The 143,505-nt window shown below is 43.9% G+C and overlaps 5 protein-coding genes, 1 long non-coding RNA gene, 1 other non-coding gene and 2 pseudogenes across 8 annotated transcripts; 6 read left to right on the forward strand and 3 right to left on the reverse strand.

The window, feature by feature from the left end:
* Nucleotides 1-6,864: 6,864 nt before the first annotated feature.
* Nucleotides 6,865-13,509, forward strand: LOC143442368 (uncharacterized). Of its 2 annotated transcripts, none has more exons than XR_013110488.1 (2): nucleotides 6,865-7,153; nucleotides 7,545-13,509. It is a non-coding gene; the product is annotated as an uncharacterized LOC143442368 (long non-coding RNA). The 2 variants fall into 2 exon arrangements; XR_013110489.1 differs by having other exon boundaries at nucleotides 6,865-7,080.
* Nucleotides 13,510-29,330: 15,821 nt separating this feature from the next.
* On the reverse strand, nucleotides 29,331-29,462 carry LOC117709707 (small nucleolar RNA SNORA17). The gene has a single exon (XR_004606949.1). It is a non-coding gene; the product is annotated as a small nucleolar RNA SNORA17 (small nucleolar RNA).
* Nucleotides 29,463-41,062: 11,600 nt separating this feature from the next.
* LOC117709387 (L-amino-acid oxidase-like) lies at nucleotides 41,063-47,622 on the reverse strand. The gene is made up of 7 exons (XM_034503725.2): nucleotides 47,607-47,622; nucleotides 45,815-46,029; nucleotides 45,380-45,492; nucleotides 44,328-44,529; nucleotides 42,728-42,796; nucleotides 42,367-42,503; nucleotides 41,063-42,100 (listed from the first exon to the last, which is right to left on the reverse strand). Exons 1-7 carry the CDS (start codon nucleotides 47,620-47,622, stop codon nucleotides 41,218-41,220), a joined length of 1,635 nt encoding a protein of 544 aa, XP_034359616.2. The 3' UTR covers nucleotides 41,063-41,217.
* A 25,677-nt stretch (nucleotides 47,623-73,299) lies between these two features.
* Nucleotides 73,300-80,923, forward strand: LOC117709124 (olfactory receptor 2A12-like). Its single transcript, XM_076934310.1, has 3 exons — nucleotides 73,300-73,467; nucleotides 73,769-73,983; nucleotides 77,338-80,923. The coding sequence occupies exon 3, from the start codon at nucleotides 77,352-77,354 to the stop codon at nucleotides 78,291-78,293; it is 942 nt and encodes a 313-aa protein (XP_076790425.1). The 5' UTR covers nucleotides 73,300-73,467; nucleotides 73,769-73,983; nucleotides 77,338-77,351; the 3' UTR covers nucleotides 78,294-80,923.
* Nucleotides 79,624-79,919, reverse strand: LOC117709381 (cystatin-B pseudogene; annotated as a pseudogene).
* A 6,307-nt stretch (nucleotides 80,924-87,230) lies between the features above and the next one.
* Nucleotides 87,231-89,975, forward strand: LOC117709241 (olfactory receptor 2A12-like). Its single transcript, XM_034503483.2, has one exon. The coding sequence runs from the start codon at nucleotides 87,231-87,233 to the stop codon at nucleotides 88,170-88,172; it is 942 nt and encodes a 313-aa protein (XP_034359374.1). The 3' UTR covers nucleotides 88,173-89,975.
* A 17,447-nt stretch (nucleotides 89,976-107,422) lies between these two features.
* Nucleotides 107,423-114,171, forward strand: LOC117709188 (olfactory receptor 2A12-like). The gene is made up of 2 exons (XM_076934311.1): nucleotides 107,423-107,677; nucleotides 111,154-114,171. The coding sequence occupies exon 2, from the start codon at nucleotides 111,162-111,164 to the stop codon at nucleotides 112,107-112,109; it is 948 nt and encodes a 315-aa protein (XP_076790426.1). The 5' UTR covers nucleotides 107,423-107,677; nucleotides 111,154-111,161; the 3' UTR covers nucleotides 112,110-114,171.
* Nucleotides 114,172-129,251: 15,080 nt separating this feature from the next.
* On the forward strand, nucleotides 129,252-132,273 carry LOC117709159 (olfactory receptor 2D2-like). Its single transcript, XM_076933513.1, has one exon. It carries the CDS (start codon nucleotides 129,252-129,254, stop codon nucleotides 130,257-130,259), a length of 1,008 nt encoding a protein of 335 aa, XP_076789628.1. The 3' UTR covers nucleotides 130,260-132,273.
* Nucleotides 132,274-140,913: 8,640 nt separating this feature from the next.
* On the forward strand, nucleotides 140,914-141,908 carry LOC117709198 (olfactory receptor 2D2-like; annotated as a pseudogene).
* The last annotated feature ends 1,597 nt before the right edge of the window (nucleotides 141,909-143,505 follow it).

Genomic DNA, 143,505 nt, shown 5'->3' on the forward strand with positions numbered 1-143,505 from the left:
GTTCTTCACTCCTAGTTTACTTAAAAAAAAAATTCCTTTGAGACAGGGTCATGAGTTATAAGCTAGGCTGACCTGGAACCTGCTACTGTCCTCTGGCAGACTTCTCTCTCTCCCTCCCCTCATCTCTTCTTTGTCCACTCCCTCATTTATTTCCTCAAAGGACAAGGAAGTCTCGGGCACTGCCATGAGGCCTGGGGGAATTGGGCTCAGGTTCCAGTTGAGGCCCCCTTGGATCATTTTGTGCACACACACTTCGACAGGATGGCACATGCCGTGAGAACTCAGCTTCTCGTGGCACTAGAGAGAATTCTCAGCAGCAATGCTGGCCAGATGCAATGAAGCCAAAATGAAGAGAAAAGAGTGACTGTATCAGTCGTTGATACCCTCAGCTGGAAAAGAGGTCAGAACGAGCTGATTGATAGATTGGGTTGTTTTTGTGTTTGTTTAGATCTCAAGTGCACAGAGTTGGGCCGCACATTCTTCCTTCAGAATCATTTTCTTCTCAGCTTCTCATTTCCATCCCCTGCTCCTTCTCTCACTCCACCATGCTACTAAATATGTCCCTAGAAAGTGTACGTCTGAGTCCATGGTTGTGAACCATGCCTGTAATCTCAGGGCTTGGAAAGTGGAGGCAAGAGGACTGGGACTCCGAGGTTTGCCTTGTTAGTGAGTTATAGGCCAGCCTGGGCGGAGACTCAAGTCTTAATGAGACCTTGTCTCAAAAACAAAACCAACCAACCCAACAACAACAACAACAACAACAACAACAACAGGGACTGGAGAGATTAAGAATTAACATTAGCTGCTCTTCCAAAGTACCCAGGTTCGATTTCCAGCACTCACATGACAGCTCATAACCATCTGTAACTTTAGGCCCAGGGTATCTGATACCCTCCTCTGGCCTCCGTATACAATGCACATGTGTGATACATTGGCAAACATTCATACACATAAAATAAAAATAAACTAAAAAAATTCAAACCATTCAGACACATATTTTGTTTTAATGAAGTCTGTACTGTCTTTGAAAAATTAGTATTGTGTCATATGCCAGCCTAGTTCATACTTTTCTGCCTTGGCACAACGATTCACAGATCCACTGAGGTGTCATGTGTGGATTAATCTCTTCTGACTAGTTGCTGCACAGTGTGTCATCCAAAGCATATGATATTTCATACATTCTTGCCCTAAGTGACAGACACATCTCCACCACAGGCTGACAGAATTACAGCGAGTCCTGCACAGAGTCCCTAATTTCATCCTGCCTGAGTTCTCATTTAGTTGTCAGATGCCTTTCCTAGTATATGATTCCTGTTTATGCCATCGCTCTTGGCGATGGCAAAACTGTGAACATCTTTTAAGTCTGTCTCTGTCTCTGTCTCTGTCTCTGTCTCTGTCTCTCTCTGTGTTTCTCTCCGTAGCTTTGAATTCCCTGTGTTAGTATTCTGTCTAAACTCCACCTTCCTCTCTCTCCACGTGGTCATGGCCGGCCTCTACTTCTCTTCTCTCACTCTCTTCCACCTTCCTCTCCCCACCTTTGCCCTATCCCCTGAATAAACCTCCTCCCCCTTGGAACCGCCTGGTCTGGAGTGGTCTGTTCTGAGCTGCGGTCGGACTTCTTAAAAGAACTAATACCCTGTGTAGCTGAGGATGGCATTGAACTGCTGGTCCTCTACATCCTCAGTCAGCACTGAACCTTTTTATTTTATTTTTTTTTTAAGCCACATAATAATCTAAGCAGGGCACAGGAGTGGACTGTTCCGAAGGAGGCTATAGAGTCCAGAGAAGTTAGTCACTTGCTCAGCTTATAAACACGCAGCATATAAACCTAAGCAATGGGGCAGGCTGATGGAGTTTGGTGATCAGGAAACAGATCATGAGAACTTTGGTCCTGAATGAGACGGCAGAAGACCTCTGCCGTCTAATGGAGGGACAAGGAAAAGGCAGCAGGAGGCTTTCCTGAGGTGCCTAGGTGGTGCCGTGGGTATGTGAGCCCATGAAAGTTCAAGAGGGTACAGGGGCTGCAAGGGCTGAACAAGTGTGTGAAGAAGTGTGGAGGGCATTTGTATGTGCTGAGGTGCTTGTGCTTGCATGTGTCCGTGTCATGTTTATGGTCCACATGTCTTAGAGAGAGAGAGAGACAGAGAGACAGACACAGAGAGAGACAGAGAGAGTCAGAGAGACATACAGAGAGAGTTAGAGACATACACAGAAAGAGAGAGAGAGAGAGTCAGAGAGAGACAGACAGAGAGAAAGAGAGACAGAGAGACAGACACACACAGAGAGAGTCAGAGAGAGACAGAGAGAGTCAGAAAGAGAAAGAGAGAGAGACAGAGAGACAGACACACAGAGAGACAGAGAGTCAGAGAGAGACAGACAGAGAGAAAGAGAGACAGAGAGACAGACACAGAGAGAGAGAGTCAGAGAGAGACAGAGTCAGAAAGAGAAAGAGAGAGAGACAGACACACAGAGAGTCAGAGAGTCAGAGAGAGAGAGAGAAAGAGAGAGTCAGAGAGAGACAGGCACAGAGAGAGACAGAGAGAGACACACAGAGAGTCAGGGAGAGAGAGAGACAGAGAGAAAGAGAGATAGAGTCAGAGAAAGAGACAGACAGAGAGAGAAAGAGAGACAGAGAGTCAGAGAGAGACACAGACACAGAGAGAGACAGAGAGACAGAGGGAGAGTCAGAGAGAGACACAGAGAGAGTCAGGGAGAGAGAAACAGACAGAAAGAGAGAGAGACAGAGAGTCAGAGAGAGAGACAGAGAGAAAGAGAGAGAGACAAACAGAGAGAAAGAGAGAGAGACAGACAGACAGAGAAAGAGAGACAGAGAGACAGAGAGAGTCAGAGAGAGACACAGAGAGAGTCAGAGAGAGACAGAGACAGAGAGATGGACACAGAGAGAGACAGAGAGAGTCAGAGAGTCAGAGAGAGAGAGACAGAGAGACAGACACAGAGAGAGACAGAGAGAGAGTCAGAGAGAGAGACAGAGAGACACACAGAGAGAGTTAGAGACAGAGAGAGAGTGTCAGAGAGAGACAGACACAGAGAAAGAGAGACAGAGAAACAGACACAGAGAAAGAGAGACAGAGAGACAGACACAGAGAGAGACAGAGAGAGAGAGACAGAGCTAGAGAGTGCACACACAGCTGAGCATGTCTTCCTGTGAGTGTCTACCTCAGTGTTCCTACAACCTCTGGGGCCCTAGGAAGCTGTCAGAGCCCATTAGCCTGGCCTAAGTGTGAGGGATCTGGTCTTGGCCTTAGAAGTTGGATGGGTACACATTAAAGCCAGCCTGAGCCCAGGGCCAGTGAGGCAGAATAATTTAATGAGGCTGCAGGAGGGAGGTTTGGCTACTGGGGGTGGGTGTGGGAAGGATGCCAGTCTGTAGCCAGGGCTACTCCCAGCTTCCTCAGTCCAGTGTTGGAAGGCTGAGTGAGCTGTGAAAGGAGAGGGCTAGCTGTGTTATGTACTTAAAAATACTACCCTTGTGCCCTGTGCAATGGGAAAACTTCATCTGAATTATGGATGCTCCACCCTTGCCTGGATGCCGATCTGGTCTCCAGGAGTCTCAAGAAACTTCAGGGGAACCTGCATACCATCTCTGAGGCTTTTGTGACACTTCCCTAAGAAAGGGAGTACACAGAAAATAATTTCAGTCCTATTGGCCCTACTCACTGGCCTTATAGAGGCAAAACAGACCCAGAGTGAAGCAGGGAATTTCCTAAGGCCATTCAACAGAATGGAGACTGTGCTCAGTACCCAGAACCACTGAGTCCACTCAGTGACCTCTCCATACTGTAGGGCCAAGACCATACTCCATCAATATGATCCGATGACAGTTGCTTAGTTAGTGGCCTCTCTTGTGCCCTGTGTATTCTCTCCTTCCCTCCCAGGTCACCCACCTTGTAGAATGGGGACTGTTTCCCTGGTGTCTACTCCCAAAGGTCTTGCCAAGCAGTCTAGGAATAAAGGCTGGATGGGGTATCTCCTAATTTCCGTGTGTGTGCGTGCACACACACACACACACACTCCTTTTGGAGGACCTTATGTCAGAAAGGGAAATTTGAAAGGACTCAGTCTAGCCAGTTTTACATTTTGGATGTGAATAGAAAAGGGGTGTTCTGGGAGTGGAGTAGGAGATGCAAACATGAAAGATTGGGTGAAGACAGAGCAGCCTTTGCTAGAAAATACTTGAGATAGGCTAGGCTAGAAGAGCCCCATCAGTCCTGCGTCCACAGTGACCTTCTGGGAAGTTCTTATGACCAACATTCCTTCCCATGGGTTCTCAGGCACATCTGTACTCTCAGCTGTACTAGCAATCCGGCTCGCTCGAGATCAGTAGTTCTCAACCTCTGAGTCTCGACCCCTTTGGGAGTTGAACGACAATCCTTCCACAGGGGTGATCTAAGACCATCGGAAAACACAAACATTTACATTAAGAGTCACAACGGTATCAAAATTACAGTTATGAAGTAGCAACAAAAATTATTTTATGGTTGGGGGTCACCACAACATGAGAAGCTGTATTAAAGGGTTACAACACTAGGAGGGTTAAGAACCACTGCTTCAGGTTCTGGGTTTAGGTTCTAAGAGTCCAGAACTTGTATTGCCATTCAAGGTCTATCACATCTGAGTGCAGCCCCAAACTGAAGGCGTTACTTGGCTGCCCCAGGACAGATGGATGCTCTTGCCTCAGAGGCTTTAGGCAGGGATCTCCTGTCAGACACTGACTCCTGCTTGGCCTATATCTGACCCATTTACTCGTCTGCCTGGCACCCAATGCACTTAAATTTGCAATCCTTAAACCTTAGCTCTCGAGAGTCAGGCTGGATGGCGGATGGCGCACTATGTCATAACATTGCACATAGTAGGCAACCGAGAAGCACTGAGTGGTGGCCTCAGATTGGCTTCAACTCTTGTACTTTCAGATGACTCTGTGCTTGAATCCACACTTAAGCTGTTCCAGGAAATCATTTTCCCTGTCTGAAAACTTCTCAGTGAACTCCTCCTCTGCACTCAAGACCCAAGTCAAGTGGCCCCACCTCTGGTCCAACTGAGCTATTCTCTACCCACAATTCTGTAGAAGATTGACAGCTGGAAGCAGCCAGGGGCTAGGTTTTGAGAGTCCTTTGTATCCGATATAGTCATGTGCTTCAGTCACTCAGAAAGACTGAGTTGGCCCAAATAATCCAGCTCAAAGTGTCACTCAGAAGTCTGAGTTAGTTGGCTTGCCAAGTTCTATAAACCCCATTACTGGCTCCTGGTGCTTTGCCCTCAAGTCTGGGCACCTCGACCCTTTTCTTCAGAAGATGGGGAAGCCACCTTATGACTCAAGGTCTGACCCAGTGAGGGAGGAGAGCCCATAGCAAGGCTCTGGGCAGAAGACAAACAGCAAACAAGACAAGACCAGCCTTGCTGCCAGCCTGGCCTGGCCTGGATACCCTTGCCTTATGACTTGGCACTTTTTGGGACTACCTGTTGCCTTGGCCAAGATGATGTGCGTGAGATGCCTGGGCCTGTGAGGAACTGGTGTTGGATCACATTTTAGGGTTGCTGATGGCATTGAACCCATAAAAAAGGCCATGCTGGATCTAAGGTTTCCCCCTTAAAAACTCAAAAGTCTAAGCCAGGCAAGGTGGTGCATACCTTTAATTTCAGCATTTGGGAGGCAGAGGCAGGGAGCTGGAGACTAGGCTGGTTTACATAGCAACTTCCAGGACGACTAGGGCTCCTTAGAGAGACCCTGCCTCAAAAAACAAAAACAAAAAAATAACAACAAAAACCACTCTTCCCCTTGAAAAAGCCCAAACACTTTAGGGTCTAGCCTTAGCTGTGTATGATTAGGTCAACCTCCCCTTATGCAGTAGGAGATAGAGACATATGATTGTATGACTGAGGGAACACAGGTGTGTGCTATGCTTATGTGTCACTGCAGAAATTGTGTGCAAGTGAGTTTACATAAATGGGTCTCATGTACAATCATATGCATGTACATCTGTGTTAGTGTGTGTATATGCTGAGTACACGTATGTAATGCTGCATGTGCAGACATACCCATGCAGGTAAATATATGGGACATACCATTAAGTGTGGGTGTGGTGCGTGTGTGCCCACAGGCTGTGTGGTGTGTGCTATGGACACGTGTGGCTATGTGACAGTGTTGGTCTAAATTCTAGTTTGGATTCTGCCATTTTGTAAGCTGAAAACCGAAACACATCCTTTCTTTTTTCTTGTGAAACGGCATGCTTGGGACGAGGTCACCCCTTTAGAATCTTCTCAGGCTTTTGTAGTTAACTGAGTTTCGGAGCTTAGTGCAAGTATGTGAAAGGTGTGTGCTTCCCCATGCAAGAAGTGGGTGTTTCTGTGCAAAGGACACAACTCTGAATTCCGATTCCGTACTTAGCATCTGTATGGCCTCATGTTCTCTTCTGAGCCTCAGTTTCCTTTCCAGTCATATGAGGCTAATGATTCCTACAAGGCTGCTTTGAAAGCTAGAAATCTTATTTGCAAAATGCCTGGTCCAGAATCTGGCCCAGAAGCCTCTCTGTGAGAGTTTTGCATGTATGTGCACATGTGTGCTTCCTCACGGGCATGGATGCTTAACTTCCCAGTGTGGCCTGGTGAGCCGGGTGACTGCTCTGTATGGCTTCTGTCCTGTGAGCACTGATTTCTGTCTGCTCCTCACCAGGAGGTAGACAGACACCCTCCCAGCTACTAACCCCAGGGCCCACGTGGCCCTGAGGGCTGCCTGTTGCTTCAGACTAACCATCACATGGGTCCAGTGGCCTGGAAAGGAGGATTGGTGTGGTCAGGAGACAGGCCCCCAAATCCGATTAGTGTCTACCCCACCATCCGGGGCATTAGAGACTAAAGAGATTCTTCTTCTGAAAGGGTCACCTGCCAGCATGGGGTGGTGGCCCAGCCAAGCATGGCGATCCAGAATAAGTCCTCAGAAGGGGAACCAGGAGTAAATAGGGCCATGATCCCTGTGAGCTCCCAGTCCATGGAGAGAACCAGGAAAGTCGGGCTGGACCTGGGGCTGCTTGAGACATCGGAGCAAGAAGAGCTGAAATCCTGGTCTGAAAAGGCACCTGTGTGGGGCGTGTGCATGTGTGGGCAAAGAGTTCCCGGAACAGAAGGAGCCTGAGGGGTTGGTAGGGATGGGGGAGGGAAAGGAGAGACAAGGGCCTTCTAGGGGGAAGATTATTGTAGGAAGTTCGGGCAGGCTGGAGTGGGGAGTGTGTATCTGTGAGCATGCTGGCTCCTGTGAATGTTTGCATACACCCCAGGGTGAGGTGGCATGGAGAACACCAGAGCTGGCTCTTCCATTTTGTTGGGAAGGAAAGCAAAGCAAGGGGCTGGGAAGCAAGCATCTCTGCTTAGTGTGAGGCCATGACTGATCCCAGCTTCAGTGTGGGGTCTGTCTTCAAGGTTTGAGGTGAATGATATCAAACTGAGCTGGCCTGATCCCTGCTTTTGTTGGTCTAGAGGGGTCTTGAGCTGGGGCAGGAGACTGACTCTCAGTGATGTCTGTCTTCCAGGACTAGACACTATCTATGTTCCTGTCCAGGGTTCCCACGCTATCCCAGAGTGTGCGCTCACACCTGGATCTGATCCACCAGCGATGATCATCCAAATTTGGACCATGGAGCACGCAGAGAGCTCACAGCCCCAGATCATGTACACTGACTGGGCTCCAACATCCACGCTACAGAGAGCCCCAACTCTCTGATGGAGAGACAGGACACTCCTGAGAAAAGATGTCGATCCTTGGATCAGATGCATTAGATAGGCTTCCATGACATACATCTTTCTGGATTCTGAAACTGCCAGGAACCTCACATCTAGATAAAGATTCTCAGCTCTCAAACTCTGAATACTGAGATAAGATCCCAACATCTGGACCTGGCACATCTGCACTAGCTTCTAACCCAGACCCAGAATAGCCTGACCTGAAGGCCACCAATCTCACCCAGAAAGCTCTGAGCTGGCCGTACTGAAAGCTGACTCCCCCACTTTTCCTCTCCCCATCTTTCCTGGATGAGCTCATCCTGAGAGCTCTCCTCAAGTTCCAAGGCTTTTATGGAGCAATCTCTCATCTCTCTGGATGCCCAGGATGGATAAGAGAATTAGAAGGCCCTATCTATGCCCTTCTAGGGTGGTGCTGGGAATTTAGCTCAGGCACCCAGTTGGAAGTGGTCAGGGACAGCTAGGTGGGAACCTTCCTCAGAAACCCGGTTATCCCTACACAGCCCGCAGGGTGCTGGGCACCCAGCCATGAAATCCGGTGCAAGCCCTTGAAGCTGGCAGGCCTGGTGGAGGTGGGGTGGGCACCAGCAACGTGACTGAAGGGGCCCCCTGGGACAAGGCGGTCTCTGTGCAGACCCAGTTGATCTCCTGGGGCTTCAAATCCCTTCCGGCTGACAGGGCAGCGTGGGAACAAGTGGTGTGGCTGGGGGCATGTGGGTATGAAGGTGAGGGGTCCATGGGCAGAGAGCTCTGCTCTGGACAGGGCTCCCAAGTTCCTGGCTAAGCGTTAACATTTCCTCAGACAGGGGAAGCTGAGGCTAGGAAAAGCTGATTTGACCTAGCCAGCTCCCTGCTTGGTTGAAGCCATTGCACTAAATTAGGCATCGAGTTAGGTAGCATTCTACTCCCAATTTATAAACCAGAAATGGGAGGCTCAAAGAATTCAACCAAGGTGGAAAGCTAGATGAATCTGCATCTCTCTTCTGCCCTCCCCAAGCAGGGAGCTAAGTGTAGGCAGCCAGCTAGCAAGCTGCCTTTGTCCCTAGGTGCTCACCCACAAGCTAGAGGAAAGCTCTGGCTTAGCCTAGAGCACAGGGTTGGTGTGCTTAAGGTCTTGTTTCTGGCCTTTCTGTATGATGGATCCCATAAGTGTATTCAGCCAGTCTCTTGGTTAACAGCCATAGGGATGAAGGGAGGAAACCAGGTGAGAGCAGAGACGGTAGGAGGAGAGAGAGGATTGGAGGGAGTCAAGAAAATGGCTTCCCAGATGTCTCTTTACTCTGCCCACCCAGATGGGAACAAAACTGAAATGTCAGGACCCAAAGAAAGGGCCAAAGTGGTGGAGGTGTGCCAAGATCCACTTCAGCTCCCAGGAACAGAATAAGGAATTCCAGCGACTTTTCTGGAACTAAAGACCCATACACAGTCCGTGCCTCATGTTTGTTATAGATGAGACAGTTGGGGGTGGCGGAGGTATAGGGGTTGCCTGGGGGCAGGAATGTGCATATCTGTGGTGGTCTTATCTGTGCATGCCTCTGAGAATGGACCTGCTACATCTTTGGAGCAGTGGATGGCTGTAGTTCTGCGGGTCTGGGGCCCTTCACCTTACTGACATCTTTGTGATCTCTCCTGACCCCTGTGTTTCTGGCCAAACTCTTATCTGGAAATCTTGCACATATCTGGGCTTCTGCCCCTATCCCTGCTTTTTCTCCTGCCCTAGCAGGGCCCTGGATGCCACTGTGCTGCCTGAATATGCAGAGGAATGTGGAGGGCAAGGGGAGAGGGGAGCACATGGCCCAGGCTGCTGGCCTACTGGCTATGGAAAACTACTGAGGCCTCCTGGAGCCCAGCAGGCCAGGCCGGGCTGGGCCGGCTCAGAGCCAGGCACCATGGCAGTCGCTCTTCCAGGTCCCTCCCACTCTTTTCTCTGCAGACTGGGGACCTGCTGAGATGGGTCTTCCAGCAGGCAAGGGAGCACAGACTTTCCTCCCACCACTAGCCAGAAGGTTTGCCAGGCCTCTGTCCCTCCCTGGGCGTAGGCATCCCTGGGGGGGAAAGAGAAGGGAGTGGGTTTTTTTTTTTTTTTTCTCCCCTCTGAAGTCCTTCCCAGGCCTGACATTCTCTTCATTCTGTGAAGGTTAAAGGACAACTCTACCTTTGTTTCAAGGGCCTCCTGAAAGCAAGGATTCTAGACTCACAGATCAAGAAGGTTCTTTATGACAATCTGGTCTTACTCCCCCCATGTTCTCAGATCCACAGTCTCCCCAAGTTAGTCAGTCCCTCATCATGGCTCTTTGAACACAGGCAAGAAAAGCCGTTTTGTGCTGGGCAGTGGTGGCTCATGCCTTTAATCCCAGCACTTGGGAGGCAGAGGCAGGTGGATTTCTGAGTTCGAGGCCAGCCTGGTCTACAGAATGAGTTCCAGGACAGCCAGGGCTACACAGAGAAACCCTGTCTCGGAAAAAGAAAAAGAAAAAGAAAAAGAAAAAGAAAAAGAAAAAAAAAGAAAAGCCGTTTTGTTTGGCTTGAAGGATATGAACCTTTTGACATATGGAGGTAGGGTTGAACTGACAAGTACTTCAGATCGGGTGGGCGTAGGTGGGCAGGGCAGGGGTACGGCCAAGAGACAGAGCCAGGGTGGGTGAGACAGTGGGATAGCTGTAAAGGGTGTGAACTACACAGAATCGTCCTCAGAGACCTGGAGGGTGGAAGGGTTGTTAGCTTATGGGTTGTTTTGTCCAAAGAGCCAACTACGATGCACGAGTGGGTGAGAACTCTATGGTTACCAGCGCAGCCCTGATCTGCTCACTTTCATACGATGCTGCCCTCGTCTCCGCTAATGGCACTCTGTCTTTCTCAGGCTTGGGAAGAATAAGTAAATAAGTAAGTGAAGTCCAGGTACAACCTCCGTGTCTGGTGTAGGAAGTGCTCAGTCATCGACAGGATGAGATACCTGACACTGGAACATATACCTGCAGTCCCAGCAGGAGGCAGGAGGATCTGGCATTCAAGGTCATCCTCAGCTATAGACTAAGTTTGAGGCCCGCAGAGCAACATGAGAACTCGAGGCCTTGTCTCAGAAACAAAACAAGGGTTTGGAGAGATGGCTCAGTGGTTAAGAGTATTTGCTGTTCTTGCAGAAGGCCCAGATTTGGTTCCCAGCACTGACGTGTGGCCCACAAGCTGCTTATCTCCAGTTCCGGGCTCTATCAGACATTTCCTTTTAGCCTCTTCAGGCTCTGTATACACTTACATACATGCATGAAGAATACACATACACATAAACTAAAAATAAATCTTTAAAACAAAACCAAAACACACCCCCACAAACAAACAAACAAAAACAAACCAATTCCACCTCCTATATTTGTGGCTAGTCCAGAGGGAAGAAGTAAAGCCAGGGGCCAGCAGGGTGCTGGTCCCTGGGTGGAGTGTCTGCAGGTCCATAATTATATCTCTGAATGAACTGAATAAAGGGCTAGGGAAATCCTCAGGGGGCTTGGGAGCTGCCTGAAAGTGGGGAGAAAACCCCCATGGAGTGGCCCTGGGTTTGGCTCTGGGTGACTACCACTTAGGAAGCCTGGTGTGCCTGACAGAGTGTGGACTTTATCCACATTTACTACCAGGCCCAGGGCTCCAGGCATATGGAGCTGACACGGGAGAGTGACCCTCTCTGGTGCTAGGTGGTGTTAGGTTTGGTTGACATTGTCCAAAGGGACTGAAGAGACAGAAAAGGGCCCCAGGTACTCTTCCACAAGATTAGAGTAGCCTTGTCTCAAAAACAAAACAAAACAAAACAAGGGTTTGGAGAGATGGCTCCGTGGTCAGAGGGGCTGAGGAAACCCTTGGTGACTGTAACCCAGAACAGTTGGTCAGTTGCTTTCAAGAAAAACCGCTGGATGTGGTGGAGCAAGCCTTTACTCCCAGCACTTGGCAGGCAGAGACAAATAGATCTCTGTGAGTTTGAAGCCAGTTTGGTCTACATAGAGCCAGTCAAGGCTACACAGAGAGACCCTGTGGAGAAAGAAAGGAGGGAATACTCAGACAGCCCCAGTCTGAAGATCTTCAAGAGCTAAAGAGACAAGGTGGAGACTTCTGTGGAATCCCGTTTGTAGAGGAAGGCAAAAATCAAGCTTCAGCCACTGAGGAATTCTTTAGGGCAGCGAGAGAGAAGTGAAACAGGCAGGGCTTACCTCTGCCCAGAAGCTTGACTGAGGCCTAGGGGATGATTGGAGGCTGCAAGACTTTGAGCCTCCAGCTGAAGTGGGGAAGGCTCATGCTGCCTGCCGATAGACAGCACAGACAGCGGAACCGTGGCTCAATGCAGCTAAAGGGCTTGTACAAAGTCACAATCAGTGAAATGGGCAGATTTTGCTAACATACATACATACTTACAATAATAGAAATGTTATGATCTTTTACGTGGAAAAGGGAAAGCAATGTAATACACATGTGAATTGTTTGCTGTGGCCATGGCAGTAAAACATGGTCCCTGGAGAATTCTAGAAAACACTAGGCAGAAGCAGGCCTCAGGTCCCAGGTGGCCACTCAACACAAGTGCTAGATCCAGAAGTCTGGTCTCACGACTGAGCAGTGAACACTCTTAACTACTGAGTCACCTCTTTTGTTTTTGTTTGTTTGTTTGTTTTGTTCTTTGAAGATGGGGACAGCAGGGCCGCTGGGCTGGGAACCCAGTGTGTTGGCTCTTTAGGTCCTAAGTTGGCCACTGACTCGGTTGTGTGGGCTTGGGACCATACGGTCTCAGAAGGATCATGGATGAACTTCCATCACCCTAAACCATGGAATCTGTAGAGATTCAGTGTGAAACTGCTACTTGCTTCATGAGTCTTCAGATCTTGTGGAACTCCTTTGAGCCTCAGTCTCTTCATCTGAAAAATGGGAACCATATTTTTCATCATGCCTGCTGAGGACTGGTGAGAATGGAATCAAATCAGATCCATTGTTTTGATGTTTAAGAACAAATATTTGGGAAACACTTTGCTGTTTATCTGTATCGTATCATTGACCTTTCGTGGATCAGTTCCATTTTTCTGTTGCACATTCCAGACAGGAAAACCACAGTTTGGAGAGATAAAGTTTCCTAATCCAAGACTATAAAATTGGTTAGTAGGGATTGGAACCCTGGTTTCTGAAACTGAAACCACAGAGCTGTGCACTTGGACCATGAGTGGGGAGTTGCCGCCCTCTGCTGGTCAGTGTTGGTACACCCTGGAAGAGTAGCAATTTGCCTTGACTAGAAGAGGATGGCCGAGCCCAGAACAATCCTTTTCAGCCTTTAAGCCGCCGCTGGGCAGGATTAATGCAGACCTCAGCCAAGAGTTGTGGCAGGCACTGGGCAAATGCCAAGCTCTGTAGGGTGTCAAAGTGCATGTCCCACTTCAGGACTGATGGCTGCTTTGCCAAGGGGGTGTTTTTGCATTATCCTGATTTTAAAGCCATTGCTCTTTCTTTTAAAAAAGTGATTACTTTATTGCTCACGTTATTTCTTTATTGTGTGTATGTGCACATGTGTGCACATGCATGTGCACGAGTGCATGTGGCGGTCAGAGGATAACTGGCCCGGTGTCCGCTCTCCTGCCATGTGAGTCTGGGAGATCTAAACCCAACTTCTCAGGTTTGTCTCACAAGAGCCTTGATCCACTGAGCCAGCTCACTGGTCCCACTGCTGTTTTTAAAAATGGAATTCTGTATTTATGACACAAGTCAAAGAAGAAATAAGAGTTTGTTTTTTAAAAACCTGTCCATTTGGGGACATTTTTATTCTGGATTGACAAACGTTTGTCATGGGACTAGCGTCGACTTGTAGACCACTGCAGGTGATGTGCAGCTCAGAGAGCTTTCTTGTCTGCTCTCATCTTATAATTGCTGTAACCTCATGAGGAAGCTGCTTAGTTTTGCTTTAAACATAGTAAGTTAAACTCAAGGTCACCTTGGCCTTTTTGAAACCAGAGAACTTTCCAGGGCACCATGCTGCCACCCTGTGGCATTCTCGAGAATTACTAATATGACCATGGCATTGTGCCCCCCCCCCCCAGGATAGATGCCCAGTGCCTCCCAACTCGTTCACCAGGGAAGAGATGCTTTGAAGTATCAGATACAGCTAGAAACAAAAACTTTCACAAACTAGTAGGTGACTTATTTCTGTGGAGTGCCCCCTCCCCTGCTTCCTGGTGTATAAATGTTTCACCAGAGTGTCCGTCCATGGCAGTATGGAGTTCATACTATGCACTGGTGAAGGGTAGGTTTTGATGGGGGCTGGAGAGCAGGTGCAGTTCGGTGGAGACAGTGGAGTCATACTTCACTCTGCCAGGTAAGCCCTCTCTGAGGCTGGAGCTTCTAGTGAGTGAGGATCCTGGTCCTCACTGTTGGAGATCTTGTTCTTCAATGAGCCAAGGAAGTTTGGGCTTCTCTTCTTAACTCAGCATAGGCCATTGTTATGGTTTCAGCAGACCCTTTCTGTAAGCTTTTGATATAACACACTGACAGCAAGCTCATGTATCTAACCAATAAACACAGTCAAAAATTGTGTTTCTGGTTTGGGGAGATGGCTCAGCAGGTAAGGGGACCAAGCCTGACAACCTGAGTTTGATCCCTGAGACCCACATGATGGAGGGAGAAAACAGACTCTTGCAAACTGTCTTCTGACTTCTCTATATGTGTATGATGGCATTTGTATCCCTGATTCCAAGACAAATAAATAAATAAATAAATAAATAAATAAATAAATAAATAAATGTGTAAAAAAGTGCATTTCTGGGCTGGGGAGATGGCTCAGCAGTTAAGAGCACTGACTGTTTTTCTGGAGGTTCTGAGTTCAAATCCCAGCAACCACATGGTGGCTCATAACCATCCATAATGGGATCTGATACCCTCCTTGGGGTGTCTGAAGATAGCTACAGTGTACTTACATATAATTAAATAAATAAATAAATAAATAAATAAATAAATAAATAAATCCTATGGGCTGGAGGGAGAAGGGCCAGAGCAAGAGGGAGAAGGGAAGGGAAAAAAGTGCCTTTCTTTCTCCCTGCTACAACATCTTGAGAATCTAATAAATATCCCCCAGAGTTTTTCTGATATAAACTGGTAAAGCCTGAAGGCTGTCCTTTCTGGTACTCAGTCATACTCCTTAGTCCCTTCTCTTCAGATCTGTTGGGACTTGGATGTTACTGTATGCCTGGAAGTGCTGGGAGCTGAGAGCAATCGGTATGCCCACTCAAGGTGACTGCCTCTCACAAGATAATTATAGAACCAACTGCAAAGGGAGAGGGTGACTTCTTTCTTTTCTTCTTTCTTTCTTTAAACAATTTACCTATTTTTATTTTATGTGCACTGGCATTTCACCTGCACCTATGTCTGTGTGAGAGTGCCAGATCTGGAGTTACAAAAGACAGACAGCTGTGAGCTGCCATGCGGTTGCTGGGATTGAGCACCAGTCTTCTGGAAGAGCAGCCAGTGCTTTTAACCACGGAGCCATCTCTCTGGCCCCTTCTTTTGGTTTTTGAGACAAGGTCTCGCTATGTACTCCTGGCTGTCTTGGACTCATTATGTAGAGAGCAGGTTAGTCTCAAACTCACAGAGATCTGCTTCTGCCTCCCCAGTGCTGGGGTTAAAGGCACATGGCACCACACATGCCTTAGCTGGCATCTTCAGGTGGGTGGAAGGGATATTTTTGTTGGTGAAGGAGCCCTGACATAATTTGGGGATTGAAGGGGTTGAGATTTACCCAACATTCCCATTATACTCTTGTAATTCATTTTTTGTTTGTTTTTTTTTAAACCAACAAGATTATCTCAATCATATTGAAGAGGAGATTAATATATATGCAATTTGGTCAACCACAAGAGCAGATTGTGGTTTGGGGTTTTCGGAAATCTAGACTTTGCAGTATAAGGAAATCAAAATCTTTCTAAGCACAGTGGCACACATTTGTGATCCCAGCCCTTGAGGCTGAGGCGGAAAGACTGTGGGTTTGATGTCAGCCTGGGTTCTGTAGCTCGACCTTATCTTTAAAAAGCACCCCCTTCAGACATCGTGTTCTCTTGCATTCTGTGTACTTAGTCGGGGGTTTGGAGCCCTGACTTTCTCATAGGCTTTTGCTAAGTTCTCCAGCATGCCCCGAGGAAACCTGACATCCCACAGCCTTCACATTCTTTATTTCTATCACGATGTTCTATGACGGTAGCTGCTTGGTGTGTGAAAGTCTTGCTTGTCAAAGGTCTTTGGCTGTATTTGCAGGTTCTGACACTGCCTGCGGTGGACCGACACTGTCCTGCTTTTCTGACATGAATAAGGCTATTACCACTTTACAGCACAAGAGAGCCCACCGAGTTCCAGGACACATCCAATATAGAAGAGCCTGGTTGGAAGCCACGCTGTGCATTCTGGGAGCAAAGGGTTTAATACAACACCGGAAGCTTGAACGGCTGTGGGAATGAGGGTGTCAGGGTGGGTGATGCCCAGAGGCCAGGTTTACCTGCCCACCCCAAACAGCTCCTGAACTGGAAAACACACATGAAACAACAGTTAAGCACACTGTTAAGCACGGGACAACACCAGAGCGATTTTGCAGAGAGGGAGACAGGATGAATCTTTCAATATCTATGCTTAGTGACTACACACCTGTGGAATGCCTGCGATGTCCGATGTCCTTGAGTTGAGACAGAGAGAGGACTGCAGGAACTAGAATTTTCCCAGCAGGGCGCCAGTGACAATAGATCTGCTCAGAAATCTGCCTGCAGAATGTCAGAATGTCCTTTATGGCTGACTACCGATGGGTGTGAGGATATGAGGCAGCATCCGAGCCAGAAAGGGCTACCTTAAAGGCAAGGGGTGGAGGGAGGGTGTGTTCTCAGCCAGACAAAGCAGAAAACCTTACGATTCAGTCTAGCGTCCTCTATGAATTTGCCCTCCACATTCAGACTTTTGTTCTGATCATACTGATTTCCCGTTCTGTGAAGACATAATGTTCTCTCTGTACTCTGTGCCTTTGCACATTCTGTTCCTCATGCCTAGAATGCTTTTTTTTTTTTTTCAGTACTTATCTGATGTTTGCTCCACATAAGTTCAAGAATTTTTGGCTCCCGGAAAAAAAAAAAAAACCTGCCTACTAACACAGTCCAAGGGGTGAGCCCTTCTGTACTTTTAGTAGCTCCGGAAATACTAGCAGTGCTTCATTTAAATGAGATGTACACAGCAGAGCACGATGGTCCATACCTTTAATCCTAGTGCTGGGGGGGTGGGGAGGCGGGGCATAGAAGCAGGTAGATCTCTGTGAGTTCGAGGGCAGCCTGGTCTACAGAGTGAGTTTCAGGACAGCCAAGGCTACACAGAGAAGCCTTGTCTTAAAACAAAACAAAACAAAACAAAACAAAACAAAACAAAACAAAACTAAGAGAAATATGAGCTGCACTATCAAGGCTCTGTTAAATCTACCCATTTAAAACCTTTTAAAAGCCAAGCTTTATAAGTCCTCTGTACCCACTGCACATATGTAGCAGATGTGCAGCTTGGTCTTCATGCGGGTCTCCCAACAACTGGAATAGGCTTACTTTGACTCTGTTGTCTGCCTATGGACCCTGTTCCCCAAATGGGCTGCCTTGTCTGGCCTCAGAGGGAGAGAGGACGTGCCTAGTTCTGCAGTGACTTGAGGTGCAAGGGTCTGGGGGGCACTCCTTCTCAGAGGTGAAGGGGTGGACAGGATGGGGGAAGGGCTGTGTGAGGGGGAAGGGGAAGAGGGGACCTTCGATTGGGATGCAAAGTGAATAAATTAAATAAATTAATGGAAAGGAAAAAAGTCTTCTGCAAAGAAGAGAGAGAAACTTCCAGAGGAAAAAGGGGAGAGTACATGCTGGCCAGACTGGGAACAACTCTGTGATACCCAGCAGGAATCCAGAACACAGGAAACTCTGAGGATGCCAGGGCATCCTCGATAGTGGTGTACTTTTGGTGACCCTAACTGTGGTTGAAAAAACTACTTTTAAAAAATACATATTTATTAATTGGTTGTGTATTTTCGAGTGTGTGCGTGTGAGTGTGCGAGCCTTGGGGGTCAGAGGCCGATTTGTGGGAATCCGTTCTCACCTTTCACTGTGCCTTCTAAGCACTGAACCGTGGTCATCAGGACTGCAGAGCAAGCACCCACTGAGCCTCCTCAGTGGCCCTAGAAATCAGGTCTCATGGGGCCGCAGCATCACCGAGGCTGACTGTATCGGGCTCACACTACCTGTGTTTCCTGACTGTCATCAAGATGATGTTGTTCGGAGATCCCCGCTGTGGACCTTACAGGTTGTGCTTCCTGCTTGTCAGAATCCCCTTTGAAGGGCTCTTGTGGGCCTCCAGTGACGTCAGCGGACCCTCTATAAACAATTTCTGTTTAGAGCAGCTACAGGAGACTGTTGACTTTTACAGTGACTTTTTTTAGGACGGGGAGTTTGGACATTACAAAGTCTTGTAAGTTTCTGCCCACATCCTCCTGGAAGGAGGTGCTTATAAAGCTGGGGAGAACTTGGCTTGTGGGGGGAGGGCCGTTTCCCACCGAGAGGTCAGAGCTACAGTCTTTACTGCCTCACAAAAATACTGTTTTTCTTTTTTGAGACAGGGTCTCACATCACTGATGACCCTCCTGCCGCTACCTCCCACACGCTGGGATCGGCTGCATGTGCCACCTCGTATCGCCTTATGTCGCCATGTACCTCTGCGTCTGGCTGAGTTCTGCCTTCTTCCCTGAACTGAGGAAGTGCACTGTAAAGGGCTTTCCTTTTGAGGGGCTAGTCATTCTCCAGAAAGTTCCTTCCTGGTGACCTGTAGCACCGACTCCTTCCTTAGGGCAGCTCCCATGTGGGTGTGCGCCTGGTTTCTACTCAAATTGCTGGCCAGTTTGCTTAATCCTGTGGTACTGTTATGAAATCTTAATTATAACTTATAAAATTTCTAAGCAAAACCCAAGATCCTCCCGATTTTACCAAGATGCTTATTAATCTCACCTTCAAACTTACTGCCAAAGGTTTGTCTTGCTTTTCTAAATTTTTTTCCCTAACTTAAATTTTTTTTATCTGACTTTATTTTGCATACATCCGTGTCTGTGCACCACATGTGTGTCTGCAGAGGCCAGAAGAGGACAAGAGATCCACTAAAACTGGAGATACAGATAGTTATATGAGTGCTGGGATTTGAACTGAGGTCCCCTGGGAGAGCAGCCAGTGCTCTTAGCCCCTGAGCCATCTCTCTAGTTCCTCCTAGGTGTTTCCTGATCACGAGTATCTTGGCAAGGTCAGTGGCTTTGCTCTGTTGAAGGAAACAACCCTCACCTCCAAGAAAGAAAAGACGGAACCAGATATGAATGGCATGGCCTGGGAACAGATTTTGATTTTTCCAAATACCATGGTCTGATGCATTTAACAGCTTCATGAAGTTCTGTAGGAACAGAACAAAGGAAGTTGTAGATCAAGACGCTTTCAGATACATTGGTCAGAGCATCAGGCAGGTGATAGCCAAGTGCATGATCCAGCTATAAGCCTCCCGGGGCTTAAGGATCCTACAACCAAAGGATTTTTTAAGGGTCACAGGGATGTTAGGTCAAATACCGAAGAGGGTGATAAATGGCCGTCGAGAGGGCCAAAGGTGCTCCAAGATAACACGGCTCTGGACTTGCAGCATTCTCTCCATGCCATTCAAAGTCTGTGGCCACAGCTCCTTTCCAGGAATCCCCCTTCCCATCTCTCACAAACATCTGGAATGAGACTGGGAAGTTCCAAACCAAAAGAGACCGCTGGACTCTTAATTGAATTTGTATTGAATTTATAGATTAATTTGGGGAGCCATATCATTTTTATAATGTCGAGCTTTCCAGTGTGTGAACACGGCTGTGTAGGTGATCATTTGGTTGGTCCTTTAAAAACATCTATCAATGAGTTTTTATAACTCCCCCAACTTCCTCTTTCCTACGTGTAAACTGCTTCTCTCAGGAATTTGTCCCAGAGATGGGATGGAAGGTGGGAAGCTGACTCACACAGACACTGTTAGAGTTAAAGTCTTCAGGCCAAGGACATTGAGATGACTCAGAGGGTAAAGCACCTGGGGACAAGCTTGATGGCTTCAGTTTGATCTCCAGGATCCTCCACCTGGGAAGAGAAAGCCCACTCCCACAGGCTGCTTGCTCTCTGACCTTCACTCTCTAACCTCTGCTCTCTGACCTCTACTCTCTGACCTTCACTCTCTAACCTCTGCTCTCTGACCTTTCCCCTTTGACCTCTACCCAGTTTCCTGCAAGTGACATAATTTTATTCTTATTTAAAAATCTACTTTATTATCTTATATGTATAAGTGCTTGCCTGTATGGTCAAGCATGCCTGGGGCCTGAGGACGCCTGAATTGATTGTCAGATCTCCTGGAACTGGAGTTACAGATGGTTTTGAGCTGTTATGTAGTTGCTGGGAATCAAATTCTGAGCCTCTGGGAGAGCAGCCAATGCTCTAACCACTGAGCCATCTCTTTCATCCTTCTTTATGGCTGAATAAGGCTCTACTGTGAATATATACCCTGTTTTCTTTATTTACTCACCTGTTAGTCTGAACCTGTAAAACTATTGTGAACGGCACCGAGTGACACAGATGTGTAGGTTATTTCTGAGGTCCGCTAACTTAGAATCCTTTATACGTATTCAGAGGAGTGGTACAGCTGGCTTGCACAGTAATTCTGTTTTTAGGTTTTTTTTTTTTTTTTTTTTTTTTTTTTTTTTTTTTTTGGTTTTTCGAGACAGGGTTTCTCTGTGTAGCCTTGGCTGTCCTGGAACTCACTTTGTAGATCAGGCTGGCCTTGAACTCAGAAATCCTCCTGCCTCTGCCTCCCAAGTGCTGGGATTAAAGGCATGTGCCACCACTGCCCAACCCGTAATTCTATTTTTAGTTTTTGAGGAAATGCCATGGTGATTTCTCCATGGCTGCCCAGTTTACACCCTCACCAGCGATGTATAAGAATTTCCTTTTCTGGACCTTGCTAGTGTTTGTTATTTGTTTTCTTTCTTTGAAGATTTATTTTCTTTTTATTTGTGTGTTATCTGTGTGAGCCTGTGCGAATATATGCCATATGTGTTCAGGTAACTGTGGAGACCCAAAGAGGACATCAGAAGCCCTGGAACTGGAGTTGTGAGCTTGGAACTCAGTGGTTGTGAGCCACCATCTAGTCGTCTGCAGGACTGTTGAAGTACATCTGCAGAGTTTATTTGTCCCTTTAATGACGACTGTCTCAGTGAGCGTCACTGCGGCTATGATGAAGAACCACAATTAAAAGCAACTTGAGGGAGAAAAGGGCTTATTTGGGTTAACACACCCTGAGTCATAGTCTACTGAGGGAAGTCAGTCAGGACAGGAAATCCAACCTGACAGGGGCCACGGATGAGTGCTGCTAACTGGCTTGCTCCCCATGGCTTGCTCAGCCTGTGTTTTCATGGAACCCAGGACCACCAGCCCAGGGTGGCATCACCCACAATGGGCTGGGCCCTCTCCCATCAATCATCAGTCCAGAAAATGTACCACAGGTCAATCTAGTGGGAGCATTTTCACAACGAGGATTCCTCTTCTCGAGTGATTCTGGCTTCCGTCAAGCTGACCTTGAGCCAGCCAGCACAGTGATCATTTAAACAGATTTTTATGCAGTGTGAGAGTAATAGATCTAATCTCCTTTTACAAGAGGGCATCTAAGTTCTCCTGCATTATTTGTTGAAAAGGCCTTTGTCTTTTGGCATTTTTGTCAAACAACAACAACAATAACAACAACAACAACAACAACAACAACAACAAACCCAGGTGGCTGTAGCGGTGGGCCTGTTTCTGAGGGGTCACAGCCCACTGGCTTTTCCAGTCCTGGTTCTGTGTCAGTATTATACTGTTTCTTTTTTTTTTTTTTCAGTGAATGGAGGGAAACTTTACTGGGGTCCCAGGCCATGGGCCCCTTTGGCCTCCTTCTTCTTTACTTGGTCTTCTGTGGAGATGGGCCTTGCTGGTGTGGCACTCACTTCTTGGGGAGTCGATAGTGAAGGGGTGCGGGCTGGTGTGGCACCCATGGTGGATCATCTGTGCTTCTGTAGTTGGGGAAGTTCTCCCTGCTCGAACACGCACACACACACACACACTCACGCATGCACACACAAAGGTTTCTATTTGACTTTTCCCCTAAATGTTGCTCCAGGCCATCTGGATAACACACACACACACACACACACACACACACACACACACACACACACACACACACCAAATGTATTTAATTATAGTAGATGTCTGTAGTAATGTCAGTATCCATAGCAACAATTAGCCAGATGGTGATGTTAGTGGATGAGCTCCCTGATGCTGGGGATTTGGGCTCTGAAGCTGTGTTTACACAGCTGTATTACCTTTGGGAGGGTATCTCTCTCCTCTCTCTCTCTCTCCCCCCCCCACCCCCCAGGAGGGCATCGGATTTCATTATAGATGGTCGTAAGTCACCATGTGGTTGCTGGGAATTGAACTCGGGACCTCTGGAAGAGCAGCCAGTGCTCTCAAGCGCTGAGTTATCTCTGCAGCCTGGAAGGTTATTTTTTCTTCACTGCAAAGGAGTCAAATGAGGTAAGAGGGTCAGACAATAAAATGTTTACACAATGCGAGAAAGTATGCTTTCCCCTAGAGGGCAGTAAAAGCCACACAGGTACTTTAAATACATTTTGTGTGTGTGTGTGTGTGTGTGTGTGTGTGTGTGTGTGTGTGTGTGTAGATCAGGCTGGCCTGGAACTCAGAGGCGGTTGATGAGATATGGGTTTATAGGACAATAGGAGCTGAAGCGGAGACTCAGGCACTAAGCAGACCCTGTTGCTTATTGTGTCCACTCGGGGAATATTTTGAGGAGAAAACGCTTGTCTAATCTTGCACACTTACTCCTTTCTCCCCTGGGAGGAGAGAGCCTGACTGAGAGGGAAACATGATGAAGCTCCTTCACTCAGTCTCTTATCTTCCATCTTAGAAAAAGTCAGTCTGTTTTTCCTGTGTAAGTCTTACAGGGATGGGCCAGCAAGTGCGAACCTGCAGCTGCTGAGGGCTGTTTTGCTTGGATTGTACCAGTTAGGATGAATTCTGGGAAAGTAACAGAATTAGAAACAACAGAGAGGTGGGTGGGTTAACATGTTTCCTTCCTAGATGGTGCTCAGAAACAGTCCTCAAAGGGCTGGGACAGTGGCTTCACCCTCCCAAAGTCCTCAAAGTTCCACATGCTTCCTGCTGCTCTCGACTCAATGCGAAGGGTGTTGTAGGAGCATAATACTGTCCCGGTCACACCTTTCCAGACGGAAGGAAGAGGGCTCAAGGAAGATAGCACATAGCCAATCTTAGCATTGTCTTTGAAGAGTCCTTGAAGAAAACAGTTTATGAACACTGCAGTACGCCTAATTTCAAGGGAAACCTGAAGACTTGTCTTTATTCTAAGCAGCCATTTCTTCAGTCCAAACGAAGAAGTCCATTGAAGGGACTGGAGAGATGGCTCAGTAGTAACAGCTATCTGCTATTCCAGGGGACTCTGATGCCATCTTCTGGCCCATGTGGGTGTCTACACATCCATCATTCATGTATGCACTTAAATCAAAGTTAAAAAAAAAAAAAAATCAGCATGGTGTGGTGGCCCATGCCTTTAATTCCAGCTCTCAGGAGGCAGAGGCAGAAGGATCTCTGTGAGTTTGAGGGCAGCCTGGTCTACATAGTGAGTTCCAGGATAGCCAGGGCTATGTAGAGAGAATTTTCTAAAAAACAAAACAAAACTTTAGAAGTCTATTGAAGTGAAAGAGGATACAGGGACTGCATTGTTTTTACTTATTTCCTTAGTTGCAGTTGGTGAGAGCCAATCCACTTCTGGGTATCACCTCAATGATAGAAACAATCAGAGAGTGATTACATAGATGACATTGGCATTTATTTGGGAACAGCAGTCAGTCTACTGAGCATATTTAAATAGGCCGAGATGTTTAAAGATAAAAGACGTGAGGGCTGGAGAGATGGCTCAGTGGTTAAGAACACTGGTTGCTCTTCCAGAAGTCCTGAGTTCAATTCTCATGGTGGCTCACAACAATTTATCTGATGCCCTCTTTTGGCACACAGTGTACACACAGATAGAGCACTCATATACATAAAATAAATAAATAAATAAATAAATAAATAAATAAATAAATAAATAAAATCTTTAAAAAAAAGTGCAGCATTCTTGCCCACAGTGATACCAACAAGAGTGGTGGTATCACTCTGAGGCCAAACATAAAAGTCAGTCACCAGGCATACATCCTTGAAGAATTTTTTTTTTTTGTATGAGGTTGTGGTGACCACTGTGCAAGCTGGTGATTTGGGGAATTTTTTTGTGATGGTTATTGTCAGGTAATCTTGTAGAAGAACCCTTTCTTTACTACCCCCTAGTTTTATTGGTTTGCCATCAGGAAAGACACGAGGGACTTCACTTATCCCAGTCTTGAACTTGCCACCTAATGAGTACAACCTCGAACTCTTGAACCTTCTGCCTCCATGCCAGGATTGCAGTTGTACACCAGCCTGGCTTATGCAGGGCTGGGCATCAAACCTGGGGCTTTGTGAATACTAGATAGACACTCTACCAGCTGAGCTATGTCTCAGTCCATTTGGCTTTCAAATTTCTATCTTACGCTGCCGTCGTGAGGTTTCCCGAGATTCTAGTTAGTGTCTGTGCCTGTGTCTATGTAGCCTGCTGAGTTTGCAGCTTGCATTCTGAAGAGTCTTTCATATTTTGCTTGTGCTATAGAGGTAACCTGCCACCAGATGTCATTGGAGTGTCTTGGGCCGAGCCACACAACAGATCTGATTGACTAGTACCTTTCATTTTGAGAGACAGAGTCTTAGAAACACAACCCTCTTTGTCAGACAACAAAACCTGAATCCTATGTGCTACATACAAAGATGTTTTCCTCAAAGGAAGGTTTTCTTTTCCTTTCCTTTCCTTTCCTTTCCTTTCCTTTCCTTTCCTTTCCTTTCCTTTCCTTTCCTTTCCTTTCCTTTCCTTTCTTTTCTTCCAGACAGGATTTTTCTGTGTAGTCCTGGTTGTCCTGGAACTCGCTCTGTAGATGAGGCTGACCCTGAACTCTCCGAAGTCCTGGGATTGAAGGCGTGTGCCACCTGGCACATGTGCAGACTGGCAAAGGAAGGCTTTCAAATAAAGGATTTGGTTAGCACAGGAGCTGATTCACAGAGGGCTGACCTTATGACTCACAGTCTACAAAGTGCTGTATTGACTGTTACTTTACTAAGAAATATTTGTTTTATGTCTATGCATGTTTTGTTTGCAAGTGTGTATGGGTACCATGTGACTGTCAGGTATCCGTAGAGATCAGAAGAGGGCATCAGATCCCCTGGAGCTAGAGTTACAGATGGTTTTGAGCCACCGTGTGGGTGCTAGAAACTGAACCCTCTGGAAGAGCAGTGTTCTTCCTTTTGAGGCAGGGTCTCTCCCTACCTGTGGGGATCATTTTTTTCTCAGTTAGAAAGGAGCTGTCAACCTCCATGAATCCTCCTGTGTCCACTCCCCTTGGACCTGCTGCTACAAGTATGTGTGCAGGATACCTGGCTTGGTATATGAGTGGTGTGATCTAAACCTCTGTTCCCCATGACTGGACACATGCTCTGAACCGTGAAGCTTTCATGCCCAGTCCCAACAGATCTTCTGGACCATCTTGCTTTCCCTAAGGGCCTCACTCAGTAGCTTCCATTCAATATCCAAATAACACTGCTGCTGCTGTTTGACCCCTGCATCACACAGGACAAAATCAGCTCCTTCTGTGAGATTCAGACAAACCAGAGTACTGAAAATAATATTCACTCCCTCTTCTCTCTGGAGGGAAATGGAAGATTTAGCTGCTTCCAAATTATGCTATGCCAGAAAGGTCTTAGACAAAGATGTCTAAAAATGTCACAGAATCTTCTACCACTTAAAAAGCTGTTGCTTTGGGGCTGGAGAGCTGGTTCAGAGGTTAAGAGAGTATTTTGTTGCACTTGTAGAGGACTGGGTTTAATTCCCAGCACCCACACGGTGGTTCACAACCATTTGTAACCTAAAGGATCTAATAGGTATGCATGTGGAATACATACAGACATACAGGCATGTAGGCAAAATATTCATATACATAAAGTAAAAATAAACAAATATATCTGGGTGTGGTTGTGCACACCTTTTATCCCAGCAGTCCAGGAGTCAGAGGCAGGCTGATCTCTGTGAGCTAGAGGCCAGCCTGGTCTACATACAGGATAACCAGAGATTTGTAAAGAGACCATGTTTTTTTTTCAACCAATAACAAATATAAAAAATTAAAACAAAGAATAAAAAGCTTCTGCCTTTTTTTGATTGAGCATCAGCTTGGGTTTTTTTTTTTTCCCTGTTGGCTTCGAGTACCCACACAAAGCTATTCCTAGTCAATCTGTTGTTTACTTTTCTAGGGGAATGAGGGTTTGGTATTTTGTCTAATCTTGTTGATGCCACTGTCAGAGAATTTTAGAAGTTTCGTTATTTATTGTTATTATTTAGTTTGGTTTTTCTTTCTTTTTTGTTTTTTTTATGGTAGCAAATTTTTAATCTTTTTATTCATTTATTTTTAACTTTTTATTTTATTTTGTGTATTAATTTCTCACCACACATCCTAATCCCCCCCCCTTGTTCCCTCACTCCACCTGTATCTTGCAACCTCCTCCCCAACAGAGAAAGAAAAAAAAAATCTCATTGTGGAAGTTGTATGTCACAGTGTGTCCTGTAGGATACCCTTTAGCCCACACTTGCAAATGTTCGTTGCAGTGAGTCTGGTACCAGGCCTCTGGCTTCTGCTACACTATCAATACTGAACCTCATTGGGACTCCTCGGATGTCCTGTTGTTGCCCGGTGTCATGGGGATCCTGTAGTTTTAGATCTGTAGGACCGAACCCTTCGCATATTCCAGCACTTCATCAATGGGGGAGATGTTGGGGTGGGTCAATTCAAAGCTCTGGATCTGGGTCTGGGAGGTATCTGAACTGGTCAGTCCACTAGCTCTCTCACCTCTACACTACTGGAGTGAGCTCTCCTGTCCTGCCGTGACTGCCCCATCCAGTGCCGCAGCCAGCAAGGAGCAGAGCCAGCTCTCCCATTCTCGTGCCCTCAGGACTGGTTCATCTGCACCCATACTGTCTAGGCCAGCTCTACTATGCTGCCCAGGTTGGGTGTGGGGGCCCACTCTCCCAAGTGCTGCAGCAGGCAAGGGTCTGGTCCAGTTCTCTCATTCTTATGACCCTGAGGCCAGCTGTGCCATTTGCCAGAGGTGGTGAGGTGGAAGGAGTAGAGGAGGCTATGTCTCCCTTGTCCCTGACACTGCACAGCAGACAAAAGGCAGGGCTGGATCTCTACACACATAGCCTTGGGCTGGCTCACCTGCATCCCTCACCTCCAGAGCCAGTTCTCCTGTGCTGCCCACATGAGGTGCAGGGCTTACTCTCCCAAGTGGTGCAACAGATGGACAGGGCCTCTGCTCTCATGACCCCAGGGCCAGCTCTCCTGCCTGCCATAGGTGGCAGGGGAGAGAATAAGGGAGGGCATCTTTCCCTTGTCCTTGCCTATGAACAACAGACAAGTTGTGGGCCCAGGTCTCCCATGCTCACACCTTTGGACCAGCTCACTGTGTCCCTACCACCAGGGTCAGCTCTACTGTGCTTTCCAAGTGAGGTGCAGGATCTGCTCTCTTGAGTCCTGCAGCAGATGAAGGGCAAGGACAGCTCTCCTGACCCCAGCAGGGCCAGTTCTTTCTCTTGCTACAGGTTGTGAGGGCAAAAGGGAGGGGAGGGGAGCTCTCTCCTGAGACTCCACTGCACAGAAGACAAGAGGCCTGTCTCTCTCAAGCTCACACCCTAAGGCTGGCTCACCTGCAACCCCCACATACAGGGTCAGCTCTACTATGTTGCTCTGGGGAGGAGGTACAGGGGCCTGCTCTCCTGAGGGGCAGGGACAACTCTCCTGCTCTCATGACCCCAGGGCCAAGTCTTCTGTCTGCCTAAAGTGGCATGGGGGTGGGGGCGGAGAGAGAGTATCTCTACATGCCACTGCACAGAGATGGGCAGCAGGGTCTGCTCTCCCATGCTCATACCCTTGGGGCCTGCTCACAGCAACTCTCACAACCAGGGCCAGCTCTACTGTGCTTCCTGGGCAATGTGTGGGCTCCACTCTCCAGAAGACTGCAGCTTGCTAGGGGTAGAGGCAACCCTCTTCTCAGAGCCGGCTCTCCCATGATGTTCAGGTGACAAGTGGAAGTGGCATAGCTTTTAGACATCCAGGAGGCAGCCCAGACCTTGGACAACTACCTGGCTTCTGGTGATAACAAACACCTGCTGCTGCAGGGTCACAGACCCAGACATGGCCCCTGGTGGCAGCACAGGCCACGACCCCAACATGGTCACTGTTGGCATCACTGGCTAATCACATCAGTCTCCAGTTCTGCCTCTCTTGATGTGCCCACCTCCTTCTCTTTCTCTTCCATTTCTCCACTGTTGGTCTATGTACTGGACGCTATCTGTGGAGATCTGTGGGGCTTTGGCCTGGCCAGTGTGGCCGAAAAGTTGTACTCTCTGAAGGGGGAGGAGAAGGAGGAGTTGATCTTTGGTGGCAGAAGCCACTGAATGGAAAGTGACCTCAGTAGGCTAGAGCAGCTTCCATTCGGGAGAGAACTCTCTTCCCCCAAAGCATTACAGTTCTTTTTTTTTGTTTGTTTGTTTGTTTTTTTTTTGTTTTGTTTTGTTTTTTGTTTTTCGAGACAGGGTTTCTCTGTTAGCCTTGGCTGTCCTGGAACTCACTCTGTAGACCGGGCTGGCCTCGAACTCAGAAATTCACCTGCCTCTGCCTCCCAAGTGCTGGGATTAAAGGCGTGCACCACCACTGCCCGGCTTATAGTTCTTATATGACAAATGCTCTTAGACTATCTTTGATGAAATAACTCATGCACTTTACTTCTTGTGAATAAGGTCATGTGTATGTGTGTATATATATAAAAAGATGGGTTGGGGTCTAAAGGCAGATGCTTTCTATTGGCTTGGTCTGAGATGTTAGAGATGCCTCATCTGCATGTGGAGGAGCTTTGAGTGTTGCCCCTATGTGACTGATTGTCACAGCCCTCTCTATGGGGTTCTGTGGTCATGTGTTTCCAGACAGGAACCTGGTTGGGAGTAGGTGAAACATCTACTGTCCTTAGGTCTGAGGGTACCGGGGTTTCAGAACTCACTCAACCTTGCCAGGTTTCCTGGCATGGCCCACTGCTCCACACTCCACCACTTACTCGCTTCTCTTAGTGGTACCCAGGGTCTCTGAGAGACTGGGGTCTCATGAGTGCCATTCCCTGTTCATCATTACGGCACTAGACAGGTGTCATGTTGGTCATGGCCTGCTCCCCTCAACCCCCCTGCCCTCTAGGCCTTCCAGGTGCTGCACCGTTCATCACCTCAGGCTAGCTCCCTGTCCAGGCCCTATGCTTCTGGGCTTGTGGTCATTTCAGGCTTCCTTTTTTTCAGGGAGTAGTAGGTTACTAATCATTCAGATGTTCACAGGTCAGAACACTGAGAGTAGACACAGTCTCTCTCCTTTCTGCCACCTACTGACACACATGTGACACAGCAGCCACACCTGCAATGCCTCTAGGGACAGGTCTTTGTTTCTTTCTTTGTTTCTTTCTTTGTTTCTTTCTTTGTTTCTTTCCTTCTTTGTTTCTTTCCTTTCTTTCTTTCTTTGTTTCTTTCTTTCTTTCTTTTTGAGATAGGGTTTCTCTGTGTAGTCCTAGCAGTCCTGGAACTTGTTCTGTAGACCATGCTGGCTGAGAATTCAGACATCCACCTACTTCTGCTGCTCAAGTGCTGGGATTAAGGCCATGTGTTACCATGTGTCACCGGCTTGTTGTTATTTTTATTACTATAAGTTTTATCTTTATATATAATCACAGTTATTATTGGGATTAGATTTTACAGATAAGTATCTGGCTTGAACTTTAATGCTACTATATTCTTACTATGTAGCTTGGTGAATGTAGTAGTTTCAGTGAGGGTGACCATCATAGGCTCATGTATTTATGTGCCTAGTCACCAGGGAACAGAATTCTTGGAAAAGACTGGAAGGTTAGGAAGTGTGGCCTTGTTGAAAGAAATGTGTCATTGGAGATGGGCTTCCAGATGCCAAAAGCTCATGCTAGGCCCAGTCTCTCTCTCTCTCTCTCTCTCTCTCTCTCTCTCTCTCTCTCTCTCTCTCTCTCCCTCCCTCCCTCTCTCTGCTAGTAGACCACGATATAGCTCTCAGCTACTTCTCTAGCCCCATGTGTGGTGCTGTGAGGTCAATAGACTTAACTTCTGAAACTGTAAGCAAGGCCCCAGTTAAATGCTTTCTTTTATAAGAGTTGCCTTGGTCATGGTGTCTCTTCACAGCAACGGAACAGTGAATAAGACAATGAGAATTACTAATTTTTCTCTGTGCCTCAGTTTTCTTCATCACACAAAGGAAGGACAAAGCTAGTGCCCTCCTGAGAGAGGCATGTGAGGGTCACTCATATGGATGAAAAGGATGGAGAAAGAATGACTGGAAGATTGCGTGTGCTGTTGGCAAATGTGCTTGTTACAGATATTTTTACACCTTTGACCTAGTGACCCATTTGTATCCTGGAGACTCAGAGGGGATGGCTTAACTTTGCTGCTTAGCCTAATTAGAGAATTCTGAGAGTTGGCTGCAGTACCAAGAAAGCAGACTGAGTTTGGACAATGGGCTTCTCTGTGTTCCAGAACTGTGAATTTCCTTTCTCTCTCATTTCCTTATTTGTACCATGGTGTCTGTTTGAATAGAGAATGTTTCTCTTGACTTGTTTTTTATTGATCTAATCATTAACTTGTTTGTAGAGACTCCCAGAGTCTTCCCCATTCATATGTTCCTGGGGGCAAAGTTAATTGTTTTGTGTAACATTTCCTAGAACCTGGATGGGCTTTCTGTACTCAGTTCCCTGAGAGTTTTGTTGAAGTACGAACCAGACTCTGGGATTAAATCCACGAGCCAGAGCCGAGGAGCTGCATGGAGAGCTGGTTTAATTTTGGGAAATAGGTCTTCACCCTTTCTGTGTGTCCAAATAACTTTAATTTTTTTTTCTGGAATACTGGGATGGTGGCGCACACCGTTAACCTTAGCACTTGGGACCACAGTCAGGTGGAACTTTGTGAGTTCCATTCCAGTCAGGGATATATAGTGAGACCCTATCTCAAACCTGGAATTTGTTCTTTTTATCTTAGGCTAGTCTTTCCTTTTTCCTCCTCTTGCTCCTCCTCCTCTTCTTCTTCCTCTTCCTCCTCCTCTTTCTCCTCCTCCTTTTTCTCCTCCTCCTCTTTCTCCTCCTCCTCTTTCTCCTCCTCCTCTTTCTCCTCCTCCTCTTCCTTCTTCTCCTCTTCCTCTTCCTCTTCTCCTTCTCCTCTCCTTCTTCTCTTTCTTTCTTCCTTTCTTTTTTCTTTCTTTCTTTCCTTCCTTCTTTTCTTTTATGCCTCTAACTAGAAGCAGCATTATGCTATGGAATGAGCTAGACTTCTGAGTCAGACAGCCCTGACTTCAAACCTTCCCCTCATTGTCAAGTCACTTAGAAGGAGAGCAACCCATCTCTTAGAGCACCAGAGGTCAAGAACCTACCAAGGCTCTATGACATAATCTCTGGATGTGTTTTTACAGGGTTTCAGACTCTTTTGAACATGATACAATATTTTTTTTTGTACTGTTCAGATGATGCATACACTTAGAGGGTTTAAATGTCTAATGGGTCAAAAGTAGCCCATATTCATCCTTTTAGACCTTACCTTGGTATCCATGTCAGTCACAGTATCAATGCCTGCTTTCTGTGATTTTTTTGTGGAAGCTTCCCCTGACTCCTTGCTATGGTTTGTGCTTGAAGAGGCCCCTAAGAAAGCTCAAATGTTGAAGGCTTGTCTCAAGATGGTGGAGAGATATTTAGACTGTGAGGGCACCAACTACACAAATGCTTAATCCACTGTTGATTTCAGAGTAGAAATAAGCTTATTGGGCGGTAGGACCTAGACAGAGGAAGTGTGTGATGGCAGCACACTTCTGAATGTCCTACCTTATCTGTGGGCCCTTCCTCTTATACCCTCTGTGTCATGAGGTGAGTATTTTGTTCCGCCACACAATTCTCACCATGCCATAATATTTTTCTAGAAACAACAGAACCAAATGGACATGGAATAAAACCTTGAAACTGTGAGCTAAAGTAAATCCTTCTTCTGTTTTTCTTTTTTTCATGGTGATAGAAAACTAACGATTCCCCAAACTCCAAAGTTAAGAGATGTTGTTGGCTGCTCCCATGGGGACTGTCTTAATTACTGTTCCATCACTGTGGGGAGATACAATGACTGAAGCATTTAATTAGGGGCTTGCTTACAGTTTCCAAGGATAAGTCTGTAACTATCATGGTGGAGAGTGTGGAAGCAGACAGGCATGGTGCTGCAGCACTAGCTAAGAGCTTTACATCATGTCTGCAAGTAGGAGAGAAAGAGAAGCAGGGGAAGTGGCTTTTGAAATTGCAAAGGCTACTCTCAGTGATATACTTCTTCCTACAAGGCCACACCTCCTCCAACAAGGTCACACTTTCTAATCCTTCCATAAACAGCCCACCAACTACAGACTAGACATTCAGATAGATGAGTCTATGGAGGCCGCTTTCATCAAAGCATCACAGGCACCAACCCAGGCTCCGCTATTTATATATTTCTATCTTGGAAATGACTTATAAAAAGAGTAGACAGCTGACAACCAGCTGTGCTAGCAGTGGAAGCATCTTTTGGCCCATAGAGCAAGGTGGCCACACCCAGTGCTCAGTGGCCATGGTACCATCTTTCAGGCTGTTCTTCCAGCTTGCCACGTGTCTACTTCGACAGGTTTCAGCCTACTTCGACAACTCATTTTGGGCCTTCCTATTGATTTTGCAAGCTTCTTGATGACCTAACTCAAGTTTCCCTCTGACTAACTCAGATTTTATTTCCATTGTTTGTAGTTAAAACTCTCACATGGAAGGTCTGTGTCCCCGTGAGAGTCTCTGCTATCCCCGAGTTTCCATACAGATACCCAAGTCATTTACTCCAAGTCCCTGATTGATTCAGTCTTGTGCTGTCCATTCTCCCTTCATCCTGTACCCTTTGTGCACAGCTGATTCTGTGCTTCTTGGGGCCCCTCATTTCTATGTCCAGTGGGTGGAGACACTTGTTTGTGACCAGGTCTGCACCTGCACTGTTTGGTGGCCTGTTACTTCTGGACACTGTGAATTCTTAGGAATTTAGGGTGATACATGTTCCTCCCTAGGGTTGTTCCTCACCTCTGGTCCTGCCTTCTGTTCCCTTCTTTGGCTGGACTCTACTGGATCAGAACTCCTTCCAGGAAGGCCTGAGCATCTCAAGGAAAGGATGCTTTTGACAAGACCCCTAGATAAGGGCTTGCTAAATCTGAATAGCTTAAGATATCATTTGGAAAGAGACCCCTCCCTCAGTGGGTCAGATCATAGAGTGTCATTTATTTGGTTTCTAGTTATCTGTGGATACTGTAGCCTTGCCTATGGTGAACTGGCTAGCCTTGAAAATGCTAGATAGCTGGCTCTGTCGAGCCCTGGAGTGGCTCAGCTGATTTCCTTGACTCTATGCTTGAATCTAGGAGAGATGCACTATGTGTGTTACTTTTATCAAACTGCAATCCTTAGAATTTTCTTTCCCTATCTCTGGTGGCTACTGGAGCGTGTAACAGTGCCCCTCCCTACCTCCGCCCAATATTAGCAAACTGATGCCATGTTGGAGGCACCATTCTGACCTTAGAACTCAGCACATAGGTCCCAACGCCTGCCAAAAAGGGAACAAAAACTTAATCCATCAAAGACTTAGCCATAGTTCTAGGATCCAGAAAAGTCCCCAGATGTCCTAATCTTGCTTTTTGGCTCTGTAGTTCTTGGTTCTCAATAACTGTTCTTTTTAATCAAAGTGTGTCAGCCAGGAGGTGGTTTTTGAACATAAAAGATAAAGGATGATGAGACTTAGGGCTGTATAATTAGGAAGTTCTCCCTTTAGCTGCCAGCCAGCAATGCAGGCTTCCATTTTGACTTTAAGAGTGTCTGTGTTGCCAGCCAGTGTTGGCACTGTCTGTGTTGCCAGCCAGTGTTGGCATGCATCTTTAATCCCCAGCACTCAGGAGGCAGAGGTAGGATGATCTCTGTAAAAATTGAGGTCAGTCTGGTTTACAGAGTAAGTTCCAGGACAGCTAGAACTACACAAAGAAACTCTTGAAGAACAAAACAACAAAACCACAACACAACAACAACAACAACAACAATTACAGTGTCCTGTGTTCTGTGCTAGAATTACCTTGAGACATTCTGGAGGTGCCAGTGAGATTCCCAGAGACTGAGATGCCAGAACACTGTGGGCTTTGGGTTCCCTGGGCCAAGGGTGAGGAACAGACAGTTCCTAGGGGTGCACACCCTGAAAAGCTCCAGGGCCTCAGGAATGTCTCCCATTTTTTCTTCTATCAACACAGATGCTTCTGACCCAACACCTTTACTCTAAATAGAACTATAGAAAGTTGTCGGGCTGGGCAGTGGTGGCACACGCCTTTAATCCCAGCACTTGGGAGGCAGAAGCAGGCAGATTTCTGAGTTCGAGGCCAGCCTGGTCTACAGAGTGAGTTCCAGGACAGCCAGTGATACACAGAGAAACCCTGTCTCGGGAAGAAAGAAAGAAAGAAAGAAAGAAAGAAAGAAAGAAAGAAAGAAAGAAAGAAAGAAAGTTGTCGGGACCTGTCCTCTCCAGAGATGAGTCCCTTTATGGAGCCTTCTGCATAAGACACACAGGGAAGGCTGGATGCACCCCTATTTCCAGTGTCTGGGATCCTGAGAGACAGATACTGGATCTCCTGCATTCAGTCTGTGTGGTGGTCACCCCTGGTTGTTTTACTTGCTGCCTGTCTGTGTGTCTCAGTGTGTTTCTGTTATTTCTTTGGTTGGAGAAATAGATTTAAAATGGGAGGCAGGAGTGAGCCATCTCAAGAGGGTTTACTAGGGCTAGGACTGATACATTGATGGGTGGCTTTCTCTGGTGTGAGACCCGGACCCCTGGCCTAAGACCTTGTTGGGGACCTGAATCCTTTTGACTCAGACAAGTCCAGCAGAGAAACCCAAATCACCACCTGTTCTCTCTGCTCTGCTGGAGAAAGTTTACCTCTCCCTTTTACATGCCCCAGTGGGGCTCCTGGTTGTGCCCAGGGTGGGGTAACTTCCCCCTTACTGCAAAGCTCCTTCTTTTGTTTGCACTCCCAGTGAGCTTGCTTCTTTGTCTGTTTCTCATTTGCTGTCTAGGTCCTTCTCTGGATCTTGGAACAATGCTAGACATGTGTCTCTTGTCCTTGTCACCCTTGTCTCAACTCCAGAAACCTCCATGGGTCACCGTCCTCTCTTTTGTCTCACTTTTCTGCACCCCTGCTTGTGGTCCCCTGTTCAGGACCCTGTGTGGAGGTGAGGAGGGACCCTGACTTCTATCTATCTATCTATCTATCTATCTATCTATCTATCTATCTATCTAATATGAGTGTTCTGTCTGTATGTACACCAGCATGACAGAAGAGGGCATCAGATTCCATTACAGATGGTTGTGAGCCACCATGTGGTTTCTGGGAATTGAACTCAGGACCTCTGGAAGAGCAGCCAGTGTTCTTAACCTCTGAGCCATCTCTCCAGCCCAGGACTTGGTTTCTTATCTAGGGCCTCTAGTCCTTCAGAGTCTGGACCCTCAACACATCCACAAAGACCCTTTTGCTATCCTATCCTCTTGCCGTTTGCATGGTTGTAAATGGAGTGTGTACAGGGGAGGGGAAGTAGTTCTCAGGCCCACACTCCCTCTGCTCCTTGATCCTGTTTCTGCCAGTTGCTGCTATAGCCATGCCAGTAAAAGAAGCTGACAAACTGACTTTGAGTCAGGAACTGTCCCTAACTATCTCACACTCTGCAGAGTCCCTCTTAAGGGGAACCCCAGAGAGGTGAGTGTCCAATTCTTGAACAATGCATTATTAAGCACTTCTTGGAGACCAGCCTGATATCCACTTCTTTAAAACCTCAGCCATCAACCCAGCCAGCCTACAGCCAGGCGGTAATCCAGCAGAGGCCTTCAACTATTCCATGAAAGTGACTGATGTGCTCCAGTCCACCAGACCTGACCTAACAGATGTCTGGATGCAAAAAGCCAAAGAAGTACTGTATAATGATGGGAGAGTTTTGTTCAAGATGGAATCAGGTTCGCTGGGCCACAGCTGTCACCTTGGTCAGGACAGTATGGGCCCTTTCTTTCAGCCAAGGGACAACAACACAGAAGTCTGAACTCTTGGCATTAATCTAGGCACAGGGCAAAGCCATCACCAGACACACAGACAGTCCTATGCATTTACCATAGCCCATGTCCATAGCATTCTTTATAGGGAGAGGGCACTCCTTACCTAGGCAGAAAGGAAAATAAAATCAAAGAAGAAATCCTGGTCTTATTAGAGGCCCAATGGCTGCCAAAAGAGGTAGTGTTGTCCATTGCAAAGGGCATTAAAAAGGAAAATCCCCAGAGGCCCAAGGAAACAGGGCTGCAGACTTAGCTACCTAGAATGTAGCACTAGAACCAGTGAGATCTTTCTAGATTTTGGTCACCCTGTCTGAACCCAAATCACTCCAGTGTCCAAACTATATACAGGAAGAGACCAAACGTGAAGAAAGGGAAGCAGGATGAAACATGTGGTGGTTCTTACAGGATGGGAGACCTGAACTCCCTGCTGCTCTTGGAAGACAAATGCTTACAAGGCTCCATCAGGTCACCCATTGAAAACCTCGAAATCACTCAGGCCCATATATATCTCTTAACTAGACAGTCTTGTCAAAGGCATGGTGTCCTGATGCATCATTTGTGTACAAGGCAACCCTCAAAGAGGAAGAAAAGCCCCCCAAAGGAATCCATGCCCAAGAAAGCACTCCCACAGAACACGGAAAAAGACTTTACTCATGGTTCTTAGGTATAAGTATTTCTTCATCTTCATAGATATCTTCTCTGGATGGGTAGTATCCTATCCCATCTGGATGGAAACAGCCTCAGTGGTCACCAAGAAACTCTTCCAAGAGTTAATTCCTAGATTTGGGTTGCTTCTTTCTCTGGGATTCAAGTAACAGCCTAACCTTCATGGTCCAAGTTTCCCCAAATCTGGCAAAAGATTCTAAACATTTATTGGAAACTAAGCTCAGGGCAGATAGAAAGGATGACTAGGGACTTAAAAGGGACTTTAACTAAATATGTCCTTGATACCAGTGAAACTTGGGCCAACCTCCTACCACATGCCCTTTTAGGAGTGCCTTAGGGTTTTATTGCTATAAAGAGATACCATGACCACAGCAACTCTTATAAAAGAAAACATCTAATTGGGGCTGGTTCTGAAGTTTAGTCTATTATCATCATGGCAGGAAACATGGCAGCTTGCATGCAGACATGGTGCTGTAAAAGGAGCCGAGAGTTCTGCATCTTGATTTGAAGGCAGCATAAGAAGTCTGTATTCCATAGTGGGCAGAGTGTGAGCATAGAAGACTTTAAGGTCTGCCCCTATAGTGACACACCTACTCCAACAAGGCCACAACTACTCTAACAAGGCCATACCTCCTAATAGAGCTATTCTCTATGGGCCAAGTACTCAAACACATGAGTCTTTGGGGGATACCTATTCAAACCACCACAAATAGAACTTATCATCCTATTTGAAATCATTTGAGAGGCCACCTCCTTTCCTAAGTCATTTATAGGCAGAAATTACTAACCATCCCTTCCTCAAGTCTTTACAGGCCCTACAACAGACCCAGAGGACTACTTACCAGGCAGTTCAAGGGGTTGCACCTTTGCCCAAGTTTATGCTTGCCCACAGATCCCAGCCTGGTGATCTTGGGTGAGTAAAGAGGATCCCAAACCAGAGCCTGGAGGCAATGCAGAGGCCTACGCCCTGTGATCCTCACCATCTACTCTGCAGTGAAGGTCGCTAGTCTCCTGTTGAGGTTTGGTCTTTTGCTATGTTAAGTACTGGTTGCTCCCAGAGGCCAGACATAGACCCAGGTAATGCTATGTGACCTTGCCCCCCAAATTATCCCTGATTGGTGAATAAAGATGCCGACAGCCAATAGCTGGGCAGAAGAGACATAAGTGGGATTTAGAGTTCCTGGGCTTGGGGTAAGAGGAGACCATGAGAAGAGAGAGGAAGATGGAGAGAGAAGAGGCCATGGGGTAAGAATCTTAAAATCATGGCCATGAGAACATTGGAGTGAAGAGCAGTCCAGATGGAACATGGCAAGTCATATTGTGGGGTTATTGGCACGGAAATACACATAATAGCATAGAGGATAGATATCTGCTCAGCTCTAGTGCTGATTAAGGCTTATATAAATTAAAGGTTGTATGTGTCTTTTATCAAGGAATTGAATAGCCAAAGGTGAGGTACAAGCCCCATATTGAGATTAAATATTTCTGTAAGGTATCCCACAGATCCACCACACCTAGCTGAAGGAGGCTACAGAGGATAACGACACATTCTCTGACCCCCTAAAGATAAGACTGACAGGGATCCCGTAATTACGGTTGTCCTATTTTGTCTTCTTTGATCCCTGTAGGAAAGGCCCCAAACTCCCATAAACCAAGACCTTGGGTATGGGAATTAAGAAAGACCAGAACCTGAGAGCACATAGTCAATCTACCTACCAAGACCCAACCCACCTTCCAGGTAGATTTCTGTAAAATATTACAACCAGAGGCATCTGGGGATGGTTCATTCACACTTGGGGCTGTGAGTCCACTGATGAAGAGAAAAACTCTGATCTATCCAGCCCTATACCTGCCAGGGTAATGATCCCTGCTCTCAGCTGCCAGAAGCCAGGGGGACTATTACTGTGCTCAGTGGGGTTGTGAAACGGAGTCCTTCTTGGGGCACACTGATTGCTTCGTAGTCCTAGAGAAAAAACCATCATCACCTGCCTGTGGCCACAGGCGATACAGTCCCATATCCATAAAGATTAGGGCTTGGCAGGAAGCTGAAAGTCATTATTGGGAAACTGGTAGAACCTGGAGAGTCAGGTTATATTTGAATGGTCCAGACCCAGGCAGCAAATATACTATTAAAAAAAAAACCCTGCTCCTAGGGCTATCCAGCCCATTGGGCTAAATGTCCCCATCAGCCTGAACCAGCCAAGATACAACCTCACTCCACCAGGTGGTAAGTGTAAGCCTTAAATCTCCAATTTGTTCAGGAACTTCCTCAGTACCTTGAGGATAAAAGTTAAGGAGGCAGGTGAAGCCAGCCCCCTGGTGTTCAGTATGCTAGAAGTTTCTTAACTGTCTCAGCCAGATGTAGGTAGAGACTGCTGCCTATGCCTACATCCCCAACTCACATATTATGTTGGGGTTTGAACTGATCAAACAATAACCTCAGTTCCAACCCTAACATCTCTAAATGGGACCAACTTAAGCTCGCTGTGGGGACCTCCAAGGGAAGGGTGTATAGTTCCCCTAAGCAGATCCTGTAGTCAGATACAGAAGCTTAACCCCAGGAATGGTGCTTGAGTGTATTTCCAGTCAACAATCTTCTGATTGTTTGCACGGGAGGAGAGCCCACTCCTTTGTGTTTGTATGCATGCCATACCACAGGTGTTCATTTATAACAGGGAAGAGGGCAGGGTCCACTTAAATCTAGACTCTGGGCCCTTAACACTGCCCCCCCCCCCCCCAGTCTGGAACCTAGTCACTCTGATAAAAGCAGCTTCATCTCAGACTTCTTGCCATCTCACAACCCCCTGCTGAAAGTCCCAGTTTGAAATCTGTCACTTGGAACTAAAAATGTTCTGACTGTCAGTGACAGATGGGTATCAGAGATGAGCTGTCTAGATTTAACAATGGGCCATGTTGCAGTAGAAAATGGGAATTTTCTTTCCCTCTTCCTCCCTCCCATATCTTATGCCAGTCTTCCATAAAACTCCAACCAGCACTTCATCATGCTTGCCTCCTGGGTCTCCAGAGTTTGTTAAACGAGGAGGCTGTGACTCATTTACCTTTCCTTTTTACTTAGATGACCCCTCAGTACTCAGAAATAAATCTTGGGTTCTGCAAACTTGGAATAAGAATTGAGTCAGATTTGGGACCTGAACCCTGAACACATGGGGAGGCAGGTGGAGGAGGGTTGCTTTTCACTGTTGTATACTCTCTGTGTTTCTGCTTCTTAGCCAGGCGCCATATGGTGCCAGGCATGTGGCATAGTTAGTAAGTATTGGCAGGCTGAAGGAAATAGCACAAGTTTGTACACACTCATACACACACACACACACACTCACACACATATACTCACACACGCATACACTCTCTCATACACATATATACACTCACACACATACACACACACAATCACATACTCATACACATATACAAAATCACATATATATACACACAATCACACACACATATACACTCACACACATACATACACTCATACATGCACACTCACACACACAAAGCATAAAATATGTGATCTCAGCCCTTTGAGGGGGTGGTCTCCTGGTTTGGTTGACAACATGATCTCATTAAGGTCCATTTAGTATTCTAGGTGGGGTGAGGGGGTGGGGGGTTGTGGCTCAGAGGAGAGCGCCTTGAAGTTGGAGAGGGGTTAAGGGAAGATTTTAGGAGGAATAACTTAAGTTGGTTCTGTCAAGGCAGTTGGGTTTTAGTGAGGGGACAAAGGAGGAGTTATAAAATGAACAGGGTGTCCTTCCAGGGCCTGTGTAGATTATGACAGCTGGAGGTAGGGGGTCTGGCTGGTGAGGGGGGAGAGAGTTAGTCAGGGTGGCTCAGATGCCATTCATGCATAGTGGGGGTGGGCATGGGGAGCAGGTAGGAAGCTCTCCTTTTCTACCTATGTTGGGCCAAGATGAGAGGCTATCGGTTAGGCACACAGCAGCGGAGTTTGTATGTATTGTGGGTGTGAGCGTGTGTGTCAGTATGTCATTCAATGTGACAGTACCTTGGGGTTTGTTTGTGCTTTTAGAGATTTCTAGTTGTAACACAAAATCAGGTGTTGACACTTTTCTTTTTTCTTTTTTCTTTTTTGCTTGTTATTGTTTTGTAGCAGGAGACAAGTTCCTTCAAGCTAAAGGCTGATTCTAGAATTCTCCAGCCTTGACAGCTACCCCCTGCCTTTCTACACCCTTGGCTCTGCTGTTTCTCGTAGAGAATTAGGCAGGGAGTGAGACAGGATGGGAGTGATGTCTCTTGTCACTTTCTCAGCTGGGCTCCTGCTTGCAGGCCAAGGGACCAGTGGTGACCTGGGTTGCTGCCTCCTTGCATCTGCTAGCCTACTCTCTTAGACTGTCCCACAGATTGTTCTTGGTGGGAGTGGGGGAAATCCTGATTGTTGGCAAAGGGCCTCTGAAGAGCTATCTGTCCCCGAGTGGCCTCCTTGTCCACTGCAGCCTGAATGTTTCTGGAAGCCCGGATGCCAGTCTTGATGGCTGTGTCTATCCAGCAATGCGGCAGGCCGGTATGCTCCCCAGCAAAGTAGATGCGACCCTCTGGCTGGAAGAGCTGCTTCGAATAGTCCACAAATTGGTAGGGTGTGAACTCAGCAAAGGCACCAAAAGTGAAGGGGTCTAGAGACCAGTGCTTGATTTCTGACTTCGGGCACATGCGCTTTAGTTCCTCCTTGGGTATGCGGTGTACTGCCGCAAGGTCATCCAGGACAATATCCACCACCTGGTTGGGCTTCAGGGCGGTAAAGAAAGAAGAATCGTCATCCACAGTGAAAGAGGCCAGCAGGACTCCCTTGCCATCTGGCAGGCTGTGGCTGGGATAGTGAATGAAGCGGGAGGGTCGGTCAGTGATGGAGTAGCCGCCCCGGATGCCATCCTGTTCCCAGAAGCGTTTGTTGCACACCAAAGCCACCTTGGAGGCACCAGTGTAGTGAAGGGAGCGCAGGGCATATGTTTTGTCTCCGGAGAGAGGTGGCTGGAAGGTGATGAGGCGTGTGGCCTTGGCTGAGGCAGAGATGATGGCATAATCCGCAGTGAGTTTGTGCAGTGCCGAGGTGGGCCCATCTGTGCGGTACAAAACCTCGACCGTGGGCCCGGCTCTCACTACTCTTTCTACTTTGGACCCCAGACGGATGGTGCCAGGTTTCAGACTGGCACTGAGGCCATTGGGGAGTTGGTCAAAGCCACCAGTGATCTCTGAAAATCTGCAGGGGTGGAGAGGCAAAGATGAGCAGGAGACACTACCAGATCTGTGTGTCCCATGGTCCTGGGCATACTTCCGGTCTGAAAAGGGAAGAACTTATCTCCTGCCCTCTTGTGTGGGACAGTTTATAAACGCCACTGTCATGAATACAAAACCCCGTGTCAGGCAGAGATTGTTACTTGCGTGCTCCCCCCTCCTCGCTCATAGTAAATACCCAATAAACCAGTCCTGGGGACTGGATTCTTCCTGGCCCCAGGTCAGTCTTACTGGTTATCTTTGGAGAAAATGCTAGCAGTCCTCAGGGACTCCAGGAGGGACTTATAGTAGCCAGCGCTCTCATTCATTATATCCCCGATCATCTTGATGGCCCCTTTGCTCAGCATCCCTTCCTTCATCAGGTAAGCCTACGGGAGGAGGCACCATAGATGCAAGTATGGGTTAGAGGGTCTGCTACATAGAGAGGCTCTATCAGGGGCCTAGGCCCAGCAATAGTAGATCTGGGCTTGAGGGAAGCAAATGGCTTTGACAGTAGGAACGGGGGTATCCTGTAGGCAGGACACTGCCCCAGGGCCTTGGCTGAGCACCGAGCTCATCACTTCACCTGTATCCTGGGACCTCTATCACTTACCTTGGTGGAGTAAGAGTCATAAAGGGACAGCAGCTGGCTGCAGTTGAATGTCTTTGTACGTGGTTTGATCTGCAGAAGGGGAAGAGGTATTATTAATCTGGGCTTCCAGGTAGCCAGGGCATGTAGGCTGTTGTAGACAAGGTCATAGTGCAACAGATGCCTCACATGCCTTCAGATTAGAGTCAAGATCTTTGGATGGCCCCTGGAGAGGCTAGGAAAGGCCAGGGAAGGGCAGTTTCTAGAGCTCCTGGGCGTGCCTTCTTCCCTGAGTATGTCCCCTTCATTTGAAGATGCTATATACGGATGCTTTTGTGGAGGCAGAGTCTCACATAGCCTAGGTTGGCTTCAAGCTCACTTTATAGCTGAGACTACTTTTCAGTCTAGAGCCCTTTGCCTCTATCTCCCAAATACTGGGATTAAAATAGAATAGTATCACACCTGACTTGAAACAGCAGACCTGTTCGAGACAAAAATCTAAGGTGAATATTCCATTGATAATATACTTGTGGCAGGAGCCTGAGGACTTGAGTGCTATACCCAACATCCATATAAAAGTAGCGAGTATTGGGGCTGGAGAGATAGCTCTGTGTTTAAGAGCACTGGCTGTTTCCCAGAGGACCTGGGTTCAATTCCCAGCACTCACACGGCAGCCCATAGCTGTCTGTAACTCTAGTTCCAGGGGATCTGACACCATTCCACAGACACACATGCAGGTAAAACACCAATTCACCTACTAAAAAGGGTGTGAGCCAGGTGGTGTTTAATCCCAGTACTCAGGAAGCAGAGGCAGGTAGATTTCTGTGAGTTCGAGACCAACTTGGTCTACAAAGAGAGATCCAGGACAGCCCAGGTTACACAGAGAAACCTTGTCTCAAAAACAACCAAAAAGCAAGCAAACAAACAAAGCAGGATGTAGTGTCACATGACTATAATGTCAGCACTGGGAAGATAGAAACAGTAGGATCCCTGGGGTTGCTGGACAGCAGTCTAGCAGAATTAGCAAGCTTCAAGTTCAGTGAGAAACTGCCAGAAATAGAATAAAACAAGGTAGAAAGCAATCAAGAAAGACACTTGATATTGACCACTGACTTCTACAAAAATGTATATGTGCATCCATATTCACCTAAACATGTACACACACATACATACACACACACACAGACACACACAGACATACTCATGGACACACAGAAGCACATACACACACATACATACACACACACACACATAGACACACACAGACATACTCATGGTCACACAGAAGCACACACACACACATACACACATACACACACACAGGAGCTTACTTTAAGATAAAGATCTTCACTGTCATCTAGGATAACTCATTCACTACCAAGGGCTGCCTAATCTACTTGCCCCTTTCACACTGTTGCCAAGCAAGTCATGGCCCCTGAGTTGCTCAGAGACAGAAGAGAAGGGCTGAGGGTGGAGCTGAGTGTGGTGACAACCTTACCAGGAGTTAGAAGGTAGGGGAGCAATCATAAGAGTATTGGATGGGGAGTCAGGTGATTTGAAGCCGTCTACTGATTTGCTGTGTAACCTTAGGCACCACCCTTTTCTTCTTGATCTCAGCAGGTACCTTAGTGATGGCTTGGTAGAACAGGTCTGTGGCGGTTTTGTTCTTCTCTGTGGGCCTCAGGGGGTAGCCCAAGATCTCTGGGTTAGCCATGACTTCCGATGCACGATGACGTTGTCCATTGAGTAGGTACCAGGTGTTGCCATCATACTGGATGAACTTACTAAGCTTCAGGCCAAGCTTCTGGGCATAGGTGCGGGTTAGCCTGGAGCAGAGACAGAAGGAACATCCTTGTTCCTTCTAATTCCATGTTAGAAACTACTTCTGGTAAAAACCAGCGTAACCCTGTGCTGAGGAACTCAAATTGATGGCTTGTTCACTTGTAAGCTCATTAAATGTGAGCATTAGCCACCCCTCCCCCACTCCCAAGGCTGTAGAGGGCAGGGCATTCAATGAATTAAGGCCCTTTATGGAACCCAGCCAGTAGGACTCTCAAGTATAGACAACTGTCCTTTGTTTCAGACAGATCTGAGATTCCATTGTGCACCTTTAAGTAACTTTGAGGCTGTTATTTAGTGACTCCCACTTTGGGCTGGTGTAGGTGTTTTTGATGGTTTGGAGGGTAAGTGTGGGTTCAATTTGTATTAAATGCAAAAAAAAATCTGTGGAGATACAGTCTAGAACAAAGTGCTGAACAAAAGACAGATATTGCTAATAGAATGTGTTATAATTTCTCAGCTTGTTTTGATGTAGCTGACAAATGTGAGACCACCCATACTTACATTGTAGTTTGCTGAGTTGGCAGCGATGGCCATCAGTTTGGAATCTGTTATTTTTTGGGTGACCCTCAGTTTCATGACTCAAGGCTGCCTAATCTACTTGCCCCTTTCTTTACACTGTTGCCAAGCAAGTCATGGCCCCTGAGTTGCTCAGAGAAAGATGAGAAGGGCTGAGGGTGGAATTGAGTGTGGTGACAACCTTACCAGGAGTTGGAAGGTAGGGGAGCAATCATAAGAGTATTGGGTGCTGAAGGAGAGCATCAGGGTCCTTCTCACCTTTTTCATACCTTCCCCCACCCCATATTCACTTTGCCCCTTTTCTTGCACAGGACTTACGTGTGGCTTTCTGGGATTCGCATTGGTCCAAGTTCAAAGTACCAGCCTTCCTCCTTGTTTCTCAGTGTGACCACCCGACCTCCAGTGTGGTTGCTGGCCTCCAAGATGGTTACCTGGAGATCAGAGGAGCTGCTGTCATTCTTAGGGAGGGCTGTCCTTTCTCCTCACCCCACTTCTCACCTCCAGATAGCCATAGGCTCTGGCCTGGAGTTCCTGAACATACAGGGGAACCTCCCTGAGGCTGTTTGCTCCAGAGGGTCCTAGGTGATTTGGAGCTCTTGCCTGGCAGCATAGGCCTTCTCTTTTGTCTCCATAAGAACACGAATGGTAGTAAGCAATGATTAGGGCCCAGTGCGTTGTCAGGCTATGCACTCTTTTCCCACCCAAGGAGGCAAGTGGGAGGCTGATGATCAAGGCTTCTCAAGATCTTCTTACCTTATGACCAGCATCCTGTAGGGTCTTAGCTGCCACTAGGCCTGCCATGCCAGCTCCCACTACCACTACACGCTTGGACAGCGGGGAGTGATGGAGCCCATTCTGGGCAATGAGAAGGAAGGCCTCATAGTCAGGATCCTGGAAACACTTGACAAGGTCCTCATAGAAGGCAAAGCAGCTGGAGAGGGACAGCAGGATCCCCCAAATAAGGATGCCTGGGGGCAGAGAAAGCAAAGAGGTGGCCTTCCTGGAGCCAAGGCTCTGGTGCCTGTTTACCTAAGATGTGGGAGCCAGTGCAGGACAGTCAGATGAGGGCCTCATCTGGCAAGTGTGTGGTTGTAGATATGAATATTTGGTATCACGTGTGTATGAAGGTGATTGTGTTGTACAGTGTATGGGTATACTGTGAACTGCAGTGTCATTTATGTGATTAATGTATGATTTATGAATATGGCTTGCATCCTGGAAGCTCGTGGGTGTGGGAGGTTGATGCATATGTCTATTCCTGATGGAGAGTGTGCTCCCCTGTGACCATGTGAAGGACTGGGGCTGTGTAGACCTGTCAGTTCATGGGTGGGAGTGTGGCCAAAGTTTTCGGTTACTTCATCCGACTTTACGTGAGGGATGCGTTTGTGGAACCATGTGGATGCCCGGGTGTGTTTGTGTCTGTGTCTGTACGGGGAAGGTGAGGTGGACTGAGAGCTGGGGCGGGCATCAGGCTGGATTTAGTGTGAGGAATACGGGATGTGTTCCTCTGCTCGAGTCTGAGGGAGAATGTGGGTGCTTGTGAATGTGGGTTTTGTGAGTGCGGCTGGAAAGTGAAGCCCTGTGGGGAAGAGAGTTCAGGAGCGATGTTGAGGGAGAGGGAGGGCGTGTCTACTGGTGAAAAGGTGAGTGCGTGCAGGAGGAAGGTTCCCTTCTAGCAGAAGTGAGGAATGACCTGTGGGAAGCAGGCAGTCCTTAAGGTTTCGCTCTTCCATTTTCATCTATGGCTTTTCAAAGCTTCCTAAGTGTAGTGTGTGTTATCAAGATTAGAACTCATCGCTCAGACAGTTAGTGACTACTACCATATAGCAAATCTCGAGTGGCTTGATTTTCTCATTCACAGCTGGTCTTGTCTCACAGGAAGGGCTATTTGGTTCCCTCGGTGTCACCTGCTCTTAAGTGGACCAGGTAAGGATTGTACACCCTGTACTCCATCCAGAAGCTAAGCTTTCGGCTGGTGAGAACCCCTTAGTCTGGTCTTTGTAACATAGAGACCACTGAAACTCCTCTAAGGAATAGGACTTTTAGAGACCACTGGCTGAGCAGGCACATCAGTACTTTCCTGTGCCAAGACAGCTTTCCGCTGGGACAACTCATTAGAAAAGAGGAGAGACATTGCCAAGCCCAAGGGAGGGGATTGCTAAGTCTCAGTGTCCCCTTCCCCCTGCTCTGCCTCAATCTTCGCATCCACTCTCCAGCCCCTACCGTTTCCGTGAGCTATCAATCAGCATTTGTTTCTTGGCTCCTCTGCTCTTGCCTTTGAAGGGATCCAACCCCAGACTCCTCCTCCATATCCATCTCCATTGAACTCATTTTCAACATCCTGAGCCATCCCCAGGTAAAGCTGAATTCCTGTCTCAGTTCTAATTCTCTTTACTCTTATATGATCCTCAGCTGAGATATCCTCAGACCTACGCCCAAACCATTGACCGGTGTCCCTTTCCAATCCAACAGCTGTGCCTATTTCAGTATCTAACTCTTCCTTGCTCAGTCTCTTCCAGAACTGGAGGAGGAGGACTCCACTTACCACTCCTCTTGGCCATGGTCCTGAAACTCATGCTGAACTCCAAGGAGCTCCTCTTCTCTTTATGAAGAAGCGGCGCTTCTCTGGCAGTATTTGGCTCTTATCCCACCAATCCGTCTCTGGCCCTAATGACTCAGCCAAGAAGGGTGACTCTGCACCAAGGCTTGACCTGTCAGCTGAGATGACAATGATAACTGACTTCATCTTCCCCTCATCTTCAATCTACCTTCCCCTGACAGTCTCTTCTCCTAGAAAAGCCTGGTGCTCCTGTTACTAAGGAGCAAGAGGGGAATGGGAGCAGGTGGGCCATTGTGAACTTGCTGTGATCACTGTGGGAAGGCATGAGGGCGTCTGGGTAGGACACCCAGTCTCTGAACTTCCAGCACAAGCCAGAGCTCCTGACAGCCCACAGTACAGAATGCCTGCTTTCCCATGGGTGGTGCACCACGACACTTTATTTCAATGTCTGTTTGGGATAGGCATCTGGCTAGGAACTCCTGTATAATAATCATGCCTCTTTGCTTCTCTCCTTGAAGGCTCCCAGGTAGGCAGAAGTCTCTAGCCTAGCCCATTTCCAGTGGAGAGCATTTTTGTGCTGCTTCCTTAGGACCTCCAGGGGTTCCTTTAGACACTGCACTTCTCTGGCAATGTATTTCCTTCTCATAAGGAATAGAGCCAGGTAACTGTTTTGCCAAGACTAGCTTTTGTTCACAGACTTACTGGCAAGCCAAATGAACAGAAAGTCTGCACCCAACCAGCAGTGTGGGGGCTGGTGGGGAGGAAAAGAGTGGAGGAAGGTAGGGCCCAGGGATTCTGGCATCAGGTGGTATGGGGGAAGGGTAGTAACAACAGAATTGATAGAACTAGGTTGAGTCTTGATTTGTTCTGGAAGACTTGTGTGTCTTGGGATACAGAATTGATACCTTTTGAACTTGGGTTTTCTTTCTTCCCCGCCCCCTTTTTTTTCTTTTTGGATGATAACATTTTTTAAATTCTTTATTAAAAAGAAGAAATGAGAATAAAAACAGTATCACCTTCCTCTCCATTTCCCCCACACATGGAGTATACATCCCAGGATCCTTGTTAGATGTCTAAAAAGCAGATAGTACCACATTATATCTAAAATGTATTTTTTGATGAAGTCTAATTTATGAATTAGGCACAGTAAGAAACTAACAAGATGGGGCAGAAGAGATGGCTCACTGGTTAAGAGCTCTGGTTGCTCTTCCAGAGGCCATGAGTTCAATCCTAGCAATTACATAATGTGATGGCTCACAACCATCTAGAATGTGATCTGATGCCCTATCTATCTATCTATCTATCTATCTATCTATCTATCCATCCATCCAGATAGAGAACTCATACATAAAATAAATAAATCTTAAAAAAGAAACTTAGCAATGACAATAATAAAACAGAACAATTATAACAATATACTATGATACAATTGTATCATTACTACTAGCCTTATACTTTGGGATACTATTAAAAAGAAAGGGTGATTTAAACACAGTTGGATAACCATGATGGCAAGCAAGTGACTAGTAGTTGAGTAGCATATTCAGTGGACAAAGGAATGGATACATTGGACAAAGAAATAGATATATTGCTTTGCATGACCAAAGGAATTGATACATTGTAATTATCCAAATCCCAAGAAGGACAGAACACAAGATCTTATCACAGGACTTAGAGCAATACATAATTGAAGATTTATAAATTGGCATGGTAGTTTGAATGAGAATGGTCCCCATGGACTCATTTATTTGCAGGCTTAGTCCCAAGTTCATTGAGAAGGATTGGGAGGTAAGGCCACAGGTATGTCCTTGTTGGAGGAGGTGCATCACTGGGAGTGGGCTTTGAAGTTTAAAAAGCACATGGTAGGCCCCAGTCTCTCTCTGTGTCTCTCTCTGTCTCTGTTTCTCTTTCACTTTTCCTGTCTCTGTCTTTCTGTCTCTGTCCCTCTTTCTCTGTCTCCATCTGTCTCTGTCTCTCTCTGCCTGCTGTTTGTAGATCAAGATGTAAAGCTCTCAGCTACTGCTCCATCACAATGCCTACCTGCATGCTCCTTAGCATGATGATAACGAAGTCACCCTCTGAAACTGTAAGCAAGCTCCTGTTTACATGTTTCCTTTTCTAAGCATTGCCATGGTCATGCAAAGCAATAGAACTCTTCAAAGCAATACAGCAGTAACTAAGACAATTGGTTATTTCCAGAATTTTCCATTGTAAACTTCAGACCATAATTGAGCATGAGTAACTGAACTTTCAGAAAGCAAAGACACAGATAAGAGGGTAGACTACATTAGAAAAGGAAGGAAAGATGTGGGAGTTAAGAGACTCATCATTCCGGGGTTGGCTCTGTACTCTCAAAGGGCCTGATCAATGAGACCCTCAAATTATTTATTCTTTTTTTTTTTTGTTTTTGTTTTTTTTTTTTTTGGTTTTTTTTTTTTGTTTGTTTGTTTTTGTTTTTCGAGGCAGGGTTTCTCTGTGTAGTCCTGGCTGTCCTGGAACTCACTCCGTAGACCAGGCTGGCCTTGAACTCAGAAATCCGCCTGCCTCTGCCTCCCAAGTGCTGGGATTAAAGGCGTGCGCCACCACTGCCTGGCAAAATTATTTATTCTTAATTTATTTTTAAAAAGAAATTTATTCATTTATTTTTTCTCATATATTATATTCTGACCACAGAGTCTCCTCCTCTATCTCCTCTCAGTCTCCTCACCCCCACCTCCCCTCTCCTCCAGATTCACTCTTCCTCCGTTTCTCTTCAGAAAAGAGCAGGCCTCCCCAGGGATGCCTACCAAACATGGCATAACAAGTTACAAAAAGACTAGGCACAAATCCTCATACCAAGGCTGGATGTGGCAACCCAGTAAGAAGAAAATGTTCCAAAAGCAGGCAAAAGAGTCAGAGACAGCTCTTGTTCCCATTCTTAGGAGTCCCACAGAAGTTACACAATCATAATATATGCAGAGGACCTAGGTCAGACCCATACATGCTCTGCGATTGTTGCTTTAGTCTCTGTGAGCCCCTGTGAGCCCAGCTTAGTTGATTTTTGTGGGCCATGTTCTTGTGGTATCCTTGATCCCTTTGTGTCCTAAAATCCTTCCCTCTTCTATGGCATTGTTGTTCTCTCTCTCTCTCTCTCTCTCTCTCTCTCTCTCTTTCTTTCTTTCTTTTTTTTTCTCAGTCAGGCATGCCCTTTAGAGAAATGTTTATTCAGGTCATTTATCCATCTTACCTTAAGTTAGCTCTCTAAATTATTGAGCAGTAAGGTTTTATTTTTAATATTGATTTTATATTTTGTGTACACATGTTTTGCCTGCATGTATGCACCATGTATGTATAGTGCCATTGGAGGCCAGAAGAGGGTCTGATCCCTTGGAATTGCAGTTTTAGATGTTTGTAAGCATTCATGTAGGTACTGAGCTAAACCTGGGTCCTGTGGGAGAGCAGCAAGTGTAACCACTCACCACCTGTGGGAGAGCAGCAAGTGTAACCACTTGCCATCTCTTCAGCCCTGAGCTTCAAGACTTTGAAATATATCTTATAGATACAAGTCTAAATATTTAATGTGAAAATATTTTACATGTATTTGTATTATCACCTTTTCTTTTTTCTGATATTTTATTTTTATTAAGTTTTTGATGATTTCATACAATGTATTTTGTTCATATTTAGATCATATTCACCCTGACTTTTCCTCTTAGCTCTTCTCACTTCCCTAAGTCCCCAACTTTGTTTCCGATTTTTAAAAAATTGTATTTAATAACCCACTGACTCCACAGCAACAGCTGTTAATGTACTTATGGGTATGAGGCCAGCCCCTGGAGCATGATCAAATTACCAGGTCTGGAGTGGCTTTATAGCTGAAGCTGGAACAGAACTCTTGATATTCCTGCCTCTATCTCCCAGGTGCTGGAATCACAGGCTTGTGACACCATACCTGATTGAATTTTCTTGATGGTATTCTTTGTATTATAAATGTCTCTATTGGCCGGGTGGTGGTGGCGCACACCTTTAATCCCAGCACTTGGGAGGCAGAGTTAGGCGGATTTCTGAGTTCGAGGCCAGCTTGGTCTACAGAGTGAGTTCTAGGACAGCCAGGGCTATACAGAGAAACCCTGTCTCAAAAAACCAAAAAAAAAAAAAAAAAAAAAAAAAGTATTTTGATAAAAATTCAATTAATTATTTTCTCTTGTTACTTTTGGAGTAGATTTAAGACACAATTGCCTGATCCAAGAGCACAAAAATGTATTCCTATGTTTTGTCTTAAAAGTGTCATTTAGGCCTTTGATTCATTTGGAAGTAATTCCCTGTATGGTACGTGGCAGGGCCCACTTTTATTCTTTTGCAGGTGGGCATTCATTTGTCACAGCGCTATTTTTGAAAAACACAATTTTTCTTCATTGAACAATCTTTGTGTCCCTGTTGAGAATTAATTGTCAAAGAAAAAAATTTAAAGATTTATTTATTTTTATTTTATGTGCTTTAGTGCTTTGCTTGCATGTATGTCTGTGTGTGAGGGTGCCAGATCCCCTGGAACTGGAGTTACAAATAATTGTGAGCTATCATGTTGGTGCTGGGAATTGAACCTGGGTCCTCTGGAAGAGCAGCTGGTGCTTTTAACCACCGAGCCATCTTTCTAGGCTCTGAAAACAAAATTTAAGGCTAAGTCTGGACTGTCAGTTCTAATCTAGCAATTGTATGTCAGTCCTTATGCCAGGCCACACTGCTGCAGTCTAGTAGTAAGTTTTGAAACTTGGAAACAAAAGTCCTCTAACTTTATTCTTATCTTTCAAGGTTGTTAGACTCATTCTGAGTTCCTTGACTATTTTTTTAAGAAAACAGCAGCTAGGATTCGGACAGAAGTGCATTGAATCTGCTGATTAGTCGGTTTAGGATATATTGACATTTTAACAGTATAAAGTCAGGACTGGAGGGATGGTTAACCATTAAGAGTATGTATCACTTGCCGAGTTCAATTTGAAGCACCCATGTTGGGGGCTCTTAACTGCTTATAACTCCAGCTCCAAGAGGTTTGATAACCCTTTCTGGACTCTATGAGTACCAGCAATCAAAAAATGCACATACTATTCCCCCATACACATCATTAAAAAAATAAACCTTTAAGAAACAATTTAAAGTCTTCTGACACGTGAATTTTATAACTCACAGAGTTATTATATAATCGGAATGCATATCATGAACTACTCAGTGGGATTTGGCTTTTCAGGCCACAAAGCTGGCATGTACAGCAGACAGATACCATCAAATGTCAGTGTGCATTCAGGATGAGCCCTGGGAGTCTCTGAAATCAAGAGCAGATTGCATGAGGAAGGGGCCTAAGTGGCCTGCCGCTACTTTCCCCTCTATAGTCTGAATTATGGTCTCCCTGGTGAGTTCTCTTTGATTGAAGTAGGAATAAATTGCATACTGGTTACAGATGGTTCTATGTTACGTACCTGCCCTACTTAAAAGTTGATAGCTAGCTAGAACACCATGTCTCTTTCTGGAACATGCCTCAGGAAAATGGTGAAGAGAAAGTTTCCAGGACACAGGACATAGATCAGGGCATTTGTTTGTTCCTTTGGTTTAGAAGAATAAGTGGCTTACACATACCCATCTGTATTGAATAATGCACTGTGGCCAGGGGTTGGCTGGGACTCTTTTACATAATTTGTGAGAATAGATAACTGTACTTGCACTGGAAAATATAAAAAAATATGTCTTATGTGAATGATTACAAAAGGGTCTAAATAGGAAAAAGAAAAGAGTTGGCCAAGTAAGTGGGCAGGATGACATTCTCTGTGGATATTGGTCAGTTTCTTTTCCTTGACATCACCTGATGGGTCATAAACAAAGTAGCTAAGATGTCTGGGACGGAGTTATGACTGGGCTCAGCAATACAGACAATAGCCTAATTTATTCTTTTTAAATCTTCACACTTTACAGAAAGAGGTAGTTATTAATCACGACATTGGCACATGCTAAGGACTAGCTTGATAATTACTATGTCAGTTTACCTACATTGTATCCCATAGCTATGTTTCAGATATTAAATGAGTTATTACAGGTGGACACTTAACAGAACACCAGGCACCCAGGAGGAAATGTGCTATGAGAGTTTTTTGCTGTCATCACCATTATTATGATATATATTCTGGTTGATATTTCTGTCATTAATGTCATTGAAATTGTGTTTCTGTCAGCTTAGTAGAACTCTGTGTCCTTTGTTGGTTCATATGAGACTCAGCCTTGGGACTGAAATCCAGAACTCAACATGCTGAGGGCATACAAGCTGAGATCCTCAGAAGTGAATACTTGTTCCTGGGCAGATAGACAGCCTCTGTAAAGACTTGAGAAAGGGATGGTTAGTAATTTCTGCCTATGAATAGCTTAAAGAGGAAAGGGGGTGGCCTTTCAAGTGATTTCAAATAGGATGATAAGGTCTATTTGTGGTGGTTTGAATAGGTATCCCCCAAAGACAGTCTGCTGAGTAACTTCTCTAACCACTGGTTGTCATTGGCAGCAGCCCCTGTAGGTATCTGGATCCATCCCTGTCAGCAGCTCTAAGCACTCACCCCCAATAGATGCCTGCCTCAGTTTACCCACCACATGGATGGCAAAGCCGGTCATTGGCACTAACCATCTGTTAGCTCACAGACACAAACTGAGTAAAATGCATTCAAATAATTGGTATAGAAAGAGTTTTCACTGTTTAGTGTCACTGAATTTTTTAATTAATTAGCTAATTAATTAACTCTTTCTTTGGGGAGGGGTGGCAGGGTCTCACTATGTATTCTTGACTGACCTGGAACTCACTTTATAGACCAGGCTGACTTTGAACTAATAGAGATACTCCTGCCTCTCTGCCTCCTGAATGCTGGGGTGTTTGAGGTCTTTTTTTGCATTATTTATTTTTGTTTGTTGTTAGTTCTAGGGATTCACGGTTAGGGTTCAAGCATAGTAGCCAAGGGCTTTGTCTTTGAGTCACATTTCTGGCCATATGGCCTTTATTTTTAGTACAGTTTATTGAAATATTATTTTATATAAATTCTAAACTGTTATCAGTTACTCTGGTGGTCTGACTGGAAGGAACCTCACAGTTCAATGTCCTTCTAAATAGCTGGAAAACAGAGTAGACAGGTCTGGGATGGTCGGTCATCCAGAGCTATAGAAAATGTTGACCAGCGCGTGTGCCAGAGGGCCCTGCTCTGTCACCTTTAATTCTCCCAGCCACCTCAGGAAGAGGTTACCACCAACATTTCAAAGAGGGAACAACTGGGTCAGAATAACAGTGAGAACATGCAACAGAACTTTCTAGATCTGGATCCAGATTCTGTCTCTACACCTGTAAGATGTGAGCCCCGGGGGGAATCACATCATGGGGGTAGCACTGATAACTTCTAGATGTTTCTTGCCAGAACCTGATTCAAGACTTGGCATAAGGTTGGCAGACTCTTAATTATCACAGGAAAGACTGAGTAACTTGTATAGGTATTTTATAGGTGGAGAGTGGAGGACTTTGATTTGCTTAAAAGTTTGACTGAAATATGGTCAAATTGACATGCTTAGGGCTCAGGGGTTTAGGCACTAAAAGAGGGATCAGAGTTAAGACTTAAGTCATCAGGGTGTCTACCAGTGTTCAGGTCTCGTCTCCTCTGCTTCCAGCTGCTCTCATCCCTCAAGCAGGCTGGAAAAGGAAATAGGTCACTGCCTCTCTCCCTGTGGCTTGGTTTCTTATTCCCTGTCACTAGAGACCTCTTTTTTAGTGTTCTTGTTGATCAAATTTAGAGAACCTCCATCTTGGCATGGGGCAGGTGGTGGCGGGAGCAGGCAGAGTCAGGATTGTGGAACCTTAGCAGTTGTGCTGCTGGGGAGGCTGAGATGGCTGAGTCTCCCTTTGTCTGCATCCCAGGATCCTTTGGACGATGCCTTTGGGCAGTGCTGGCTTGCTCTGTGGAGGAAGCTCAGTTTCCAAACTCTCAGAAACCTTGGGGCTGTTCTGGTAAAGAAGCTTCCTGGAATCCCAGCTCTCTGGACTCAGCTGCCTATGGGGCTTCCTGACCAGATTCTTCCCATTAAGAGCCTGCAGTAACAGTCCTGTGGACCCACTAGGTATGAGGTGGCTTCTTTATCTTTAGGCTGTTGGCAAGATCCAGGTGTCTGTGAGACTGGTGCTCTGACGTAACCAGGACATTACATCAGTTTTTTTTTTTTTTTCTGTGTACATCCTAACACCCCTGTAGCCATTTCCCTCACTGCCTGCTCTTCTTTCCCAGCTGGACACAATGTCAGTCAGCCCTCTTTCCTTCCTTCTTCTGTCCTCAAATAATTACTGAGAATTCCAGTATGTCACCAGACTGGTCATAATTTCTCAACTCAATTTCCATTGACCTTTCCCTGTCTTTTCAATCCAGCTCCATGGCCTGGCATATTCAGGTAGAAACTAGATGGAGGACACCTTTGACGAGACGTGCTTTAGACCTACCATTCCCCCTCTCACTCAGGAAGGTTTGGTCCAGTCTTGTGCTTATTTCTGCTTCTGCTTCTGCATAGGCCATGGCTCCACATAGGCCATGGCTCCACAATGCCCCAGGAGAAACCTCAGCAATCTCTATGAGCTCAACTAGACATGCAGTGTGAAGACTTTGCATTCCTCAGCTCCCACTTGAGAGCCTGTGTGCCCGAGTAGAGAAGGCAGTGACTGAGAGCCAGGCTCTGAGGCTGGACCATGTCAATTCATCTCCCAATTCTATTAAAGTATACAATCTGGGACAAAATGTACTTTTTTAAATTAAAAAAATTAATTTTATTTATTCTCTCTCTTGCTTTCTCTCTCTCTCTCTCTCTCTCTCTCTCTCTCTCTCTCTGTGTGTGTGTGTACACACATGTGTGCGCATATGCACACGTGCACACCAGTGCAATATGTGTTATATGAGTTTGGATCTGGACATTGCACATACATGGAGGACCTAGAACAACATTTGGGATTTGGTTCTGTCTTCCCGCTATGCATTCTGGGGACTGACCTTGGGTTATCAGGCACACACAGCAAATGCTTTACCCACTAAGGTGCTTGCTACCTATTTCCTTTATGTCTTAGTTTTTCACCTATTGGAGATGTAGGCAGACATACTTCCCTCAGTGACTTCTTGAGAAGTTGAGCTTGAGTTAGTAGAATGCTCATGGCATTTATGGTTCTAGCTGCCTTCTCAGGACGGGTATATCTCACTGGAGTCCTCTGGGAGCTGTGCGTCTGTGGAAGTGAAACATAGAGAAGAGAGGACAAAGGTTGAGGAGAGAGGATCAAGAGTATTCTACAGTTCTCAAATGCTGACTGGTGTGTGTGTGTGTGTGTGTGTGTGTCGTTATGTAGTCTGTATCATGAAAATTTTACCTGGTCCCTATTATTCTATTATAGAGTTGGCTTTCTTACTGATCTTTAGGAGATCTTTAAAGTGAATATCAACCTTTTGAGTACCACTCGTTAATACATTCTGTTTTGTGACTTTTCTCCTGGTGGCAAGTGCTTTTTTGTATGTCTGGTTTAAGAAATCTTCACCTGTGGGCCCTGTATCTCACCTGAGCAGCACAGTAGAGCTGACCTTGGTGGCGAAGGTGTGAGTGAGCTAGCCTTCAGGGCATGAGAGCAGGAGAGCTGTCCATGCCCCGGCTGGCTGTGGTATTGGGTGAGCTAGCCAGGGCAGTGCTGGGGAGCTCATCCTCATAGTGTGGATGTGGGAGAGCTGATGGGCTGACTAACTCAGCCACTGCTCAGGTCCAGATCCAGAGCTTTGGGTTGGCTCACCCCAGTATCTATTCTATATATGAGCTGCTGGATTGTGTGAAGGGGCTGGTCCTAAAGACCCAAAGCTGCAGAATCTTAATGACACTAGGCAACAGAAGATGTCTAAGAGAAGCCTGTTGAGGATCCAGCACTGATAGTGTAGTAGAAACCACAGACTTTGAACCAGATAAATGACTTATTACAATGACCACTTTCACATAAAGATGTGTGGACAAAACTGTATACGATGGGATACACCTGTGACACACTCCAGCTTCCACACTGAGGGCTTTTTTTTGGGGGGAGGGGGATTTTGTTTTATGTATGTATGTATGTATGTATGTATGTATGTATGTATATTTTCTTGTGGGAGAGGTTGCAAGAGCAGAGGACAGATATAAAAGGATAGGGAGATGAGTGGAATTAGGATGTGAAATTCACAAAGAATCACTAAAATTTAAAAAAAGAAAAAAGGAAAAGAAAAACTTTTCTTGGGGCTGGAGAGATGGCTTAGCAGTTAAGAGCACTGGCTGCTTTTCCAGAGGTCCTGAGTTCAATTCATAGCACCTACATGACAACTTATAACCATCTCCAGTTCCAGAGGATCCAGTGTCCTCTTTTGGCCTCCAGAGGCACTGCACACATCTGGTGCGCATATACATGTGTTGGCAAAGCACTCATACTTTTTGATATTGATTTTATAGGGGATTACAAGTTAAGAGATTGTATGAATCTCAGAAGAGACTTTGAACTTGGACTTTTACACTTTTTGAGGCTGTGATAGACTATGGAGACTTTTGAAGTTGGACTGAATACATTTTGCATTATTTTATGCTACAAGCTTATGGGGGGTCAGAAAGTGGAATGTGGTAGTTTGAATAGATATGGCCTCCACAGACTCATGTGTTTGAATGTATGGCCTATAGGAAGTGGCACTATTAGGAGGTGTGGCCTTGTTGGAGTAGGTGTGGCCTTGATGGAGGAGGTGTGTCATTGTGAGGGTGGGCTTTGAGGTCTCTTAGGTTCAAGCTCTGTCCAATGTGGAATTCAGTCTTCTTGCTGCCTGTGAATCAAGACATAGAACTTTTGTCTTCTCCAGCACCAAGTTTGCCTGTATGGTGCCATGCCTTCTGCCATGATGCTAATGGACGGAACCTCTGAAACTGTAAGTCCGCCCCAATGAATTGTTGTCCTTTATAAGAGTTGCCATAGTCATGGTGTCTCTTCACAGCAATGAACACACTAACTAAGACACACGGCAAATGCCCTTGCCTGATGGGCCATCTCACCAGCCCATTTTTATTATTTTATTAAAAAAATGCAACATGGAATTATTTTTATTTATAGAAACTGGCTAATTCATTTCAGTTTTTCTTTGTATTTTTTTTTCCACCTATGCCATCAGGAAATCTATAGATGACAGTTTTTTTATTCCTTCCTTTCTAATAGCCTTTTATTTCTTTTTATTACTTTATTTCACTGAGTCAGAATCCCTGTGGAAAGGGATTTTTTTATTTTCAATCTCAATGTTAGAGAACAAGCAGCCAATGATTCACTGTTCATTTCAACATTTGCCATCATCGTTCTTTGATAACAGACAATTATTATCACATCAAGAGAGTATCAGATGCCCTGTAAATGGAATTACAGATGGCTGTGAGCCACCAATGGGTGTTGGGAATTGAACCCAGGTCCTCTGCATCAGCAGCCAGTGCTCTTAACCACTGAACCATTTCTCTAGCTCCATGTTTAATTTTCTAAAATTGTATTTTGTAGTTTCCTAACAATGCTTATACAAACAATTGTTACAAATGTTTTCTTTTTTTGTAATGTTCTTGTCATTCTCTGATATCAAATTTATTTGTCACATAGAATGAATTGTTTTCAATTTTTCCTATTCTTTAGAAAATGTGGCTTAATGAACAGTTTTTTTTTCTCTAAACATTAGAAGAATTAATTAAACTTTCAATGACTTTTCTCTTTAGGAAACCTTAAGTTTACAGATTCATTTTGAGTATGGTGCTGGGCTCTTTTGACTTTTCTTCTCCTTGAGTCAGTTTTGGTAATTTCTGTTTTGTGAGGACACCTGTCTCTTTCATTTACACTGCCCAACTTACCAGCAAAAGCTTTTTGAAAAATATTATTTGTTTTTATTTTATGTGCATTTATCTTTTGGCCTGCATGCATGTGTTGGATCCACTGCAACTGGAGTTACAGACAGTTTTGAGCTGCCATGTGGGTGCTGAGAATCGAACCTGGGTCCTCTGGAAGAACAGCCAGTGCTCTTAACCACTGAGCCATCTCTCCAGGCTCTACATTTTTTCTTTTTAAAACAAAGTATTAATTGTTGAATTTTACCAGTGAAGACTCAGGAGCTAGATGCTGGAGTGAAAGCTTGCTAGCTCAGAGAGCCACCCAGCTGACCTTTCTCCTCAGCTGATGTCCCACCAGGTATGTTCCTCTCTCAACTGTCTTAAAGAAAAAAATCTTCAAATTGAATCCCTCCCTTCTACTTCCTGTGTGTCTCTCTATCCATCGTCCTGACTCCCTCTTACTCTCTATGTTTTTTTTTCTCAATAATCTTGTGTTAATTTCCTGTTAAGTGGTTGCTTGCCCTGCCTCTTGACTTATGGTTGACTTTGTTTAATCCTGTTTACAATATTCAAGAAGAAAGTTTTTGGATTAAAGATGTGTGCTAGGGCTGAGCCACACTACAACTAAAAACATGTTTTTCCAGTAAGTAACACAATCTCTGGGTTCACAGTGTGTCCAAATATTCTGCAATACTACACAAATCTTTTTGTAACATTTAATTCATCTTTTAAATGACTACAGATTGTGGTATCGTTTCATTTTTCATTCTTGATATTGGCAAGTTTTCTTTACCTCTTTTTTTTTTGTTGACATTTGTTGACTATTTCAAAGAAACATTAAAAACATTTATTGCCATAAAGAACTGCTTATAATTTTGAATTGCAAAACATAAAATGAATATTCAATGACATCCATAAGTTAAAAATGTATGAGTTGAAAACACATGAGCATCGGTATAAAAAAGAATACAGGAGACAGGCCAAAGGCTAGAAGTAACTAAAGAGAGTAGTAGTGTATGCATCTGATGCTAAACTATAGTGGGGCTATTTTCTAAAAAAAAATACAAACAGAAAAAAGGATACAACTTTGAATTCTACTGGAATTATTGGGCTAGATTTTGAGTTGTATAGGCCACATTTCATTCTTTTAAAACAAAACACTGCAACTGTCTTTGTCAGGGTTTCTATTCCTGCACAAACATCATGACCAAGAGACAAGTTGGGGAGGAAAAGATTTACTCAGCTTACACTTCCACATTGCTGTTCACCACCAGAGGAAGTCAGAACTAGAACTCAAGCAGGTCAGAAAGCAGGAGCTGATGCAGAGGCCATGGAGGGATGTTACTTACTGGCTTCCCCTGGCTTGCTCAACTTGCTTTCTTATTGAACCTAAGACTACCAGCCCAGGGATGGCATCACCCACAATGGGCCCTCCCACTCTTGATCACTAATTGAGAAAATGCCTTACAGCTGGATCTCATGGAAATATTTCCTCAAGGGAGGATCCTTTCTCTGTGATAACTCCAGCTTGTGTCAAGTTGACACAGAAAACCGGCCAGTACAGCAACAAAACACCTCATTAACTCTTCATCCCACAAAGACAGAAACTTAATTATAGTATAGTTTAAGAATGTAGAAACAAATCAGACCCTGACAGAAAAGACTTTGTAGTGAGGCCGTAGAAAACCATCTGCCTTAATAATGATGGTGAAATACCAGTGTCCAGTTTCATTCTCTTTGTGGACAGCCATTTGTCTCAAGACCATGTTTGAAAACACTACCTTTTTCTTATCAAATGATCTGTATGTCCATGACTGAAACAGACTAGCTTGTATCTGAACTGTTAACTCTAGTTTTTTTCATGCACAATAATCTTTATAAGCAGTACTTTAACTTCCTGGTTTCTATACCTTTGTGGTAGGTTTTGAAATTGGGAGGTAAAGGTTCTTCCACTTTGTTCTTCTCCTTCAAGGCTGCTTGGCCTCTTCTCAGTCTCTTGCAATTTCTGTTGGACTTTTGGATCCATTTGGCAATTTCAATAAGGTGGGAACTAGGACTATGACAGAGGCACATTGAATCAGTTTAGGATCTTTGGCACTTTAACAATAGAACATCTTCTGATACAGGGACCACAAGCCTTCAAATTACTATGTGATCTCAATGTTTAGAGTGAACTAGGTGTTATCTATGTGCAGGGTCTCAGAGCTGAGATGCCCAGCAGTTCATCATCATATGTCAGCATGCACACACTGATATCACTAGCACTCCATGAAGGCACAAGTGGGTTACATGAAGAAGGGCCACACGTGGTCTACTGCTACGCCTTCTCCACAGCCTGAGTCTGTGTGCCCATGGGCAGTTCCCTCTGCTGAATTGAGGAGGAGGGACAAAGTGATGCTGGTTACACATGGTTCTATGTGACCTGCCTGCCTTACCTGAAACTGGACAGTGGAGCACTGTGTCTTATTTCAGGGATGTGCCTGAAGATAGTGGTGAGGAGAAACCCTTCTACGAGATAGAACACTGTGCAGGACATTTGCTTGTTCCTTTGGTTTAGAAGGAGAAATATCTTCCAGGTAAGAGTCTATATTGATGAGGTTATTGTGATTCATGGGTTGGTTACATGGCCATGAACATCCTTGGATTATAATTGTAATACTGGAGAGAGTGTGGAGAGATCAGTGGGTAGCCTTCTTAGAAATAGGAAAGCATGTTACGATGTCTCTGCCTCATGTGCATCCACATCAAAGCCGTCCTCAACAGGAAAGGATGTGAAGAACTAAGTGGATGGGATGCATCTGTAGACACCTGTCAGCCTTTCCCTGGCCCTCCCCTCACTGCCTGTCATAACGAATCTTCACTATCAACTTGACTGAACTTAGAATCACCATGGGACAAACATCTGCGTATATTTGTGAGCGTGTTTCCAGAAAGGTTTACCTGGTAAGGGGTGTTCCACCTTGAGTGTGGCTGTCACCCTTCCAGGGACAGGGGTCCTAGAAAGTGTGAAAGGAGCCAGTGGTCTGAGCAAGGGCATCCATCTGTGCTTCCTGACTAGGAATTTAGTGTGACCCTGAATTTGTTTCTACTGCAGTGACTTCCTTGACACAACTGAGTATGCTCTCAGACGCTCAGTCTAAACAAAGTCTTCCCCAAGTGGCTCCTGTCGGGTATTTTATCATAGCAAAGGGGAGCATAACTAATAATGTGCCCAGAGAAACGATGAACACCAGGCTCAGGTGTCAGGGATGGAAGTTGCACGTAGGCTCAGCAGCACGTGCTTCCAGCTGGCTTAGAAGCAGGCCTGGCTTCACGCTCCTTACTTCTGTTCTTATGGAGAGTTGCTTGTTAAACACTTAGCACCTGTGCCCATTGTAACATCCTAGAATGCAAAGAATGTGAAGACACTGGTGTATTACTAACTCTCCAGGTCAGTTTTCTAACCTGGAAATCAAGGGTAACACTATGTTCCACAGGGATGTCCTGGCTGTGAAATGAGTTAACATGTGGACGAGTAAGAGACATTCTTAGATATTGTTCTTACCCATGACCTCGAGCATCATCCTTATGTTGTGTTTGATGCTACTGCTGTTACTTTTATCATGTTGACCAGAATCTTCTTAGCTTGCCAGATCTGTGTGTCAATCTCCCAGTTTAGAGAAGATTATCGTCTTGAGATCCAAATTTCAGGACTTACGAAAGTGATAATACACAGGGCTAGTCTGTGATAGGTTAATTTTCACTAGATAGAAGAACAAATTCCCAGAGGACAAAGGAGAAGAGGGGGTCTGGGGTGATGGACAGTGCCTACAACTGGGACACCACACAACGAAGGTCTCAGGTTTCCTCACTAGCCCACCTTCTTGAGAATAACTTTTTTGGGGGTTGTCATGGGAAGACTTTAGTCTTTATGAATGAAGAAGGGGACTTGGAGATGTTGATCTTAAAGGCCTGTTCTGATGCAGAGAAAAGCAAAATGCCCATACCAGCATCACTGGCTCTCTCAGACTTGGCCACAACAAAGGCTCAGTATTTGTCATCAACCTTCACATCTGTGAAGTGGGGACCCTAACACTTCCTTCATCACAGGCCTCCTGTGAGGACCTGATGAGCAACATAGTGAAAATGTTCTGTAAACTGTGTCTTTCACTGTGATGTCCCAAGGGACCATTTTAAATGCTCTCAGTGTTTAGTAACAGCACAACCTCCTGCTCTTCTTCTCTAAACTTACTTCTCCAGGCAGTAACCCAGAAAACTTTCTGAAGTACTCGTCTTACCAAATAAGACAATTCCCACATGGTCCCTCAATGAAGCATTGCCATTTGGGGGCCAATTAAGGAGTCCCTGGTTTGTTAAAACTGGGGAGGCTGCTAGCTCCCCCGACTCTTCAGATCTCACCATATTCTCCTTTGAGTCCTATGAGCCCACCTGGGTCAAAATGAAACTCTAGAGTTTGCCTTTTTCCTCTTGCTGGCCTCTGGGATAGAGTCCCTTGATCATCAGGAGCAGGAACAGTGACAGCATCAGGAGAGGTTTTGATTAGAGTTCAGGTTCAGCTCTGACCTTAAACATGATTCAGCATGTGATAGACATGGCAGATTCCACCTCCACCAAAGAGATAGACAGTTGGTGAAGTTCTTGTGTTGGCTCTCCCATTGACTAGTTGCATGACCTTTACTAAATCCCTCCTATCTTCAGAGTCATTGTTCATTTATCTATGAAGCAGGCAGGAAGGATTGTGATGAGCGTTTCTGGACAGGCTTATCAATGTTTCAGCATGAGTCTGTCCTTAGACAGGCTGCTGCATGCCTCTGAACTTTCTTTCCCCCATCTATCAAAGGGAACTCAGATGTTTATCTGGGACTGGACTGTTTCTTCAGAGCTAAAAAGTGGGTCAATGACATGAGTAAGAAGAGTTAGGTCTGTGTTATGGACCTGATGCTGAGCATTGCAGAGGCCATGGTGGGGGTTGAGGTGCTTCTGATGTATATTTTTATGGTATAAATACACTCATCAGTGCCAATGTCATGGTAGCAACACATGTCACCAGACTCTGAGCTTATGCATCATTGTATAGTATTTCACTAAATGAATCCAGTATACTAGGTAGCTATGGTCATGTGACTATGCTTGCTCCAGGGACTGGCACTATTTGAGGTGTGGCATTGTTAGAGTAGATGTGGCCCTGTTGGAGAAACTGTGTTATTGTGGGTGTGTGTGCTCTTCCCCCCAGCCTTGAGCAGGCCTGAACCAGCTGTTTACCATGATAGACCAAACAAACAATAGGACCTAGGAGGCATTGCCATCCTTGGTGACCTGCAGTCTGCTACAGAAGTTGAGGAGAATGGATCATCTGCTGAGCTTGCCTTGACACCTCTGGGCTGCTATCCCCTCACCCAGCTGCTGGGCTGAAATGAGAAGAGACTCTGGGGGTGGGGCTTCCCCTTTATATGTGAAAGTAAAATATTAAACTTTGGGCCTTTATCAGAATATGTTGTCTTGGCCCCATGTTTTCTCTTGCCCTCCATTCCCCTTTCATTCCCAGCCTTCCTTCCAGGTGAACCCAGTTACCCATAGCCGCTGGCAGCTACAAATTGGCGGCCGAACATGGAACCTGAGAATGAAGACTAGCTGAGGAACACTGGCTTGGGTGGAGCTCCATGAAAAATGGAAGAAGCAGAGTATCCCGAGCACTTGGTGAAAAACAAGCAGCATTGATGCTAGTTAAGTTATGGCTGTGTTTGCAGGAAGTGTGTTTAAGATGGATACGGTCTAGGTTGAGTAAGTGTTGACCCAATGCAAGCTCATCTAGGGGGTGACAGTGAATTTTGGGATAGCACAATACTAATAAGCACCCACCCACAGTCCAAGAGCTGCCTCAGGCGAGAGGAGCAGGGTTAGAAAGAATTGTAAAGAAATGAAGAGTTAGATCTTGTATTTGAGAGAGAGAGAAAGGGCTTCAGAAAAGCAGTTGTCCTCTCTGGGTTGTGTCAGCAAAAGAAGGAAAAGGCTGTTTCAGAGCTCTCCTAGAAATGGGAGGAAATTCAAGAGATGTCTTGCAATTTTTCTCTGGCTTTTACAGGAGAAATCCATAATTCTGCCTTCTTTGTTTATTGTTTGTCCTTGGCATGCCAATGTCCAAGAGTGACAATTGTCTGTTTTTTGTTTCGTTGTCTGAATAAATGGTGCTCTGTTTCATGTTCAAAAGACAAAAATGGTCAAAGCTGCTATGAATCCACCCCTTGATCTAGTTTAACTTGGTTTTAAAGGCAGTCTTAATGTGCACAGGTAAGTTACCTTACACCTGTAGCTAAGAGTCAAGCTGAGCTGGAAAAGCCTTTCCAAAAATTGATTGTCAGTATAAGCTGCTTTTAAAGGGACCAGCAATTTTTTAGATTCTATAAGGAAGCTAAGAGTTGTATTGAAAGACCCCCAAAAAGGGACCCTCACCCAAGTCCAGACCTGCACAAACCCAAGGACACACGAGAAACCATCTTGATGCAATTGCAGAGGAGGTTTAATGATGAGGGCCCTCGGGCCGGAACATATCTCATGCAGGAGATAGAGGTTCCGACCTAGAACCCAGGAAACTTGGGATATTTATGGGTAGGGGTTGGAGAGAGCGGGAAAATTTGGCACGGTTACATATGATTGGTTGCACTTTCGCGCGGCTACACATGATTGGATATTTCAAACATCAGCAACTTGCAGAACTGGCAGAACTTGCAGAACCTCGGACCTCCCAGAAAGGGAGGGAGAGAGAAGTAAACACCAGATAGCCCATTACTCACTTGGGCTTGTTTGGACTTGTCTGGGCACTCCCTTGCATGCCTTTATTTTTGGTCACCCTGCCCCTGCAGGGACTTAATATTTTATTATGACTAAATTTAACAAATTGTTGGTGGTCTTTGCTGACTATGAATTTTTTGTTATTGTTTCAACACTGCTTTCAAATTTTATTTTCACATTATGTCCTAGAAAAAATCTGTGATAAGTTGCTTTTATCTTGAAATTACAGCCAGAAAAAAATTGTTTCTGATTGTTTTTAAAGGTATAAATATATTCTACATGTCTTGGTTGTAGGTTGTGGGCCTATATGTTATTGGGCATGATTAAAAATTTGCAACCTTGGTAACAGAAAGTTGGCTTAAGGCTGGTAACTCAGGTTGGAGTTATTCAGAAACCAGATGTATAAAGATAAAATTTAAAAAACAATGTCTCTTTAGTGAAATATTAAAAGCTGCACAATCATGCATTCATATATAAGAATTGGCAGAAAATCTTTGTAACATAAAGGTAATCTACTTGGTGTTGATTTTAGAGAAAATAGATGGTTTATATCGCTAAAAATTGGTTTGTTTCTCAAAATTATGATTATACTCTAATGTTGCAAAAGAAGCTTAAAAATATAGTTAAACTGCCAATATTCCATTGGCTACAGTTGACAGCTCAATCGTGAGTTTTGGATTTTTTGACTCACCAATGTTTATAGAGAAAAAGATACAGCAGGTAGAGTTAAATTAAAGTTAAAAAAAAAAAACAAAAACAAACAAAAAAACTGCAGTGTAGTATAGGCCTAGTCTTTGGGTCAGGCCTCAGAAAACAGGATGAGATTAAGAACATTTACATTTGAATTAAGACAATGCAGACTGAACTCAGCAGAAATTTGGATGACAAACATTCCTTTTGTCCTGGGTCTTCAAGACCTGCTCCTAGAAAGGTATTTTTTGGAATTTGTTTTTTTGCCTTGCTTGTTTCTTGTGGGGGAGGGGTCAATCTAACAGCCAAAGACATTCACAACAATTTATGGGGCAGGAGTTATAGTGATTATGAGGGAGAAATTTAAATTATACCTGCCTCCCCCATGACATTATAACTGTACCTGCTGGCCAAAGAATTGGTTAACTTGTTTTGGTTCCTTTACATCTGCTTCCTTCCAAATTTGTTAAGAATGAGAAAGGACAAGATGGCTTTGGTTCTTCTAATGTATATTGGGTTTGTAAGATAAATTGTTGGCTGTTTGCACTATTGCTACTCATGTGCTCACAGTAGCCCTTTGGCAAAAGAAACCATTAAAGTGGATTTTTCTTTCTTCATTTACAAGTAAAGTTTGAACATCCTATTATAAAATTATTATTGTGTTAATACAAGATTATAAGATAGAATCCTAAAAGCATTTTGGATAAAAGGTTTATTCCTTATTCCAAATAGCAATTAAATTGGTTATTGAAAAATAATGATATTTGGCCTATTACATGGCAAACTTTTTAGGCAAATTTGATGATCATTATCCAAAAGACAAGTTGTTACAGTTTTTCTCTATGCATGCTTTTATATTTCCAGAAATTTGCTACTCATGCAGCCCATAGAAAAGATGTTTGCTGTATTTACTATATTTACAGATGCCTCATCTATTGAGAAGGAAGTATACATAATTAGATCACATATTTATTTTCTTGAGTTTCCCCTGTCTCAACACAAATAATTAAATTATGTGTTGTAGCCACTGTTTGAAATGCTGAAAAATCAAGCTTTCAGTTTATATACTCATAGTTAGTATATGGCTCATGATTTATAATTGCTTCAAATTGTTCCTATTTTTAGATATTGCTGATTCTCAAATTTTATAGTTATTTATAAAAATACAGCTTAATTTGAGAAACATGTATTGTTTCTTAACTTTATAAGACATTTAAAAGCTCATATTAGATTGTCTGAACCCCAGGGCAATGCCAGAGCAGATTTGTATACTAGGCAGATTATAGGCCTTTCAGAAATAATTGGCTGTATAATTTTATTTTTTACAGTATCAAAATAGTAATAGCTTGAGAAAATAATTTGGCATTTCTAGAAAGTGTGCAAGTTAAATTGCAAAAACTTGTTCTCAATACCTTCAATATTTTCATAATGGTGTTAAGCCTTGAGGACTTATACACAATCAATTTTGGCAAATAGATGTTACTCATTTTTGATTAAAAAAAATTAAAATATGTACATGTGACTTGATACATTTTAGGCTTTCTAGTTGCAACTACTTTAACAAGAGAAGCAACTAAAATATAATTAGTTATTGCCTATATTATTTTCCTGTGCTTGGTGTTCCATATCAGACTAAGATAGGTAATGGAAGTGACTATTGCAGTTATTTGAATACAGTCAAACATTTGAGATGTTTTGTTGACAATTTAATATTGCTGATATTTCCTTATTATCCTCAAGGACAAGACATTGTGAAAGAGAGATTATGAAACTTTAAAATTATATCTTCATAACTCTCTGAGTGTGGGAAAAGTAGCTAATGGTGCTTCTTTCCTGGTTTTACAAGAAACTCTGAAAAATTGGCTTTTTAAAACTTAGAAATGGAGAATTATAACCCCCAAGGTCACCAAAAGCACACCTTAGTTTTATTTTATTTGTTTTAAATTTTCTGTAAACTGATGCTAAAGGTCAGTCTGTAGCAGATCACCACTGGCATCTGGCCACTTCCAGCTCATTTGCCGGGGTCATGTGGCGAGACCCCTCAACTAATACTTGGTGTGGTCCCAATCCTGATTTAATTTGGGGTCATGGGTCAGTCTACATTTTTTTCAGAAAAAGAAAATGGAGCCTGATGGCTGCCTGAAAGACTGGTTCGTCAGTGGACACAGATCTTGAGCCTAATAATTATGATTCTAATGATGATGATGGCTCAAAATCTTTATCAGCCAGCTGATTTCACTTGTCATATAGTTTCCACTCTTAATGGAGAGTGTTTTTAATCATTACTTAAAGCCACCCACTATATACCTGGTGGCTAGATTTGTGTCTGATCCCTGCTAATCAGCAGTTGGATTAGATACTGGATCATTTCTGTTCTCAACATTATTTTCTACATTGCTTGGATAATCATGTTGCTTTTAACCTTTGAACCTTGTATTTTAAGCAGATTGATTGCCCTCACACAAGATTGTTTTCAGCAAACTCAGCTATTCATCCTGGCTGTTACACATCACTATGAAGAACTGCATCTAGTGTATGCCCACAGGTCCTTTGGTCTGAATGTGGTCTTGGTCTAAAGAGTGTGCCAATGATGGCCAGTTAGTCAAAGACAGGTAAGAGTGTTCTTGAGCTACTATAAACCTAAGGCAGAGGCATACATCAATATGCTATGTATGTTTTCCTCAAAGAAGGGTAATATAGGAGTAATATAGACACCAATCTAAGCCAGGCATGGTTGCCCAGTCACTGGAGACCCTAGATGGGATGAAATTTTGTGCCCTGTCCAGATATTGGCACTGCCATTTTAAAAAATTAAGGGGAGAACTGTGTCCTCCCCCCAACAGCAGGCCTGAACCAGCTGTTTACCATGATAGACCAAACAAACAATAGGACCTAGGAGGCATTGCCATCCTTGGTAACCTGCAGTCTGCTACAGAAGTTGAGGAGAATGGATCACCTGCTGAGCTTGCCTTGACACCTCTGGGCTGCTATCCCCTCACCCAGCTGCTGGGCTGAAATGAGAAGAGACTCTGGGGGTAGAGCTTCCCCTTTGTATGTGAAAGCAAAATATTAAACTTTGGGCCTTGATCAGAATATGTTGTCTTGGCCCCATGTTTTCTCTTGCCCTCCATTCCCCTTTCATTCCCAGCCTTCCTTTCAGGTGAACCTGGTTACCCATAGCCACTGGCGGCTACTGGTGTGGGCTTGAAGACCCTTGTCATAGCTGCCTGGAAGCCAGTCTTCTCCTACCTGCTTTTGACATAAGAGGTGGAACTCTAAGCTCCTCTGGTCCCACATCCGCCTGGATGCTGCCATACTCTCACTTTGATGATAATAGAGTGATCCTCTGAATCTGTAAGCTAGCACCAATTAATGTTGTTCTTTATAAGAGTTCCCTTGGTCTTGATGTCTGTTCACAGTAATCAAACCTAAAAGAAGACAATAGCCTTCAGAACACAGACTGTGGTAAAATGTGGTCAGATCATCAGGATTTAAAGATAACTGAACATTCATTGCTTTTACTATTTTTTTAAAGTATTTTTTCCCAATGCTGTGAAATCAAATTCTAGGCCTCAAGTACACTGTCTATTCAGGTGTATCTGAGCTGTATTCTTAGCCACATTGTCTTTGATCTCAGAATAATATCTTTAATTGTAGTTTTAATTAACTTTTAATATTGACTGTTTCAGGACCAGCTCATGGTCTTTCTTTCTTTCTTTCTTTCTTTCTTTCTTTCTTTCTTTCTTTCTTTCTCTCTCTCTCTCTCTCTCTCTCTCTCTCTCTCTCTTTCTTTCTTTCTTTCTTTCTTTTTGTTTTTCATGACAGGGTTTCTCTGTGCAGTCCTGGCTGTCTAGACTAGGCTGGCCTCGAACTCAGAAATCCGCCTGCCTCTGCCTCCCAAGTGCTGGGATTAAAGGCATGCACCACCACTGCCCAGCTTCTTTCTTTTTTTAAATTTTTATTTATTTTATTCAATTTATATCCTGCTCACTGTCCCCCCCCCCAGTGACTCCTCCTCCCACAATCCTTTCTCCATCCCTCCTCCCCTTTTTTTCTGAGCAGGTGGGTACCCTGTGGGTACCCCCACCCCTGACACTTCAAGCCTCTGAGAGGCTAGGTGCTTCCTCTCCCACTAAGTCCAGACAAGGCAGCCCAGGTAGAAGAACATGTCCCAGATACAGGCAACAGCTTTTGGGATGGCCCCCATTCCAGTTGTTCAGGACCTACATGAAGACCAATCTGTACATCTGCTAAATATGTGTGGGAAAGCCTAGGTCCAGCCCATGTATGTTCTTTGATTAGTGGTTCAGACTCTGAGAAACCTAAGGGTCCAGGGTAGTTGACTTTGTTGGTCTTCTTGTGGAGTTCCTATCTCCTTCAGGACCCATATTAATGGCTCTGGTGGCCTGTGGAGGATCAGGTAAGACTTTGTTGGAGGACCCTGCTGTTAAGGTCACAGTTGATCAGTTCTGAATAGCTCTCTGAGCTCCACGTAAAATGCACTTTCTTAGTGGAACTTCCTCTTCTCTGCCTAACCTCAATGGGAGAGTGTCTCTCAGCACAGATGTCTGACCTTATTTGGAAGATGACTGTATATAAAGCTTCCTCAAGTACTGCTCTTTCCTCCTGCCTATATGATGAAGATAATTATATATTATGTTATACCCTTACTGCCCATAAACCTAAGAACCATTATATGCCTTACTCCTGGCACAATAAATGAGCTGTCTCTCTGAAGCTGACTCCCAGAAGTTCTTTCTAATACTATACTAATGCCATCCAAACTCTGCTAGCCACTTCTGCTCCCTTTACTTTTGTGGTCTGGTGGCCCACGGGGAAAAGAAAGACCCATAAGGTATCTCAGTCCAATCTTCAACTCTGGAATATTTAGGAAGCCAAGGCACAGGCAGAAGGCAGGGATGGCCATTCATGGTCATGGAAAGTTAGCCAGCACTGGTACCAGGTGGTCAGCATAGTCACACTTAATTCATAGTCACATACAACCCCAGGCAGAAGAGGTTACTGTTGGCAATTTACAGAAGAGACAGCTGAGGCAGGACAAAAAAATGCTTGAGAACTTGATATATCTGGAAACCGAAGTTTGATTATGCACCTAAGAGTCATGATTCCCTGGGAGACTTTCCTCCCTCCATTGCCAGGGGTTCTGTTAAACCTGAGAATTTTTAGGAGAAAAACTGATTCCATGATTATATTATTAAAGCAAACTTTATTTTAGAGTACAGTGGCCAGTCTGACTGCTTATCTCTAAGTCAAGATTTTAGAAAGCAATCTCTGCTGGGCTCTTGAAGTCCCATTTATAGGAGAGATAAGGTGTTAACAGAGTCAAGAGAGTTGGCTCTTATACATTGTTAGAAAAATCCAGTGAAAGGGAAAGAACAGGGTAAGGATTACATCATGTGAACAGAATTCCAAGTTTAGTGTAGGTTGGAAACATGTTTTTCAGTGTATATCAGATCTAAGAAACAAGAACTTCTTTTTTTTTTTAAAGATTTATTTATTTGTTTGTTTATTTATTTAATGTATATGAGTACACTGTAGCTGTTTTCAGACACACCTGAAGAGTACATCAGACCCCATTACAGATGGTTGTGAGCCACCATGTGGTTACTGGGAATTGAACTCAGGACCTCTGGAGTAGCAGTCAGTGCTCTTAACCGCTGAGCCATCTTTCCAGCCCCCCCCCCCCCCAAGTATTCTTAATTACAAATGGAAACCTTAATTTCCAAGAACTTAACACAGATCAAACCAGAACTTATTTCTTGTCTACAAACAGAAACCTAACCAGCACAGGACAAACAGGAACTTATTCTTAACTGTCTTAACTGCAATAAAAAACCTTAACCCACAAGTTATATCATTCCTGTTTTGGTCTCACGGTAGACCCTGCTGACCTCCAATGATGACGAGGGGTGTTAAATCCCCCTGTGGTAGTAGCACCTCAGATATTAGTTGCATAGTTCAGGAAGGGATAGATCTTACTCAAACACAGCTTCATTGGAAGTCAGGGCTCAGGGTTTGGGCAGGAAATGGATTTCAGGTCTTGACTGTTTCACGGTCTATGTTCTGAGCTGCACATATTCTTTAGTTAGCTTGTTAAAGAAAAAAGGTCATTACTGCTCCACATGGAGTTGTTTCCTTGTAGTGTGTCCCCCCAAGAGTCTCTTCCTTGTAATGTTCTTGTTGATAGCATTCAGAGAATCCCTGCTGGGAACAGAAATGGCCCTTTCCCAGATCTCCTGGGGGCCAAGAGAGAAGGCGGGGTTATAAAAACCCAGCAGTTCATTCCACTGGGAAGAGGGTAAGATTCGGAAGCTCCCTTGGTGTCTCAGGATCTCACAGGCAACACTGTCAGGAGCTGTTCTCCTCTGTGTGGAGAAGGCAAAAGACTCGGGCTACCTTAAGCTCCAGGAAACTTTGGTTATTTTCTGGAGACTGGTCTGTCCAGCATCTGGTCTGTTGCCCCTGGGACTTCCTGGTTAGTTTCTTTCCCATAAAAGCAAGAAACAGCCACTCACTGATACCTTGTTGGATCCATGGGTGGTAAGATGGCCACTGGTCTTGGGCTTGTGGGTGGGGTCCAGGTATGTGTGAGGCTAGAGATCAGAAATAGCCAGACCAGCCATCTCTAGGTCATCCGTGTATGAGTTCCAAAATCCTTCTCAAGCTTTCCCAAATTGCCTGCTTCCTCTCTCAGTTTTGTTCCCTTCATTCCTAGCTATCTGCCTTCCTTCCACTATGAGAATTTACTGACTGTTTCAAGCCAACATTCTCCATAGGTATCAGGAACAAACAATATAACATCATCGAACTCAAAGACATCAAGTTGCAAAACTACATCCTCGAGAGAGCAGTGCTGTCTAACGTTGAAAGGAACTTTTCTCCATCACCGAGCAGCAGCTTGACAAGCTTCTTAGGGGTCAGAGTCACGGCAATTTTACTTTTTGGTTTTGTGAGACAGGGTCTGCTGTGGACTCATCTGGCCTTGAGCAAGGTGTGTAGCTGAGTCTGTTTTAAAAATCCTGACCTTCTGTCATGGGACATGGTACATGCTTTTAACTCCAGGTAGATCTCTGTGAATTGAAAGCCAGCCTGTTCTATATAGTGAGTTCCAGGACAGCTTAAGTTACCTAGTGAAACTGTCTAGGAAAAAAAATCCAGACTCAAATTTCTAAGTTCTGGGATCACAGGTTCAAGCCACAAACACCTGGTTGTGCTCCCCCCCCCACCCCCGCCCCAATACAAAGTGTTACCTTGTAGCTTGCTTTCCCCTGGAATTTACAACCGGCTGTCATCTCTCCTGAGTACAGGTCTCAGTCCTGAGCCACGAAGCTCAGAAGGGACACTGCAGTGACAGTGGCTATTGGTGTGGTAAAACATAAAAAAGTTAGTCAGATTAATGGTGTCATCTCCCATGCCATGGAAACTGTATTTGAAAGAGGAGAAAAAGGGGAAGGGATTTTTCATCAATATCTTAAGTTCTAGAATGTTCAAAATTTTAAAAATTTCCTTCAATTGGTTACCTCTGCCTTTAAGTACAGCTGTGGCCTCCCACACTCAGACATGAGAGGAATCTCTGCAGGAGAGCTGGTCTGTGGGTGTCCATCCAGCTCTGTCCTAGGAGCTCTGGTCTGTGTAGAATCTCAGTGAGCTCCACTAGAGGACACTGAAGACTGCATTCCTCAGCTCCCACTTGAAAGCCCGTGTGCCCGAGCAGAGCAGGCAGTGACTGAGAGCCAGGCTCTGAGGCAGCTCCACCTCACCTCTCACTTCTGTCTAGCTTGTAATCTTGAATACACCATTCTTTCTAGGTGTTAGGTTTTTATATAACACGGGTAAAAATACTCCTTTCAGTGAGTTGTTGTGATTTTAGGCTAAAGTTAGTGGAACAATTGCTGGGATGTACAAATTATCCAAAATAAATAGTTGTTTTGTTATTGCAGAGGTAGAAAATCACCCACACAGTCTCTCTTATAGGTCATTCTCTCAATTGTCTAGGAATTGAGTCCAAAATTGTCATCAGCCCCTCTAGGATTCTTCAGATGGTAACCAGCCAATGAAGGAGAAATGCAGGATGTGTCCTGCCTGAGTTAGGGGTGGGAGGTGGTAGCACAGCAGGGAAGGCTTCCCACTGAGCTGTGGCCACAGTGTGGTTTCCTCCACCCTATGGTGAGAAGCAAGGCAAGCAGCTTAGGGTATGAGAGAGGCAGAGAGTGCAGGACACTGGGAGACTGTGCCTGGAGAGAGGGGAGATGGAGGAGACCCCTGAGCTATGAGGCTGAAGTATTCACAGAGCAGGTAGGTGAGGAATGACCTGTGTATCCGGCTCAAACGACAGAGCTAGGGAACTCTTAAAAGGACCCAGACAGCTCCAGCATGATATACCACCGCCCTAACCAATACCACCCCCAAACCAGAAAACCAAACCCAAAACTATTGCAGTAGTCATGTAAAGATGCTAAAAGGCAGAGAGAGTATGGGTGGGGGAAGGAGGAGGATGCTGACCTCACTGCAGGTTGAAGTGATTGGCTTCTGACCTGGGGTGAAAGTGAAGGACGAGGTGGTAGCCTGGCCATATAGTGGGGTGGGGAGGGAGGAAAAGTGAAGGCTGAGGAGGACGTGAAGTCTCTTCGATCTTTCAGCCCAAGGTTACAACCCCGGCTTTACTTGTTGTGTCGGTTATTGGCACTTGACTGATGCCCTATTGCAGACCATTTTGAGTCATGTTTTGAAGTCCCTGTTATGTATCTTTTCTTGACCATCTGCACAGATGTGCATAAGCATGTGTGTGGGAATCCAGTTCACAGCCGACTAGCCAGGTAATGTATTCCGTGCTCAGTTGCAGGGGATATGTACCCAATGCAACAACCATTGGGAGGACCATTGAGTTTGCTCTTCTCCGGTTGGCTCCAGCTGCTCTCCTCACCAGTGAGCATATTTCATTGTAGTCATCCTGGTAGGCCTGAGGTGATAGGAGCCTGAGAGACTGAGCGAGTGGAGGTGGAGATTTACACTGTAAGTGCTGAGCACGGCTGTGCTTCATTGCTGCTCATTTAGATAAATCGCCTTTGAGAAACGCCTCTTCATCTTCCATCCTTCTGTTGGAAAGGTTGCTTTCGTGTGTATGTACAGATTTTTTCCCTAGTTCTCTTCATGAATCTTTTCAGTGCTTCTTTTTAATTCATTTGGGTCTGCCATTCTTTTCTCTAGGGTAAATATTTTCTTTTTTATCTTATTTAATTAATTTATTTATTTATACATATTCAATTTACATCCTGCTCACTGCCATTTTTTTTTTAAAAGATTTATTTAGTTTTATGTATGTAAGCACACTGTTGCTATCTTCAGACACACCAGAAGAGGGCATCAGATCCCATTATAGATGATTGTGGTTGCTGGGAATTGAACTCAGGAACTCTGGATGAACAGTCAGTGCTCTTAACCTCTGAGCCATCTCTCCATATGTTTTTAAAAGCAATTTTTGTTTACTTCTCCAAAACAACAAAGAAATTTATCTGATTTGATTCCAAAAATTTGGTTATTTTATACTTAGCACTTAAATCTATGGTACACTTGGAATTGATTTTTTTTTTTGTATGTGTGTGTGCACAGAGAGGTAGGGATAAAAAAAATAAGAGAGAGGTTATTGCATGAATAACCACTCATCTGCATTTCCTGGATAGGTTGTCAGGTCCCCAGAGCAAAGAACTGTAAAACTATGTCATAAATCATAAGACAGTGTATGCGTATATAAGGTTTGTGTCTGGCTTGTTCTAACATCTTCATCTGTCTGTTTACTCTCTTTTTTGCATATGTCTGTGGGATGTGTGTGTGCATGCGTGTGTGTGTGTGTGTGTCTTTGTGTGATCAGTGATGGACATGAGATTCTTCCTCAATTGCTTTCACCTTATTCACGAGGCAGAGTCTCTCAGCTGAACCCAGTGTGCATCATTTTAGCAAGTGTACTTAGCCCTCTTACTGTGGGCATCCTCTGTCTTCCTAGAGATGTACTGAGGGTGTGAGACAGTATACCACCTGTCATGTGCTATGTGGTGTTTCTAGAGGTATGTGAGATCCTTATTTATCAGGCTGAATAGATTAATAGTTATTAATAAATAATAGTTAACTATTCATCATAATCCAGAAAATGAGTGTCATTATCCCCATTTTATAGATGAAGAGGCTGAGGCACTGAAGAGTCAAGTAACTTGGGAAGACTGGAGAAACTCAGCAGTATACTCAGAGACAACACTCCAGTCTTCCTACCTCTGTAGATGCCATCTCACTGGGCTACCATGTATCAGGTGGCAGAGTGGAATGCACATAGTTGAATGTGATTCTTTTACAGGCTTGGTGATCTGCATGATTCCAAGGCAGAACCAAAGTTGGGTTTCTGAGTTCATCCTGGTTGGCTTCTCCAGTGACCCCACAACCAACAGCATCCTCTTCATTGTCTTCCTTCTCATCTACCTGAGCTCAGTCCTAGGCAACGGGCTCATCATCATGCTGGTCTGCCTGGACACACAGCTGCACACTCCCATGTACTTCTTTCTCTGTACCCTCTCCCTGTTGGATATGGGCTATGTCACCACCACCATGCCCCAGATGTTGGTGCATCTTCTTGCTCACTCTCAGACCATCTCCTTTGCTGGCTGCTGGCTGCAGATGTATGTGTTTGGTGCCCTGGGTACAACTGAGTGCATTCTCTTTATTGTCATGGCTTATGACCGGTATGTGGCCATTTGCTATCCACTGCGCTATACTGTCATCCTCAACTGGGGCCTGTGCATACGGTTGGTAGCAGGGACTTGGATCTGTGGTTTCTTTTCTTCTTTTTTGCATACTTTCTTCACCATGAGTCTGCCATATTGTGGACCTAACAGGGTCAATCACTACTTCTGTGAAGGTCCTTCAGTACGTAGCCTGGCTTGCATGGATACCCACCTCATAGAGATGGTGGACTCTGTGTTGAGTGTTTTTGTGGTTGTTACTCCAATCTCCCTCATTGTGGCCTCCTACATTCGTATTGCCATGGCAATTCTCAAGATCAAGTCTACCCAGGGCCGCTGCAAGGCTTTCTCTACCTGTGCCTCCCACCTGACTGTGGTCACATTCTTCTATGCTCCAGCCACTTACATCTACATGAGGCCCAACTCCAGCTACTCTCCTGAGAGAGACAAGCAGATCTCACTCTTTTACAGTGTCTTCACAGCCTTACTCAACCCCGTGGTCTACAGTCTGAGGAACAAGGACATCAAGAGGGCATTTCTCAAGGTGATGGGACGTGGTAGGGTGGACTCATGAACCAGGATGGTGAAGCCTTAGATGAACATTGCATACAATGTTCAGTGTTTAGACATAGACAGTGTCTTTGTTGTATGTGAGCAGCGTTATTCATTTGATCCAACATATGACTTGAACTGGGGACGTTTATGAAACTGAGAGGGCTATCCTGATGAACTACAGTTCTACAGAAAACATCACAATAATTTTAGGGGTTGTAAGTGCAAAGACTCACTTGTTGCTCCTTCTGCTAGCAATTTATTGCAAGTTTATGTATGTAGTCCATCTTAGATCTATCCTGAAAGAGGGTCCTGTATACACTACATTCAAGAACAGTAGGAAAAGAATGGTGGATAAAACCAATAACAACTTAGCTTCTTAATAGCGATCAGCCTAGTCTCTCTTTGCACACATTCTTTTGCCAGTGAAAGCATCATGGTCCAGCATTACAGCAAGAGGCTGGAAAATATTTTACTTACATAGAGAAGCAGTGTAAGTCATGTGACAATGGTCTGGTGTGTATAGTTCCAGTATAGAGAAATGAGTGGTAACTAGAAATTATGTAGCCTGCTGTATTTTTCTAGAAGCCAACTACATACATATAAGCTAGCAGGAAACATGCTTTTAGTGCTATTGTAATAGGAACAGTAGAGGCTGAGGTGCTGTATGCTAAGTAGTACAGCACAGGTTCTCATTATTAAAATTAAAACATTAGTGTGTCGAACAGAAGGGGTGCAGGCCAGAGACCAAATTTCCTGCCTATAGTCAATGTAGTCTATGATGAAGTCTGCATTGTGTGGTCAAATGGGAGTTAAGGGAGCTGGATTTCATTGCAGAAGTCCCAGCTTTTGCTGCAGGTGGCATGCAGCATCTGAGGACATGTCTCCCCTGTGACTGCTGATGCTGGTCCTTTTCTACACTGAGGTGGTGGGTATCATTTGCCTATCAGCTCCAGAGTAGCTCTTGTCTGGGCAGTCAGCAAATTCCTTTGTGATTCATGGCCTGAACTATTCTTTCCTTAATGATGTCTCCCTTCTGATTTTCTTCTTTAGCACTGAATACAATCCATTCATAGTCAGGATTTATTATTTATTTGTGGATTTATGTTACAAGGTCTTATACATCTCATGTTGGCTTGGAATTTTTTTTATAGTTTCTAAAAATATATATTTAGAGAGATCATATAGAGTCTTCTGAAAATAATCATTTGGAAGGAAACAAAATACAATGCAGTCTGGGAATCCCAAAAGAAGCTTCTCGACTCCACCCTCTCCATCACAGAGGGGTATTTACTTCATGGTTCCAAACACAGGTTCAAAGGGTGAAAGTATTTGGCAAAGGGGTCACAAAATCAGAAGTAGCTTAGCTCATCATGTTTTTCTTTGTTGGTCTGGTAAGAAGCCAAGGTCAAAGGCTGTTTTCATGAGGGAGGGGTTCAAACACCCTCAAGTGCATGTATTTATCTTCTCCAACATCAACCTTAATGAAGAAGTTGGTGCCGGCCACTACCTGTCTCTTGAAGGAAACAGCTTTAAAGACATCGAACTTCTGATTTTCTTTCTCTTCAAGCTGGGACTTCACCTTGTCGGCGATCTCCTGCATCTTGGCCGTGGCCAGCATTGTGGTGGATGGCCTGTCACACATCATCTTGGCAGCAGTAGTCGGAGTAGCACAGAGAAGCTAAGGACAGAGCCAACTAGGAGACCTGTGTCCAACTAGGAGACCTGTGTCTGGCTTGGAATTTTAATGTACCTAAAAATTATCTTGAATTTCCTTTCTTCCTTTTTTCCTTCCTTCTTTCTTTCTTTCTTTCTTTCTTTCTTTCTTTCTTTCTTTCTTTCTTTCTTTTTTTTTTTTTTTGAGACAGGGTTTCTCTGTGTAGAATCTTGAATTCCTAATCTTTCTGTCTCCACCTCCCAGTTACTGTGATTATGGGCTCATGACACAAGACCTGCTGATATTTCGGTTTCTGGACGATGTCTTTTGTATCATAAAAGTCTCACTTTGGTAACCTCCAACTCGGCCACTTTTATCTGTTTGTCTTGGAATATACTCAAGATATCATTTCCTGACACAAGGTCCTGAAAAATTCTCCTATATTTAAAAGTTTCATTTACATTTTGACTCATTTTGTGGTTACTTTATGCACAGTATGTGGCTAGGGTCCTTTTGTGCATGGATATCCACTGTCTCGTCACTGTCTGTTGACAACAATACTTGTCTCTTTGAGTGATACTTACTTCCTTGACTATTATGGATTGACTGACATATATTTTAGTGCTTCTGTTGAGATGACTGACATAATGCCATCTTTTTTCTGACTCCATTTTCTGTTTGCTTAGACAGTTTTCTACTCTTCCCTTCCCTTCCCCAGAACAGCCATATCTGCCTTGCCAACATGGTTGAGATTTTTCATGACCTTAACTACAGTCCAGATGTTTAACCAAAATCATTGTCAAGTTATGTGTAAAATAACTACTATGTCCTCCCAGGAGTGAACGATTCAAGGTTACTCTGACCATCATCTAACTGTTATAATTTACTGGCTTTTGCTTTTAAATCTGTATCTCTGAACTTAGGCACCAAGAGGTTCTTCAGAAGCACGAGCTCACTCTTGCTCTGGTTATCAATAAAAAGGACTTAAAACTTAATTGGCTTAATCAGCATGGTTGTCAAGAACTGTCTTGTGTGTGTCATTACAAGGTCTAGATTGTCTGCCTCATTCTATTAAATCTCATGTGACCCTTTCACTGACGTCATTGTTTTCTGGTTGCTATGGATTTGAGATTGGAAACCAGGAACCCTCCAACCTTCTTCTTTTTCAAGACTGTTTTTGTCTTTTCTGAGTCCCTCACAATTTCTATTGACTTTTAAGACCCATTTGGCAAGACTATAAAAGTGGGAGCGAGGACTATGATAGAGATACATTGAATTTGTAGGGCAATTTAGGATGCGTTGACATCTTAACAATAGACTGTTTTCTAATACAGGAACCAGAAGGCATTATACAACCAAAGGACTTCATTGCCCATGATGAGCTAGGTGTTTATCATACAATGTCACAAAGCTGGTACACAGCAGGTGTGCACCACAGAATGCCTGTGTGCACATACAGTTAACTCTAACAGTCCATGTAAACAAACACAAGAAGATTGCTCAAGGAAATGACTCAAGGTAACTTTAGGGCTTTTTTTTTTTTTTCTTTCTTTCTTTCTTTTTTTTTCTTTCTTTCTTTTTCTTTTCTTTTCTTTTCTTTTTTTTTTTTTTTTTTTTTGACAGGATTTCTCTGTGTAGCCCTGGCTGTCCTGGAAATAGCTCTGTAAACCGGGCCGGTCTTGAACTCACAGAGATCTACCTGCTTCTGCCGTTTGAGCGCTGGTATTAAAGGCATGCATATCACAACCAAGCTACAATTGTAGTTTTAATTAACTTTTAATGTTGACTATATTTTAGGACCAGTTCTTGGTATTTTAAAAATTCTATTGATGGCTCTGGTGGCCAGAGGTAGGACAGGCAAGACCTCTCAGTCCAATCTTCAACTTTGGAGTCTTTAGGAATTTAAGGCACAAGTAGAAGGCAGGGATGGGCATTCATCATTATGGAAAATGGTCAGCACTGCAGCCAAGGGCTCACCATAATCATACTTAGTTTTCTCAGCAACCTCAGTTGGAAAGAGGTTATTGCTGGCAATTGACAGAGGAGATAGCTGAGGCAGTGAGTTTAAGAGAGAATGTTCTAGAACTTGATATACATGGAAACCAAGCCTTAGTAATGTACTTAAGGTCTATAAGTCCCTGAGTGTGTTCCTTCACTCCACTGGGAAGGGGATGACACTGCTGACTCTCTCTGATGATAGGCCATAGTTGACTGTTAAATACCAATTGGGACAGTGATGGCTCGGATATTGAATGTACAGTTGAGGAAGGAATAGATTTGAATGTGGTCTCACTGGAAGTCAGGGAAGGGTTTGGGAAGTAAATGAGGATTTTAGGCTTTGACTTGAATATCAGGTGACCCTGTCACCTCCTCTGTTCTGAGCTGTTCATATTGCCCAATTAGTCCAGAAATGGAAGCCATGATTCCTTCATTTGCTAGTTGTTTCCTCCTGCCCTGTTCTCCAAGAGTCTCTTCCAGGTAATGTTTTTGTTTACAGCATTCAAGGAATCCCCACTTCGAACTCTCCTGGGAAGGCTGAGAAGGCAGGATCCTAAAGTCACAGCAGCTTGTACCACAGGGAAAATGTTGGCAAGTCTGAGGCTTCAGTTTGTTGTGCAGATTTACCACCCCCAGAAGACAAGCCTAGCCTGCTCCATGGGGAAAAAGGCTGGAGACTCAGTTACCTGAACTGTCAGAAACCTTAGATACGTTCTGCCTACCATGCTACCTATAATAGCAGCTCTCTGAATTCAGGGTTTTTTGGAGTTTTTCTGGTAGTCTCTGTCATAAAAGCAAGAAGCAGCTACTCAGTGACACCTTGCTGGACCCATGAGTGGTAAGATGGTCACTAGTCTTGGGCTTGCTGGTGGGATGGAGGCATCATGTGGGGCTGAAGATTAGAAGTAGCCGGACCACTCCTTTTGACTGTGTACATCTCACCATAGACCTGTGGTCCCTCCCCTCATTGCCTGTTCTTCCTTCACCCTGGTCTACCTCACCCTTGTGTCCTTTATCCCTTCCTCTTCATCTTCCTTCCTCCTTTATGCATTTAATGTTTCTGACAGTTTGTATCCTGCCCTGCTCTATTGGGTACAATGATGCAGTGTTGTTCTGAGCTCAAGGATCTTAAGTGAGGCTGAAAGCCCTAGCCATGAGTACAGTGGTGGGTAGTCTCTTAGAAACAGCCTTCCATCAGGCAGGGGGATGGCTGGATGTGCTCTTATGGCAGTTTTGTCTTGACTGCAAGATGGATCTCATGTAGCCTAGCCTGACTGTCTTGGTATATAGGTGAGGCTACAGATTCTGATTTACAACTGGAATTTGAAACTGTAAGTTTTTAATGTTTTTTTTTTCCTGAGACTTGTGAGACTTGAATATTGCCAGGTAGTCCAATTTTGCCCATAACTCATAATCTGGCTATCTTTCTTTGGATAATGCTAGGATTGTGGTCTGAAAAACCAGGCTTAGTTGGATATTATAAATGAAGACACAGACTGCTGGACAGGCAAGTCAATAAAGACTTTGTTTGACTAAATCATTTTCCTTGGTCTCTGTCTCTCTCTGTTGTTGTCTCTCACTGTTCTGTATCTCAATCATTCATTCATTCTGTCTCTCTGTGTGTCTGTCTCTCTCTGTCTCACTGTCTCTCTCTCTCTCTCTCTCTCACACACACACACACACACACACACACACACACACACACAAAAACACACACACACAAACACACACACACACACAAGGTAGGAGAAGGCTTTCACCAAAAGTACTAAGTTCCAGAATACTTTTAATTTACCCCCTCCTGTTATTTCCTTTTGCCTTTCAATACATCTCCCAGAGCCTCCCACACTCAGACATGAGGGTAATCTCACCAGGAGCTCTGGTCTGTGCAGAATCTCAGTGAGCTCCACTAGAGGACACTGAAGACTGCATTCCTCAGCTCCCACTTGAGAGCCTGTGTACTGAGCAGAGAAGGCAGTGACTGAGAGCCAGGCTCTGAGACTGTGCCACCTAAACTCCTACTTATAGCTGTAATCTTGAACATAACACTTACTTTCATTATGTTTTAGTTTTTCACCTGACAGGCACAATAACAAATCTTTCCTTCAATGAATTGATTTTGGTTGAGCTGAGGTTAGTAAGTGATAACTGGCCTGGATCAATTACCCTTTAAATATCACTTGCTATTGTTGCTGCAAAGCCGAGCCGGGAAATCACCCATTCAGCCACACTCATTGTACAGAATTCTCTCCCAGTTGTCTGGGAAGGGAGAAAAAAAAATCCCCTAGGATTCTTCAGATTGCAACCAGCCAATGATATAAGAAATGCAGGGTGGATTCTGCCTGGCTTAGGGGTGGGAGGTGGGAACACAGCAGGCAAGGTTTCCTGGCTAGAGTGAGTCCTGCTGTCACCACACTGTGGGCATTGCTGTGCTGGTGTTGGTCCCCCTTTGTGGTGAGAAGCTAGGCAAGTGCCTTCAGGAGGAAGAGAGGCAGAGGTGTGTACAGTACTCCACTAGCATGCAGATGTGGAGTGGAGACAGAGGAGATGGAGGAGACAGCTGTGCGTGAGGATGAAGTCTTCGGCAAGCAGAGCATTGGGTCTATTGCCATCATTCTGGTATGTGAGTGGTAGTGGGGGCTTCAGGGATGACAGAATGAGGGAGTGTGAGTTTATGCTGTGGTCTTACACTTTACCCTGCTTCTTTAGGCAACCACACCTTTCTTGTAAGAGTCTTTAAAAATAATTCTTTCTAGGAATCATTTGAGTATTACTTACTTACTTACTTATTTTTGTGCATTGGTGTTTTCCCTGCATGTATGTCTGTGTGAGGATGTTGGATCCTGTGGAACTGGAGTTGCAGACAGTTGTGAGCTGCCATGTGGGTCCTCTGGAAGACCAGTCAGTGCTCCTAACCACTGAAACATTTACCCAGCCCCCCCTCAACCTTCTAGAGACAGGGTTTCTCTGTGTAGCCCTGGATGTCCTGGAACTCACTGTAGAGACCAGGTTGGCCTTTGCCTCCCAAGGCTGGGTACTTCTTCTTCTTTTTTTCTTTTCTTTTAGAATACAGTACTCTATTCTGTTCTTTTAGGAATCTTTGCTTACCTCATAAGGCTAAAAACTTTACTATTATTATTATTTTGATTCTAAAAATGTAGAAGACCTGGAATTGATTGTTGCGTGATAAAGAAAGAAATATTCTCTTGCATGAATATTCACAGTGATCAGCAGCCTTTCTTGAAGACACTATGGTGTCCCCAGTGCTCTGTAGCATGGCTTTCTGTCATAAATCAATTGACTATGTGTGGGGGCCTGTGTCTGTTTTTTTTCTGTTCTGTTGTTTGTTCTCTTTGTTGATTCTTTGTTTTGAAAATGCTGTGTGTGTGTGTGTGTGTATGTGCACACACTCGCACATGCGTGTGTACTTGCATGCTGGCACCTTCTCACATCACATGAGGGAATCAATCTTCTCCTTCCACCTTGTGGCTTAACGAATTACATGGGGCCATCTGGCTTGGCCTCAGACCCACTTTCCTGAGGAGCCTTGCTGTTGTCGTGTGCGTGTGTGTGTGTGTGTGTGTGTGTGTGTGTGTGTGTACCTATTTTATAGTCTCAGGTCATGCTTTTTCTTCATGATTGCATTTCAAGTCTTACAGTGTTTGGCACAAATTCAATGCACATGGCATATTCTTAGAATTTCATATTTGGAGAAGCCCTGTATTTACATTCTCCTATGATACTATTAACTATGACAACTTAAGGACATTTTCCAGTTCCCTTACTGTTTATTAGCTCTTCCGTAATAATTTGTAAGTGATAAATGCCTTGAAGTTAGGCAGATTACAGGTCTATAAGAACTTCTATGTTTCTTATCAAATTCATTTCCACAGATAGGCCATCTGCATCACTCACCATCCAGTAAGGACACAGGAAGAACACTAATTTGAACAGGGAGAATACAACATAAGAACTTACTAATTGATAAAAAGTATACTGGTAAAGAATTGATGAAAATCTAAAAAATCTGGAAGTAGCAAGAGAGAAAAGTAAACAAAACCACCAGGCTGTACCTGTGGGCTGCAGGAGTGTGCACGGTCAAGGTTGCAGGAGTGTGCACAGTCAGGGCTGCAGGAGTGTGCACAGTCAGGGCTGCAGGAGTGTGCACAGTCAGGGCTACAGGAGTGTGTACAGTGAAGGGTCTGAAGATTTGGAGGATTGCATTCTTTCTTTGCTTACCCAAGACCAAAAGCCTAAAAATGATATGGTAAGAGAAGGGGCAAGATAGCTGATACAGACTTTTACTTATTATTTTTTTTTTAAATATAGATCCTCTGGTAGCTCAGGCTAGCTTTAAACTCATTATGTAGCCTAGCCTACACAGGAACTCTTGATTGTCCTTCTACTACCTCTCAAGTGCTGGGATGACAAATGCATCACCACCTTATAGAGCCTGTGTAATCTGGACAGGGATCCAGACTTCAGTGAAGAGGCTATTAAATAAAGAATGTGCAGCCTGTTAGTAGACACCATCTGACAGAGGGCAATGGAAGGCTCTGAGCTTCAACAAGTACAAGATGGTCCTTCTGCAGCTGCTGCTTTGAGTCTTCCCTCCCTCCCTGGTATTGAGTCCTCCTTCCCTGGTCTCGAAAGCCAGTAGATGTGTCAGGACTGGCAGTCCTCACCTCCATGGTCTCATTGGACCAACACTCAGCATGACAAGTACCACACTGTCTCCCCGCACACTGCCTCAGCAACTATCCTCCTGACACTTCCAGCAGGCTGCCTACAGCTCCCTGTCAGCTTTGTCTACATTCCCCTCCAGCCACACTCCTGACACTCAGGTCACACTAGCTGGTCAGGAAGAAAGGATTCCATGGTGTGAGGACAGGCACCTTATACACAGGACAGACACAGGCTCTACAGAGTGGATGATCACTTCAGGTCTTCTGAGGCACCTATTGCTGGCTGGGTGAGAGACTAATAATGTACACTATGGGGTGGAATGAGAGTATGAGACAGTCTAGGACATTCCATGTGTTATGTGGTGTTTGCAGAGTTATGTGAGATACTTTAAATATTCACAATAATCTCAGGCCATGAGTGCCGTTAGCTTCACTTTATAGATGAAGAGGCTGAGGCATTGAGGGGTTAAGAACATGAGAAGACTGTACAGAAACTGGGCAGTGTGCTCAGAATAACCACCCAAGCCTTCCTATTTGTACATGCCATCTCACTGGGCTACCATGTATCAGGTGACATACAGATGGATGTGATTCTTTTACAGACATCATGTTTTTATTGATGATTCCAGGGCAGAACCAAAGTTGGGTTTCTGAGTTCATCCTGGTTGGCTTCTCCAGTGACCCCACGACCAACAGCATCCTCTTCATTGTCTTCCTTCTCATCTACCTGAGCTCAGTCCTGGGCAACGGGCTCATCATCATGCTGGTCTGCCTGGACACACAGCTGCACACTCCCATGTACTTCTTCCTCTGTACCCTCTCCCTGTTGGATATGGGCTATGTCACCACCACTATGCCCCAGATGTTGGTGCATCTTCTTGCTCACTCTCAGACCATCTCCTTTGTTGGCTGTTGGCTGCAGATGTATGTGTTTGGTTCTCTGAGTATTACTGAGAGCATTTTCTTTGTTGTGATGGCTTATGACCGGTATGTGGCCATTTGCTATCCACTGCGCTATACCGTCATCCTCAACTGGGGCCTGTGCGTAAGGTTGGTAGCAGGGACTTGGATCTGTGGTTTCTTTTCCTCTTTATTGCATACTTTCTTCACCATGAGTCTGCCATATTGTGGGCCCAACAGGGTCAATCATTACTTCTGTGAAGGACCTTCAGTGCGGAGCCTGGCTTGCATGGATACCCACCTCGTTGAGATTGTGGACTCGGTCTTGAGTGTCTTTTTGGTTCTTGTTCCAATCTCCCTCATTGTGGCCTCCTACATTCATATTGCCAAGGCAATTCTCAAGATCAAGTCCACCCAGGGCCGCTGCAAGGCTTTCTCTACCTGTGCCTCCCACCTGACTGTGGTCACATTCTTCTATGCTCCAGCCACTTACATCTACATGAGGCCCAACTCCAGCTACTCTCCTGAGAGAGACAAGCAGATCTCACTCTTTTACAATGTCTTCACAGCCCTGCTCAACCCTGTGGTCTACAGTCTGAGGAACAAGGACATCAAAAGGGCATTTCTCAAGGTGATGGGACATGGTAGGGTAGACTCGTGAACCAGGATCCTGGGAAGCTGGAGTTAAGAGTATTCATTATTTAAGAAAAGGACAATCTCTTAATTTTATCAAACTGACCTGTGCATTTGAACCAAGACAATACTTAGTAATTGGGACAAAACCTCATGAAACCAATGTGGCTTATTGATTGACAGGTTTTACGAAGCATAATTCCAAACACCTTGGTAATCTGCTCTTGTTTGTAGCTATAGGTTGGGAATGACCCTCTGTGCTCTCATATTTGTCTTGAAGGAGGACTCTTACATCCAACATTTAACAGAAGGAAAGAAACAGTGAACAAACTCACCATGACTCAGCTTTTGAAGGGTGGCCTTCTTCTCTTCCCACACATTCTTTTGGCCAAAGCAAGTTGTATGGTCCAGCCTGATAGGAGGTGGGAAGTGTTTTGTCTATAGGGAAGTAATATGAGTCATTTGGCCATCGTCTGATATGTTGGTTCCTCTACCTAGAAAACAGCAAGTAATGTGTATCCTGTAACTTGGGGTAGTTCACAGAACAGAACAGCATACCTATAAACCAACAGAAAACATGCCTACTGTAGAGAGCACTGTACCATAGACAGCAGAAGGCTGAGGCAGTCTATGCCGAGTAAGTATCATAGCATGTGTTGTTATGACAACGTTACACTGATGATTTGTGGCACAGAATCAATACATCTCAGAGATCAAACTTCACATATAAGTTCATTGTGATCTATGGATAACCCTGGTGACCTCTCCTATAAAATGATGCACTGCTGAAAGAAAAGGAGCTGGGTTCTCATCAGAACCTTCAGTTGCATGCAGAACCTAAGGGTGTGTCTTACCTTTGGCTGCCCACTGCTGGTTCTTTTTCCCCCATTTAATGGTGGCAGATGTGGACAGCCTGTCCTCTTCAGAGTAGAATTCTATGACCAATCAGGAAATTCCTCTGTGACTCAGTGCCTGAACCATTCTTTCTCTAAAGTGGTCTCAGTCCCTCCAATTTTATTCTGTGACCTGGAACTTCCCACATTTGTAAAGATAACCTTGAATTTTTGATCTCCCTGCCTCCACCTCCCCAGTGGTGGGACTATAGGAAGGGGAACTACACCTGGGGGAATTTCTGCTTCTTTGATGATGCCCTTTGATTATATAAGTTTTCACTTTCATAAAATTGAATTCATACACATTTTTTTTTTGAGAGAGAACTCCACCCTGCCTAGCCCTGCCCTGTCTGGAACTCACTATGTAGACTCCTCAGATAGCCTCAAACGCAGAGGTCCTCCAGCCTCCAACCTCCTTAATGGGATTGCAGCCATACCCCATCACTCTTGGACAAACCACTTTTATTTCTTGTTATTTTGTAGTACTTCTAAGAAATTGTTTATTGATCCAATGTTGTGAAAATTTACTCCTGTTTTGTTTTTGCAGTGTCTTTTAGGGTTTTCAAATTTTTCTTTTATTTTTTTTCCCAACATGATATTTTTATTGATTATTTGAAAATTTCACACAAGGGATTTTCTACTGTGAACAGACACCATGACTAAGGCAACTCTTATAAAGGACAACATTTAATTGGGACTGCCTTACAGTTTCAGACTTTCAATGCATTATCATGGCAGGAAGCACAGCTGCATCCAGGCAGGCATGACACTGGAGGAGCTGAGAGTTCTATATCTTCATTCAAAGGAAGCCGGGAATAGACTAGCTTCTAGACAGCTAGGCAGAGGGTCTCAAGACCCACCCCCACAGTGACACACTTCCTCCAACAAGGCCACGCCTACTCCAATAAGGCCACACTTCTTAGTAGTGTACTCACTGGGCCAAGAATATTCAAACCATCACAGCATCCCAATCACACTGGCTTCCCAGACCTTCCAGGTCCACCTCCCCAATACTTTTACCCTTCCCTGCAAAAAGAAGAAAAAATAAAGTAATATAAAAATTACAACAAGTCTAATTTGTGTTCCCCCTTTAGTCACTGGAGTACTGTCAAACTCTCAGTGGCCTTAAAGATAACTGAGTCCTTCCCCCAACCCCAACTCAGCTCTAAAGAGGTACACTTCAGTCACATTCTATTAAGCTATTTATTTACTTTACATACAGAATGAAGCTTCCTCTCCCTCCTCTCCTTCTAGTACTTGCCTCTCCCCTCTCTTCCAGTCCCCATTTACCCCACCCTCTTTTTCTAAAAAAAAAAGAGGAAGCCTTCCATGGATATCTGTCAGCCTTGGCATATCATTTTGCACTTACACTAAATGAATCTTCTTTTATTAAGGCTAGAGAAGGCAGCTCAGTTAGGAGAAAGGGATTCATTCCAAGGCAGGCAATCTGGTAGTCAGAGACAGCTCCTCTTCCAGCTTTAGGAGTCCCATATGAAGACCCAGCTGCGCAACTGTTACATATGTGTAAAGGGCTGAGTTCTATCCTATGTATGCTCTCTGGTTTGCAGTTCAGTCTCTGTGAACAATTATGAGCCCAGGTTAGTTGATTCTGTAGGTTTTCTTGTGGTGTCCTTGATCCATCTTGACTCCTTCAATCCTTCCTCCCCCTCTTCCACAGGATTCCCCAAGCTCCACTTAGCTTTTGATTGTGGGTCTTTGTAATAGATTCCACTAGTTTCTGGGTAAAGCCTCTCTGATGACAGTTATGGTAGGCTCCTGTCTGCAAGGATAGAAGAGTATCATTAACAGCGTCAGGGTGGGCTCCTTCTCATGGCATGGATCTCAAGCTGGGCCAGTCATTGGTTGGGCCTTCCCTCAAATTCTGCTCCTTCTTTTACTCTTGCCTAACTTGTAGGCAGGGCAAATTGTGGGTCTGAGGTTTTGTGGCTGGGTTGGTGTCCCAGTGCCTCCACTGGAAGTCTTGCCTGGTTACAGGAGATGGCCAGTTCAGGCTCCATGTCTCCCTTTGCTAGGAATCTTAGCTAGGGTCACCATCACACAATCCTGAGAGTTTCCATTGTCCTAGGTTTCTAGTTCATCCCAGAGATGCCGTCCCCCTATCCATGTGTACTCTCTCCCTCTGTCCTCCCCCTATTTTTCCCTTCTATTCTCATCCCTATTCCTCCCCAACCCAGTCCCCTCCCTCCACCCACTCCCTATGTCTAATGTATTTCCCCCTCGCAGTGATAGTCAGATTCTCCCCTTGGGCCCTCCTTGTTATTTAGCTTCTTTAGGTCTGTGGTTCATAGCATTGTTATCCTGTATATTGTGTTAGAATCGTGGCTCATCTGGACAGATCACACCAGGCCAGCACAGTTCCACAGGAGAGAGGTTTATTGGGTGGTGGGGGAAGGACAAAAGGGGACAATGAAGATGAAGAGGGAAAGAGAGCAAAAGTCAGGAGGGGTCTGCCTTTTATTTGGGCTGTGACATAGCTGCACAGATAAAGGTGTGCAGGTGGGCCAAGTGGACACTGGGAATGTATGGGAATTGCCATGGCAACAAATTCACGGGACCCTTTTGCCTATGGGTGATATCACCGTTATCACTGGATTCAGAGGTGACCTGTGACTATAAATCCAGTTCCTGATTGTAAAGCCAGTTCCTGATGCCAGCACCGTACTTTATGATTGATATCCACTTATAAGTGAGTATATACCATGTTTGTCTTTCTGGGTCTGGGTTACCCCACTCAGGATGATTTTTTTTTCTAGTTCTATCTATTTGCCTGCAGCTTTTATGTTACTGTTTTTATTTTTTATTGGTTATTTTATTTATTTACATTTCAAATGTTATTCCCCTTCCTGGTTTCCCCTCCACAAACCCCCTATCAATCCCCCTCTGCCCTACTACTATGAGGGTGTTCCTCCACCCACCCACCCACTCTCATCTCACCATCCTAGCATTTCCCCATGCTGGGGCATTGAGCCTCCATAGAACCAAGGGCCTCCCCTCCCATTGATGCCAGATAAGGCAATCCTCTGCTACATATGCAGCTGGAGCATGGGCTCCTCCACATGTACTCTTTGGTTGATGGTTTAGTCCCTGGGATCTCTGGAGGAGTCTGGTTGGTTGATATTGTTTTTCCTATGGGGTTACAAACCTCTTTAGCTCCTTCCCCTAACTCCTCCATTGGGGTCCCTGTGTTCAGTCTGATGGTTGGCTGTGAGCATCCGCATCAGTATTGGTTAGGCTCTCACATATGTCATTGTTTTTTATTGCTGAATAATATTCCATTTTATTGTGTAGGTCTACCACATTTTCTTTATCCATTTCTCAGGTGAGGGACATCTAGGTTACTTTCAGTTTCTGGCTGTTACTAATAAAGCTGCTATGAATATAGTTGAGCAAATGTCCCTGGGGTATAGTAGGGTATCTTCTGGGTATATGCTCAGGAGTAGTATCTGGCCCTGAGGTAGATCTATTCCAAATTTTCTGAGAGACTGCCAAATTGATTTCCAAAGTAGTTGTACAAGTTTTTACTCCAGCTAAGCAATGAAGGTGTGTTCTCCTTGCTCCACATCCTTGCCAGCATGAGCTGTGGCTTTTGATCTTAGCCAGTCTAACCCAGTTTAAACTGAAATCTCAAGAGTTGTTTTGATTTGTATTTCTCTGTTGACTCAGGACGTTGAATGTTTTTTTAAGTTCTTCTCAGCCATTAGAGATTCTTCTATCCAGAATTTTTTGTTTAATCTGTACCCCATTTTACAATTGGGTTATTTGGTTTGCTGATGTTTAGTTTCTTGAGTTCTTTATATATTTTGGAGGTCAGATATGGAGTTGGTGAATTCTGTAGGCTGCCATTTTGTCCTTTTTATGGCATCTTTTGCCTTATAGAAGCTTTTCAGTTTCATGAGGTCCCTTTATTAATTGTTGATTTTAGAGCCTGAGCTGTTGGTGTTCTGTTTAGGTAACTGTCTCCTATACCAATGCGTTCAAGGCCATTGCCTGCTTTCTTTTCTATCAGATTTAGTATATCTGGTTTTTTGTTGAAGTATTTGGCCCACTTGAATTTGAGTTTTGGGAAGGGTGATAGATACAGTTTTATTTGCTTTCTTCCACATGCCTTCATCCAGTTAGACCAGCACCATTTATTAAAGATGCTTTCTTTCTCCATTGTATAATTTTGGCTTCTTTGTCAAAAATCAAGAGTCCATAGGTCTGTCCATTTACTTATGGTTCTTCAGTATGATTCCATTGATCAACCTATCTGTTTTTATGCTAGTATCACATGGTTTTTATTACTATGTCTCTGCAGCACAGCCTGAAATCAGGGATGGTTATTTCCATATTATTTTTTCAAGGTTTGTAAAAAAAATTGTGTTGAAATTTTGATGGGAATTGTGTTAAATCTGTAGATTGCTTTTGGTAGGATGGCTACTTTTACCATGTTAATCCTACTGATCCATGAGCATGGGAGATCTTTCTATCTTCTGATATTTAAAATTTTTTTCTTCAAAAATTTGTAATTCTTTTTTTCCATTTTTTTATTGGATATTTTATTTACACTTCAGATGCCATCCCCTTTCCCCATTCCCCCCTTAGAAAACCCCTATCCCATGCCCCCTTTTCCTTTTTGCACTTATAAATTTTTAAAAAAATGTTAATCAAAGGCTTTATAAGTTTGGTATTGCTCAATCAGAGGTGTAACCCACTACCCAACCTAGATATATCAACTATCTTTGACTGGTGGAGATACATGAACATCTGCCTCCCTGTCTCCCCCCTCTTTCTCTCTCTCATCACCTAGCTTCTCCTCTCCTTCTTCTCCTCCTCTTGTTACTCCTTCTCTTCTTCTCAGTACTCCTGCCACCTTAGTTCCTCTACATATCACCCTTCCTGTTAAAATGAAACTTTCCTCTCAAAATACAATTAAAGCATAATTATGCCATTTTGTACCAGTGAGGTACAAGATAGTCCTAAAACCCAGTCCATCATTTTGTTGACTAACCAGAACCTCTGTTATCTCTCCTAACTAAAACACTTAGTTCTGAACCTGGCTTTTTCCTTGGCTTTAGGATGAATGTCAGCTGAAAACCATCCACTCAAATCTTTTCTCTCAAGGTAAATAGCCAGGATTGGCTACGAGACTATAAGTTTTCAACCCCGTCAGAAATCCAGAATGACTGAGTTAACTATAATTGTGGGAAGCACAAAGCATAGCTTCTAAAACTTAGCCAATTTATAGAGACCTCTGAACACCTGGACACTCCCTCTACTACAAAACGTTGGAGCATCTGTTCTTCTGCCTTCTGGCCCAGGATCATCTGACAGACCTTAGTGCTGCAGAATTATTAAGGGCTGATTACTCTGTCTAGGCAGATATAATCAGTCGACTATTCTGCAAGTGTGTCCTTTTCTGGACAGTAATTTGTCTGTAGATGGAAAGAGGCAATTCTTGTCTAGTGGCTGTCTCACCACAACTGAAGTAACTCCAAAGATGCTCGATTTCTTCTTAGAATTCAATACAGGAAGCTGTCAGGATCAGACAGGTCTTTAATCAAAATGAACGTTACTACAGAAATGTTTGTAAACGTCAATTCTGTGGACTTCTGACGTTTTGAAAACCAACTAATTCTTGTCATACAAGTCTTTCACTTTTTGGTAAGAACTATTCTTTCCTTCCAGTCTGTGCTGGTGCTCCATGCGGACCTTGAGCATCAACTCTGCACCCAATCCCCCAAAACCCAGAGGAGGCTGGACTCCCAGGAGCTCTAACAAGCCCAGGATCATAGGTGAGGAGGCAGTGATACCTGTCCCAAACAGGGAGTAACTGGGACCCATGAGGACCCAGGAACTCACTCCCGGCCAGTGGCACATGTTCTTTCTGGTCTGTGCTGGTGTCCTGAGCAGACCTTGAGTCTCAGCTTTACACCCAATCCCCTAAAACCCATAGGAGGCTGGAATCCTAGGAGCTCTAACATGCCCAGGAACATAGGATTATAGAATCACAGGATCTCAGGAGATTGATCACACCAGGATTTTAGTATCCCAGAGGCAGCCTGACTCCAAGGAGCTCCTACACCAAGGATCTCAGGATCACAGGATCACAGAGATAGCTGGACTCTGAGAAGTTCTGACACAACCAAGGTAACAGGAAAGACAGGTTCCAGTCAGAGACAGTGAGTACAGGTAGCACTAAGGATAACCAGATGGTAAAAGGCAACTGCAAGAACATAAGCAACAGAAACCAAGGTTACTTGTTTTAGGTCATTCTGATAAAAATGCTTTCCTTACCCATCGTGGAATATGCATTATCAAAAACAATGCACTCCTGTCTTAGGTTGGTAAGGCTCTGTGCAGAATTTTACCTGTCCTTGGCTTGCCAGCCTGTTAAATTAATAACTCTGTCTGGGGGTCTATTTTCAGTTTCAAGCCATGTACTTTGGCTGCCAACATGTTGATGTTGTTAAGTATCATAGTAACATTTTATTTGTTTATTTATTTATTTATTTATTTATTTATTTATTTATTTATTTTTGGTTTTTCAAGACAGTGTTTCTCTGTGTAGCCCTGGCTGTCCTGGAACTCGCTCTGTAGACCAGGCTGGCCTTGAACTCAGAAATCCGCCTGCCTCTGCCTCCCAAGTGCTGGGATTAAAGGCATGTGCCACCACTGCCTGGCACATCTTCTTTCTTTCTTTCTTTCTTTCTTTCTTTCCTTCCTTTTTGCTAAATGATTAGCAAAAGTATCTGCCTTAACTTCTTGTGTCAAAGCAATTGCAGAAGCATTGGTGCTAGCAATTAATGTAATTAAAGCTGTTAAACCAGCAATAATCAAGCCCACTACCTTCTTGCTTCTGCTTAAAGCCTGACTCACTTCTTCCAGTACTTGCAAACTTTTTTTCAGAATACCAAGGTTCTATAATATGCAAGGCATAAAAACAAAAGTTGGTTGATAGACCCCTGTGACAGACATATCAGGTTTCAACCCACTAACACAATTAGAAAGTGTACAATCAATGCAACTTACATTAAATAATGTAGGAAAAACAAAAGTGATTTTTAACTTGACAATTAAAAGAGCCTTAACACATGTACTAACACTTGTTTGAAATCTAGATCCTGTCCCAACTTAATCTCTTGCTAACATAACATCATAGAGAACTGTAGCTAACTTCCAAATATGTCCAGATCCAGCCTTCCAAATGAAGACTGTTATTTCCAATATTGGATTGATTTCTAGACCAGTACATGATTGAGTCCGAGTAACTGGTCACATTTAAGAAAAATACAAGCATCATTATAACTTCTCTTTTTGATTCTCTGTTCAACAAGGTCTAAAAACTTGAGGCAAGGCAGCTTGTCCCATCTGGGATATAGGCAATCAAAGGTGGGTCAGGAACATATGTCCAATACATCTTCCCAGTCATCATTGTCAGGGCACTCAGCAAGCTCACAGGTCAGCATCATTCTTTGTCTTAGCATCAGCATGTCTCACCAATCACTCTTGCAGCCACCATGTTCCTTCAGCATCCTGCAGAAAAAAACCACAAACATGCCCTCTTCCCCATATTAAATACCTATGATCTTTGGTGTGTTAGAGCTTCTGGGAGTCCAGCCTCCTCTGGATGTTGTGGGATTGGGTGCAAAGCTGGAGCTCAAGGTGTGCTTAGCCAAGAAAAAAAAGCCAGGTTCAAAACTAAGTGTTTTAGTTAGGAGAGACGACAGAGGTTCTGGTTAGTCAACAAAATGATGGACTGGGTATTAGGACTATCTTGTTCCTCACTGGTACAAATAGGAATAATTATGATCTAATTGTACTTTGAGAGAAAAGTTTTATTTTAACAGAAAGGGTGATATGTAGGAGGAGCTAATGGGGAAGGAGTACCGAGAGGAAGAGATGGAGTAAGAAGAGAAGAAGATGAAGGAGAGGAGAAGCAAGGTGATGAGAGAGAGAAAGAGAGTGAAAGAGAGGGGGGAATGGAGGCAGATGTTCATGTGTCTCTACCAGTCAAAGATAGTTTATATATCTAGGTCTATATTGGGTTACACTTCTGATTGAGCATTACCAAACTTATAAAGCCTTTGATTAACATTTTAAAAATTGTATAAAAGCAAAAAGGAAAAGGGGGCCTGGAATAGGGGTTTCCTAGGGATGGGAAATGGGGTCTGAAATGTAAATAAAATATTAAAAAAAAGGTGTGCTTAGGGCACTAGCGCAGACCAAAAGGATGGTTGGGAGACTTTTAATGAGTGCTTCTATTTCCTTAGGGGTTATAAAACTATTCAAATTGCTTATCTGATCTTAATTTAACTTTGTGAAGTGGTATCTATTTAGAGAACTATCCACTTTTTTTTTTTTTTTTTTTTTTTTTTAGATTTTCCAATTTTGTGGAATATAGGTTTTTAAAGCATGTGGTAGTGATTTTTGGATAACTTGGTGCCTGTTGTTATACACATTCCTCTTTTTGTTTTTAATTTTGTTAATTTTGGAATTTTCTCTCTGTCTTTTAGTTAGTTTAGATAAGGGTTTTTCTATTTTGTTGATTTTCTCAAAGAACCAACTTTTGGTTTCATAGATTTCATATTTTCACATTGTTTTCTTTATTTCTATTTTATTGATTTAAGCCATGAGTTTTGGTTGTTTCCTGTCATCTATTCCTCTTGGGTGTTCTTGCTTCTTTTTGTTATAGAGTGTTCAGGTGTGTTGTTAAGTTGCTAATATGAGATCTCTCCAATTTCTTTATGCAAGCCCTTAGTGCTATGAGCTTTGCTCTTAGCACTCTTTTCCTGTGTCCCATAAGTTTGGATATGCTAGGCAATCATTTTCATTGAATTCTAGGAAGTTTAAAATTTTGTTTTAATCTTGACCCAGCAGTCATTCAGTAGAGAGTTGTTTAGTTTCAATGAGTTTGTATGTTTTGTGTTGTTTCTGCTGTTGTTGAAATCCAGCTTTAATCTGTAGTTGTCTGATGGAATGCTTGGGGTTCTCTCAATTTTCTTATATCTGTTGAGACTTGCTTTGTGACTGAGTATATGGTCAGTTTTGGAGATAATTCCATGATGTGTTGAAAAGAAGGTATATTCTTTTGTGTTTGGATAAAATGTTCTGTAGATATCTGTTAGGTCTATTTGGTTTATAATGTCTGTTAGCTCCAATGTTTCTCTGTTTAGGTTTTGTCTGGATGACTTGTCTTTTGGTGAGAATGGGTATTAAAGTTTACCACTATCAATGTGTGAGCATCAGTGTGTGGTTTAAGCTTTAGTAATGCTTTTTTTTTTTTTTTTTTTTTTTTTAACAGACATGTATGCCATTGGATTCCGGGTATAGATGTTAAGAATTGACATATCTTGGTGGATTGTTTTTCTGTAATGAATATAAAATATCCTTCCCTATTTTTTGATTTCTTTGGTTTAAAGTCTATCTTGTTAGATAATAGAATGGCTATACCAGCTTACTTCTTGGGTCCATTTGCTTGGAAAAATCTTTTTCCAGCCCTTTACTTTGAGATATTGCCTATCTTGGATGTTGAATTGTGCTTCTTGTATAAAGCAGAAGGATGGATCCTGTTTTTTGCCTATATTCTGTTAGTCTGTATCTTTTTATTAAGGAATTGAGTTCATTGATACTGAGATATATTAATGGCCAATGACTGTTAATTCCTGTTATTTTGTTGTTGTTGGTAGTGGTGGTGATGGTGACAGTCTCTGTCTCTGTCTCTCTCTCTCTCTCCCTGTGTTTTCATTTTTTTTTTTTTTGGTTTTGATGGCATAAGCTTGTTTATTTTCTGTGTTTTTGCATGTCTAGTTAACTGTAAACAAAACATTGGAGTTTTCTTTCTAGTATCTTCTGTAGGGCAAGGTTTGTAAATAAATATTGTGTAAATTCGACTTATTCATGGAATACTCTATTTTCACTATTTATGGTGTTTGAAAGTTTTACTGGATGTAAACAGTCTGGACTAGCATTTGTGGTGTCTTAGATCTGCCGAACATCTGTCCAGGCCCTTCAAGCTTTTAGAGCCTCCACCGAGAAGTTGTGTGTAATATTAAGATACCTCCCTTTATATGTTACCTGCTCCTTTTTCCTTGCAGCATTTAATATTCTTTCTTTGTTCTGTATGTTTAGTGTTTTGATTATTATGTGGCATGCAGACCTTCTTTTCTGGTTCAATCTATTTGGTGGTCTGTACACCTCTTTTATCTTATTTGTTGTTGTTTTTCGAGACAGGGTTTCTCTGTGTAGCCCTGGCTGTTCTGGAACTCACTCTGTAAACCAGCCTGGCCTTGAACTCAGAAATCTACCTGCCTCTGTCTCCCAAGTGCTGGGATTAAAGGCATGCGCCACCACTGCCTGGCCTCTTTTATCTTTAGAAGCATGTCCTTCTTTAGGTTGGGAAATTTTTCTTCTATGGTTTTATTGAAAATATTTTCTGAGCATTTGGGCTGAGAATTTCCTATTCCTACTATTCTTAGGTTTGGTCTTTTTATGGTGTCCTAGATTTCCTGGATGTTTTGTATTGGAGTTTTTCAGATTTAACATTTTCTTTGATGTATCTATCTATTTCTTCTATCATATCATAAACTCCTGAGATTCTTTCTTCTATCTCTTGTCTTCTGTTGGTGACTCTTTTGTCTGTAGTTCCTGTTTGCTTACCTAGATTTTTCCATCTTTAGAATTTCTTCAGTTTGTGTTTTCTTTATTGCTTCAATTTCCATTTTCAAGTCTTGAACACTTTTATTGTTTCCTTCAACTGTTTGATTTTTCTTGGCCTTTCTTTAAGGGATTTACTTATTTTCTTCAATGTTATGTTTTTTTTTCTCTTGATTTCTTGAAGGGGTTTCTTCATTTCTTTAAGGATCTCTATTATCTTTCTATTATCTCTAAGGATCTCTATTATCTTTCTATTTTTGCTTTTAAGGTCTTTTTCTTGTGCTTCAGTTGTGTTGGAATATTCAGGGATTGCTATAGTAGGTTAGCTGGGCTCTAGTGGTGACATATTGCTCTGTCTGTTGTTGATTGTGTTCTTATGATGAGGTCTAGACATCTAGATTTGTGGTGATTGCAGGCCTAGGTGCAGATTGCTGGGTTTGTTCTTGTTGGATGGATGTTTTGTTCCTTGGTTTCCGTTTCTTCTCTGGTCTTCTGGCCCATGTGGTATGTTGTTGAGCAAAGAATCTACACTCAAGCTAGGGGTTGGATTTCTGATGGTTGCTGTAGTTTGTTGTCAAACAGACATCTCCACCTGAGTTGGGGGCAGGAATGTTGGTAGACTGCTTGGCCTAATTTGATCCAGAGGGGAGTCGTTGGAATTCTTGTGGCTGTTGTGGCCTCTGGTCCAGTAGAGAGTGTCTGCTTATCTAAGTTCAGGGCTTGGGTATGGTGACAAGGAGGAGAGGGGATACTGTGAATAAGGTGGGCAGCCTACTTGGTCTTCTGGCAGGTGTGGCCTTTTGTTGGCCATGGAGTGTTGGCAAGGGAGCAGAGAGTGTGTCTCCTGTCCAGAGGCAGTGGGCCTATCTGGTCTTCTGGCAGGCATGGCCTATGGTTGGGCAGGGAATATTTTCCCGAGGAACCTGAAAGAGTCCTGTTGTAACTTTTTTTTTTTTTTTTTTTTGAGAAAAAGATAGTTTTATTTCAGTTCACAGTTGGAGGTCATGAGGTCATGACAATGAACCACAGCAGAAGAGTTGAGACAGGATAATTCAATGTTTTAAAGCAGGTGTCCATATCATATTTATTCCATCATAGAGATATAAAAGAGCCATATGAAGTCCAAAGGATTCTAGCAAATGTAAGCCAACTTCTGAACCTTAAAGTTGTCTCATGATGTGATTATCTTTATAATACAGAAACAAATATGCTTACTAAATAAATAAGCTTACTAACTGGTTTTACTGAAAGCTTCTCTTGGCATACTGAAAATGCTCTTTCACCATCTTTTATGGCTTTTAAAAAATTTAAAAAATATTTTTATTAATTATTTTACTTATTTACATTTCAAATATTGTCCCCCTTATCCTTCACCATTATTTTTTATTACACCAGGGCCACAGATATGAGAGGATATCACAAGATGTGAGTTTGTAGCTAGGAATGTGTCTTATGCCTATCCCCAATCTAAGCACCTTAAAGTCAAAGGCAAGGGCATACAAGTTTAAAGTTTTTCTTTCTTTCTTTTTTTTTTAGATACTTTTTTATTATTTAGTCACTTTATATTCCCCTCACTGTCTGCCTCCTAGTCACCTCCGTCACTCCCTCCCACAATCCTTCCCCTCTCCATCCCCTCATCCCCTTCCCTTCTGGGTATCCACTACCCTGGTACATCAAGTCTCTGGGGGGCTAGTTGTATTCTCTCCCACTGAGGCCAGACACAGCAGCCCAGCTAGAAGAACCTGTGTCACATACAGGCAACAGCTTTTGGGATAGCCCCTGCTCCAGTTCTGTTGTAACATCTTAATATGCAAAGTCCTATTGTACACACTGGAGTGGTACTAACTCTACAGTCCAGTTCCCTGACCAGGAAATCAAGCATAACACTACATTTCATAGGGATGCTCTGTCTGTGAAATGAGTTATTTTAAGTAAATCCTGACAAAAAAGTAACATTTTTAGATATTGTTGCTAATATGATCATCCTCATATGTCGTTTGTTGTTTTTGCTGACAGCTTTGCATGCTGCTGCTGACATCATTTGCATGCTGCTAACATCATTTGCATGCTGCTGATGATATCATTTGCATGCTGATGGACATCCTTTTGTTTCCCAGGTCTGTGAGTCTCTCTGTTCTCTCACACACCCTTGAAAATACAAACATGGGAATCTGGATGCTGAGAACCTATACAGGAAGATCCTGTGGTGGGCCAATTAAGTTCAACAGCAAGACAGATAGTCCTTCAAAGCCCCACAGAGCAAAGCAGAAGAAGAATCCTGTGGTGATGGACAAGGTCCACAGTGTGGAGGTCACACATGAAGATTCCAGGCTCCCACACAAGTCCGCCTGCTTGATAATCATTTTATCTGGAGGATTTATATCTGGATTTAGTTTTCTTTTTCTTTTTTTTTTTTTTTATTATTATTAGATCTTTCATTTACACTTCAGATACCATCCCGTTTCCCCATTCCCCCCCCCCCCCTTAGAAAACCCCTATCCCATGCCCCCTTTTCCTTTTTGCATTTATACATTTTTTTAAGAAATGTTAATCATAGGCTTTATAAGTTTGGTATTGTTCAATCAGAGGTGTAACCCACTACCCAACCTAGATATATCAACTATCTTTGACTGGTGGAGATACATAAACATCTGCTTCCCTGTTTCCCCCCTCTATCTCTCTTTCATCACCTAGCTTCTCCTCTCCTTCTTCTTCTCCTCTTCTTACTCCTTTTCTTCCTCTCAGTACTCCTCCCACCTTAGCTCCTCCTACACATCACCCTTCCTGTTAAAAGGAAACTTTTCTCTCAAAATACAATTAGAGCATAATTATGCCTATTTGTACCAGTGAGGTACAAGATAGTCCTAATACCCAGTCCATCCTTTTGTTGACTAACCAGCACCTCTGTCATCTATCCTAATTAAAACACTTAGTTCTGAACCTGGCTTTTTCCTTGGCTTTAGGATGAATGTCAGCTGATGACCATACACTCAGATCTTTTCTCTCAAAGTAAATAGCTATAAGTTTTCAACCCCATCAGAAATCCAGAATGACTGAGTTGACTATAATTGTGGGAAGCACCAAGCATAGCTTCTAAAACTTAGCCAATTTATAGAGACCTATGAACACCTGGACACTCGCTCTACTTCGAAACGTTGGAGCATCTGTTCTTCTGCCTTCTGGCCCAGGATCATCTGACAGACCTTAGTGCTGCAGAATTATTAAGGGCTGATTACTCTGTCTAGGCAGATATAATCAGTCGACTATTCTGCAAGTGTGTCCTTTTCTGGACAGTAATTTGTCTGTAGAAGGAAAGTGGCAATTCTTGCCTAGTGGCTGTCTCACCACAACTGGAGTAACTCCAAGGATGCTCAATTTCTTCTTAGAGTTTAACATAGGAAGCTGTCCGGAGCAGACAGGTCTCTAATGAAAATGAACATTAATACTGAAATGTTTGTCATGTCAATTCTAAGGATTTCTGATGTTTTGAAAACCAGCTATCCATGTAAGGTAATCTGGAGTGTTGCCTGTTAACTCCACTCAGCTATTTCTAAATAAAACATAGAGAACACCCTTATAATAAACTCCAAGTCATGAATTTGCTATAGTCCCTTAACTCACAGGCTGACCATCTCAAATCAGTTAAAAAAGTTAAAGAAGGACTGGGTCTAAGCTTTGTATTCCTAAGTGTGTTATACTGGTACAATGCCTATGAGAGTAACAATATTCATCTCACTCTTATATCACTAAAAAGCTCATGCCACTGAAAACCTTAAAATTTGTAAACAAAGTAAATTGGTGCCATTTAAGAATTTATATCTTCATCTTGATATTAATTATACAGATTTCTACTAATAGGTTATGGCTATGCAATAAACCCTAGCTAATCCTCTCTATTCCGACAAAACCACTACTTTTTCCTAGGGAGACAGCCCAACATTTACCACCTTAGTCCCCATGCCCAGGGAATAGGGGCGCTGACTCATCATTAGCTTCTTCAAGCTGATTATGGGCGTTGAGATATTAGAAGAGGGGTGGGGGGGAGTGCAAGTTGACAATCCTCTGATGCTGTGTCTTCGCTGCCTCCAGATAGAATTCACGGACCTCAGAGGTTTGAGCAGGTCTGCCCAGCTTGCTTGTTGAGTAGATACACCAAGGTTGATCATTCTGCAATATACAATTCTCAAAACAAATTTTAGTATCAAGATAGGTTTTTTTTTTTAAAGAGGGCTGACATTTTATTAAGAATGTTGGTTCTAACCGCTTTTCTATTTTTCCCCTTTTATTGGATATAATATTTACATTTCAAATTTTATCCCCTTACCATATTTCCCCCACCACCCAGGAACCCCTTATCCCATCCTCCCTCCTCCTGCCTCAATGAAGGTGTTTACCCACCTACCCCCAGCCTCCCTCCCCACCCTCAGATTCCCCCCCCTCAGTGCTCAGCCTTCAGGGTACCAATGATCTTGTCTCCCACCTATGCCCAACAGGGCCATCCTCCCCTACATATACAGCTGGAGTCATGTGTCTCTCCCTATGTGCTCCTGGGCTGGTGGTTTAGACCCTGGGGAGCTCTGGCTGGTTGGTATTCTTGCTCTCCTCACAGGGCCACCAGCCCTTATGGTTCACGGTTCCTTCAATTTACTCTCTGACTCCTCCATTGGGAACTTTGATCATATTAATGGATAGCTGTGGGTACCTGTCTCTGGGTATGTCCGACTCTGAGAGACCTCTAAGGAGACAGCCTTATCAGGCTGCTGTCAGCTTTCCCATCCTGACATCCCTATCAGCGTCTATTTTTGATGACTGCCTATGGAATGAATACCCAGACACAATGGTCTCCCTACAACCCCCCCTTCAGATTCTGACCCACACTTTGTCTCTGGATTTAGTTTTCATGGCTCTAAAAGAGTAAGGAGCTGGTTATACTGGTCTCATAGGCCCTTTCTGACTCAGAGGCCAACAAAATGCCCTAAACCAGCATCAGCAACTGTCTTAGGCTTAGCCATAGCAATGGCTCAGTGTCCGACCTCATTATCACCACATCTGTGAGATGGGGACTCTAAGGCTTACCTCCTAAGCCTGCTATGAGGACTTGGTGAAGCAACACATGTGACTGTAGCTATGATGTACAGTGTGATGTCCCAAGGGACCATGTTAATGCTCTCAGTGGTTATTAACAGCACAGACTCCTGCCGTTCCCTTTTGCTTTTTTCTCTAGACAGAAACCCAGAAAAGTTTTTGAAGTACTCATCGTACCAAATGAGCCAATTCTCACAAGGTCCATTAATGAAGCATTGTCATCTGGGGACTAATTAGGGAGTTCATGGTTGTAAGAACTGTGGATCTGCTGGCTTCTTTCTCAAAGCTTGCCATTTTCTCCTTCAGGCCTGTGGGTCCTCCTGGTGCAGAATGAAACCTCTAGAGTTTGGCTTTTCCTTCATGCTGACCTTGGTGTAGCCTCATGACCCCTGTGGGTTGGGCCCAGTTCTGAGCCACAGGAGGGATTTTGGCTAGAGCCCAGGTTCAGGCAGTAGCTTGAACTTACACAATTAAACATGGGATAGACATGAAAGAGTCCGTCTCACTTAAGAGGCAAGTGGCCATGTCCTGGAGTTGGTTCTACCACTCACTAGCTGGGTGACCTTTGTCAAATCGCTCATATCTTCTGGGTCATTGTTCATTATCTGGGCATGGGCAGGTAGGGCCAAGCTTGACACTCTCTGGGTGATGTAGTCATTAAAAAAAAAAAAACAACAACAACAGCGTGTTCAGTGCCCGGGAGCAGCCATGAGTCTGTGCCATGTTGCCTACCATTTTGAGTCCTCACTGAGAAAGGTGTAGCATCTCCCACTTCCCAGTTCTTTTCTTTTTTGCCAGATCACTTTTTCTAACTTCTATCTTCATCATGTGACTTCTCTCATGTTGCCGATCTTTCTCTCTCTCTCTCTCTCCTCTCTCTTTCTCTCTCTCTCCTCTCTCTTCCCCCCCTCTGTCTTTCACTTGAGCCTCTTCCTATAAATCTATAATAAAATCTGCATGCCTAAAACCAACAGAGCCAGGGTGGCTGTATCATCTGGCATATGACACTCAATCAGTTCTGTCTGCTTCTCTCTGAGCCTCTGCCTCCTTATTGATCCTAAGGGAGAAGAGGCTGCCTGGACTCAGCTGCGGGTCATCAGCACTAGTGAGAACGGTTGAAGTCAGAGCTGTGGGACAATGCTTAGGAACAGCACTGTGGGGGCCAAGAGTGTGCCATGATGCTTCTGATTAGTGCTGATCGCCAATTATTAAGATGTAAATACACTGATCTTAACCAATGTCATGGTTGCCAACATGCCACTGAACAGCAGTTCAGATCACATATCATTACACTGTACTTCAACAAGCAACTGCAGCACACTAGACAACAGTTAGAACACAGACCACAGGCAAATGTAGTTTATCATCAGGATGTGAAGAGTTTTGGAGCTTTTGTTGTCTTTTTTAATTAGATATTTTCTTTATTAATACTATGAATCAAACTCCAGACTAATGCATTCTATTCCCTCAGGTACTATACAGCTGAAGTACATTCTCAGACACCGTGTCTCTGTTTCTGATGCAATTTATTTAATTGTCATTTTATAATTAACTTTTAATATTGTCTGGTTTAAGGATCAGCTCACAGGAATTCTAAACTTTATCAACCTGTCACTTGAAGCAAGAAGAGCTTAGAGTCCAGTCTTCTTCTTCTGGATACTTAGGAACCTGAGACTCAGACAGAGGGCAGGGATGGAGACTCAAGGTCATAGACCATAGGCCAGTACTTGTGGCAGGTGCAGCACATCATCACATTTTAGTCTAGCAAGCCTGGAAGAAAAGTCGTTACTTCTGGAATTCTGTAGAAAATGAAACCAGGGTAGAATAGCAGCTCTGGAGCTTGGTGTATTTAGTTCCCAATTTTTATTTGTATTCAAAAGAATGAATCCCTTGGAGAGTTTTCTCAGTCTGCTCGCATCTATGTTGGTATGATATGGTTGGCTCTTTGGTTTTTTTTTTTTTTTGGTTATGTGTCTGAACATTTTGTCTGCATGTGTGCATGTATTCTCATTGGTGAGGAGTCAGAAGAGAGTACATGATCCTTGAAAACTGAAGACAGATAGTTGTAAGCTGCCTTGTGTGCTGGGATCCAAACTAAGTCTTCTGCAAGAACAGCAAATCCTTTGTTTTTCTCACAGCCACCTTTCCAGTCTCCATTGTTATTATCTCTTCATTAGCACTAGAGTAGCTGGGTAACTTGCTCAGATATTACGCAGCAGGGAGTGAGGACCTTGGCTTACCCCTAGGTAGTTGAGGAAGGAAGAAGAGTGTAACTCATACAAGGTCTCATCATTGCTTGTTTGGGCTCAGGGTTTGGACAGCAAAAGGAATCACAATGAGAACTTGTGTTCTTGACCTGTTTATCAACAGGTTCCATCTCCTGTTCTCTGAGCTGCTTTTATCCCCCAGTTAGTCTAGAATATGGAAGAGGTTACCTCCCCTCACCCATGGGCTAGCCGTTTCCTTCTGCTCTGCCCTCAAGGGTCTCACTTATTGTGCCCTTGTTGACAGCATCCTAGGCATTATCTTAACATCCCTACTGGGAACAGAAATGAGCCTTTCTGAGCTCTCAGGAGGAGGCTCAGAGAGGAGGCAGGGTCATAAAACCTCAGCTGCTGGTCCCACTGGGAAGAGGTGAAGATGTCTGAGATTGCCTTTGTTAAGCAGGATTTTATAGTCATCTTCTCCAGAAGCCAGGGCTGCCTGGTCTTTGCAGTGAAATCGAGAGACTCAGCCTGTCAAACTATGGCACTTGGTTGGCATTTGCCTGGACACTAGGCTGCCTAGAATCTTGATCCTTTTTTTCTCTGCTTCTTTAGGGGTCTTCCTCTTTAGTTTTTCTTTCCCCATAAGAGGAAGAAACAGCCACTTGGTGACACATTCTTTGGATCTACAAGTGGTGAGATGGTCACTGGTGTCTGGTTTGTGGGTGGGTCCTAAGCCTATGTGGGACTGGATATAAGAAGTAGCAAGGCCACCTATCTTAAGGTTCATGGTATATACATCTCAAGCATCCCAGACCTCTTCCATCATTGTTTATGCCATGGAAAACACACCTTAATACCTCTTTCATTGGATCTTTCTACTTTCACTACACCCTGGGTCCTTTCATACTCAGACAAGAGGGAAATCTCATTAGGAGAGCTGGTCTGTGTGTAGCTGTACAGCGCTGTCCTAAAAGCTTCATCTGTGCAGAATCTCAGTGAGCTCAACTAGAGGACACTGAAGATTGCATTCCTCACTTCCCACTTGAGAGCCTGTGTGCCCGAGCAGAGAAGGCAGTGACTGAGAGCTAGGCTGAGGCTGGACCATCCAAACTCCAACTTCTAGCTTGTGATCTGGAACAAACTGCTCTTTCCAGTCCTTCTGTTTTAACTATAACACACAGGCAATAACATTTCCTTCAGCGAATTGCTGTGACATTAAGCTAAAGTTGTGGGAACAATGACTGAAATATACAAATTACTCAATAAATATTAGTCATTATTATTGCAAAGGTTAGGAAATCACCTATATAGACACACTCCGTTATATATAATTTTTTTTTCTTAGTCATGTGGGGATTCAGTTAACAGGACAAGAGAAGGCATTTGATGTCAAATGTCCAAGGCATTTGATGTCAAAATTGTTATCAGATCCCTCTAAAACTTTTCAGATCTTAACCGTCCAGTGAACAATAAATGCAGGCTGTATCCTTCCTGGCTTAGATCTAGGTGCTGGTAGCACAACAGTGAATGATTCCTGCCTTAGCTGTGTCCTGCTGTGTCCACAGTGTGGGCAATAGTGCAGGTGGTGGTCCCCTCCTTAAGCTGAGAAGCTAGGCAAGTGGGAGAGAGGCAGAGGTGTACAGGACACAGAGTGTGCTTGCACGGAGATTTGTGTCTGGAGAGAGGGAAGGTGGAGGAGACAGCTGCATCCTGAGGCTTAGTCTTCACAGAGAAGGCAGGTTAGGAATGACCAGTGTGTCTGCCTCAAATGATGAGGCTTCAGAGCTGTTAACAGGCTTTTAACAGGGGCCTGATAGGACAGTGTAAAAGTTTTGAATAACCCCTGGAGCAGTCACATGAAGAGCACGTTGACACAGACAAATGCCCAGCACTGAGAGGGAAAATGGACACAGAGTCCTGCCCCTAAACAGGAATGTATTTGATACATACTGGAAAGGAGAGATCAGGTTTCTCCACTAGAGTGCCACTGAGCATATGTGGTCACACTCCTGGGCGGGGCAGGCCTTGTGCCCAGAAGTACTTCCCCAAAACAAAACTGACTCCATGTTTTTGATTTTGTAATTTTTTTGTTTAGATTTTATTTCTTTTAGCTTGTCTTTTCCACTATTTCCTTTGTTTTGTATTAAAAGTGAGAGTGGGAGGAGAAAAAACTTGGAGCTAGGGGCGAGGAAAGAAAAAGATCAAAGCTATTTACAAAAATAATGTTAAAAATTAAACAATAAAAGCCAGGAGGTATTGGTGCACACTTTTAATCCCAGCATTCTGGAAGCAGAGTCAGGCAAATCTCTGACATCCAGGCCAGCCTAGTCAATAGAGTAAGTTTCAGGGCATCCAGGGCTACAACAGAAAAGCTCTGTCTCAAAACAAACAAAAAGACAATATTGAAGGAAGAATACTTAGAGGCAAGGGTCACATGGGGACGATACAGAACTAGCAGAAGAGATCATAGGCTCCTGATAAGGTTTGAGAAAAAGGATGGCTGTGAGGGGGATGAGCAGGGACTGGTCAGGAGAGGGGATGGGGACAGGGAAAGTGAAGACTGGGGATGGCTTCAAGTCTCTTTCATGTTTCTACTCCCATCAACAGCAACTCCTGCCTGAAGCATTGTCTTGATCACCAGCATATGAGTGGAGCCTTAGCTCAGACTATTTAGAGTAATGTTTGGAAATTTCCTTAACATGTGCTTTCCTTGAGCATATGTTTGTATGTGTGTATGAGCTTACACGTTGTTTCAGAATTATAGTTAATATTTGTATTGCAGGGCAAAATATTGAATTGTTTAACTTTAGGGAGCACAGCAAGGCACACACTGAAGGGCTCATTTTAATTTTTTTCCCCATTGGATCCACTCACACTTGTTAATACTAGACATGTGTTACTGCAGCCATTCTGGTAGGTGTGTGGGGATGTGAGACTGAGAAGCAGAAGTGGGCGTGGCTCTGTGGGGTTCTTCTGCAGTGTCCGGATGAGTAATGATGCTGAGAACCTTTTTACCTCCTGAGTGCTTAATAGACAGCTGTCTCTGTGACGTGCCTTCAGTCGTGTTCTCTGTTCTCCTGGAGCGTCTGATGTTATATTTGTGCTTTCTAAGTCTTTGTATAAATATTTTGAGTACTTCTTTTGTGGTTTTCTAGATTACTATTAGTTTTTCCTCCATGAAAAGTATGTTTTTGTGCTCCTTTAAGAAAATCTTTGTTTATTCAAAAAAGATATTTATCAGGTTTGATTCTAAAAATTTTGGTTGCTTTAGATTTACCCCTTAAATCCACAGTGTACCTGCAGTGGATGCAGAGGGAGGTGGGGATTTCCCTGACAAAGACACAGTGAGTGTCCCCAGTGCAGTGCACACATGTGCTTCACAGTGTCCCCAGTGCACACATGCTTCTATCCTTATTCATGGGACTGTATGTGCATGGGCCTGGGTTTCATTTGCTCTGACCTTTTAAATCTGTTTACTAGTTTTATGTATGTCAGTGGTGTCCATGCATCTGTCTGTCTGTCTGTATTTCTCTTAGTGTGTGTGTGTGTGTATGTGTGTGTGTGTGTGTGGTCAGAGGCTGATATGCAAACCTTCTTCAGTTGCTCTCCATTTTATTCATTGAGGCAGGGTCTCTCAGTTGACTCCAGTGTTCATCATTTCAGCGAGTGTAGCTTATCCCTCTTGCTGTGTGGACTTCCTGTCTCTGCCTTCCCAGACTGAGAGCTTGTGACAGCCTATGACCTGTCTTGTGTTATGTGAGATGCTTTAGATATTCATCATATTCCCGAGACATGAGTGTCATCGCCCTCATCTGATAGCTGAAGAGACTGAAGCTTTGGGAGGTTCATAACTTGAGAAGAGTGCACAAGATCTGACCCCTGAGCTCATAACCCAGTCTTTCTTTCTTTTTTTTTTTAAATAAAGAGTATTATTTTTTTATTTTATGTATATGGGTTTTGCCTATACATGCTTGTTTACCATGTGTGTGTGGCCTGTGGAGGTGAGAGCAGATCCCCTGGAACTAGAGTTAGACAGCTTTGAGCTGGCTGTTCCCTGGAACAGCATCAATGTTTCACCTTTGAGCATCTCCTCAGCCTGTATCTTCCCTTTCTGCCTCTATCACTGGCATGTGTCAGGTGACACATAGAATAATGGATTCTCTTACAGCCTCCATCATGTGGATGATTCCAAGGCAGAACCAAAGTTGGGTTTCTGAGTTCATCCTGATTGGCTTCTCCAGTGACCCCATGACCAACAGCATCCTCTTCATTGTCTTCCTTCTCTTCTACCTGAGCTCAGTCCTGGGCAACGGGCTCATCATCATGCTGGTCTGCCTGGACACACAGCTGCACACTCCCATGTACTTCTTCCTCTGTACCCTCTCCCTGTTGGATATGAGCTATGTCACCACCACCATGCCCCAGATGCTGGTGCATCTTCTTGCTCACTCTCAGACCATCTCCTTTGCTGGCTGCTGGCTGCAGATGTATGTGTTTGGTGCTCTGGGTATAACTGAGTGCACCTTCTTTGTAGTGATGGCTTATGACCGGTATGTGGCCATTTGCTATCCACTGAGTTACACTGTCATTCTCAACTGGGGCCTGTGCATAAGGTTGGCAGTAGGGACTTGGATCTGTGGTTTCGTTTGCTCGTTATTGCATACTTTCTTCACCATGAGTCTGCCATATTGTGGACCTAACAGGGTCAACCACTACTTCTGTGAAGGTCCTTCAGTGCGTAGCCTGGCTTGCATGGACACCCACCTCATTGAGATGGTGGACTTTGTGTTGAGTGTTTTTGTGGTTGTTACTCCAATCTCCCTCATTGTGGCCTCCTACATTCACATTGCCAAGGCAATTCTCAAGATCAAGTCCACCCAGGGCCGCTGCAAGGCTTTCTCTACCTGTGCCTCCCACCTGACTGTGGTCACATTCTTCTATGCTCCAGCCACTTACATCTACATGAGGCCCAACTCCAGCTACTCTCCCGAGAGAGACAAGCAGATCTCACTCTTTTACAATGTCTTCACAGCCCTGCTCAACCCTGTGGTCTACAGTCTGAGGAACAAGGACATCAAGAGGGCATTTCTCAAGGTGATGGGACGTGGTAGGGTACACTGGTGAACCAGGATCCTGGGAGGCTGGAGTTAAAGTATTCACTGTTTAAGAAAAGTAAAGTGTCTTTTTTTTTCGGTGGAAAATATCTGTGCATTTGAATCAATGTATTACTTAGTAATTGGGACAAAACTTCATGAAACCAATGTTGCTGACCTGACTGACAGGTGGCACTAAGGTATAATTCCAAACACCTCAGTAATGTCACTGGATCATAACAGCAATGGTTCACTTGTTGCTCATGTTTATAGCTCTTGAGCATGTTCTTCTCTGTTCTCATACCCATCCTGAAGGAGGAACCTTGTATCCAACATGTTATCTGTCTTATGGTTTTACTGCTGTGAACAGACACCATGACCAAGGCACTCTCATAAGAACAGCATTTAATTGGGACTGGCTTACAGGTTCAAAGGGTCAGTCCATTATCATCAAGCTGGGGAACATAGTAATGTCCTGGCAGGCATGCTGCAGGAGGATCTGAGAGTTCTACATCTTCCTCTGAAGACTGCTAGAAGACTGATTTCCAGGCAGCTAGGATGAGGTCTTAAAGCCCATACCTATAGTGACACACCTACTCCAACAAGGCCAAACCTCCAAATTTTAGCACTCTGTGTGCAAAGCATATTCAAACTTCCACATCATTCTATACAGAAGGTAAGAAAGGGTGGGAAAACTCATAATGACCCAGCTTTTTAACAGTGGTCTGCTTCTATTTCCACCCATTTTTTTTTAAAGCAAGTAGTATTATCCAGCCTGACTGCAGGAGGTGAGAAGGTTTTTCTCTGTTGAGAAGTAATACATTGCCGGGCGGTGGTGGCGCACACCTTTAATCCCAGCACTTGGGAGGCAGAGGCAGGCGGATTTCTGAGTTCGAGGCCAGCCTGGTCTACAGGGTGAGTTCCAGGACAGCCAGGGCTACACAGAGAAATCCTGTCTCGAAAAACAAAACAAAACAAAACAAAAAGAGAAAGAGAGAGAGAGAGAGAGAGAGAGAGAGAGAGAGAGAGAGAGAGAGAAGTAATACATGTGGCCACAGTCTGATGTGTTGGTTCCCATATTTACAAGGCAGCAAGCAATATGCATCATGTAACCTGGTGTTGTTCACAGAAGACAACAGCATATCTATGAATCAACACACAACATGGCAGCTGTGGACAGCGTGATACTAGAGACAGCAGAAAGCTGAGGCCGTGTATGCTAAGTACCACAACATGTGCTGTCATGACAAAATTAAGCTGATAGTATGTGGCACAGAATCAATACAGCTCAGAGAGCAAACATCACATATAAGTTCAGTATAATCTATGGGTGGCCATGGTGATTTCTCCTGTGAAATGATGCACTGCTGAAAGAGAAAGGAGTTGGGTTCTCATTAGATCCTTCCAAGTCTGCTCTAAGTTGCATGCAGCATCCAAGGGCGTGTCTCACCTTTGGCTGCCCACTGCTGATTCCCTTTCAACCCTATAATGGTGGTAGGTATGGTCTGTCTATACCTACAGAGTAGTTCTTCCCTCATCAGTCAGAAAATTCCTCTGTGGTCAATACCTGAACTGTTCTTTACCTAGTGTGGCCTCAACCCCTGATTTTATTCTGTGGCCACATATGTTGGAGATTGGGTAATCCTCATTCATAGTTAATGTTCAGTACTACTGTTTATGTATATATTTTTCTTGTGAGAAATTTCACATAGCCTAGGCTAACCTGGAACTGCTCACATTCCTACAGATACCCTCAAATTTTTGTTCCTCCTGCTTCCACCTCTCCGGTGCTGGGATTATAACATGGAGCAACACACCTGGGATATTTTTTTATTCTTTGATGATGTCATTTGATTATAAAAATTTTCAAATTGGTAAAATACAATTCATGCACTATTTTGTTTCCTTTTGAGACAGATTCACTCTATGTAACTCTGTCTTATTTAGAATCACTGTGGAGTCCTAGACTCAAACTCACAGAGATCCTCCAGCCTCCAGCCTATATAAAGACATTAAAGGCATACTCCACCACTCCTGGCCAAGCACTTGAATTTCTTGTTAATTTTCAGGAGATCTAAGAAGTTGTTTTTTGACCCACGTTATGGAAATTTATTCCTGTGTTATATTTTAAAAGTTTCCTTTAGGTTTTTATTTTAATTTTTCTTACTTACTATTTTTATCAATTACTTATTTGAAAATTGTATACAATGTTCCCCAGTCACACTGACTTCCTGCCCTCCCAGGTGTACTCCCTGACCCTTGTGACCTCCTCTACCAGTAAAAACAAAAAGAAAAGAAAGCAAAGGAAAACCACACCAAGCTAATTAGTGCTGCCCTTGTACTTACTAGAGTAGTTAGACTCTCAGTGTCCAGTGCCTAAAAGATAACTGAGTCCTTCTTCAGCCCCACCCCCACCCCATGCCAGAAACCATCCACTGTGAAGAGCTACACGTCAGCACCCCATCACTCTTTTTGTGAGTTCTCTTCAATGGATTCTTGTCTGCAGTATTTCTTTTTTCTTGATGTGTGTGTGTGTGGGGGGGGGGTGGGGCAAAGCTGGGAGAGGTAGGGAGAGGTTGTCAAAGAAACCTCATGTCTCTCATACTCAACCATGAGTCTGCAGTTGCCACTGATGCCACTGTAAATGAAGCTTCCTTACTCATCACAGCCAATAGCAGCCTGGGATCACTGACTTCCACATGGTTCTGGTAACAGCATGGAACATGGGCACCAACATGGCACTCAGCTGCAGCACAGACCAGTGGCATCCACATGGGCCACAGACATCAACAGGGAATGGGGCAGCAACATGAACTACTGACATCAGCATGTCTCCTGGCTATAGTATGAATCAATGACACCAACATGGTCTCTGGTGTCAGTACAGATTGTGGAGGTTTTTCAGGGCTACACAATTCAGACTATGAACCACTTTCCATCTTGCTCAGCACTGTCCTTCTCCAAGCAGGACAAGCAACATGGGCTGCAGTATGGAGGCTCTAGGCTGCAGGCTGTCCTGCTGGCCCCAGCCCATGTCCAGCCACATTCAGCAATGACATGTTTTATGTTTGCTATGGCCACATGCCCATCACTCCTTTAAGCTTTGCCATTTCATCCCTAGTTTTACCATTCTCTTTGCAATTTCATGAATACTCTGTCTAAAAGGATCTTCCCATTAGATCTGCCTTTTTAAAAAAGTTGTTACACAGATACTTCAGGCTCTGCAACCTCCTCCACCACCATCTTGTCCCTGCTCAGAGCCTTTATATATCTCTCAGGATCATCAAAACCGCTGTGTGGTCCTGCAGGTTCCAGCAGCTACTGCCACCTTGAATCTAATTCCTCTTTTAGGTCTTGATCTATTCTGAATTAATTTTGTGGACAGTATATGGTACAGGCTAGATTATATTCTTTTTATGTAGATTTCCATGTTTCTTTTTCATATTACAGTTTTGGAAAATATTGTGCTTTCCACATTGAAAGATTTTTATGTCCTTAACTAGAATGCTTGTCAGTAAGTTTTAGTGCTGGTGTCTGAAGTGACAGTCCTTGTCTACTAGATTCTATGATCCCTCTTGTTTGCTATGGCTTTGTGATGGTTTCAAAGGTGTTAAATATGAGTTCTTGCCCTTTGTCCTTCTTTCTAGAGACTGTTTGGCCTTGTCTTTGTCACTGGTTTATTGCTATGAAGACACTGTTGCCATGTCAACTCTTGTGAAGGAAAGCATGCATTTGTGGCCTTGCTCACAGTCTTACAGGTTTAGTCCATTACTTATCACCATTGCTAGGGTATGCAGGCACTCATGGCTCCAGAGCAGGAGCTGAGAGCTACATCCTGATCCACAGGCAGAGAGACCCTGGACCTGGCATGGCCTTTTGAAACTTCAAAGTCCACTTCCAGTGACACACTTGGCCATACCTCCTAGTCCTTCTAATCCTTCCAAAGTGTTCCACTCCTTGGTGATGAAGCATTCAAATATGTGAGCCTGTGGGTCATTCTTATTCCAACCACCACAGGCCTCTTCTGAGCCCTTTGGACTTCACATTGAACTTAAGCTCCCTTTGGCAATTTCCAGAGAGTGACTGCTAGGATTATGATAGAGGCACATTGAGTCTGTGTGTCTCTTTAGGATATTGACATGTTATCAATGTAATCTTCTGTTATGTGAACCACAAGCCTTCAAATGACAAAGAGAACACACTGTCTATGGTGGTTTAAATAGGTATGCCCCCCACAGATTCATGTGTTTAAACAGTTGGCTGTAGGTTTTAATTTTTCCAACCTATATTTAGTGTTTTTAAATGTTTAAATTTCCTTTTAGCCCACCATCCACCAGAGGCAATGGGAAAGAATGACTAGTATTCAAAGGAAGTGGATATGTTTAAAAATATTTCTTTGGAGCAAATCTAATATGTGTTGTATATATATATATATATATATATGTGTGTGTGTGTGTGTGTGTGTGTGTGTGTGTTTATATACACCAGGATTCTAGTTTAGTAATGCCAGGATAATAAAAAGAATCAGCAGCAGTGCCACGAACTTGTAGAGACAGCCAAGCCTCAGCTGAATCTGCAAGAGTCAGCCGGAAAGACCAGGATCACCAGGGACTCTAGGACAAGGTCTTTGCTGTGGCTCTCTCAATGAAGTGAGGATCCATGAAGATGCAGGACCAAAGAAGGGTTGTAAAGCTAGTTATTTAGGCCTCCCATCACTGTCTGTTGAGTCCTATTTATACTCCCTCCAAACATCATGTGTCCTCCCATTGGTCTTGCCTCATTACATGAGTCTGCTTAACAAAAGTTCATGTGAGTCTGTATCAGGTGACATCACTCTGTTAATCAGCCCAAGTTTGCCAAGAAGAAGTGGCAAGAAGCCCTCAGAACACCACCAGAAGTTTTTTTAGTGAGTTTCTTTTTATGAAGTCATGACAAATGTTGACCAATAAACAGTGGTGAAGTGTACCAATGGCATCTGGCATCATCTACTGTCTTTCAGGTTATATTCAGATTTCTTTTATATACCAGGTGCCCTTTCACATGTCTGCTTCAGCAAAATATTCTTTTACCTGTGTCTGCTTCAATGACACAGTCTTTGACATAACTGACTTTCCAAAGAAACCAGACATTTCCATTTTACTTGGCTATAGTTAGTGACACTATTAGGAGATGTGGTCTTACAGGAGGAGATGTGGCCTTGTTAGAGAAAGCGTGTCACTGTGAAGGTGACTCTTGAGCTCATATATGCTCATGGTACATCAGTAAGATACACAGTCTCTTTCTGCTAACTATGGATCAAGATGTAGAACTTTTGGTCCCTTCAGCACCATGCCTGACTGCATGTTTCATACTTCTGGCCCTGATGATAATGGAATAAACTTCTGAAATTGTAAGCTAGCCGCAATGTTTTAAATGTTTTATTTTGGGTGATGTAGAGATGGCTCAGAGGTTGGAAGCACTGTTGTTCTTGCAGAGGACCTGGGTTCCATTTCTGGAACCCATATGGTAGCTAACAACCAGCTGTAACTCCAGAGAAATGCATCTAACACTTTCTTCAGATCTCCAAAGGCAGTAGACATACAGGGGGCACACATATATACATGCAGGTAAGACATTCATACACATATACAAACATACTGAAAATAAAAGTAAATTTATGTTGTCTTTTCACAGCAATAAAACCCCAAGACAGAAGTTGGTACCAGGGACTGAGGTATTACTGTGGTAGGACTGACTATGCTTCTGTTTGGAGGAATGTGGATTTTGGAACTGTGGATGAGGAAAGCAGTAAAATGCTTTAAGTGAGGCTAAATGTGTCATACTAATAGGAACATGGAAGACAGTGGTGCTGAGGGTGATTTGAGCTATGGGAGCCTGGCTCCAGAGGTTTCATAGCAGAAGAATATTAATATGTTGCCTAGAGATCATCTTGTGATATTTTGGTGATAAATGGGGCTGCTTTTTTATCCTTGTCTGAAGAGTGTGCCTGAGGCTATGGTAAAGAGATTTAGATTAATTGTATTGTCGAAGGAAAGTATAAAACAACCTAGCTCCTTTTTGTGGTTCACTGTTATGAAGAGAGGATTAATGAAGCAGAGCAAGCTTGGCAAGAAAAAAATGCACAATGTATGGTTCCAGGGTTAATGGGGCACCAGGAAGTGGAATGGAGTTAAATCCTGTACTGAAGGAGACAAACAGATTAAAGATATAGAATGAAATTAAGGGCCTGGTGGCCTTAGTGGTAGAAGATCCCACTCAACTTAGCTTCCATCTTGTGAAAAAGAATTAAAGAAAAGTTTAGGTTTAGGCATGGTGGCATATGGCTGTATTTCAACACTGAGGAGACAGAGGCATGCAGGTCTCTGAGGTCAAGGTCAGTCTACAGAGCAAGTTCTAGGACAGAAAAGGTTAAGCAGTGAAGAAAATCATCAAATACAGCAAGCTGGTGAAGATGTGCTAAAACAAGGGAGCCATAGGACTTGGCACCAAGCAGCAGAACTTGGCTGCTTCAGCCACGTGTTTCTGGCTTTAGAGTCAAGAGTAAAAGCAAGGAGTTATGGAATCTTCTTCCATGACTAAGAAAAGTCTCTGAGGCCAGGCATGTAGCAGGGGTGTCCCTGCATGGAGGCCCAGAGAAGCCACTGTGTGAATCTATGAAAGGCCATCGTGTGAATCTATGAAGTTGATGCCTAGATTGTCTTGGAGACTTCAAGATGCTGGAGATGCCAGAGTCATGGGTTACCTGTCAAAGAAAGCTACTAACTGTGCTTGGAACCAGCCTGAGAGAAAAGTGTGTTGCAGTCAACCAAGCTGAAAGGAGTTGGAGATCTGAAGAGCATTTTAACCTCAGACATGGAAACGCAGAGTTTAGTTTTCCCAGCTGGATTTTGTTCTTTCTTTGGTCCAGTGTTTCCTCACTATCTTGCCTCTCCTCCATTTGGAACAATTATTTATATCCTGTGCCACTGTTTATTGGGAGTATGCAATCTGTTTTTTTAATTTTGATTTTTATAGGGGATTAAAATTAAGAGAATGCATAAATCTTAGAAGAGACTTCGAACTTTGGACTTTAAAAAAAACTTGAGACTGATATAGACTATGAGGACTTTTGAAGTTGGACTGAAGGCATTTCTGGATTATGATATGGCTACAAGCCTTTGGGGACTGGGGAGTAGGATGTGGTGGTTTCCATAGGTATCATCCCAATAGATTCCTGTGTTTGAATGTTTGGCTACAGGGAGTAGCACTATTCGGAGGTGTGGGCTTATTGTAAGAAGTATGGCTTTGTTAGAGGAAGTTTGTCACTGTGGAGACATGGCTTTGTGGCCATATATGCTCAAGGTCCACCAGTGTGGTATATAGTCTCTTTCTGCTGCCTTTGATCAAGATGCAGAACTCTTTTCTTCTTCAGTACCATGTCTCCCTACATGGTTTCATGACTTCTTCCATGATGACAATAGACTAGAATTCTGAAACTCTAAGCTAGCCCCATAAAATATTTTCCCTTATAAGAGTTGCCATGGTCATGTTGTCTGTTCACAGCAATAAAATGCTAAGATAGTACCCATATATTTGTATACGTACACACAAATGTACATGTACATGAAAACACACACATATGTATATATATGTATACATGATTTGTTTCTTTTTTATCATTTTTTATTAGTGCCCATAATTAATTGGGCACCCATGTGCTGAGGCACAAAACTGTCATCATCATATGTCAGTGGGCACCCACAGACATGTCTAGCAGACCATGAAGCTATAAGAAAGTGGCCCACGTTCTGTACTCGTGCTACATTCTCATCACAGACTGAGCCTGTGGTCCCCATGTGGAGTTCTCTATGGTATAGTGAGGAGGAGGACCAAAGTGATGTTGATTACACATGGTTCTGTGTGACATGCTTGCCCCAACTGAAAATGGACAGAGGAGCACTGTGTCCTCTTTTGGGATGTGCCTGAACACAGTGGTGAGGAGAAGTCTTTTCAGGGGATAGAACACTGTGCAGGACATCTGACTGTTCCTTTGGTTTAGAAGGAGAAATGTCTTCCAGGTAAGTGTCTATACTGATGAGGTCATTGTGGCCCATGGGTTGGTTACATGGTCATGAACATCCATGGACTGTAATTGTAATATTGGAGAAAGTAAGTGTGGAGAGATCAGTGGGTAGCCTTCATAGAAATGGGAAAGCATATTAAGATGTCTCTGACTCATGTGCATCCACATCAAAGGTGTCCTCAACAGGAGAGGATGTGAAGAACTAAGTGGATGGGATGGAATTGCCTGCAGACACCTGTCAGCCTTTCCCTGGCCCTCTCTTCACTGCTTGTCATGTCCTCACTTCCTTCCCCAGACCCTGTAAAATGAATTGTTTTAATATAAATGTAAATAATTGAATAAACCCAGCAGCTGTATTTCTTTGTCTTTTCTAGTCCTCTATAACACACAGAGAACACAAAATTTATTTCAAGCTGTACCTTAATAGCTAAGAATTTAAAGGATCTACCTTAACCTCTAAGCCTCCCTCCCAGTCATAATTTTATGATACCTCAAACAATATTATTGTTGATCTGGTTCTTTGACTTTAGATGTTTATTTTCATGGAGTCTTCTCAGACCCTCTCCTTCTCATCTTGACATGAAGCTCTTTTCTGTCTCTCTCTTCCCCTGGCTGACATAATCTTCTCTATTTTGTCTTTTACTCAGCCATTGTGTGATCAGGATTCATTCACAAGGTATAGAATAAGTGGAAAAATTTCTTGCACAAACTTGAGACAGTAGATTCTCTGGATTTATACAAGGTAGGAGGGCAGAGAAATCAGAATTTGAATAATAATATGGTAAACTTTCACATTGTACAAAAACGTTATGAATAGAAAACACAAATTGAGAAAACCTTTTGAAGTACTCAACTTCTGAAATGAGCCAATTCTCACATGGTACAGTAATGAAGCATTGTCATCTGGGTGCTAATTAGGGAGTCCCTGGTTGTAAAAGCTGTGCATGTGCTGGCTTCTCCTTTCTCAAAGCTTGCCATTTTCTCCTTAATGCCGGTGGGTCTCCCTGGTGTAGAATGAAACCTCTCAAGTTTGACTTTTCCTTCATGATGATCTCTGGATAATCTTAGAACCACTGTGGATCAGGCCCAGTTCTGACCGGCCAGGGCTTTTGATTAGAGCCCGGATTCAGACATTAGCTTGAACTCACACAACTAAACATAAGATAGACATGGCCGATTCAGTCTCACCCAAGATGCCAGTGACCAGTTCTTAGAGTTCCACCATTCACTAGCTGGGTTACCTTCATCAAATTGCTCATTTCTTCTGGGGCCCTGTTCATTATCTGGGCATGATCAGGGATTGACACTCTCTTGTTGGTGCTTTCATTAAAAATACCAGGGTGTGCAATCCCTGGGAGCAGCTAAGAGGCTGCACCATGTCTGCCTACCTTTTTGAGTCCTCACTCTGTAGAGGAATTTTAATTTTAACATTCAAAGATCATCAAGTTCTGTGTGACCCAGCTGGAATGACACATGTTTAATCTCTCTGCCTCCAATACACAGAAGCCCTTAGTGCACATCTTTAATCCCTAACACTGAAGATAAATTTAGTTTGTAGAAGGATGCAACCATGTTTGAAATTGATTTCTATTTGAGTGGCAGACAAATGATGAGTCAGAAATGATTTGACAGAATGTGTCAGAGTTAGGATACGCCTAACTCACAGCACAGGAAAGAGATATGAGTTAATAGACCAGTACAGAGAAAGAGAAAGAGAAAGAGAGAGAGACAGAGAGAGACACACACAGAGAGAGACAAAGAGAGAGACACAAAGAGAGACAGACACAGAGACACAGAGGAAGAGACAGAGATAAAGAGAAGGTAGTTTTCCTGGGGCAATTTTATAGACAGGTTGCAGGTGAAGACAGAATCAGCCAGAGAATGAGAAGGAGCCAGAAGATTAGAACAGATTGCCAGACTTAATTTGAGCAGAGCAATTCAACATGAAGATAAGACAATTAATTTCAATCAGTTACTTTGGAGAGGCATTTGGGCCAGAACAACTGAGTTGAATTAGCCAGCCAGAGTTCAGAAAGTGCTAGAAAAGTGAGTGAATTTAGCAGCAAGTTCCTGATATGACAATTTAATCTGAGGAAATAAAACTGACATGTACACTTTTATCACTCAGAAAGCTGTAACATCTCCCCTCTTCCCATTTTTTTTTCTCTTTTGTCTTTCTTTTGCAGGATCCCAAATACACTTTCTGTGAGAGTTGGGCCATTTTCACTTTTTTAAAACTAAGATTTTTTTTTATTAGATATTTTATTTACATTTCAGATGTTATCCCCTTACCCCATTCCCCTCCCCCAGGAACCCCTTATCCCATCCCCCCTCCTCCTGCTTCGGTGAAGATGTGCCTCCACCCACTCCCCAACTCCCACCTTCCTACCCTCGAATTCCCCACACTCAGCATCCTGCCTTCATGGGACCAAGGATCTCCTCTCCCACCTATGCCCGACAAGGCCATTCTCACCTACATATACAGCTGGAGCCATGGGTCCCTCCCTATGTGTTCCCAGGCTGGTGGTTTAGACCCTGGGAGCTCTGGTTGGTTGGTATTATTGCTCTCCCCATGAGGCCACAAACCCTTTCTTTCAGCTCCTTCAGCTACTTCTCTCTAACCTTTCTTGCAATTCTTTAAGGGATTTTTGTGTTCCCTCTTTAAGGGCTTCTACTTGTTTGCCTGTGTTCCCCTGTATTTCTTTAAGGGAGTTGTTTATGTCCTTCTTAAAGTCCTCTGTCATCCCCATGAGAAGTGATTTTAAATCTGAATCCTGCTTTTCCTGTGTGATGTGGTGTCCAGGACTTGCTGTGGTAGAAGAACTGGGTTCTCATGATGCCAGGTAACTTTGATTTCTGTTGCTTATATTCTTGTGCTTTCCCTTTGCCATTTGGTTAACTCTAGTGCTACCTGTACTCACTCTCCCTGACTAGAGACTGTCTTTCCAGTTATCTTGCTTGTGTCAGAACTCCTCAGTGTCCAGATGTCTCTGTGATCCTGAGCTCCTGGGTGGAAGAGTTTCTGAAACTCCAGCTTCCTCTGGGATCCTGAAATCCTGCTGAGTGCAGTGGTTCCTCAGCTGCTCCAGATGCAGTGGTTCCTCAGCTGCTCCAGATGCAGTGGTTCCTCAGCTGCTCTGAGTGCAGTGGTTCCTCAGCTGCTCTGAGTGCAGTGGTTCCACCACTGCTCTAAGATGGTTCAGGATATGGTGTCTTAATAGGAGCAGACCTGCTAGGTGTCTGCCCCGCCCCCTTTCACTTTTATCAAGTACCATTCTTATCATGTGACTGCTTTCCTGCCATGTTGCAGACATTCATGCCTAAGTGAACTCTCTCTCTCTCTCTCTCTCTCTCTCTCTCTCTCTCTCTCTCTCTCTCTCTCTCTCCTCTCCTCTTCTTATTAATTTATAATAAAATCTTTATGACTAATACCAACAGAGCCAGGGTGGCTGTATCATCCTATATATGACACTCAATCAGTTCTATTTGCTTCTCTGTGAACTTCTGTCTGATCCTGGGGGAAGAATCTGCCTGGACTCAACTGCCTGTCCAGAGCTCATGCGGATCGTCAACACTAGTGAGAAGAGTTGGGGTCAGAGCTTGGAACAATGCTTAGCAACAGCATTGTAGGGGCCAGGATTGTGCCGTGATGCTTCTGATTAGTGCTGATTTCCAACTACTAAAGTGTAAATATACCGATCATAGCCAGTGTCATGGTTGCCAATATGCCATTGAACAGCAGATGAGATCACACATCATTACATAGTATTTAAACCAGCAAATATACCACACCAGAATTCTAGAAAAGAGAAAACTTTGTTTATTGTCTTGCTTGTTCCTTGACTGTTTACGTGTATTGTATTACTCAACCTAGAACTGACCTTAATACTTGCATGTAATTAAAATGGTATAAAAGCAAAAAGGAGGAGGGGAGATGGTATAGGGGTTTTCTAGGGAGGGGAAAGGGAGAAAGGGGGATGGTATCTAAAATGTAAATATATAAAATATCCAATAAAAATAAGAAAAATGTATACTCCATGGTTTTATTTTTCTTTTTGGTCCCCAATTATTATTTGCATCCAAAAGACATGAGCTCCTGGGAGAGTTTTCTCTGTCCACTGTCACGGGGATGTCATCCATGTTGCTGTTTCATGGTTGACTCTATTTCTTCTATGTCTTTGCTTATGTGCATTAGCATGTTGCCTCCAATTCCACACACATGCCTGAGTCATGGGGAGATCACAAGAAGGTACCAGATCCTATTCAACTCGAGATATGGATGGTTGTGAGCTTCCGTTTGCATGCTGGGAACCATACTGGGGCCTCTGCCTGAGTAAGAAATTGTCTGTTTCTGAAAGCTACCCTCCAGCCCCCATTGTTGTTGCCTCTTCATAAGCACCCAAGTGGCTGGGTAACTTTCATAGATGCACAGGAGGAAGTGAGGACTTTGGTTTGCCCTTAGGTACTGAGGAAGGAAGAGGAGTGTGACTTAAACATGGTCCCATCACTGCTGGTCTGGGCTCAGAGTTTGGACAGTAAAAGGAATCACAATGAGAACTTGTGTTCTTGGCTTGTGTATCAGATGACCAGGTTCCATCTCCTGTTCTCTGAGCTGTTCTTATTCCCTAGTTAGTTTAGAAAAGGGAACAGGTCACCACCCTACACCCATGGGCTGCTTCCTCCTGTTCTGCCCCCAAGGGTCTCACTTGTAGTGCTCTTGTGGATGGCATCCTGAGACTCATCTTAGCATTGCTATTGGGAACAGAAATGAGCCTTTCTGTGCTCTCCTGGGGAAGCTGAGAGACAAGGCCGGGTCATAAAACTTCAGCTCCTGGTCCCACTGTGAATAAGTGAAGATGTCTGAGCTTGCCTTTGTTAAGCAGGATTTTATAGGTACCATCTTTAGGAGCCAGGATTGCCTGTTCCTTGCAGAGGAATTGAAAGACTCAGCCCCTCAAACTCCGTAGCACCTTGGAATTTTTCTGGAGACTGGGCTGCCTAACATGCTGTCCCTTTTTACTCTGTTCCTTTAGGGGGGAATTCCCCTTCAGCCTTGTTCTTGCAAGACCAAGAAACAGCCACTCAGTGACAGATTCCCTGAATTTACAAGTGGTAAGATGGTCACTGGTGTGTGGCATGTGGGTGGGGTTCAGACATACGATGGTCTGCAGGTGAGTAGCAGTCAAACCATCCACCTCCTCATCCTCTGTGTGTACATCTTTAAATCCCAGACCTCTTCCCCCTTCCCCTGCTCTTCTTCCTTCTCCGTCTCAATCTTGTTTCCTCCTTCCTCCCTTTATTATCTTAATGAATTTTTACAGAGAGTTTGTTTGTTTCAAATCATGCAGATAAATAAAAGAATGTGCAGGCCTGAGCTCAAATATCTCAATCCAAGTGAAAATGCTATGCATGAGAGAGCAGTGATGGTCAGCGTCGCTGAAGGTGTCTCCTCACACCACACAGACACAGCTCAAAGCTATATGTGGCCACAGCTATGGCCATTATAATTTTCTTTTTTGGGGTGAGGCAATGTAAGTTATCTGTAGAACAACCTGACCTCAAACTCCTGATACTCTACTGAATTTCTGTAGACTACTGATCCTAAGCCTTCCAGAGGTTGGTTGTGTAGGTCTGAGCTACCACGTGTAGCATCTTCTAGCCTGGAACTCAATCCTGATGTCTTCATTTGCAGTACTGGTTCATAAATTTGGCCCACCAGGCCTGGTAGAACATTGTAAGCTAAATCAGAGTCCACTGAACTGAGAAAACATAATAGGCTGTAGATGACAAAATGGTTTTCCCATGCTGTAGAAACCTCACCTCCGATACTCTTTCCTTGGATTCTTCTATTTTCAGTTCACTCCACGGCCTCCCTCACTCAGACATAAGGGAAATGTCACCAGGAGAGCTGGTCTGTGGCTGTCCATCCAGCTCTGACCTAGGAGCTCTGGTCTGTGAATCTCAGTGAGCTCCACTAGAGGACACTGACAACTGCATTCCTCAGCTCCCACTTGAGAGTCTGTGTGCCTGAGCATAGAAGGCAATGACTGACAGCCAGGCTCTGAGGCCGGACCACCTCACCTCCCACTTCTCTCATGGCAAGCCTGTAATCTGGAACAAACTGATCTTTTCAGGCCTTAGGTTTCCATCTATAACACACAGGTAATAAAACTTCTTTCAGTGAGTTGTGATGTTAGCCTAAAGTAAGGGGAACAATGGCTGGAATATAGAAATTATTCAAAACTAAAATTAGTTATTTTTATTTTTGTCAAGGCTAGGAAATCATCCATTTAGTCATACCCTACTGTAGACAGTTCTTTCTTAGTGGTCTTGGAATTCAGTTAATAGGAGAGGAAGAAAGACTCCTCCAGGATTCTTCAGACTGTAACCAACCAATGAACAGAATACAGGATGCATCCTACTTGGATTAGGGGTGGGAGGTGGTAGCACAGAAGATAAGGCTTCCTGGCTGAGCTGAGCCCTAAGGTGAGAGAGAGGCAGAGGTGTACAGGACAGCAGGAGTCATTGCACGGAGATTTGTGTCTGGAGAGAGGGGAGGTGGAGGAGACAGCTGCATCCTGAGGCTTAGTTTTCACAAAGCAGGCAGGTTAGGAATGACCAGTGTGTCTGCCTCAAATGATGGGGCTCAGAGCTGTTAAAAGGCTTTCAGCTGGGGCCAGATAGGACCAGCTTGAAAATTCTTGCATAACCCCTGCAGTAGTGTCATGAAGAATATGTTGATGCAGATGATTGCTCAGCCCTGAGAGAGGAAAGCCCTGAGAGAGAACAAAAAGTTCTGCCCCTAAACAGGAACTCATTTGCAACTGATACCCACTAGGAGAGGGGAGACCAGTTTTCTCCAGTAGAGTCTTACTGTGTATATCAGTCACACCCCAAGGTAAGCCACATGCTCAGGAGTAGTTGGCACACAGGAAAGTGACCCCATGGTTTTGTTTATTTTGTTTTTGTGCTGGTTTGTTTCTTGTAGGTTTTGTTGATGTTGTTTTGGTTTGTTTTTTTTTTTTTAATTTTTGTTGTTTCTTTTTTTCTTTCATATTTTTTTCCTTGAAAGAGAGTTTGGGAGGAGAGAGAACATGAAGTTGGGTGGGGAGGTTCTGGGAGAAGTGGGGGAAGGGAAGATGTTCAAAGTGCATTGTACAAAAAATGTTCTTAAGATGGTTTTTAGACTTATTTATTTAATATGAATACAATGTCACTGTCTTCAGACATACCAGAAGAGGTCATCCCATGATAGATGGTTGTGAGTCACCATGTGGTTGCTGAGAGTTGAATTCAGGACCTCTGGAAGGGAAGTCAGTAGTCCTAACTGCTGAGCCATCTCTCTAGCTCCTAAAAAATTACTTTAATTAAAAAAGATTGCATTGAAGAAAAAAAATTTCGAGGCAAATGTCTCATGGAAACAGATAGAAAATGCCAGAGGAGAGGTTGATCCCCTGACCTGGGTGAGAGAAATGATGTCTGTGAGGAGGATGAGCAGGGACTGGTCAGGAGAGAGGATGGTGACAGGGAAAGTGAAGACTAGGGATGGCTTCAAGTCTCTTTCATGTTTCTACTCCCATCATAAGCAATTCCTGCCTGAAGCATTGTCTTGATCACCAGCATATGAGTGGAGCTTACTTCAGACTATTTGGAGTAGTGTTTAGAAGTTTCCTTAACATGTCTTTCCTTGATGGTTTCAGAATTATGGTTAATATTTGTATTGCAGGGCAAAATATTGAATTGTTTAACTTTAGGGAGCACAGCCAGGCACACACTGAAGGGACCATCTTAATTTTCTCTCCCATTGGATCTACTCACACTTGTTAATACTAGACATGTGTTACTGCAGCCATGCTGGTAGGAGTGTGGGGATGTGAGACTGAGAAGCAGAGGTGGGCGTGGCTCTGTGGGGTTCTTCTGAAGTGTCCAGATGAGTAATGGTACTGAGAACCTCTTAACCTCACCAGTGCCTAATAGACAGCTGCCTCTGTGACATGCCTTCAGTCGTGTTCTCTGTTCTCCTGGAGCGTCTGGTGTTATGTTTGTGCTTTCTAAGTCTTTGTATAAATATTTTGAGTACTTCATTTTTGGTTTTCTGGCTTACCATGGATTTTTCCTTCATGGGAAGCAATTTTACCTTGGATTCTAAACATTTAATTGTTTTAGATTTACCACTCATCTACAGTACACTCAGAATTGACTTTTTTAGTGAGGAGAGGGACCTGGAAGTAAAAAAGGAATAAAGAATTTTTCTGCTTGAATTCCCTGGGAAGGCTACAATGTCTGCAGCTGATTACATGCAAGCACAGCTGTCATTACTGTTATCACTATATGTGTGTGGGCCTGTGTCCGACTGACATAGGTTCTGTCTGCTTCATCTGTTTGTTTACTCTTTTTTTGTATATGTCTGATGTGTATGTATTTGTGATTGACTGTGTATGTGCAGGTGTGTGTGTGTATGCGCAAGTATATGTGTGTGTGTCTCTCTGTGTGTGTCTCTGAGTCTGAGTGTGTTTGGAGACTGACATGGGATTACTTCTCAATTGCTCTCACCTTGTTCTTTGAAGCAGGGTGTCTCAGTTGAAGCCAGTGCTTATTTCAGCGAGTGTCACTAGCCCAATTGCTGGGGGATTCCATTTCTCTGCCTTCCCACAGATGGATCCAGAGTGTGAGAGAGCATGCGAGAGAGCATGTTGTGTGCTATATACTGTTTCCAGGAGTTACATGAGATGCTTTAGATTCATCATAATCCTGAGCTATGACTGTCATCAGCCTCACTTGATAGGTGATGAGACCGAGACACCGAGCTTCAGTAACTTGAGAAGAAAGCACAGGACCTGACCACTAGGCTCGGAAGCCACACCCCAGCCTTTATTTAGTTTTGAATAAAAACAATTATTTTTCATTTTATGTATATGGGTTTTCTCTATATGCATGTTTCTGCACCATGTGTGTGTGTCTGGCCTGTGAAGGTAAAAGCTGAGAGTCAGATTCCCCAGAACTGGGGTTAGATATATCTTTAAGCTGTTTGGTCTCCTGAAACAGTACTCAACCCTTCACCTTTGAGCATCTCCTCAGCCTGTATCTTCCCTTTCTGCCTCTATCACTGGCATGTGTCAGGTGACACATAGAATAATGAATTCTCTTACAGCCTCCAACATGTGGATGATTCCAAGGCAGAACCAAAGTTGGGTTTCTGAGTTCATCCTGGTTGGCTTCTCCAGTGACCCCACTACCAACAGCATCCTCTTCATTGTCTTCCTTCTCATCTACCTGAGCTCAGTCCTGGGCAACGGGCTCATCATCATGCTGGTCTGCCTGGACACACAGCTGCACACTCCCATGTACTTCTTCCTCTGTACCCTCTCCCTGTTGGATATGAGCTATGTTACCACCACCATGCCCCAGATGCTGGTGCATCTTCTTGCTCACTCTCAGACAATCTCCTTTGCTGGCTGCTGGCTGCAGATGTATGTGTTTGGTGCTCTGGGTATAACTGAGTGCACCTTCTTTGTTGTGATGGCTTATGACCGATATGTGGCCATTTGCTATCCACTGAGTTACACTGTCATCCTCAACTGGAGCCTGTGCATAAGGCTGGCAGCAGGGACTTGGATCTGTGGTTTCCTTTCCTCTTTCTTGAATACTTTCTTCACCATGAGTCTGCCATATTGTGGGCCCAACAGGGTCAACCACTTCTTGTGTGAAGGTCCTTCAGTGCGTAGCCTGGCTTGCATGGACACCCACCTTCTTGAGATGGTAGACTTGGTTTTGAGTGTTGTTTTGGTTCTTGTTCCAATCTCCCTCATTGTGGCCTCCTACATTCGTATTGCCAAGGCAATTCTCAAGATCAAGTCTACCCAGGGCCGCTGCAAGGCTTTCTCTACTTGTGCCTCCCACCTGACTGTGGTTACACTCTTCTATCTTCCTGCTACTTACATCTACATGAAGCCCAACTCCAGCTACTCTACTGAGCAAGACAAGCAGATCTCACTCTTTTACACTGCTTTTACACCCTTGCTCAACCCTGTGGTCTACAGTCTGAGAAACAAAGACATCAAGAGGGCATTTCTCAAGGTGATAGTTTATGGCAGGTGGACCAGTGGACCTAGATGGTGAATCCTTAGAAAAACATTGAATAAAATGCTTTGTTTAGTACAGAGACAGGGCCTTTGTTTTAGGTGAGCAACATTGTGTATTTGATCCAATATACAACTTAATAACTGGGGACAACATTCCTGAAATAGAGAATACCGTATTGATAAAATTACTACACCACAGCTCAACAGAAAACTGTTATATTAGTCATTCTAAATCCAAAGACTCCCTTAAGGCTCGCTTTTGTTAGTTTAAGATTGCAGGCTCCTGGTGTAGTCAGTCTTAAATTCATCCATCAATAACAGAAAGAAAGGAATAGTGGATAAAACCTATAACACCTAAGCTTTTCAATAGTGATCATTTCTCTTTGCACACATTCTTTTGCCAGTGAAAACATCACGGTCCAACTTGACAACAAGATGTTGGGATTCATTTTACTTTCACATAGAAGCAGTGTAAGTCATGTGACAATGATCTCCTGTGTACACTTCTAGGAAAGAGAAGTGAGAAATTAACAGGAGTTTTGTAGCCTGCTGTATTTTCCCAGAAGCCAACTGCATACATGTAAGCCAGCAGGAAACATGCTCCTAGTGATGTTGTAATAGCAACAGTAGAGGCTGAGGTGCTGTATGCTAATTAATACAGCACAGGTTGTCATTTTTATAATTAAAACATTAGTGTGTGGAACAGAAGGGGTACAGGCCAGAGACCAAACTTCCTGCCTATAGTCAATGTAGTCTATGATGAAGTCTGCATTGTGTGGTCAAATGGGAGTTAAGGGAGCTGGATTTCATTGCAGAAGTCCCAGCTTTTGCTGCAGGTGGCATGCAGCATCTGAGGACATGTCTCCCCTGTGACTGCTGATGCTGGTCCTTTTCTACACTGAGGTGGTGGGTATCATTTGCCTATCAGCTCCAGAGTAGCTCTTGTTTGGGCAGTCAGCAAATTCCTTTGTGATTCAGGGCCTGAACTATTCTTTCCCTAATGATGTCTCCCTTCTGATTTTCTTTACAGCCATATTTTGGGTGACAATGAATACAATTGATTCATAGTTAGGATTTATTATTTATTTTTGAGTTTATGTTAAGAGAAGGTCTTACCTATCATATGTTGGCTGGGAATTTTCAATGTACCTAAAAATAATCTTGAATTTCAGATCTTCCTGTTTCTACCTTCCATTACTGTGACTATGGGTTTATCACACAAGACTTGTTGATATTTCAATTTCTGGATGATGCCCTTTGTATCACAGAGATCTCATTTTGGTAAATTCTATCTCTGCTACTTTTATTTCTGTCTCTTGGAATATATTCCACATGTCATTTCCTGATGCAAGTTCATGAAAAATTCAACTATATTTTATAAATTTCATTTACATTTTGATTCATTTTGTGCATAGTATGTGGCCATGGTCTGATTTTATCCTTCTGTTTGTGGATATTCACTGTCTCATCACTGTCTGTTGACAGCAGTACTTGTCTCATTGCATGTATTTACATCCTTGGCTATTTTTGGTAGACAATACATCCATGTTTATGTTGATATGAGTAAAATAATGTTATCCTGTTGTGACTCCATTTTGTGTTTGTTTACTCAGTTATCCATCTTCTATCCCTCCCTACAACCAACATATCTGTCTTGCCCACACATCTGAGATTTTCATTTCCTTGACTATAGTCCAGATGTATTGACCAAATAATTGTCAATATATGTCTAAAATGACTGCTATTTTCTTCAGGAAGAAGCAATTTAATGTTACCCTGACCATTGTCTAACTCCAATCTATGTCAGTGGTTTTTGTTTTCGAAAACTATATCCCTGAACTTGGGCACCAAGAGAATCTTCAAAGGTTCAAGCCCACTCTTTGTCTAATCATCAACATAAAGGCCTTAAAATTCTTAATTGCTTAGTCAACATGGTTATCAACAACTCTCTTGTGTGTGTCTTTACAAGGTCTGGAGTGTCAGATTCATTCTAATAAATTCTATGTGAACCTTTTGCTGATGCCATTCTTTTTTGGTTGCCATGGCTTTAAGATTGCAAATCAGGAGCACTTCAATCTTTTTTTCCAAGATTGTTTTGTCTCTTCTTAGGTACTTACAATTTCCATTGAAATTTAGGATCCATTTTGCAATTTCAAAAAGTGGGAGCTAGGACTATGATAGAGGTACATAGAATTTGTAGAGAAATTCAGGATGTATTGGCATCTTAACCATGTTATCATTCCTCTTAAAATGGCATGAAACAGAGGCCCTAAGTCACACTCGTATTGGTCCTTCTTACACTGTGCAGTTGAGCTGCATTTGTAGGGATTCCACAGAGAGAAACACCAGGAAACTGCTGGTGCTGTGCCGCAGTTTCTTGCCACTGCTTCCATGAACTTGGGCTGATTGACAGAATGATGTCAGCTGTGACATGTATGTGCTGAGGCTAGACCTGTGGAGGACATGTGATATTTGGAGGGAATATAAATAGAACTTTATGGAGAGTGAGGGAGGCTGAGCTAGACTTGCTTATAGAGACAGCTCTATAAGCTGTCTTGTATCTTGTCTTGGTATTCTTGTATCTTCCCTGATATTTGCTTCTCTGAGAGAGGTACAGCCAAAAACTTCTAGTGTTTCTGCTGGTTTCTCCTGGTGAGACTGAGGACTGGCTGACTCTTATAGGTAGTGACACCACTGCTGATTAGTGTTTGCTATCCTGAAACTACTGAACTAGATTGCTGATATATTCACGAAGTGTTTGTGGATGGGTTGAGCTGCTGTTGCTGATCTGTGAACTTGTGCCCTCCCCCCAGCCTTCAGCAGGACTGAAAGAGTCATTTACCACTGTAGACCAAAACAATAGGACCTAGGAGGCATTGCCTTGGCTGCTACAGGAGCTAAGAAGAATGGACTGCCTGCTGAGCTTGCCTTGACACTTCCAGGCTGCTATCCCCTCACCCAGCCGCTGGGCTGAAAAAAGAAGAAACTCTGGGGGTGGGGCTTCCCCTTTATATGTGAAAGCAAAATATTAAACTTCGGGCCTTGATCAGAATACGTTGTCTTGGCCCCAATGTTTTCTCTCGCCCTCCGTTCCCCTTTCATTCCCAGCCTTCCTTTCAGGTGAACCTGGTTACCTGTAGCCGCTGGCAGCTACATGAACTGAATTGCCAATTTCAAGACAACACTAATGGGAGTTGTTCCAAGGACCTGTTTCTAAACAGGGCCACTTCCCCATATCCTGTCTTTTCCACTACCTCTGGTGGGTGATGAGCTAGAAGGTAGGATAAACCATTTAAGAACCATCATTGAAAATAGGTTTTGAAAACATTAACGTTACAGTGAGTGTTGAGCTCATATATGTTCACGGTACAGCTCAGTGTAGTACAGTCTCCTTCTGCTAACTATGTATAAAAATATAGAACTTTTGGCTTCTCCAGCACCATGTCTGACTGTGTGTTCTACACTCCTCGCCATGATAGTAATGGACTAAACCTCTGAAATTGTAAGCTAGCCCCAATTGAATGTTTTATTTTGCTTGCTAGAGAGATGGCTCACAGGTTGGAATCACTTGTTGCTATTGAAGGGGACCTGGGTTCAATTTATAGCACCTACATGGTGGGTAACAACCAACTGTAACTCCAGAGAAATGCATCTAACACCTTTTTCAGATCTCCAAAGGCAGTAGACATACAAAGGGTACACAAATATGCATATTAAGGCAAAACACTCATACACATAAACAAACAAACTGAAAATAAAAATGTTCTCTTTTATAAGAGTTGCTGTTGTCATGTTGTCTCTTCACAGCAATAAAACTCTAACTAAGACAAGAAAGTTGGTATCAGGGACTGGGGTTTTGCAGTGATAATCTTGACCATGCTTTTGTTTGGAGGAATGGGGAATTTGGGAATTTTGGATTAAGAAAGCAGTGAACTCCAGTCTCCATCTGCACTCCAGAGCTAAAGCTGTCCCTCAGTCCTCTGTGCACAAATGTGGGGAGCCGACAAAAGGCGGCTATCATCCTTGCAGCCATCTTGAGCCATATACCCTGACATGAGACTTGTATTACAATAGCCTACAACAGCTGAGCACACTCTGATAACATAATGTTTTAGATACCCAGGATCTTCCCTTGGGTGTGTGAGACTTAAGGTGTGATTTAGAGATAAGACCCAAGGGCATGACTTAAGGGCGTGACTCAGTGGCATGGCTTAGAAGTGAGACATATAAAAGGTGAGAGGCAGACAGAAGAAGTTATTAAGTATTAGGCACTTGTAGGCACTTGAGACTCAAGACAGGCAACTTGGATTAGACACTAGACACTTGGACTAGGCATTTGGAACTTGGAGAAGACTGGGAAAGAGACTAGGACTTGAGACTCATTACAGCTGGAACTAGGATTAGGACCTAAGACTTGGTACTAGGAACTAGGGACCTGAGACTTGGTACTAGGAACAAGGAACTTGGAGAGAAGAAGAGAGACTGAAGAATAAATGGGATTGAATTACACTTGGTCTCCATTCTTCCTGTCCATCCTCACTCTCTCTCTTGCTGAACCCCGACCAGCAGACCAGAGCAGCTTGGGGCAGTGCAAGCTCTAACAACTTAGCCCCCAAGGCTTTTGGCAGTGCGGGTTCCAACATTGATAGAGCGGTCCCCGACATTTTGGCCCCCAAGCGTGGGGCAGCTCCGGCCGCAACACACAAATTCCTCTAGGAGAGAGCTGGTCCCCCAGGAGTGCTCTCACTCTTAAACTCAGAGGTGCGATCACCATTTTTGGTCCAATAACTGTCCAACAAAGGACCTGCCAGGAGAGCACAGGGCAGAGGAACAGTGGAGCAGCTGGGAACAGGATCCTTGTGATCTCCATCTGCACTCCAGACCTAAGGTTGTCCCAGAGCTCTCCATGAAGAAATCTCACCAGGAGAGAGCTGGTCCCCCAGCAGTGCTCTCACTCCTAAACTCAGAGGTGAGATCACCACTTTTACCTCAATTACTGTTTAAAGCGGGACCCGCCAGCATCTCACAGGGAACAGGAATGGCAGAGCAGCTGGGGACAGGATCCTTCTGGTCTCCATCTGCACTCCGGACCTAAGGCTGTCACACAGTCCTCTGCACACAAATCCTGACAGGAGAAAGCTGGTCTCCCGAGGAGTGCTGACATACCTAAGATCACAGGCTCACAGGCCCACAGAAGGGACAAGCTTCAGTCAGAGACAGCAATATTAACTAAAACCAGATGATAACCAGATGGTGAGAGGCAAGCACAAGAACCTAAGCAACATCTGCTGTCACCTGAGTTTTTGATCTTAGCCATTCTGACTGGTGTGAGGTGGTATCTCAGGGTTGGTTTGATTTGCATTTCCCTGATGACTAAGGCTGTTGAACATTTCTTTAAGTGTTTCTCAGCCATTCGAGATTGCTTGGTTGAGAATTCTCTCTTTAGCTCTGTACTCCAGATGCTGGTGAGGATGTGGAAAAAGAGGAACACTCTTCCATTGTTGGTGGGATTGCAAGCTGGTACAACCACTCTGGAAATCAGTCTGGCTTATACCCAAAAGATACTCCAACATATAACAAGGGCACATGCTCCACTATGTTCATAGTTGCCTTATTTATAATAGCCAGAAGCTGGAAAGAACCCAGATGTCCTTCAGCAGAGGCATGGATACAGAAAATGTGGTACATTTACACAAAGAGTACTACTCAGCTATTAAAAATAATGAATTTATAAAATTCTTAGGCAAATGGATGAAATTAGGAAATATCATCCTGAGTGAGGTAACCCAGTCACAAAAGAACACACACGGTATGCATTCATTGATAAGTGGATATTAGCCTGAAAGTTTGGAATACCCAAGACACAATTCACAGACTACAAGAAGCTCAAGAAGAAGGAAGACCAAAGTGTGGATGCTTCAGTCCTTTTTACAAGGGGGAACAAAACACTCATGGGAGGAAGTATGGAGACAAAGTGTGGAGCAGAAACTGAAGGAAAGGCCATCCAGAGACTGCCCCATCTGAGGATTCATCCCATATACAGATACCAAACCCAGACACTATTGAGGATGTCAAGAAGTGCTTGCTGACAGGAGTCTGATACATCTGTCTCCTGAGAGGCTCTTTTAGAGTCTAGCAAATACAGAGGCAAATGCTTGCAGCTAACCATTGGACTGAGCATGGAGTCCTTATTGGAGGAGTTAGAGAAAGGACTGCAGGAGCTAAAGGGGTTTGCAACTCATAGGAAGACAAAAATATCAATCAACTAGAACCCCAGAGCTCCCAAGAACTAAACCATCAACCAAAGTGTATACATGGAGGGTCACATGGCTCCAGTCGCATATGTAGCAGAGGATGGCCTTGTCAGACATCAATGGAAGGAGAGGCCCTTTGTCCTGGGAAGTCTTAATGTCCTAGTATAGGGGAATGCCAGGGCAGGGAGGGAGGATTTTTGTGGGTGGGTGGTGGGTGGTGGGTGAGCACCCTTATAGAAGCATGGAGAGGGAAGATGGGATGTGTTTCCAGAGGGGAAACTGGGAAAGGGAATAACATTTGAAATATAAGGAAATAACATTTAAAGCCTTATCAATGTAACTAGGAAGGACTATATAATCCATAGTTCTCCTTCTGGACACTTAGGAATCTGAGACTCAAACAAAAGAGAGGGATGGAGACTCAAGGTCATGGACCATAGGCCAGTACTTGCAGCAGGCGCAGCACATCATTACATTTAGTCTAGCAAGCCTGGAAGGGAAGAAGTTACTACTGGAACACTACAGAAGAGGAAACCAAGGCAGAATAACAGCAAGTTAAAGAGAGCATACTCTAGAGTTTGATATATTTGTTTCCCAATTTTGATTTGCACCCAAGAGACATGAGCCCCTGACTACTGAATTTCTGTAGACTACTGACTCTAAGCCTTCTAGATGCTGGCTTTCTAAGTTAGGGCTACCATGTGTAGCATCACCTGCCCTGGAACTCAATCCTGATGTCTTTATTTGCAGTACTGGGTTCATAGATTTGGCCCACCAGGCCTGGTGGAACATTATAAGCTAAATCAGAGGCCACTGAGCTGAGAAAATATAATAGATTGTGGATGACTAAATGATCTTCCCATGCTGCAGAAACCTCACCCCAGATACTCTTTCCTTGGATTCTTCTCCTTTCAGTTCACTCCAGGGCCTCCCTCACTCAGACATGAAGGAAATATCACCTGGAGAGCTGGTCTCTGGCTATCCATCCAGCTCTGTCCTAGGAGCTCTGGTCTGTGCAGAATCTCAGTGAGCTCAATTAGAGGACACTGAAGACTGCATTCTTCAGCTCCCACTTGAGAGCCTGTGTGCCCGAGCAGAGCAGGCAGTGACTTGGAGCCAGGCTCTGAGGCCGTACCGTCCAAACTCCAACTTCTCCCATGTGAGTTTGTAATCTGAAACATACTGTCCTCTATAGGTTTTAAGTTTCCATCTATAACACATGGGCAAAAGCACTTCCTTCAGTAAGTTGTGATGTTTATATGAAGTCAGGGAAACAATGGCTGAAATTCATAAATTATCCAGAATAAATATTAATTACTGTTATTATTGCAAAGGCTAGGAAATCATCCATTCAGTCACACCCTACTGTAGACAGTTCCTTCTCAGTGGTCTGGGAATTTAGTTAATAGGAGAGAAAGAAAGACTCCGCTAGGATTCTTCAGACTCTAACCAGCCAATGAACAGAATACAGATGCATCCTACTTGGGTTAGGGTTGGGAGGAGGTAGAACAGAAGATGAGGCTTCCTGCTGAGCTGTGGCCACAGTGTGGGCAATGGTGCAAGTGCTGGTTCCCCTTTCATGGTGAGAAGCTAGGCAAGTGCCCTAAGGTGGGAGAGAGGCAGAGGTGTACAGGACACAGAGTGTGCTTGCATGGAGATTTGTGTCTGGAGAGAGGGAAGGTGGAGGAGACAGCTGCATCCTGAGGCTTAGTCTTCACAGAGCAGGCAGGTTAGGAATGACCAGTGTGTCTGCCTCAAATGATGGGGCTTCAGAGCTGTTAAAAGGCTTTCATCTGGGGTCAGATAGGACCAGCTTGAAAATTCTTGCATAACCCCTGCAGCAGTGTCATGAAGAATGTGTATATGCAGATGAATGCCCAGCCCTGTGAAAGGAAAGTATACACACACAGTCCAACCCCTAAACAGGAACTCATTTGCAACTGATATTTACTAGGAAAGGGGAGGTTGGTTTCCTCCAGTAGAGTCTCTGTGTATATCAGTCACACGCCAAGGTAAACCGTGTTCTCAGGAGCAGTTGGCCAACAGGAGCGTGACCTCATGGTTTTGCTCTTGTTTTGTTTGTTTGCTTGTTTTTTCTAGTTGTTTTTTAAATTTTTCATTGTTTCTGGTTTTATTTTGTTTGTTTGTTGCTTTTGTTTTTTGTCTTGAAAGACCACATGGAAGAAAAAGAACATGAAGTTGGGTGAGGAGGATTTGGGAGAATTGTGTGGAGGGAAAAGTGTGAACAAAGTACATGTTTGATAATTTTTAAAAGATTTTAAAAGACTCTTTATTTAAAATGACTACACTGTTACTTTTTTCAAACATACCAGAAGAGGGTATCAGATCCTATTAGAGGTGGTGGTGAGCTACGGTGAGGTGACTGGGAATTGAACTCAGAACCTTTGGAAGAATAGCCAGTGCTCTTAACTGATGAGTCATCTCTTTAGCCTCTGAAACAGTTTTAATTAAAAAAAAAAAAAAGACTATATTGAAATAGGAAAATTTTGAAGTAAGGGTCACATGGAGACCAATACAGAACTAACAAAAGAGAGGATGGTTCCCTGACCTGGGTGAGAGAAAGGATGGCTGTGAGGGTGGTGAGCAGGGACCGGTCAGGAGAGGGATGGGGACAGGGGAAGTGAAGACTGGAAGTCTCTTTCATCATAAGCAACTCCCATCAAAAGCAACTCCGGCCTTAAGCATTACTTGCTCATCAGCATATGAGTAGAAACTTACTTCAGACTATTTAGAGTAGTGTTTGGAAATTTTCTTTACATGTCTTTTCTTGAACATATATTTATATAAAACTATGTGTTTACATATATAATTATATAAGTATTTAGTCACACACATATAATTGATATGTGTATTGCTGGGCAATGCATTGAATGTGTTTAACTTTAGGGAGCACAGCCAGGCACACACTGAAGGGACCATCTTAATTTTCTCTCCCATTGGATCTACTCACACTTGTTAATACTAGACATGTGTTACTGCAGCCATGCTGGTAGGTGTGAGGGGATGTGAGACTGAGAAGCAGAGGTGGGCGTGGCTCTGTGGGGTTCTTCTGCAGTGTCCAGATGAGTAATGGTGCTGAGAACCTCTTAACCTCACCAGTACCTAATAGACAGCTGCCTCTGTGACATGCCTTCAGTCGTGTTCTCTGTTCTCCTGGAGCATCTAATGTTATGTTTATGCTTTTCTAAGACTTTGTATACATATTTGAGCACTTCTTTTTTGTTTTCTGGCATACCATGAATTTTCCCTGCACAGAAAGTGATCTTTAGAAATAATTTTATCTTGGCTTAATCTAAAATCATAAGTGTACTAATCAGATTTGATTATAAAAATTTAATTCACCCCTCGAATATACAGTACACTTACAATTGATTTTTTTTCCCATGGGCAGAGGGCCATGGAAGTAAACGTGTCAAAAACAATTTTCCTGCTTAAATACCAGCAGGATCCATCAGCAGTCCCTGGGAAGCCTACAGTTTCTCCAGTGTGTTGCACAAACACAAAAAGCACATCTGTCATTACTCATATGACTGTAAGTTTGTGAGCCTGTGTCTGGCTGACATTGGTTCTGTCTGCTTAATCCCTTTGTTTACTCTCTTTTTTGCAATGTCTAGTGTTTGTGCTTGTGCCTCTGTGGGTATCTTTCTGTGTGTTTGCAAACCTGTGTGCTTGTGTGGGTGCACATGCATGTGTGTATGTTGTGTGTGAGTGCATTTCTGTGTGAGTGCCTGAGTGTGTGTGTGTGTTTGGAGACTGACATGGGATTCTTCCTCAATTGTTCTCACCTTATTCATTGAGGCATATTTTCTCAGTTTTACTCAATGCTCATCATTTCAGTGGGTGTCTTTAACCCTATTGCTGTGGGCATCCTTTGTCTCTGCCTTCCCACAGATGGATCTAGAGTGTGAGAGAGCATGTGACATGTCATGTGTTACGTGGTGTTTTCAGGAGTTATGAAAGATGCATTAGATATTCAGCATGATCCCAAGCCCTGAATGTCATCAGCCTTATTTGATAGGTGAGGAAACTGAGGCACTGGGGAGTTCAGTAACTTGAGAAGAGTGCCCAGGATCTGACCACTGAGCTCAGAATCTACATCTGAGCCTTTATTTATATTAAAAGTGTTAAATATATATATATATATATATATATATATATATATATATATATATATATATATATGTGTGTGTGTGTGTGTGTGTGTGTGTGTGTGTGTGTGTGTGTGTGTTTTGCCTACATGCATGTTCATGCACCATGTATGTGTGTCTGGCCTGTGGAGGTGAGAGGAAGAGTCATATCCCCTGGAACTAGAGTTAGACACAGCTTTGAGCTGGCTGGTCCCCTGGAAGATCATCAATGCTTCACCTTTGAGCATCTCCTCAGCCTGTATCTTTTCTTTCTATCTGTATCACTGGCATGTGTCAGGTGACACATAAAATAATGAATTCTCTTACAGCCTCCACCATGTGGATGATTCCAGGGCAGAACCAAAGTTGGGTTTCTGAGTTCATCCTGATTGGCTTCTCCAGTGACCCTCACAACCAACAGCATCCTCTTCATTGTCTTCCTTCTCATCTACCTGAGCTCAGTCCTGGGCAACGGGCTCATCATCATGCTGGTCTGCCTGGACACACAGCTGCACACTCCCATGTACTTCTTTCTCTGTACCCTCTCCCTGTTGGATATGGGCTATGTCACCACCACCATGCCCCAGATGCTGGTGCATCTTCTTGTTCATTCTCAGACCATCTCCTTCACTGGCTGCTGGCTGCAGATGTATGTGTTCGGTACTCTGGGTATAACTGAGTGCACCTTCTTTGTTGTGATGGCTTATGACCGGTATGTGGCCATTTGCTATCCACTGCACTATACTGTCATCCTCAGCTGGGGCCTGTGCATAAGGTTGGCAGCAGGGTCTTGGATCTGTGGTTTCTTTTCTTCTTTATTGCATACTTTCTTCACCATGACTGCCATATTGTGGACCTAACAGGGTCAACCACTACTTGTGTGAAGGTCCTTCAGTACGTAGGCTGGCTTGCATGGATATTCACATCATTGAGATGGTGGATATGGTATTGAGTGTTTTAATGATTTTCACTCCAATTTCTCTCATTGTGGCCTCCTACATTCACATTGCCATGGCAATTCTCAAGATCAAGTCCACTCAAGGCCACTGCAAGGCTTTCTCTACCTGTGCCTCCCACCTGACTGTGGTTACACTCTTCTATCTTCCTGCTACTTACATCTACATGAGGCCCAACTCCAGCTACTCTCCTGAGGAAGACAAGCAGGTCTCATTCTTTTACAATGTCTTCACAGCCTTCCTCAACCCTGTGGTCTACAGTCTGAGAAATAAGGACATCAAAAGGGCATTTCTCAAAGTGATGGGACGTGGTAGGGTGGACTGGTGAACCAGGATAATGAAGCCTTAGATGAACATTGCATAAAAATTTTCAATGTTTAAGACATAGACAGTGTCTTTATTGTATGTGAGCAGTGTTATTCATTGGATCCAACATATGACTTGAACTGAGAGGGCTATCCTGATGAACTACAGTTCTACAGAAAACATCACAATTATCTTAGGGGTTGTAAGTGCAAAGACTCACTTGTTGCTCCCTCTGCTAGCAATTTATTGCAAGTTTATGTATGTAGTCCATCTTAGATCTATCCTGAAAGAGGGTCCTGCATACAGTAATTCAAAAATGGGAGGAAAGGAATAGTGGATAAAGCCTATAACAACCCAGATTCTTTATAGTGATCAGCCTCTCTTTGCACATACCCCTTTGCCAGTAAAAGCATCATGGTCCAGCCTGACAGAAAGAGGTTGGGAAATATTTTACTTCCACAGAGAATTAATGAAAGTCATGTCGCAATGCTCTCATGTGTACACTTCTAGGAAAGAGAAGTGAGAAATTACCAGAAGTTTTGTAACCTGCTATATTTTCCCAGAAGCCAACTGCATACATGTAAACCAGCAAGGAACATGCTTTTATTGATATTGTAATAGAAACAGTGCAGCCTGAGATGCTGTAGGTTAAGGAGTACAGGACAAGTTGTCATTATTAAAATTATAGCAATGGTGTCTGGAACAGAAGGAGTATAGTACAGAGACCAAATTTTTGGCCTAAATTCTATGTAGTGTATGGTTAAGCATGATGAAGTCTTCATTGTGTGGACAAATGGAAGTTATGGGAGCTGGATTTCATTGCAGAAGTACCAGCTTTTGCTGCAGGTGGCATGCAGCATCTGAGGACATGTCTCCCCTGTGACTGCTGATGCTGGTCCTTTTCTACACTGAGGTGGTGGGTATGCTTTGCCTATCAGCTCCAGAGTAGCTTTTGTCTGGCCAATAAGCAAATTCCTCTGCGATTTAGGGCCTGAACTATTCTTTTCCTAATGATGTCTCCCTTATTTTTTTCTTTAGCCATGTTTTGGGGGAGGGGAACTGAATTCAATCCATTTATAGTTAGGCTTTATTATTTATTTTTGGTTTTATGTTAAGAGAAGTCATACATATCCCATGCTGGCTTGAAATTTTCAATATACCTAAAAGCAATCTTGAATTTCAGATGTTCCTGTCTCCATCTCCCAGTTACTGTGATTATGCACTTATGACACTAGACCTGCTGATATTTCTGTTTCTGGACAATATCCTCTGTATCCTAAAGGTCTCACCTTGGTAAATCCAACTCAAACACTTTTATCTCTTTCTCTTTAAATATACCCAGGATATCATCTCCTGATACAAGGTCCTGAAAATTTTTCCCTATATTTTAAAAGTTTCATTTACATTTTGACTCATTTTGTTGTAATTTTTTGCAGAGTATGTGGTCAAGGTCCAATTTAATCCTTTTGTATCTGGATATCCATTGTCTCATCAATGTCTATTGACAACAGTACTTGTCTCATTGCATGATATTTACATCCTTGACTTTTATTGGTTGACAATACATTTTAGAGCTTATGTTGACATGAGTGACATAATGCTAACCTGTTGTGACCCCA

Source organism: Arvicanthis niloticus, chromosome 5, assembly GCF_011762505.2.
Source record: "Arvicanthis niloticus isolate mArvNil1 chromosome 5, mArvNil1.pat.X, whole genome shotgun sequence".
In the NCBI taxonomy this organism is placed as follows: domain Eukaryota; kingdom Metazoa; phylum Chordata; class Mammalia; order Rodentia; family Muridae; genus Arvicanthis; species Arvicanthis niloticus.

What these genes read in the sequence shown, in the direction of transcription:
- LOC117709387 (XM_034503725.2), bottom strand. An exon ending in TACAGGATGCTGGTCATAAG is followed by an intron (nt 45,493 to 45,814) that starts GTAAGAAGATCT and finishes TCTGATCTCCAG; the next exon opens with GTAACCATCTTGGAGGCCAG. An exon ending in ATTTTCTCCAAAGATAACCA is followed by an intron (nt 42,101 to 42,366) that starts GTAAGACTGACC and finishes CCACCCCTGCAG; the next exon opens with ATTTTCAGAGATCACTGGTG.
- LOC117709124 (XM_076934310.1), top strand. Translation starts at nt 77,352, where the DNA reads ATGATTCCAAGGCAGAACCAAAGTTGGGTTTCTGAGTTCATCCTGGTT.
- LOC117709241 (XM_034503483.2), top strand. Translation starts at nt 87,231, where the DNA reads ATGATTCCAGGGCAGAACCAAAGTTGGGTTTCTGAGTTCATCCTGGTT.
- LOC117709188 (XM_076934311.1), top strand. Translation starts at nt 111,162, where the DNA reads ATGTGGATGATTCCAAGGCAGAACCAAAGTTGGGTTTCTGAGTTCATC.
- LOC117709159 (XM_076933513.1), top strand. Translation starts at nt 129,252, where the DNA reads ATGTGTCAGGTGACACATAGAATAATGAATTCTCTTACAGCCTCCAAC.